Genomic DNA, 144,179 nt, shown 5'->3' with positions numbered 1-144,179 from the left:
GGCATTCTGTACACATCCATTTTCCGCGGCTCATTCGGGGAAACGGTTAAGTGGAGCTCCATCCGACTTTTGACCTCAAATAATGAATCTCTCCAACTACATCCTCAAGTCAAATCCATCCCAGGTAAGAAAACATTCTAATTTTCTTTCAATAACAAACTGTGTGGAAGCAGCATGGGTGATTCTCCTGCTCGGTCTGAGTCTTAACAGCGGGAATAGCGGGAATGTGACCCCCGAAGACGGAGCTGCATCTGTTAACCCTCCTGATTATTGCTTCCATCGGACGACCGGCCCCGAAGCAGCGTCTGCCCAGTCATACGGGGCTGCGCCAATAGATTCAGCAGACTATGGTAATGAGCCTGAAAGGATTCCCAAGCTCAGTGCTGTCACTTTGATGACTCCAGAATTAACACTGCACTAGAAATTCCTCACACCTGCTGCAATAACACTCAAGATAGCGAGGAGGAAGGTGTCTTTGGTAACATGGTTACAAGAAAATTAATGTAACCCCTCTTGTCAAATGTAATTAGAAGCATAGTGGTGCCGATATGGTGCAGTGAATGTTTTGAAAGGGTGAAGCAGGAAATTATTGCTGAAGGGAGAAACTCTTTTTTTTAGTTTTTTTTTTTTTTTTTTGCCCTGATAACGGTGCTCTGTTTTGCTGCCATGGAGGCATGTGTCAGGATGTGGGTTTCTGTGCATAGGTGTGATACAATAATGGGTTATTTAAAAAAATAATAAAAAATGAGGGCATTAATTGTCAAAACAACCCACAGAGAAGCACAACGAGCTTCTATGCATGCAGTACTTTCTACTCTGAACTTTTTCAGAATTTGTCACATTGAAGCAGCCAACTGGGACTTGGGACTTTTCTGTTGTATATCAACAGAAAGCAGTGATTAACTGTGAAGGAAGGAAGGAAAAACAATATATTTTTACAACTTAAAATCTAAAAAGTCTGCTCTGCATTTGTATTTAACCTCCTTTACAACGTACTTTCCTCTGTGAAACATGACAGTGGCAGCATCATGCGGTGGGGATGCTTTCCTTTAGCAAGGACAAAGGATATGGTTACGGTTAATTTGAGGATAGTGGGAGCTAAACAAAGTCTTGTTAAAAAATTTTTTGAGAGGCTACAAAAAGCTCAAGGTGGAGGCTCCTCTACCAACAAAACCATCACTCATACATGAAGAGGTAGCCTGGTAAAAACCAGCTCCTTGTTCTACACTTGGCTTCGTATGGATGGGTGTGGATCTTTGGCTGTTGAGAAATTATTGCCTGTTGGAGGTGTGGACTCTCATGAAGTCTGAATTTTTACCCAATCGCTAACGTTTGTCTGTGACATAATGTGTCAGTTTGATGCCAAGAAGCTTATTGGAAATAATGGCTGTGCTGTAAACAACCATCCTCCACTGCGAAGAGAGAAGTATCAAACCGAACAAGATGGCTGTTAAATTCTGTATTCAAAACCTCAAATTGATGGTGGACTAAAAGTAACAACTTGGGCATTCCTGGACCAATCTTGATTTTTATTTAAATAATCTCTGCAAATACAAAAGTTTTTCCTTCCTTCTTAACAATTTTCTTCGCTACTCCAAAATCAATGATTTGGAGTAGCAAAAAAAGTGAAACAACAAACAAAAATTCAGTTAATCTGATTTACTGTGGTTCTGCTGATCCAAGCTAGATTACCCAGCATTCTCTTCTTCTATCTGAGGCCTCCATTAAATGTTAACACAGAAAGGGTAGTTTAAGAGTCCTGAATGAGATGTTATTGCAATAGTCCGCAAGCCTGACCCCTTTGGTGTAAAACCAAGGCTGTTTGTGTTTTAAAATGTCCTAGATCGATATCTTATCAAATGTCTGCGGCTGAATTTCAAAATTAGAGTTCGCAGATGCTCTTCGTTTAAGTAGTCTATTGTTAATTTACAAAGAGCAAAAATGTCAGCCTCCAGATGTCCAAAACTAGTGGAAACTATCGCTGGCTATAAATGCAGCAAAAGGCGGTTCACTAACGGGGGCTGGAAATATTTTTTTAAAAAGCATAAATCCATTTTATATCCCATAAAATCCCATAAAAGTACACTGAAGTTTATGGATGTAAAATGACAAAATGGGGAGGAAAATGGTCCCTAAATAGCTTAGCAAGGCTCTGCTTTAGTGAAAAGTTAGTGTTTCATCTCTCCTGCACACTCAGACATTTTACAAATTTGGTGACATGTTGCCCCACGTCCACAACTCTGTTCACCGATTCTTCTCTTCCCCTTCACCCCCACTCTCCTTGACCTTCTCTTTTCATTAGTCAGAGTGCATCTCATGCCTCCAAGCATGCTGATAGTGCACTGCTCCAAGGCTGCATTTATCATGATGATAAAGCACTCCCAGACAACAGCCAAGTATCTCAAGGCTAGTGGCCGTGGTACCTGACAAGTGACAACGAGTCACACAAACAGTTCCACCTCCATCCTCCGCCTCTCCCTCCTCCCACCGAGACACACACCGCAGCTGGATGGTCACAGGTTGTCTCCTAATGTCACGCAGGCCCCTAATGAGAAGCTAAGTGCACACGAAAGGCGGGTGGCTGTACATGACAGCGGATGTGCCGCTGCATCAACACACACGCGCGCGGGCACGCCGCATCCATTGTGCAGAATGTGGGGGTTGACAGCGACATCCTGCAGACCCTGAGTCAGTGAGATGCACGTCTTGCCGCTTTCGCTCCAGCTTTCATCTTTGCCCACTGTTCACCTCACTTTCCTTTCAATTCAATGGCTTTTTTTCCACTCTCAGCCATAAAGGTGCTGTCTACCTCTAAAAAGCCACAGCCTGCAATCACCGCTCTGCTCTCAGACTCAAAATGACAACTAAGATGACAGGGAAGTTATGTTGTTCTGTTCAAAAAGCTATTAACAATTGCTGTAATGGAGAAAAAAAAGGGGAGGCTGGGGAAAGGGTCCCCAATCTTTCTATTTTTTTATTTTTAATTTTTTCCTTTCGAGTCACAATTGAATTTCATATCTGATGTCATTGTTCTTCTTAAACACACGTCTGGTAATAATTAAGAAAGTGTATTGTTTGTGCAAAGACATTTCAAATGAAAAGGCTTGAAAATCTATTTTACTTTACCAACGCGGAGTTTGATGTCTCCTGTTCCTCTTTACTAAATCCTGCTCTGCGCTCTAAGCCTATCTCTGCTTCCTCTCACTCACACACATGCACACACACGCATTCATCACTGACGTGACAGGCTGACTGAACCCTGCCAAGATGTAAAGGACATGTTTCTACTCTAAGCTACAAAGCTTATCAACAGTATTCTTGCCATGTGCTGACATGCTTGTTACATTTGGTGCTTTTATCAACATCATGTGTTTTGGGTTGGGGTTTTTTTTCCTATCTATGACACCACGAACCTATGACTTCACTCCCACGCTTCAATAGTTATACAACACAGTTATTGAAATAATTTCACGGGGAAAGTCATCACTTTTTAATTTGCAGCAGAGGAAAAAAAATTCTCATGTTTGATCAAAATATCTGGACTACAGCTCCTGTTAAAATCTTTTTCTACATTTTTTTTTCTTACATTCGTGGCGTTTATGGTCCTGAATGAATTTATTTGCAGACACGAGCATGCATCTTACCTTAAAGAAATATTTTGACATGCCATTACCTCACCGGTATATGGTAATTGTAGCGAAATGCACCGAGCAGGAATTGGCCTCTTGACGGAAAAAGTAAGGGTTCTGAGATGCCTCGACTTTTTCATATATCTTGTTGAAGAAGCACGCAGTGCATCTTGAAGAAAGGAGTGATGGAGGCTACACAGAGGTAATCGAGGACCTTGAAGTGTTTCTGAAATAACAAATGTCAGGGAGGATGGATGGTCACTCTATCACCTTTTTTTTCCATCTTCTCCAGATGCTGTCAGCTTAACAAATCATTTCAAAACATGCGGTTTTGTAACATTCCGAGACATATTATGCTACTTACAAGTTACTTGGAAGCCTAAATGTATTTTTTTAAACTACTAGAAAGTGCATCTTGATGGTCAGCATCCATTTGTTGGCCCAAGTCTTGAAGAAAAATGTTCTACAAACATGTTGGACAATGTGACATATGATAAGCACATCCATTACTGTTGCGATTTCTTGCAATATTAACTATATCAGTATTTGCATTTAACATGCTCACAATTAGTTGTGAGCTCAAATAAGTTAAGTTAAAACAAATCTAACTTCTGTTTTTTGGAGAAAAAAACTGCATATAATTCAGGGTAATCTGTTACTCTGAAGTAATTCAGGGTAACAGATTTCCCTGAATTAATAGGTACAATAAGATTGTACCTATTAATTTTTAATTCTTACTCAATTCATCTTTATACACACATTGATGTTACTAGACCATTGCTGCAAGATTATAAATAAAACGAAAACAAGAGCTCATGCTGCATTCCATTTGTCTCGGAAAAACTAGGTCGAAGCTGGGAATGATGTCACACCTGATCTGCTCTGTTTTGGTGCTAAGCGCCAACACAATACATGCAGATAACAATATATTTGTCTCTGTTTTATATGTTTAAACTCACAAGGATATTATGTTCACAAGTACAAATCTCATAGCATAGTATGTGTCACTTTTATGATGTGATACGAGTCAGTAAAGATTCCATACCAATAATTTTCACAACAGTCTACATTGGTTAAGCGATACTGGTTAAAAATACTTGGCACTAAATCTTGACTTAAAGGCACATTCTTGTTTCATTTACGCGTGGAAACTGTGTCAAATGTAATTGCAGTGTACAACAAGAACACATCACTAGTTTTAGGAAGATGAAACTGTGCAAAAATCATAACGTCATTGCAAAGTTAAAAATAAAACAGAATGCGCATCATCTATATGCCATCGTCTGACTTATGTCAGATGCTTTAAATAAAACAAATCATAAGGGTGAAGAAAGTCGACAGCTAATAATAATTATACGAAAAAACTGCATTCTGATGAATGTCTGTTTAATAATCATGTTTATGTTAGAAAGTATAGCAGTGAAACTATGATCAGTGTAAAACTGAACTCTTGCTACATATTAGATATTTTTTTATACCATTCAAAAATGGGGGCACTTGAAAGGACCTTAAAATTTTGGACAGGTATAAAACTCAAAATCTGTTGTGTTGAAGAGTGCACAATGTAAAACCTTGGTGTGACTCCACTTGTCCAGATATAAACAATGTGTTACAAGCAAAAAACATCGAAAAATTACCCTCAGCAGAGATGTCAGATATTGAAATCACTGAAGTAAAATGTCAGCATAATTAGTAAGCACAATCTAAGATGTGAAAATATTGCAGGTCCAGAGCTTTCAGGTCATTATTATGAAACTCCTGCATTTTGCTGTAACTTACCTATTACACTTTCAGTCTTAAGAACAGATTGATTTTCTTTGGTAAGGTTAAGAATTTTGTATCTTTGATTTGCCAGGGTTGTATTATGCATGAAATTTGCACGATTGTGTTAAATTGTTGTTTTTAATTTGTTTTCTTCACCTTCAAAAATATCTCTCACCTTTTCAGGACTTGGTCATTTTCAGTCATTTGCCTTTGAATTCCTTTAAAGGACGTCCAATCTCTGCTATCCCAGCGATAAAGCGGTCTCAGTCATTGTAAAATAGTAGATTCCAACCGCAACTCGCACCTTTAATTACCAACCCTCCACAAAAAACTCACTGAATTCCTGGTCTTTTCATATCTGACTTCATGTTTTCTCCACAGCCTCCCCTCCTCTGCACCTCCTTCATACTCTCAGATACACTGATCTCCAGTGCTGCTTTTAAATAGCGTTTTCTGTATTCCTGATCATATCTCGCCATAGATGCTTAACTCACACCTCTGTCAGCCCAGAATCCGAGGCTGTAAAGCCTCTCAACAACAGTTCCAGAGCAATATCTCAGGGTCGGTGACCAGCGCTTTCTTATATTCTGCAGATTTTACAGTTTGAACCTGGTGAAAAATGTACTGTGTAACGTCTCAGCAGAAAATATCTCATTCGGCGCAGTAGAGCTGTGTGCTTTGTATTGCCAGCTGCGTTCTTTTGTTTCATGCTTCACTATTTCCTTTAATGTTCCCACACTGTGTGAGTACTTGGATTCTTAATGGCCTCCTTGTGTTACGCTCAGTGGAACAGTCAACAGAGGCATGATCTGGGTCCTTTTTGTATGCATTTGTGCTGTTTTTTTTTCCCTTCCCTTCTCTTATTCAAAAACATAAAATACTGCTCGGTTGGCTCCCACGGCACTTTTGAGTTCTTTTCGTAAGCCGTGCTCGTGACAGAAACATGGTAGCTGAAAATACAAAGCGCCGCTGAATAAACATGATTAAAGGAAGCATTTCTGCTGCGGGAACATTTCAGGGTACGCAACACAAAGACAAACGACTTCCTGTCGAATCATAAAGAAAGTCCTCCAGTTTGTCTACAAAAAATCCAATTAGGGAAAGATCGATTCACGTGAGTGTCACATGCCAAGAGAGTGTATTTCAAATTTGAAATCTAAAGATGAAAACGATTCATATTGTTTTCTATATTACCTTCAGGCTTTATGGCCTAGCTGTAGTTAACTTGTGTTATATGTATATTGTACTGGATTCTTAAGATGATTTATGATATATATATATTTACAAATTATGTCTGTTTAAAAGGACTTGTAGCTTCCCTGTAACTCCTGCTGTAACCTATGAGCAACCACTTCACCCTCAGCAAACAGTAGAAAGCGTGCCTGCTGAAAGAATCCCTGAAGAGCTCCCTTGTGTGGATCCAGGTTTTGTTTCAGAACAAAAGGACTCAGAAAATCCTCCCTGGAAAATTACTCATTTTAAAATCAGTCTGGAAGAAAAGACGGCCTTGATACTTTTTCTTCCATTGTGCCTATATCATCTTGATGGAGCTTGGGCGAGGTCATCAGGTTGAGTTTGACCTTTGCTGAATGGTCTCAGGTGTAGAGCAATGATGAGAGCTATCTGTTGTAAAAAAAAAAAAAAGAGAGAGAGAGAGAGACAAAAGCTGCTTCAACAGCATTTGCTCTGTTCTTGTTTTGCCTCAGTTCAGCTGAAGTTGAATTTTTACCCACTGGTGTAAATATTCCAGCTAAATCTGCACAGTATGCCGCCGTGCTACTGGAGCAGTCACATTGCAATGTGTACGAACAGCAATATGCCGTTCTTATTGTATAGAGACACTTTATCAAGTCATCCGTCCACTCATCCATCACCAAGCTGCTTGAGTAACTCCTGTCCCACCTACGTCTTCTGGCTCTTCTGAGTCCACCCAATTCTTTCCAAGCCAGCTGTGAGATTTGATCTCTCATTTAGTTCTTGATCTGCCCAATCCCCTTTGAGACTTCTCAAGGGTTTTCCTACCAAACACCACATAAAGTGGTTCCTTTCAATCACCAGGAGCAGTGGCTTCACATGGATTCCTGTTCAGTAGAATCACTGGATTCAACACCTAAAGACCATTTTCACAAGCCACCTTGCATCTATATTTGTCTAACTATTTTAAAATGGGAGCTTGTTTTCACAGAGCCTTGCTGGATGTAAAGTCCGCCAGCCTGTTTTTGCCTCTTTTGTAGACATTCAGTCCCAGATGTATCTGACTCACCGGCCTCAGGATCCTGCTTCTCTCTGTTTTTGTGTTTTAACATAATTTCGACATTTTGCTTTTTTGCTACTTTAAACCCATTTATAGTTACTTTTATTGGACATAAATATTTAAAACAATAATTGATAAGTAGTTTCATTTAATTACGTTTTTTTTTCCTCGGACAGGTTATGGTAATGCCTACAAGATGTGGTTTTGTGGTTTTAATGTATAACTGATTTAGTCTTTATTTACATGTGTGTAAATAATTTAAATAGGTTTCCTTATGTATTTTTGTTGTGCCACAAAACTAATAAATGAATAACAAATCGACACATATGTGTAATATTGATGAATTTGGATAACTACTTCTTTAAATGATCGTTTTTAATCTCATTGTGAGTCATGCTTTGAGAAAACTGAACCCTGCCATAAATGGGCACTGACGTCACTAAGTGACACACAATGATTTTTGTTTGCTTTATGCTGAAGTAAGTCAAATATCGGTGGAAACTGAGTAAAGACGGTAAAGATGTGAAAGATGGGAGTGATTTTTTTTTTCACATAAGGTGCACGGATTTCCAATTAGCTGCTCTCAGTGGGGTTCTAAACAAAACTCGGTTAGATTAGTTCTAATCTCAGGTGTACCAAACACACACCCTAGACGCCACACTCATTATGTATTAAACAAAGATGTGACAAAGTGGTTCAGTTTGTGTTTACCACTTGCCCCTTATTCTTACTCTTCCAATTTATTTAATCTTTCTACAATTTAAGCAACCCTGTTGCAACTTTGCTTCGCTCACTATCCTGGGTTTGATTGTGGTAGCATTATGTTGCCGTTTACATCTATGTATATGTTTTATTTCAAGCTAACACTTCTTCTTTCAAGGTACATTTATTGTAAATTATTTGTTTTTCCTTTTTACTCACCATCCTGAGCAGGTGTATGGGAGGGACTGGCTCAGCACTTCCTGCTTAAATGGCTGAATGACGTCATTGATTGCATCACTGGGTTCTACTAAATGGACGGTTTCCTTTTCCCTACTGTATTGTTTGTTTTTCTTTAAAGTAACCTTTGGAGTTGCCCTGTATTCAATGAGTTCTTTTGCAGACCATTTAGTTATGTAAATTAGATTAATCATCTTATTCCTGTTTCTTTGTTTAGATTTTGTTGTTTGGTTTGACCTGTTTTCTTATGGTTTGGTCCAATGAAGCGCATGTGTGCTGCCAATTTGCTGTAAGAACAGCAAGCTTTCAGATGATCTGGGTGGATGTCAGAGCCTAAAATATGGTTAAAAATAAATAAATAAAAAATTCACCAGAAGATTCTGGAACTAGTGGCTGATGTCGATTCTTTTATTTATTTATTTATTTATTTATTTATTTTTGTTCACCTGTTTGATCCTTCGACTACTCTACCTCACAGGCCAAGATTAAAAAGTTTGTAAAAAACTAAGCACAACAACAAAAAACTAAAAGGGTGTGTACTCTATATCTTCTCAAACACACCAGTTTCAACCTTGTGGTAATAACATTTAATACAGACTCAAGAAAGGAAGGGTTTCCAAGACTGATTGGAAACCCGTAGATAACTGTACCAAACTAATAAATATTAACAGACTTACTGATCAACCTTTTATTTCTGTTATGTCCTTGTCAGACGTTTTCATATCCACCCTGTATTTTGCTGCAAAGAAATGCTCCAGTGATGAATGCCCTGCTACGCATTCAGCACTGTAGAATACATAATTCCAACAGTTAAGCCAGGCTGCCACAGATTTTTTTTTTTTTTTTTTTTACATGGCAAAATATTGTGCTTCATTAGCACCATAACTCTCACAAGCTGTGAATAATGCAAATGTACACCAGTGCTACAGAATCATCTCTAATGCTCCTCCGATATGTCAGCAGTGACCCAGTAATATTACCTGAACACATAGATGCTCTGTCTGCACCAATCACTCACCTTGGCATGCTAGGTGTTTAAAAGGGAAAGTGACACTGACTGCATGAGCCACTATTGGATTAATTCAGCTAAAATTTATCTTGATGTTCCACAAGCAGACCAAGCACTTATAGGCAGTGTATATAGTAAACAGAGTGAGACAGGAGCCCAAACACTGTTTACTATAGTGGTGTATTTATTTTCCCATTTAAAAGGGAAAATACATGTAAGGTTATCCAATTAGTTTTCAAGGAAAAAGTAGACATATACTGGCTATAGTTGTATGAGACACTTTAAAACCCTTATTTTTTTCATGCATAAGAAAATTGGGTTTTGCTAAAGAAAATAATAATAAAATATCCTGTGAGGTTACTTTCATTTAATTCTTAAGCATTCTGCGGCACAAATGAAAACAACAAGATAACTTGGGTCTCTTATGAGTATAATCCGCTTGTTTGTGCAGACTACTCACATGATAACAAACAAAAGAAACCAAATGGGTTTTTTTTAAAAGAACAATTCAAACAAAAATGGCCATGTGTCTTTATTCATGAAGCAGATTTTTAAAACAGTATCACATATCTTGCTTTATTTAAATCATTTTTTTCTCTCATAACAAACTAAAGTTCAGCAAATTCATTCAGTCTTTCAGCTGAAAAAGCTTGGGGCTACACCTGAAACACATTTTTTTTCCAACAAAGAGAAATCTAGTTCTGAAATACATATTTATACTTGTAGCTGAAACCTACACACGCTCAAAAAAAAAAAAAAAAAAAGTTTTTTATACATCTGTCCACATTTCTAAAGCATTCTGGTAATCATCCTCTGAAAGCCAGCAGAGAGTATAACAAAGAAGAGCGGCACATTGGCATTTGGAGTCCAAAACTCTACACTGGGTGGGTATGTAATGCATTGCCAGATGCTGAGAGGGGAGTGAGGTGTTCCAAAAGGCAGGTGGAATAAAGTGACACGGGATGAGAGCAGGAGGGGGTGATAATAAGGAATCCATGTGACTGACTCACAGCGACGGGCTTACCTGGCTATGAATATTTCAGACAGCAGTGAGGTGTGTTATTACAGCTCGGTGGGAGCACTCACAACATGGGGCGAGACATGTGCTGTCACAAGATAGGACAGAGCACAAAAGCACACAAACAATGCAATTTTTTCCAGCATTCAGAGGGAACACGTCTCAAATTGCTCAACTGTGCTGAATGGCGGAACGATAAAATGTTTTCATCAACAAACTAAACTCAGCATCTTCCTTGACACGCTGCCTTAAGTCAATACATCAGCCAATCCATAAGTAAGGAAAGGTTTACATATAATCGGAAGATTGGCTGTGCCTGAGAGAGCAAAATAAATCCATGCTGTTTTTTGTTTTTTTTTCTTTCTACATCGGAGCAGTCCCACATGGCAAGAGGACGATTAAATAAATATTCTGTTTACATGGACTGGTAGCCCAGGGGTCTTCAAACCAGTCCAGTAAAGAAGCTTCACTCAGTTTGCTAACAACTTAGAGCCTCTGGCAGTTTTCATGGATTCCCTCAACTTTGTTTTGTTTTTTTATCACTTCTGCTTCTCAAGCAACTGCCTATTGAAAAACATTTCTTGGGAAAGAGACTGTCATTGGGTACTGTGGCGATGAGAGATGTTGGTTATTAAAAGTTCAAAAGAAATGCATTTCAGTATCCACCAATCCTCATGATTGTTCCAATATAGCTTGCAAATTGTAATTGTATACAATTACTATATATATATATATATATATATATATATATTGCTATTTATAGATTTGATGGCATGAATTTTATTACAGATGAACTGAAGAAGCAGCATTATTTAAATTCCAAAGTAAGACTTTGTTTTAATGTTCATCAAAAAACAAGAACAAAAAAAAAACTTTGCAATAAATAATACTTGACTTTCCCAAGACTTTTTCATTGAAATAATAATTTTATTAGCATTTCAGGATTTCCCTCAGTGCATTATAAGCCTGGCGGGCCACCAGGGTTTACTTGTGCTCCTACCAGGCTTAGCATGGTTAATTTATTAGTTCTATTTAATTATTGCCTTTTTTAGGTAATCATTAAAAAGGTAGATTTTGTAGGTAGTTTAAATAGGTCTTTGATGAGCGTGATGTACATTTTGTATGTTTTGCCGTGCAAAATAACCTAACCTTTTAACTTTTCAACATGTGTTATGCAACTTCGAGTGAATTATGATTCAATCAAGAGAACAATGTATGCTCATCATGCGTAGAGGACATTGCTAAAGGAACTGTTTAGTTTGTGTTGAAAGACAGAAGGGAATGCATTTTTAATCACAATTTTACATTTCTGTGCGTTGAGAATTCTGTAACTTTGTGGATGTGTTTAAAAAACTCTTTAAAAATCGAATTGTTTGGAGCAGTGGTCAGAGAGCATAAGGATGTGATGAATCGTTCTCCTTGCTGTAGCAACAAAGCCCAAGACTCAGAATAACTGTCTCAATGTCATCGTTAAAAGGTTTTCTCTATTTCAATTAGCTGCAGTACTGTACAAACATCTCCACATGTCAAATGCTTTACTACCAGTAATTAGGAACACATGAAACTGAGATCTATAAAATGTGTCTGACAGCTTTAAAGACATGTTTTGCATTCTGTGAAGTGCTGTGTGTCTCAAGAACATATGGGGAAAAAAATTAATTCATTCCAGAAATACAGAAATAATTATGAGGTTGACCATGAATGTAAACAGCCAGTGTTTCCAAGTTTCTGGCCTCCTCAATGTTTTAATATCATACCAACGCCCCTGGCTAAATCAGATCATGATGAGTAGGACTGAGTGATGAAGCTGCATCCAGCTACGCTCTCCAGGCTGCAGCCAGCTTGTGTGCTGCCGCTGCACTGGAAGCTGTGAAATGAAAAATCTGTCTGTTCCCAAGACGCACTTTGTTGTTACCGACACAAGACACTTGATGAGTCCAACATAGAAAAAACGCTTGACACAATGATGCATTGACTCTTGAATGGATTGAACAAAAAAATTATTTTCAATGGGTGTCAAAAATGTGTAAATTAGGCTGAAAAGAAATAACAATAAATATGTTGTTTGATGCAATGTTGCTGTTAAGCGTATTTTTAGGACACTAGGCTTTTAACAGATGATTCTGGCATTCTAGCAAAAGTCCTGTACATCAGCTACACGCAGAATTTTATGTAGTTCAAAATACCATCAATCTTCAGACTATAAATATTTCAAAATGAAAGTATTTCACCCACATTTTTAATGTTTAAGAATGTCTGACTTATAGTGACTTTCTATTGACTAGATCCTTCCTTTTTATCATTTGCTTCACTTTACACTGCATTGTTTATTGATTTGTTCAAAAGTCCCTTAACATAAATGTGTTTTGTTTGGTTTGTATTAATCAAATCATTTTGACCGAAACTTCGTCAAATATGAGATGTTTTAATTTAACGGAAAATTCCAAGCTAAATCAATGGTGAAATGGTAAATGGCTTGTACTTGTGTAGTGTTTATCAAGTCCAGAGGACCCCATAAAGAAAGGTTTATTGTAATAAATCTATCCAGGAATTTATTACACTAAAGAGACGAAAACCAGCGCCCCTACCTGCAACTGAGAAAGTTAAATTAATGAATGAATATAATGCAACGTAAACTCCATCCTTTACCACTACTAATAATTCATATTATTCCATTAATTTTACTGTTGCACAGCCTTAGTGCTTGTGGTTCACATCCAGAAAAGCTTTAATTAGTTTCACCGTGACACAGTCATAAACGGACTGATCAGATAAGACAATATTACAGATATTATGTTAAGAATAGACCTTTGCTTAAATCTTCACATTTCTATTTTTATGACCAAACCCCTGTTCCCGGTTATAGAAGCAGATTAGCACAGTTTTTTTGTTCCTTTTTTCTTTTTACTTAATAGCCTCAAACCGCTCATGTCATCATAACCCGGCAGTGTTGTTGTGATGATATACCCCGATGCAACTGCCGCTGTTATTAACATGACACGTAGTTAAAAGCACTTCTGTTAAAACATCAGAGACGTTTCGCAATCCGTTCTCCTGAAAATAACTTCCGACACGGACACCTGAGACAACAGCAAAGCCCTGGAAAGCAATAGTCTGTCTTATGCATTATACATCAGCCCTTAGTTATTCACCAGAAAGGACACGAATTAACCTGTGTGCAACCTTGAGAGTGCTATTAATATTCAGCTGATAGTGGCATTTAAGAAAAAAAAAATCCGAAAATAAATGCTTTGACTGGTACAAGTGTGTGAAACTTATTTTAGATATGTACTATGGTTTGTAAGGCCCAGTGACCTTTTTTTTTTAAGCTAACGTAAAGAGGGCTAAAACAGAAAAGGCAAAGTATGTCATTCATAACCATGCAGGCCACTATATATTGTAAAATATTTTATTACATACAAATGAATCCCAATTGAAAACGCCAAAAATTAACTGTAATGTGTGTGTTTTTGAAGTCCATTCAGGGGGAAAACTTTGTACATCCTTCCTGCTTCTATTAGACTTCAGAGGAAAAACCAGTCACCATGTAATCAGATGCACTTGACTGAATGATTATTAGTATTATTAGTTTTGACTTCTGGTCTGGAGTATAGAGTTGTATTAACATAATGCCAAGTTGAAACATCAGGAATGACTGGGAATAATACCTGATATAGTCTGGGGGCATTTCAAACCATTTCAAAATTATTTCAAGCTCATCATTACACATTAAGAAAGATTAGTGTAAGATTACTTCATAGCTGTTTTTAGGACAGCTATGAATCTATCTAAATGCTGAAGTTTCAGGAAATTCACCCAACACTGTACGTGAGACCAAAGCTCAGGTATACGTACAGTTCTATGTTTGGTGAAAGGCACAATGTAACATCTGTCAAACATGGCGATGCAGAAATGATGACGTAGGCTTTATTTTTTTAACCACAAGAGCTAAGCATGAACAAGTCAGTGAAGTGAACACAATTTTTTCTTACATGACCACAATGTGAAAATTCACCTTCAATCGCAGCATCTGTCCTATTTTCCAAAGTATTGTAGAATCAAAACTAAGGCCATCACTCTGACTGCTAAAGATTGGCCAAAATAAGGTTGTCAGCAGAACAATGAGCCCAAGTGGAGCAGATAAACTCCAGTCAAACAGTGTTTTTTATTATTATTATTATTCATAGAACTCAAATGGTTGCTATGGTTCAAGGCCGAGCCTGAAAATGACTAAATTACAATACAGTAGTTAGACCTTAGAGGACAAAAGCCTAAATGAATTCCCATAAACCCTCATAGACTGAAGTAATGTTGTCAAGGAGAGTGGGTCAGATTTTCTCCACCATGATAAGAAGTTATTTTTAGGTGAATGCTGCTAAAGGTGCTTTTACAAGTTACGTCAGATCATCAAATCAACAAGCAGAACTAACATTTTATAAAATATCAACAAATGAATACTTCTTGACTGAAAAATAACTCTTAAATGGATTTACCAAACAGTGTCAAACCAACCTCAATAGTTGTTAAAAAAAAGTCTGCAATAAGAAAAAAATCTCTGAACACTGGACTCACTTATATTGTATTGAAATTGTATCTACTACCATACTACTTATGGAATAACATATGATAATTCATTCCATTGACATTGTAATACTCTATTTCCCATGGCTATTTGTGATAATATTACCAAATCAGTAACAAAGCTGTCTAAAAATGATTTTAAAAATAAAAAAAACACCCTAGTACTTGCTTTCCAGTCCAATCTCCACATTTTCATCTTCCACTAGAGTTGATGTAACAAGCTAAATGCTCCGTGTTTTCTCTTCATTGTCGAGGGATTGAAATATGAGAATAAAAGTCCCTATCCAGGGCAGGAATTTAAATTATCTTTCTTCAAAAACTTGTTGGCTAACCCTCTCTTCTTTTCTCTCTCTCTCTCCAAACTCTATTGGGGTGATCTGTGATGCACGCATATAAAGTGGTACTTCTTTAGTGATAAATCATCAAATGAGCAAACTGATGTTGCTGCAGGAACTATTTGTGTTCTCACTGATGTTACAGAAATATTTATGTCTCCCTGGGAAAGCCCAAGCTAAATATTTCACCGAGCCAATTCAATTATTCACCGCATTTCGGGGAAAGCAAAACGACAATAAGAAATCATAAGTTTTCATTAAGAAAACTTAATGAAGCTCTCCCGTTTGATAGGAGAGATAGCACAGATCTCCTGCTGACTCAGTAACTTCAGTTTTTAAGGGAAGGTTTTGAGCTTTCCGTCAAGCTGACAGGGACAGAGGAGCACGAGTTTAGGACCAGGGAGAGATTCCCACAGGAAGTCTAATCTATGCTAGCAGGAATAGCACCGGTACAGTAAAAAACTGAAAATCAGGTGCATAATCAACCTGCATAAAAAAGCGGAGCTGAGACCACGTTTTTTTGCACCTGCTGAAATATAATTCCAGTGGAGTGGCAGTGAAACGCTCACTTGTCTAAAGCTGTCTACATGCGTGTTATTCCTCATGTACAATCTCTTCTCGCATGAGCGGAGTGCACAAATTCTGCTCAAAAGCACAATATTTGTCCTTTTTTTTCTACCTCGCACATAAAATATTGAAATGTTGTCCCATGGAAGTGTTTTTGGTAAAGCAATTTGGCAAATTTATTCATAGTTCAATTAAGCAAATACAAATAACTAGCAAACAGAAAAGGGAAATTCTTAAGAGACCCAGGTTTTGTTCTGCATGAGTGGCTGCACATATTTTTCGGATTAGAGCAAAAAAAAATGTTGAAGATAATAGGCTCACAACCTCTGTGCACCTCCATCCATTCTTTGACTCTTAATTTATCTACTTTTTTTTATTTTTGCACACACACAGCCTTATAATGATGCTTTTGGTTTGCAAAGTGGTAAACTTGTCAATATTGCTAACTAATGTCTTCTGGCAATGACAAGATATCATGTATTACCTAGAAAAGAAGGCAAAGGCAATTCTCGTACATGTTTTCAATTGGATAAATGCAGAATTTTGGACACAAAGGGCAAGCTGCAATAAATATAAAGGTGCACATCAAAAGTCTGGTTTATTTATTTCAGTTAATAAACTAGATTTTAAAGTAAAAAGTGAAACGTATTTTTGTAGAAACATTAGACACAAAGTAAAATGTTCCAAGTCTCCAGATGTGCTCAGGGACAGTTTAGATTTGCAAAGTTACTTCAAAATAAACAAGATCCTCATACCAAACCTTAAAACAGTCAAGCTCAGTTTATCATGTTAATTGGTAAAAGATGTAAGTCTTGTAAATCTTTCCACCAGGCTACATGAAGCATGATTTTGTCAAATGTTGGCGCTTTGCAAGGGTGTAAGAAACAGAAAGTAAAGATTGACAAGCTACCATGGACCACAGATCTCAGAAAAATAGAGAGAGAGGTTTTTAGGAATGCGTTGCTATCAGGTAATTTACATTACAATTGTTTTGTCAAGTCAATTAGTATTGGCGATGTCGTAAAGAAAGAAATGCAATTTTAATGATTCTAACAGCAGAGATAGTGGATCACTTCTGAAGTAAACGTTTACCTCACAATTTATTCAACCAATGTGTTCCTAGCTCCCCTTTTATTCATTAACTCTTTTTCAGAAAAGTGAAAAACCCATTTGAGTGAGCGTAAAAAGAAAAAGTTTTTTGCAAAATTGTGAAAGTTAGTTTGATTTCCATCAACCTTTTCTAATGCAACACTTTAAAATGTGCATAAAAAACTGTTGATGGTGACTGACTTTGCAGCAGTCCCTCCCCTTTAAGCAAAGATGTGACAGTTAATTCCATCAAGTCCATAACTTTGTGGTAATCCATCATACAGAGCATGCATGTGGTGAGACACCGCTGGTGACAGAAAAACACCCATTTAACAGGAAAAGAAAACTCCCCCGGTAGAAGCTGGGATTTGAGAAGAGAAAACACACAGACAAAAATAAAAGAATGGAACAGAAGCACTGTAGATTGTAGATTGTATGTGAACAAAAAAGAAATAAAGAATTAATGGCAGCAGCAACTCTTTTAGTAGCTTCACATAGAAGAGAAACACAGTGAACTTCTGAACTCTGAGCCAGTAGTCCTTCAGTTTCTTTATCTAGAAGAGAAAAGGGTCAAACAGGCAGACAAGTGAAGTGTATCATCTAAAGAAGGAGAACATAAAGGTGTTAGCAGCAATAGCTCAGCTGTTGGCTCCCTCCAGGAATGTAACAGCTAAATAAAAACACAAGACTAGATTCAACTTTCTTTCTTTTTTTTTAAATGACAGCAATAACAAAATTAATTGCAGAAAGAGAGTGAAAAAAGTGATCGGTATGACAGAAAGAAACCTGAAGGCTCTTCCGTACTTCACCCAAAGTGTCACAATCAACTCTTATTGACTTATGCAATAAAAATATCCAAGACACAGTTGTTTTTCATAAAAGTTAAATACTCCACCTTTAAGACATAGCAAATTATTGGGTTAAAGAACAAAAACCTTAGGAAACTGCGTCTCATGGCAATGAAATTGCATGTACTGATTAAAGATGGCGCAAAGATTCCATACATTATCATTAGAGGTCAAGTTAATGTAACCTAGCATAAGTGACTGATTAATTTTAATATGTTCTGGTTGACAAATAATCCTATTTTTTATTTAAAAACAAAAAAAATCAGGTTAATAACTAACTGATTGGACAAGACAACAATTAGTACAAGTAAGTACATGAGTTCATGACTACATGCATTCCTGCTGAAACATGACAGAAACTCTGTAAACGTGTTGTCACTTTTTATATGCTCACATAATTGATTAGCAAGCATTTCCCTAAGAATCTTAGAAAATTGGAGGAAAACTAGACATAGGTCAGAAATGTATTATGGCATCTTGATTGAGAGGAAATTTAAGTAAAAGTTAAATTACAGCCACGTTAATGCCTGATTTGCATACTAGTTTAACAAGGATACATTAATCATACTTTAACTGCAGACAGTAATCAAGGGGGAAAGTTCTTTAAATAATTTGATTAGGACTAGGTTTAACATGTGGAACATGTAGAACAAATTCATTTTGTAAAAATTCAAAAAGCTCAACTGGACAAGGATCTACTCTTATTTCTAATACTACCTCACTAACTGAAGACCTTTCCATCTCTGGAAGTGAGAGGAAATGCCAGATCCAGTGTCATATAAAAAGCTCATTTATTCAGGGTTTTGCACAGCCGCTTCGAAGCTGCAAATGACAGAACGACAAAGCTTCCCTCTATTTTATTTCCTTAAAAACACTAACTATCACAGCTCCAGCAATGGTGAATCACACGCCTGATTACAGACTGAACATCTAAACAAGCCGTACATGAAAACCAAACCGTGCGTTGTTTATGTTTTGTTTTTTTCCAACAGAAAAAGATCTAATCCTCTTTTTGTCCATGCATTTCCGAGAGCACCACCTCTGCATTAACAGCATTTCGAATTGACTGACTGGGTTCCCCTTCACTGTTGCCAAGGGAGCTGCGGTGGCCATACATGAATAATCAGAAAGAGCTGTGTGAAGGACTTTCTCCTCCAACAGTGCTCTGGGCAAAGTCTAAGGTGGGCTGAAGCCACAACCATGTCTTCCCACTGTGAAATAAAAAAAATGTAGTAGCTCCTCCATCAGTTAAACCCAGGAATTATATTTGCTTTTTGACACCTCCAATAGCTCATTCTTTATTTATTAGGTTTTTTTTATTTCATTTTGTTGACTTAAATTGCGTGTGCGTGTGTGTAGGCGGGCGCGTGTGCATGTGTGTTTATGTGGTGGGGGAGGGACAAATGAACATTATTGTCCTTTTCAAAATTCACCCCACATGTTTAATCTACCAGGCATTTCCATAGTCTGAGACCCCGTGGATTGATTCTTCAATTGCATTGCTATCACATCTTTTTTAAAACGCGAGATTTCATTTCGAGGAGTGAATGAAGGAAATGATCAAGTTTGCAGAACACTTCCTATCTGCGTTTGTGACAAACTGTTTGTTTTGGGCTTTAAAAAAGAAAAAAAGGGAGAAAAAAAAAAGAAAAGGCAGTCGCACATCCCCGAGGGGGAGAGTTGAATGACCTGCCAAATCTAATTTCTCTGTGTGTGTATTTACCAAAGTAACTGTAGCAGGGGGAAAATGCATTATGTCAGCACCTGGAAGTTCTCTTGGTTATGGGAATTCAGTGATCCATTATATTGTGGTGAGCTGTGCACTCTTGTGCATGGTGGCAAAAGTAAGAATTGTGAAATCACTTGACGGCGTACTGAGACTTTACGTATTTGGCTCTTGGAACAGTTTGAAAAACGTCTCAGGATTGCGTGGGGTTTTCTAGACAGGCTGGCTCTCTTAATGGCTGTCTGCAAACAGAAATGTTCATTCATTTTCAAATTACCAACAGAGACAAACATCAAAATAATGTCAATAGACAATGGCTAGCAAATGTATTCATACGCCTTCCACTCATTTTGTGACATTAACCAATAAACTCTGTGTGTTATCACGACTTTATGCAATTGCACCGACACGAGCTACGGAGGAGGAAAATTGCACATGGTTTTTGAAATGTACTGCAAATCAGAGTCAGAATTGTGTGTTGTGCCTTGGTGCAGAAGCTCCCTGAGTAAATATGTTTTAGAACCACATTTCCTGCAATTAGAGCTGTGTGTGTGTTTGCAACAAGTTTTCCTCCTCTAGATATTAAACATTTTGCAAAACAGCTCACTTTCTAATGGACTTTTGAGCTCATCTAAACTTAGCACCTACTGCAGTATTTCTAGCATGATTTGTGACAAACAGCAGTGGCTTTTCTTGCTACTCCTATATAAAAGAGTCATGGATACGTTTTCAAGACACTGTAATTTCAGACACTGTGAAAAGCCTTTTAACAGTGAGGAAACATAAAGAACCAATGCCATAGATCTTCATTGGTATTCGTCCTTTGTAAAACTGTGAGTAGTGTTCTTTGTGGTAGCAGCGGTATGCGTTGCAGTGTGTGAACTGTGTCGTTCAATCAAGCATTCCTGAAAGTGGGAATCCACATCCACCGAGGAGAAACCTCTAAGTGCAGAGGCAGCTAAAACAAACCGAGGACAATCTGATTCCCGTCCTCCGGACAATGAGGCCCATCACTCAGCATCCACCGAGTAGCGCCATGGATCATATTTACACCCGGACAGCAAATTGGGGCTCCAGGGACAAGCGCAGGAAGTGGAGGTCACTTGACCAAACACAGTGCGCGTGCACGCCCGCGGGAAGGAAAGCAGCAGCCATACATCACGCCAGAGGCCATCCATCACTTGAGCCGCTCGATGTGAAGCAGCCACTCCGAGATTTGCAGCAACCTCCAGCCCCGAAGGGACGAGCTGGTGTCACAGCTTTTACTATATACCTTTTCACAGGCAGGACACTCAGTACACAGGTCATAAATGTCAGCAGGGAAGAAGCCATCATGCTTATTTAACTGTAAGTGCTGTTCTCAGGGAACTAAGAGTCCTAAGAGTTATGGTGTTGCTGCAATCAGACAATGTAGCTATGAAATTAAATGTAGTCTACATAAAATTGTGACAGTAAAGTAGGTGTAAGAGCTGTGCCTTTTGTCTCCGTTTAAAGAATAAAGCATGTCACAAAAGGAATTTAGGACAAGGTCAATGTAAGAATAGTAACTTGGCTTAAAAAGATGAGTTACCATTCACACAAAGGATGTTAAGAGGCGACTGTACTCATTCAAATCTCTGCAATAATCTTTAGATGTATTTCTACAAACTAACTTTTTGTGCACATTTTGCCATGTCACAACCAAAGCAATTAGTTTATTTTAAAGGGTTCTATGACAAAATAATCTGTAATTACTGCGTCAACACTTTGTAGAACTGCATTTCACTGGACCTTACCGCTGCAACATTTTGAGAGCCAGATGGAATAGCTAACATGTGTAAACAACTGCTATACTTAAAAAAAAAAAAAAACTTCCTCACATAGTGATCCGGCCCCCACCATGTTTCACCATGGGAAGGATGAGTTCAAGGTAACGCAGAATATCCTCTGAACCAATAATCTCTTACGTGTTTAGTGTTTTCTGTGCAGCAAGGCATGTGGAAACTAAATCTGCGCCTCCTTTCAGGGCCTCATGGTGGAGCAGCTTTCTCTGTTGTTGCTTTGGAGAACGTAGATCTTGGGTTCAAATCCTGGTCAGGGCATTCCAGCATCCCATTTCCATTATCTTCCCTTGAATTTGTGGGCTCTCTCAAATAGTTCAATAACATGGATGTTAGATTCCAACTCAGCCCTTTGATCAGAGTGTGTGTGCCTGGTTGGTTGTCAAGTGAAAAACTGGCCACCTGTTCTGGCTGTACCCTGCCTCTTATCCATTGTACCAGCCCCAATGTGTCAGCAGCAAGAAAATGCCACAGAAAATCTCAACAAAAACACAACAAAAATGTGAACATATTTAAGGGATGCAAGTCATGTTGGAAGGCACTGGAACATAAACAAGCTTCAGGACATTTGTTGGTATCTTACTCTGGAAAAAGTAAAAAGTACTAGACATCAGTAATACCTTGTTTGACGTTCTGCACAGCATCAAAAGCCTGATGAAAGATTACTGCAACGACAGTAATCTGCATGACAGTAGATTACTTTCAACAATCAGCAATATTGAGTTTAATTGTCCAAAAAAAAAAAAAGAACTGTTTGGCGAAATTGGAGACACCCGGGATTGTTATAATATTGAAAGTGTGTTCCACAGTCATACAAATTAGTTCTATTTTAAGACACATCATGCACTCTGGACTAAAGATGAAACCAAACCATCAGTTTAATGCTGCAATGCCTTTGGCAAGGGTTATGTACTCTGCTGTTATGACAGAGGTAATGCAGAGAAGTACATTGATTTTCGAAGCAACACATGCTGCCCTCAAGACCACATCTTCTCCAAGTATGTATTTTGCAACAAGACAATGTAAAACTACTCTCTGCTGTAACTTATTCCCTAAACAGGATGTATAAAACAATTGTCCAATTGGGAAATGTTCAAAAATGTTTTCATATCATTCCAACTGTTTGTGATTTGGGTTGGAGGCATTTGTGTTTCCACATTTTATTATATAACAGTCTATTTAAAACTACACTTCAAAGTTCTGCACACAGGTCTATAATGAGACAAAAACAACTCTTTAGAAAGATATGCACATTTTTTTTCTACTCCTTAAAGCTTGTTAATCCAGTTTTCACACTAATTCACAGCAATTTTAAACTTAAAATTTAAGACACTCAAGTGGATGATTATTGTGGTGAATTGTATTCTTAGTCTGAGGTTTTTCTTTAAAAATCTTTCTATGTTTGGGTGCAGTCATCCTACCTGCTTTTCAAACTGAGTGCCACACTATGATTGTGCCACCATCATGCTTAAGTGTCTGAAAACATGTCATTATGGACTATTTTGTTTAGATTTCTTTTGAGAACACCAACTCTATAACAACAATTCTAACCCAAAAAAAAGGGCGATGTGAATACTAAGCAATTTTGTGAAAGTACAAGACAAATGAGATGAAACTGCTGCCTTATGTTAGTATCTAGATCTGATAAGCTTTGAATTACAGGCTAAAGAGCCAAACATGTATACAGAACCTGCCGCTGGAAAAAGAGAGGATACCAAAGATCTCAGGGGGAAAAACAAAACAGTTCAATTTCTAAAGTCTTTTGAAAACAACCTCTTCATCCTTGAAAAGCAAGACTGAAAGCTCTCCTATAATTGAAATTCCGTATTGTTTTGCCAGGAAAAACAGCAGATAGGATGACAGCTCTAAATTACATGTCTCCGCACATTTTTTGCCTGGCAGGGAGAAACGAAATAGATGCATATGCCCTTGTTCCGCGGGAGGTATGCGTTGCAGGTGGACAGGTGGTGGAGATTAATTTGCACCACTAGAATAAGAAGGGCCAGTCCATATACTGTAAGAGCAAAAGGCTTGAGCAATGGTCTGGAAAGAGGAGAGGAGAGAGGAGAAAACAGAAAAAGCACTTCTCCCGGTGTGCCCTTCGATGAGAACGACAAAGGGTGAAGGTGAGGAAATATTATACATAAATGGATTCACCTGAACCTGGTGGTGCGGCCCATTTTAATGCTTGCAAAGGTCTCGGATGAAAATAGGCCTTCCACTGCGATATAGCGTTTTTTAACAGCATCACCTCAGGAGCTGAAGCTGAATAATTCAGACCTTATTAGTCTACCATTTGTCTGGACATAAAGTCTCCTAGCAACATTGCTAGACTTTGTGATTAGGTGGGTAATGTGTCACAGGTGAGTTGTGCCTCTGCAAGGACTTAATCCCTATTTGAAGATTAAGACCAAAGCAGGTAACTTAAGTAACAAATGTTTGTCTGTCATCAGTGTTTTTGCAAACACAAATGTAACATTTCAAGTTTGCACACCCATGTCATAAGAAAAATCTAAATAAATAATTTTCCCACATTTATTCTGCAATATTCAATTACAAAAACATTCAATTCCACTTTAGGAGAAATGGATAAATGGAAGCAACCAGCCAGATGGATAACTATGCAAACCCTGAACCTAAAAAAAACAACTTTTTGGAACCACCATTTTGATTAAACATTAGCTGTCAGACTTCTTTGGCACACACAGGCAATCAATCAATTACGATAAACCTGATTAATTATGAACAATCTTCTGCTGTATTAGAACTTGATGGAGATTTATAGATTTGTATCTTTACCTTGAACCACACTTGGCAACAGATCCAGAGCATGTGTTTGTCAAAGGTGACAGTAAGGAGATTATTACAGACAGACATATCGTCACGATGGGCAAACGTTACCACATCAGGGTGTGAGATGCCTGTATATACAAGTTTTAAGTTGTATATTTTGATTTTGGTCTAAATATGAAGTCTGTTGGTCTGGCAACTGAAACAGAAGCTCAGCTGGTTTTGCCCTGGGTTGGCTCTGCCTAGTGTAAATCTACAGTACATAAAATGATATTAGTTTGCTTTTTCCTGCTAATATGTTTTTACCCTGAATAACAGGATTTAGAGTGGCAAACGCATTTTTCTTTTGCCAAGTGCGGCAAAAGAAAAATGTGTTGTTTTTTTTTGTTTGTTTGTTTTTGACCTGCACCATGCTAATTTCTTAGAATCCATCTGGTCATTCTAGCTTTGAGAGCAACTGTTGTGTTTTTATCCAGAGGACATGGATCTGCTGTTAAACCTATATTCAGCCAGAGCAGCAACTGGTTACCATGGAGACTGAAAGCAGGGTGGTGGACAGACATTTCTGACTAAGAAGTTGGACCTTTTCTCAGCCAGGTTGTCTTGGCTTATTTTTTAGATGCAGATTGATTCCCTCCATCTGAAAGCAGATCGATCTCCAGACAAATTAAATGCGGCTTTTGTACCATTGTATATTTTTGATAAATAGGAAAGAACAACAACAATAACAAACTACTTGTTACTTGTTGATTTTTAAAAGGAGATAAAGCCAATGTGATCTTGTAGTAGGAGGGAATCAATTTGAACAGGAACCAGAACGGAGAACAGTTCACATAAAGGCCATGGACAAGCAACAAGATAATTGTGAGCATGCAAAAACAACATTATGCATTCGTAAAATACATTAAATCTACTAATGATGAAAACTCGGATCATCCAGAGTGATCATATTCCCATTTTATAAGCATGCTAACTCACACTTGAGCTCTGAGAGATTGTAAATGTCAGCGGCTTGTCAGTCAAACTAGGTCCCAAACGGGCAGCGAGACTGAGCCTGCTAAAAGGGAAGGCCAGATGACAGGACAGACATTAGTATCCTGTCTGACTCACTCAGTGTCTGCCTGTCAATCTCCAAGTAGATGTGAAGCACTACTTTACCACTTTATGAAATTTCACATTCCAATTCGGCAGCTGATTATCTCAGTCAAATGTAAGACGCCGACTGGTTTTCCTCCTTGAACAGAAGTTTCGATCCTAAAAGTAGTGACAGGATAAGCTGCAAGGAAAAATCTTGTATCAAGTTATAAAAAATAGAAAGAAAAATCCATTGCAAATATGAGATAATTTGAAGGAAAATACCTGTTTGCTTTGTATCATGTTTATGTGTTTTACACTGTTCAGTGTACTGTTCACTTTATTTTATGTTTGATACCAGATCATTTTAATGTACTTGTAAATATAAACTGCGTCACATTTTGTGTTACGATCATAAATTAATTCATTTCATGTTAATTTTATTGGTATATTATGTGACAGGCCAACACAAAGCAGTGTATAGCAGGAAAGTAGATGCAAAATGATTATCTTTGTAAAGTTGTATTTTATTTTTTTTATAAAATTAAATCTGAAAAGGGAAGTGTCTTTATATTTAGCTTTGGCGAGCCAATAACGTTTTGACTTACTTTCTGCATGTGTTTTGAAAGATTTGAATGCTGTGGCAAGACAACTGTACATTCTTTGTTTTAATGCACAAAACAATTACACAGGTTGGGTCACCTCAGATTGGCAGCGGAAAGGTCCATGTGGCCAATGACAACTGTTCACATATAATATACATTCCAGGAGAGTCATTTACGCTCTACACATGCCAAGCCAAAATTACAGAACACCAGATCGGGGCCAAATGGCCGCAAGGCTTTTGTATGAGTTTAACTATATTTCACCGCTGAAAAGTAATGTGTCTCAGCAGAAGCGGTGTGGTGCAGTAACCAGTGGTTTGAATAAAGTGACTCCAAACACACCACTGACTCCCATCTGCTCACTGAATTCTGATTATAAATTTTCACTGTGTATGAGGCTATAGCTGTGTCGCTTGTGAGTTTCGCTGGTAAAGACCACCAAGCTGTCAGGCGCTGGCACCGAGTACAGAACGTTTTATCTCCTGGCAGAGTGACTCATATTTAACATGTATTTCCTGAAGTTATCACAGTTTTGAACTCAATGCTCTTTCTAAGTTCCGTCTGTCAAAAGCGAGAAATCTTCTTCTGGTGCGGTGGACGTCCAAAAGAATGTCTAAAATAATTAGTAACACCCACTTCTGGTATCTCTGGGACAGCAGGGACGAGCAGACTGAAGAGTGCAGAATGTTACGACCGTGAAGTGGAACGGGGACAGATTGGGCGCAGCTCGCAGAGAACAACAAGGCATCATCACAGTAAGACGTGAAATATCGAATTCAGGGATCAGCGGAATTTGACCCCTGTAAATACATTTATAGCCGCGGGCAGAGATGACGGAGAGGCATTTCTGGCTACTGGCAAAAATATTTTCTCACTTCCCTACCATTAGTAGTCACAGACTGCAGTATATGTAGTCCAGAAATGACATCCGCCAACCCGTCTGCTTGCACTAAAAATCATAAGCAACAAAGCTGCATTTTTTACAACAGAGGTGAGGTGACCATAAAAAATAGAGAACATTAATTAAATGACTGTCACTGGCCTTACTGCAAAGGAGCAATATCAATAATCATATTAATAATTTTCTTAAAGCACAGTGTTCTACAGCATATGGCTTTCTGTGCAGCATAGGTAAGTCAATCAGCTGAAGGGTTTGGACTTCTGTTAGTTTTGTAGGTGCGATTATTTGTTTCAAAAGTTCAACATAGTGTCAGAAAAGTATATTTCATAGACATACATGTAGCACTCTTTAACACATGCAGTGCTTTGCAAAAATGTTCTCACCGCTTGAACTTTTTGCAAATTTTCTCAGATTTCAGCCACAAAGTTCGATCTATTTTAATTGGATTTTAACTTTAGTCCTCGAGAGCTACTATCCTGCGAATTTTAGATGCATCCCTTCTCCAATACCGGAAATCAAATGAAAGGTTCATTTCTAGGCTTCTGCAGAGGCGATTGACTGCTGAAGAGGGGATTGATTTAGATGTGTTGGAGCCAGGATGCTTCTAAAGGTTGCAGGATTGTAGCTCTGGAGGACTGGACCTGGATACCTGTGAAGTGGAAAGGAGATGGTACATAATTCTTTTAACATGTTTTTTTTTCTTTTCAAATGCTAAAATAGTGAGAGGCATTTTTGGGTGGAATTTGCATGTTCCTCCACCTTGTATGTTTGGGTTCTCTCTAAGTACTACAGCCTCTTCCCACATTTAAAAAATGCTCTAAATTGCCCTTAGGTGGGACTGTCTGCATGCATCGTTGTTTGTCTTGTGTTTCTTTTTTCGTTTGCTACCTGTGCAGAGAGTACACTGCCTGTTGCCCAATGTATGGACATTTATGGTAAAATTTTTTTTCCTTTAACAAAATTTTTGGAGAAAAAAAAAGTAGAATTGTTCTTCCCCATAAAATTGCATTGAAACACTGTTTTTCTGTTGTGACAGAGTAAAATGTGAATGTGTTTGAGTTATATGTACGGTACATCTTATTTTGGTTTAGAGTCCCTTAATTTATATAGCCAAATATTTGGGTATTAATAGAAAAATTGTGATTTTAGTCTTCAAAATGTTGTATTTATTCAGTCACAAGTGAAAGAATGAGTAAAAACATTTTATATCCTCCCAAAGCTGCTGTTGACTAAAACATCCAGTTAATGAGAGGAGCCATTGTTGATATTGTTAGTTATAAGTTCTGCACTTTGCTTTGTCATGCTGCTATTTACTCTAAATCCACAGATTATCACTCAATTGTTTCTGGAATGTTGGAAGAAGTTGCTCTTGGACAACATTTTGATCCCACTCTTTATCCATGGCAGTGTTCTTGGGCAGAATTGGGAGTAAGCCTCACTGCCTTGGACAGAAACCCAGACATGGTCTGTATCAGAATGCTGTTGGCCTGACACAGGACCCGTGGTAGCACTCATCGTTTGTCCTCAACACAAACATTCATGTACCAGAAGGAAATGGACGACACCGTAATTTAAAACTTTACTACCTCTCCTGCTGAAGCTTTTGAGTATCTCCTACATGATTTCGTAAGAGTGTAGAATCAGATTCATCTTCTATGACAGAATTGTAAAAATTTTTATGAGGAAAAATGAAGAAATCAAAAATAAAAGCTTATGTTTATGATTTTTAACTGTTGTCAGCTTTATTTAAGAACTCTTGTAGTTGTTTATATTACAATATGGTTTTCATGTAAAATTAACCATGAAGGTATATGTATGGCTCAATGTTAAGCACATCTAGGACAAGAAACAATGTAAAATTTTCTTTTTTAGAAATATTTGCGTAAAAGGAGGAAAAAAAGACGTGGTGAGAAAAAAAAGCACAGTTGCAGGTAAATCTAGGCGTATAATGTAGCTATTTGATGTGACTAGTCTGACTTTTCATTGTTGAACTACAAGGGCACTATTGCATCTATTTTCTAGTCTTACAACAGTTGCTGTACTGAAATGTAATAGCAAGAGAAGGCGAGAGACAAAACAGATGAAATCATATCACAGCACCGAAGTAACTGCTCAAGGCAGTGGTGAAACAGGTAATGTTCTATCCTTCCCACTGAGAAAGGCGAGGGGGAATGACCATTTACACGTTCAAATCCCTTAGACGTGCCGGACTGCTGTAGAGTGCATCCTGCTTATTTTTTTCCCCTCACGCACGCACATAAACACCTCTGCATGCCAGCGACAGGGGCAGAAACTCTCCTCTGGCAGTCACTAAGCACTGAACAGCTCTGAGCACAGCAGGAGGGTTTGGCCACCTGCACAGTGAGGAGTGGAAATGGAGACAGAAATCCTCCACTGAAACTGGTGATGGAGATTTTTCTTTTCCACACAATCGATTTCAGCCATTTGTTTTCAAGGTTTAACTCTTGTTCGGCTGAAAACGAGAACTAACCACGGTTTTCTCGTTGCTCCAAATGCTAAAGGACTCCAAGATCCGAGAGGAGGAGGAGAAAGCGCGCCATGTGCGTCTCTCCTGGGTCCCTGAAAGACCTATGCAAAATGTAAACAATGTTGGAGCCTGCCTTTGAGCCTTTTTACAAGGGCTCACCACTGTGCAGCGTTCATTAGAGTGGAAATGATATGTGCAAACAAAGAGAGGCGCCCGAGCAGCACACTCTGCTGCTTCTTTTCATCTCCGAATTGCAAATGAACACAGCCTCCTCACCTGGTCCCTGCAGGCAGTGTCCCAGTGCCTCCAATCAGCGCCGTATTGACAGCAGGCACCGCGCCACAAAAGTGGGAGTGCTAATAGTTGAGGATGATGCCTGATAAACACGTTCTCCACCCGAGCAGCATCCCGCTTACATTTTCTGTAGGAGTGGCCTGCACCCAAGGTCATACCAAGGAGAAGCTCTGGAGAATGCAGCTGCAGGAGATAAAACTATCTTTTTTTATTCAGGAATCACTCGTGTCTTTGTTCAGATCCTTCTCTGTGTGCTTTTTCCATTTAAAAGGTGCATCTGTGAATATATTTTAAACTATACAACATCTACAGATTTGGGGAAATTTCTTGGCACCTCTGGTAAATGTATAATATAAAAAAAAGCCCTAAAATAATCTGACCAAATATTTTTTTTAAAAATCCAACCTTTTGGGGTCATTAATTCAACTTAAAAGTATTCTATTTTATAAATTCAGTGTTCCAAAGAATTTGAATATTACATATGACCAATTTTAGTACAGAAAATATTTTGTATGGTCTACATCAGTGTTTCCCCAACCCTTGTCCTTAGGGCACATGGTCCTACATGTTTTAGAGGTTTCCCTGCTTTAAATGTGCCTGATTCAACTGATTGCAGTTCAACAAACGCCTGTTAATCAGTCGTCAATTGAAATCAGCTGGACTGAAGCAAAGAAATACCTAAAACATGCAGGGCAGTGTGCCTTGAGGACCAGGGTTGGGAAACACTGGTCTACACAATCCTGGGGATAGCTGACTCCATAGTCCCTCAAGAAGACAAACATTCCACAATGAGGCTAAGTTGTAAAATGTCATGATTTTTAAAAAACCTGCCTGCTCAAAGAATGCTGTGTCTGGGCATAATATAAGAAAGTTATGTGGAAGAAAAATGTAGAAGAAAGTTGTACAAGTAATAGGAAGCCTGGAGAAGATTGTGAAGCAAAGCCAGGGTTTGGACAAGGTGTGGACTGCAGGATGGAGTTGGTTCTTCAAAAGCCACTACATACAGACCTATTCAGGGTGTAACATGCAACTGTCACATTCCTTATGTTAAGCCACTCCTGAACCTAAGAAAACATCAGAGGTGTCTCAAATATCAAAGCAGAAAAAAAACTGGTCCGAAGATTTTCTTTTTACATGTAGGTAAGTTCTGCATTCTTTTTTTAAATCAGTGTACCAGAATCTGCAGAAAGTGTGGGGAAACACAGAATCCAAGTTGCTTAAGGCCCGGTCTGAAGTTTCCACAGTCTGTGACGATTTGGGAAGCCATTGTTGGTCCACTGTGTTTTATGAAGTCCAAAGTCAGAACAGCCCATCTACATCTACCAGGACATTTTAAAACACACACGAACTAAGTGGAGATGCTGCTGTCATTTTTCCTGCAGGACTCTGAACCTCCGCACACCGCCAAGTGTTAAACCAATACCAGGTTTAATGACCACAGTGTTACTGTGCTTGATTCACCAGTCAGCTGACCTGACCCCATAGAAAATCTATGGAGTATCGTCAAGAGAAAGATGAGGAACACCGGAGCAGTGAGTTGAAGGTTGCTATTAAAGCTACGTGGGTTTCTTCAGCAGTACCACAGGCTTGATCGCCGCCATGTTACAATATATTAATGCAGCAAGTTATGCGTGTATTTTATGAACAGTATAATAACATACTTTGCAGCTATCTACCATTTCTGTTTTTCGTTTTTTTAGAAATCCTTTTTAAAATTGGAGTACATGAGGATTGAGTAAATACGCAAATGTTGCTTTTCTAATGAAATTCCTGAAATAAATTACGTTTGATTACTAGGAAGCACCTGTATGTAAACATTATCTGCACATCTACATCGCAATGATGGAAACAGAAAGACAATAAACTTAAATATCCCGATTAAAAAGCAAATTAACCATACATTCATGTCGAAGCACTTCTCCATTATAGCACATGGCAATCCTGTCCAAAGGCAGCATTATGCTTGCAGTGCAGCAAATGTCTGAGGCCCTTCCACAGCACTTAAATAACAGGGAGGGTGGCACCGTAAACACAGGCTTGCTTGGCTTTGTCGAGCTAATGACTTCCTGCTCCAGTGGCTTGTGAAACAGTGTTACAGCCAAAATAAGTAAAATCAGGAGCAGAATTTAATCTGTCACTCAGTGGAAAGCCTTTAAGCAGGGACACGCAGTCATCCAGAGGGTGAACGTAAGGGAGGTGAAATCGTAGCAAAAGCTCCCGAGCACAGAGGGAAGCACCAGAACACGTTGTGTATAGGAATGAGGATTACCAATTGGTTGGATAAATAGGGTTATTCTTTGAAGGAAAACACACTTTTTGCGTGTGTGCGTGTGTGAGAATGTCAACCTGGGCGGTAATCTAAAACCATCAATCCTTTTGGATCTAGGTAAGCTTCACCTATGTAGAAAGAGAGATTGATGTGGAGGGGAAGACTATGCTTGCGCTCAGTTTTTGATCTTCCTGAGTTCGCCCTAAGCTCAGGTTTGAACTGCGGAGCTCTGCAGCAGTCATATTAACAACCCAAATCTCGCAAGGTAGGATGAGTTGCGTTCAGTGTCTCTTTTCATCTGCTTGGAATTAATCATTTCCATGAACCGCTTGTTTCCACTGGGATCTCCCGGGAAAACTGGAGGGGTATGATGAGGCTCTTCTCTAGGGGTGGATGAGCTAAAATTAATCAAACACATCAGTAAGATGTTCTGCCAAAACTATTCAGCCCCCTTTCTGACCTGCTTTTCCGCAGAAGTTTTCTGAAAGCAGCAAAACGAAAACAGAAGCCCATTTAAAATCCTACCTCCGCACAAATATAAAGGAAGGAAATGTGGATTCTGTCAACGAATTTCATTTATTTCCTGAAAAGCAAAATAAATTTAAATCACTCAAACAATAGGCAACCTGCTTAAAAATAGAAAAATTTCAAAAGTAAAAGTGACCAATAGTGCATTTTATGCAATGCCTGTAAACTCCATCCTAATGCAAAGGAAACTTACATTACCTTCATTTATTTAATGAGTATATTCTAAACCTCCCAGATCAAAGTGTTCTGTTTTTCCCATTAATATTCATGTTAGATGGAAAGGAAAACAGAGAAAACAAGACAAAAAATGCTAATAAGTCTTTTCTGAAATGCAAATGGCATGAGTCAGACATACACATATTGTATGTGTCCCAGCCATCTAATCCAGTGGTGTTTGTCTCAACAGCACCATGCCCATAATTGATCCATTTCTACCGCTTAGGAGTTAATTTTATGTAGGAGGGTAATCTAAGCAGGGAGTTTTACAAAATGTCAACAGGTCGAGGCTAATGAGTATGATTAGACAGACAAGGCAAAATATCTGAATGTAATATTCTTCAGATAAGGTTTTATATTATAGATTGCAAGTTTGAATTTTTTAGAAATCTTTATGCAACTTTTCAGTGAGCAGCAACTCTATTAACACTGTGTGCAGCAGCTACGCCCAGGGAGGGCACATGGGGGCCGCTGGGGGTCGTCTGGTGCAGTCTGGCACTGGGATGTTGGATCCTTTGTGTCCCATGTGTTTTACCGTGAGGTGCCAGAAAATGCGCTGTCTTTCAGCACACTTTGTAGATATTCAAATCGAACTGGGAGGTGGGGAGCTGGCAGAGCAACACGACTTTTTTGGTTTTTATTCTAACCATGGGGGGTTACCAGCATCAAGGTATGCTAAGGGTTTCAGATCTAAGATTCAAAGACAATGGTTTTGAGTGTACACTATTCAAGATCCTTTAGCACCTTTAATAGTAAGTCACATAAAACAAAGTCAAGTTGCTTATTTTGCACATTAAAATGTTTTGTCTATTTTTAATGCAAGTAAAAAGAAGAAACTAAATTATTCTAAATTAGATGTAGAACACTAAACATGAGATAGTTTCCAATATAAGGTTTTAAAAAATTATTCATTCAAAACTACTAGAGAAGATTCTCTCACACTAATCCTCAGTATGAAAAATAACTGCCTTGGTGTATCAGATAAAGCAGTTAGGCAATGCTAAACACTTTTGTTTTAAGTCTTTGTATATAGAACATAAAACTGTGGTATTTTACTCCAAAGAATCTCATACCAGCCCATCTTAGCTTTGTCCTGGGAGAGTTCTGTGAAAACGATGGCTGCATTGTTCTTCAGGGAGAGGTCGCCGATCTCGGGAAGCATCATTCCTCAGGCCAAGTGGAATTTATCTCCGGTGCGCCAACATGAAAGGAAAGATTAACTGGAATACCAGGAAGTGAATTCCACTGCAGTGATTTTCTGTGTTTTACCCCACCTGTCTGATTTCAATGCAGTAGCAGGCAGAACTCTGAATTGTGGAAATTATGACTATCAATCAAACTTAACCACTTTAATAAACACACAATCTAGAAATAGGGATTTTTGTTTTTTTGGCACACCAAAATATTATTACAATAAAGCATTGAAAAAAACGTCATATACAAGTATTTTACTGCTGGAACCAATGACATTCAAACATTGCTTTGAATCTGGGGCATTAATCTGCAGGGTGTCCAACAATTAAGCAGGAGTTGGTCAGAGGCAGATGAAATTTGCACCCTATGCATCTTAAAAATACAATATTAATTCCTGCATCTCAGCATCTACATGATCTGATGAAAAGCTTGTATATGAACGGGAACGCAATAATTAATGCTGAACGCTCAAGAATTCTCCCATGCAGGAGCAAAATCTGATGCATTTCAATGTGAATCCCACTCAGTGATAAGGATAAAACATAAATATTACATAAACTTTACTTTTCACTCTTCAACAAGCCTTAGAAAACCCTCATTTAAATATAACTTAGAGCATTTAATTCCAGACACAATCTTACACATGTATAGATTATATAAATACCTTTTGCGTGACAGAAAGGGTCACGTTTAATCATCTAACAGCTTTGCTCACACACACGTTTATTTTCACAATTTATTTTACTTTCATGTCATAACATTATTCATATAGAGATATCTTAATTTAGGACATGAGCCCTGTGTAAACTTACAGCAAGATAACTAATTGAAAACTGGCTAATTTCTCCCACTGTGCCAGTCCACATGAATGGAGAGAAGATAAGAATAATCTTAATAGTTGGTCAGACCTTCTTGAAGGAGTCCAGCCGGAGCAGCTTATCTAAATCCTCTTGGCAAAGCGATGTGTATAGTCAGAGCAGAGAGCAGAGGGGAGCTTAAATTTGCCTGAAAAGACGCTCTCGTAAATTAAAGCAGCAGCAGAAAGTTCTTTAGATAGTGCTTGACTTTCTTTTTTTTTTCTTTTTTCTTTGCTGTGTAACTAACTCAGTATGTTGTTTAAAGTAAAAATGAAGAGGCACAACTTAGCCGTGGGAGGAAATTTACTTCGTGCTAATGAAAGGTACCACAATAAACGTGATGACAAGTCCAGGGTGAAGAATTGTGTGCCTCTCTGCTCTGTCCTTGCATGCTGGGCAGTGGTAACACAGTGCTGGGAGACGAAGCGAGTCCCTTCTGTGTGATTGGTGTCGCTGAAAGAACAAGGTTGCCTGACTGAGGGGTTACGACGAGCTCTCAATCAATAAGCCGTCGCTGTTGCTTTGCCGCAGGGACTGCCTGCCGGAGTCTCTGTCAGCCTCATCCTCTTCATCAGATCTGCCAAGACTCATGTGTCTCCGGTACACAGGGGGACTGCAGGGGTCAACACAAATATAGACACACCATTATATCATGACTTGCCTATTTACAGACAAGACAAAGACAGAGAGGTTTTAAAATACGTTATGGTGAACAACAGCATCTAGGCAACAAAGTAATGCTCTTTGTGACCTTACTAAGGTGTGCACATACGATAGAAGGCAAATAACCAAATCACTTTGCATTTGCGTATAGTATTAATGGAAAAAGCTTATTGCTTCATGCATGCAAAAAAAATGTTAGGATGAACACACTCAACAGTAAAACAGAATCCAACTAATGTCTTTAAAAATCACACTCTGCGGAGGTACAGTGCCTTACAAATTTAATACTCTTTTCACATTTTCACACTTTACAAGGACTTCTATGTGTTTTGTTGGTATTTCATTTGATTGACAAACACATAGTAGTGCATGTATTTGTATTTAGTCTCCTTTACTGTGATATCAATAAATCTGGGAACCCATTAAGCCATTTATTGCCCAATTTTACCACTGATTCCCCATAGAGGGGGAAAATCTGCACTTGTTGTGGTCAGTTGGCAGGGCAACTCAGCCAAAAAATCTGTTTGTGTGAGTAGAGGTGAAGACTAGAGTCTGCAAGTGTGAGAGGGATAACAGTCCAAGCTGAACTCAGTCTCAGTCAAACAAACATGTTTGAACTTTTTGGAGCCAAAATATTTTAAATCTAATCCCTTTCATTTTATAGCAAAGTGGCATGGAAATATAACTTGTCAAAGTTCTCTTACCACCATCTACTGGTGTGTCTGTTCCTTCAATTGAAAGAAAGACTTAGGGGTTTGTTAAACAACAACAAAGATCGTCATGATGAGCCGGGAGCACCAGACAGGTCATGAATAAGGTTTCAGAATACTTTAATCAACCAAATGAAATAAAAAGGTGGCAGCATCATACTGTGGTCATGTGTTTTATCAGCCGGGACAGGAAAGCTAGTTAGAGTAGATGAGAAAATGTCTGATTTGAGACTGGGGTAGATTCTTCTAGCATTGTTAGGCATAAATAGACAGGTGCTTTGGAGTTTTTTGGTTTGTTAAGACTTTAAGTTTTAAGTCCTTGTTTTTCTTTTTGTTGTTGTTGGTTGTTTTTTTTTTTTTAGAAATTCTTATATTTAAATGCATGACTATCAACTACAAAGAAATTCAAAAGTAGTGGGTACTCCAAAGTATTTCTATTCCTGTACTACTTCCTGTAGCAGCTGGTTGTGTTGCACCACAGCTTTTGATTTTTTTTTTTTTTTTTGTTAGTTTCTGCAGTTGTATGTGTTTTGATTGTGCTTCTGTTTCAACTGAGCTATTGCTACAACCCTACATTTGTCAGCATCCTTCGGACAAGCTTATTTAGATCTAAGGTGAAACCATCATTTTGTACTTCTAAATGTAAACAGTGATTCCCAAAACATCTGTAAAAGATCATCTTAAAATAGACTGCCTTTGGAGCTTCAACGCTTAATTTATAAAGCAAAGTGTCTGGCAATGAGGCAGCCAAAATTACACCAATTTTTCTTTTCACTGTAGGTGCGATGTGCCTGCTGGAACGTTTTCATCCAAGCTCTGTGCAGGAGGAAAAGTCACAGCCAGACTCTTTCTTTTAGCACAGTGCACTTATAGCATTAGCAAACAACATTAGGAGAAAGTCTCACATTTGCAGATATGCCTTTCATTACTAGAAAGAAATGGAACCAGTAAGATAATTATGGTGTCATTTAGATGCAAAGCTGGTGTGTGTTTGTACAGCAATCTAGAGTGACTACAGTTACACAATGAAAGCAAAAACAATTTTCTTTTTTTTTTGTAGTCAAAAGCAGGACAACATGGTGAGAAAAATACAAAATCGTTGGGTTGCATATGAACATTGTGTGAAAGTGTTGGCAATTTAATACATCTGTAGCATTTATATGTAAAATTGTGAGGAGTCTAAGGAAGAAATTCAGCAAATTTGAACATAAATCCAAGATCCCACATAACGATGGCAATGTGTTTGTCCTGACTGGCTCAGTATTGACAACATAGGTATCCTTAAAGGGATAGCTAAAGATTTTTGAAGTGAGGTTTGGTTGAAGGTTGGAAGCAGTTATTTAACCTCCTCTCAATAATTGTTTTGGTGCCTTCATTTAGTATAAATCCAGATTAGTTTGTATTGATGCTAAACGATAACCCACTATGAGAAGGACCGAGACCAAAGCGGACTTAAAACACGAGCAATCTCAAAACAGAGGAATACCATGACAGAAAATCAGCATACACATGCAGTCAAAGGTGAGCAAATGCTGGTAATTGCACTGTTTATATTCTGTGTTTATGGAAGGCAATCTTAGCTTGTCATGGGCTGTGATGACAGCATATGATAATGCACTTCAAATAAAAGCAAATTAAGAGCCCGAAAAAGCATTAATGTAAGCTCTTTAAAACGTAAAGGGAAATGTGACTTGTCTGAAAGGAAATAAGGGGGTATGACTCATCTTGTACAAGCAAACATTAGCGTATCAGAGACAGTATATAAAATATTAAGTCTCACACAGCAAAGTTAGTATGCAGAGGTGAAGATCCTCAATTCTTTTTAATCCATGCCAGGCTCCTAGATAGCACACCATGCTTCACCTTATTCTGTTGGTATCAGTCACTGTCAGGCCTGTAGAGGTACTTCATCACCAAGCTATCCACCTTCTTCTGCTTCTTCTTAGTTTCTTTTTTGCTAGTTTGTCCATGAGCTGAGCGCTCCTTTTCATCATCGTGCTGTTGTTTTGGGCCCTTCTTAACACTGTTGGAACTTCGATAAGAGACGGTTGAATCCGAAGAGGATGACTCGGACGACTCAGAGGAAGAAGAGGAATCCTCTGATTCACTTTGCTTTTTCTTGGATTTCTTTTTGGACTTCTTGTCCTTTTTCCCCTTTGTGCTCTTTCTGCTGCGACGACCATCTGAAGACGAGGAAGAGGAGGATGAGGAGGAAGAGGATTCAGAAGATGAGACTTTGCTTTTTTTATCTTTACGACTCCGGGGGGTGCTGGACCAGCTTGACGTGCCCTCATCCTCTCCCTTCTTTCGCCTGTCCTCACCTCCTTGGCCCTTCTTCTCATCCTCGTCACCACTAGACTCGTCCAGTTTGCTACGCTTGAACTTAATGGGCTTGAAGCTTAGCACCTCATTAATTGCAGCCTCCAGGTCAGGGTCCAAGTAGTTTCGGTGTGTGACTGGTTTAATGTCAGAAGCTTCGAGAGGATTGCTGTCTGAGGAGCGTGGTTGAGGTGGAGTAGAGTAGCTGCGACTAGTAGACCGGGGACTATAGGGTGAACGTTTCCCTTCTCCATAAGCCACACTGTGTGCATCGTCATCATCATTTACGTGCAAACCAAATTCGCTGAGGCCACAGCTGCGGGCGACGGATAAGCGAGAGCTGCTTCGTTTGTCATCTTTCCAAGAGCTGCTGCGACGTAGAGAACGGGGGCTTGCGCGACTCACGCTGCTAATGGTTGACTTATTGTCATCATCCATGTCCAGCATTCCCCTCCTAGTGGATACCCTGCTTGGAGCTACTGAGGACACCATGGACTCCGTATCAAACTCAGGGGTGCTGCGGGAGGTCCAGCGGGACTCTAAGCCCTTCCTGGCTCGGCTTGTAGCTTCAGAATAGGCCATAGAGATGACGGAGCCGTTGTCATCCATATCTTCTTCAACTTGAGTTTTTCTCCTGTCTTCCTGGATTTCACCGGATTTTGACTTCGCTTTGCGCATGGCAGTGTGATCCGGTATGTTTGGCTGTTCTTTGAGTGTACTGAACAGTGAATTCTCGTCTCCAGTGCCCCCAATGGAGTCCTTCAAGTTGGAGCGTTTTCTGTAGCTAAGGGAACTCATGACAGACACTGATCTGCTCTGCTCTACTTCCTTCTTATCTTTGCTGCCGTCACTCATCTTCTCCTTACCTTCTTTCATCTCTGTGGCATCTGCATTTGCTGCATATCTGGAACGTTACGTAACAAAATTGACACCAGAGATAACCACAAGGAACGATATACATGTAAATGATAAATCCTAATCTTTGGCTTTGTGAAACATTGTCTCCAGATCAGTGGCTGGGATGATTTTACATTTTTGGCAGCTCGGTGCTGTCATTTTCATTTTGTCCTTGGAACCCGTACCTCTGACTATTGCTGTTGTGCACAGCATACATTGCTATAACTGAGGCAATCAACTAGTGAAAGGACCTATCTGACAGAGTCAGAAGCATCATTTAGCAGGCTTGCCAACTGGCCACAGGCCACCTCAATAAATGTGACAGCAGCCGCTTCCCCACACCACCTCCTGTCATTAGACAGATTACTGGAAAAGAGAGCTGACACCTAATCATATGAGATACCCTTCCTTCTGTTGCACAATGCCCCAGGTAATCGTGGGCCTTTTGAAAATAGGAAATTGAGGTAGTTTAATCACTAGATGATCATCAGATACGTTATAAAGCATGCAAGGACTAACCTGGTGCTCTTCAGACTCCCTTCATCAGACAAAGTCTTGCTGGAACCTTTGTTCTTGGAGAGCCATGACTTAACTCCATCCACCCGATCTTCCACTTCTGAATCAGTTTCTGTCCCCTCTCCACTGTGAAGAATCAAGCAAGTTTTAAAAAAAATCAATATATATATATTACACTTTTCAAATAAGGTGCAGTGCTCTGCAAAAGTACTCATCGCCTGTGATTTATTTATTTATTTTTTACATTCTGTCACACAACAACTTAAACTTAAACTGAACTTAGCAGGATTTTATGTTGAAGAACATAAAGTACTGTGTAATTATGAACTGGAAGTAATGTGATAAATGGCTTTGAACTTTTAAACTATTAAAATGTGAAAGGTGTGATGTGCATTTGTATTCAGGCACCCTGACTCAGTAGTTTGAGGCTTTGTTTTTTACAGCATTAAAAGCTGCACACCTTTTAGGGTGTGCATCCTCCAGCATTATACATTTAGAAATGGAAAATTTTACTAACGCTGACATTTGAATATCTTGAGGTCTAAACCTCTTCCAATCAAATTTTATCAGCTTCCCTGTACCTGCTTAAGAAAAGCATGAATGATGCTACAACCATTATATATCACTATGGTGATCATGGTCTTTGGATGACATGCAGTTTTATTTTTCTGCCACACATAGCCTTTTGCACTGAATCAACTGAATTATATTTAAGGGTATTTGAGTAAAGGAGGTTGAATACATATGCATGTCACTTTTTTAGATTTTTTTTAAAATCTGAAGACTTAAAGCATAATTTCTTTCATAATTATGATCTACTTCCTGCGATGTCTATCAAATAAAATCCAGCCTAGTGTATCAAACACTGTGCTTGTAACATAAGATACAGTTCAGGGAGGATGGATACATTTGCAAAACACTCTAATTTGTGTTGACTCCAAATTTCATTCCTTACACATCTTTCCTAAATCTGCATATGTCTGTGAGCTATTTACAGAACAAATAGTTAGTTTTTGTCTTACCATTTGGAATCAACAAACTTTTCAGACATACTCATTACCATTTAGAAATATTCAAAAATTACACTGAAAAAAATAATTATTAGTTGTCACATTTCCAGAGCTTTTGGCCAAGCTTTTGCACTTGTAGTCTTTCTCGTAATAATAGGGGATAGTGTAACGACCCAAAGCAAATTAGACAGGCTACAGTTAAGCAACAGCTGTGATTCCATCATTTCCATAAATTTTAGACTAAAAAAGAAAATAAAACAAAGTATCACATCCTTTCAGCATACAACCGCATTGCAAAAGCACCAGTGAAAGTGCACTTTGTGAAGGAAACTCTTAGAGGTATAATTAACTTGTTTTGTTGGGTCTAAGCTTTGAGCATCTGTGTTGCACGTCCTCTGTCCCTCGGTGATTGGTATTGGAGCAGAGCCACCAGGCAGCCTTGTGGCCTCTTAGTTTGACATCATGATCAATACACACAAACCAACAGATGAAGATAAAAATAAAAAACATTTCAAAAAATCAGATTCCACCTGGCTGAGGTGTCTGCTCATTCAGATCTGCAGTGAATACCTTAAATAATGTAATGTTCCTGGAAGCTTAATTTGGCAGGAAAATCATCATGGCTGAAAGGCATCAAGAGAGAATAGCTCTGTTGTTGAGGACATACTGTTTGTCACTTGAGTACATGTGCTCCCTTCCTTGGCTTCGTTATGTGTGAGAATACATTTGCACATAGCAGATACCCATATGCTCTGTAGGCCTAAAGTATGTTTGACAGCGTGCTAAGGTCTGTCACAAAAACTGACATCCTGCACTATACAATTCTTAGCTGCAAGACGACAGACTGTATATCCAAACCAGTGATGACAGCACTGTTGTAAAGCATCTGCAATTTTGAGCTCCACTTGATTAATGGCTGGCTGTACTATTATTTATAGCCATAGCTACAGTAATTTTCAAAGAGCCATGTTTCATAAATCTGGCCTTGTATATCACTGAACTACGCACAGAGCTGCCTAGTATTAAAAAATGAGAAACAGTGATGCACTTCACAGATCTGTCTTTGTGGACAAGCTTATCTATCTGAGCCCTGGAACATGCCGTAAAATGCTCACAAGGTGCAAGCACAATGTTCCAAGAGGTGTGAAATGACAGGCACGCTGCTGCTGGGCTCCATCAGTCGTCCTCATGCAGTACTTGCCTTAATGTATGGAAGGTCTCCCACTGCACAGCACTCAACCGTACCCCCTGTTCCCTTGTCCCCAAACGTTATGACTCACATCCAGTCATTTTCCTCCTCAGATAACAAAGCAAGCTTCTACCTGACTTTTATTTTATTTATTTTTTTACACTGGCCTAAAGAAAAAAACAACAAATAAAACAAGATGGCTACTTATAAAGGTGATTGTGAGGAAAGAAGCATTAGAGTGTTAGAGGAAATGGCTTTTTAGTACGCTTAGGCTATTATATGATTCTCAGGGTGTAACAACCGTAAAAGGAAAAGTAAAAAGTTATCATGGTAATTGAATTAAATGTAAAACAAACAAAAGAAATATAGGGCATCATGTAATCACTTTGATCTGAAGAAAGAAAAAAAAAGCAAGCAATATTTCTACTATTGCTAAAACAGTCTTAACATATTGCTTTCATAACTATATAGCATTATCCGTTTACTAATTAAATAATGCTGATGCAAAGATTTAAGTAAAAATATTAAATCAACAGGTTTATAGCAAACCATATGCATGTTTGTTGTCATTAATCTTAGCAGTGTAACAGGTATAACAAGGTGATAGCGGTTAATCAGTTGGAATATCTGCTTGGGACTGTATTCTTAAAACATACCTGCTGAACGCATAGTCTCCACAAATATTTGAAAAAAAAATCTCTTTCTTGTAAGTGTAATAGCCTACTTGTATAGTAAACATGTTATATCTACTTAAGTGTGTGTCAAAGTAAAACAAAAAATCCTCAATAGATGGCTAACAGCTAGTCAGACACATCCAATGTTTTTGTTAATTTTAGTTTTTAATTAAAGCAGCTCAAGCTAGTGGACATTAAACATCTGCACTTTTACAAGAGGCTGTTAAGGACAGTTGCTGTTTTTTCAGCCAAACAAGTTCAATGCCACTATACTCTATATTACATTGGTGATGCCGCTGTATCAATTAACCTGGAAAGGTTGGAATTAAATTCTGAATTTTGCAACAAGCAAGATGGAAGATTCATGTACCTTTCCTAGGTTTGTAGTTGTTTGTAAATTATTTAGGTGGACTTATGGTCTGTTCACTTCCATCAAAAATATGTTATTAATACCAGAGATAAATTAAATGTTATTATAACTCATACTACACAATTTCCTTCAGAGTTGTCATAGATGCTGATATGATGATGTGGGCAAGAAGGGCCTCCTGTAACCGTCTGTATTTCAATGGCTCTGAAAAAGCCTCTGACTGAAGACACTATTACAGTATAACAGTGTCATGAAGAGCCTGAAAATGTCTGCCATTTTCTTTATTTTATGCAAAAGGAAAAAAAAAAACATTTCCAGAGGATCCGGAGTTGTTTCCAGAACAAAACCAGTCTTCTTTATCAGGTTGTTCAGCATTTGTAAATCCCTGGCTCTGATGCCACTACCCCAACAGATAATGGCAGATGAGATTGCACTCTCCACAAAGACTTATGGTTTCTAACTATATGTCAAGTGCTGAAGTACAAAATACTGTAGCATAGTAACACACGTTGCTCAGCTAAGAAAACTGTGACAAGCTCAACAATTATTAGCTTTAGACAGTATAACTATGGCATATTCTATTTAAACAGGAAGCACTGCTACTTAAAGAGAGCAAAATGGAAGCACTTTCTAAACAAAATTCAGAACTTTCGCTGTTCATCTGTTTATTTTCCACCCCCTCTCTCTTCACGACTGCTTATTAACTACCACCAATAAAAGCCCATCAAAAAGCAGATAATAGTCTCATTAATACCAGCAAGTTGATTACACATGTTGCCCATTTGTCAGCTCTGTGATACTGTGACTTTTTAATGTGATACATTAAAAAAACTCTTAACCAGCCAGTGGCAAACTCTTCTCCACAGCCTCTCTCCAACACAAGCGTGCAAAAATAAAAGGTGGCTTGCAATTGAGTGCTGTAAAAACGGTGTCACAACTGATTTGTCCCTGGTCGCACAATACTAGGAAACCAGTCCAGAGGCTTTCAGATACAAACAAGCCTCAGGACTTGTGAAGTCAACATTAATCGCTTCTGACAATTTGCCCGCACCAGTTGTAAATCTTTGTCACAAATACTTACATTCAGCACCGAGTCCCGTATGGCTTGGTGCTATCAGTTTAATGCTGAGCTAAAACAAGCATAAAACGGTATTTTTAAGCTAGTTCTGACAATTTATTGTAAAATTTTGAGCACGACACACTTTGTAAACTCATTGCCCTTTGTAGTCACAATGATAATCACCTTGTGGAAAGGTGGAAAAACAATAAAAATAAAACACAACCAGTCAGTAAAGCATTAAAGTGTCTTGTAATGTTCAATGCTGCAATGTGAGAGGGGGGAATTCTGAAGCCTGAACCACACTAATTTAATTTACATTATCTTCTCCCTGCAATAATAATCGAGTCGCTATTATAACCTCTGTTTTCAAACGCGGAGAGTGAAAATATGGAAGAGGGCCTCAAATCATGTGGAAATTCCACTTCATTATTAGAAGAAAAATCACCTCCTCCATTAATGTTCATCCATCCTGCTAATGCAGTGGTGCTGAAAGGAGGCGAAATGTGATTAAGTAAACACGGCAAATCGTCGCTCTTTTACTCAAGTTGCACGACAAAAAAATTAAAAAACGAAGAACACCGATACACATGGGTGCTCAGATGAAAATGCGACAAAAAAAATAAAAAATCTAAGTATGATGAATGAGACAAATCAGATATTAAAAGGAAGAAACCAAGGATGGACAGACAGTACACACAGATTTAAATATCTTAATGAAAAGTCTCAAAATATTTTCAACATCCAAAACATTAAAAAAAATGGCAATCAGTCTTAGACACATTTAACATTTATGAAGAGTCACTAGGCATTTTAATAAACAAGCAAACTTTTGCACTGAAGTAAATGTTCTCTCAACATAGTGATTAAATGTGATTGGATTAGTAGTGGAAAAATTGCATGCATGGAAAACAGCTGAGCTTTGAGCTAAAACATTTAAAGTGGTGCACTGCAGTGCTATTGTTTTGCACAACATGCTGACTGTGTATTCAATGGTATACAATCCCATGGCCTTCATCATAATATCAAACAGTTGCACTCCCAACAGTTGCAAGGATCCAGCCCACATGGAAGTCACATCCAATTCAATACAGTTTATCTAAAGGATGTAATCCAACTACTGACTGGATCATCTAAAAAGTAGCATATTAATAAATTGGGGGGGTAGAAATAAATAGAGCTCATGAGATTGTACAGGATATCATGCTCACATGAATGAGACACTGCAAACATTTCTGGCAAAACTAATAATCAACCTTCTTTGTATCTACAAATACAACAATGTTGTCACAAATTACCTCTTATCAGAATATGGACAGGTCCAGGCTTGACTTGTCTGTCAAAACACTGGATTTTATACTCGTCTATTTCTAATGTGTTGCTAAAGGTTTAAAAAAATATATGTTATTCTTTGCATTTTCTCTAATTGAATAAAAAAAATAATAAATGTCAAGCTGTTTTATGGAATTTTTGTTCAGTGCACCTAAAACAGAGGTTCAGATCTATTCATCATTTTACACTGAGAAATAAAGATGATCGATGGTTTACAAGACAGACTTTAGAATGAAGAGAGATATAAATATCATGGCACAAAATCTCATTACAGCCCAGATGGCAAATCACATATAAAAAATTTTTTTTAAATAGAATAGTTGACTTGTTTATTTATGACACACTTAAACAATTTTTGTTGTTGTTTCACTTTTGTCTGCTAAACAAGTTTATGTAAGACTACAAGATCATTTGTGTCATTTCATTTTAAATTAGATATATGAAGCTAGGAACGGGACTGTTACCAGTATCAAGATATATAAACTTTTTTAAAAGCTAAACGTTTTATGTCGTGTTTCTTCTGCTTTGTAAAATGTTACAGAAAGTGCTGGAGTGGCCATAGTTTTCTCAAAATGTTTGGATCTGCCCCTCTCCGAAGGCTGATATACTTTTTAACTTGATTACAAAAAGGACTAATTGAGTTACCTTGAAATATTGCAGGCTGAGAAAAACACAGTCATCAGGTGAAAACCTATGGGAGAGCTGCCCATCATGCTTAGTAACTTTATACCTTTTTAATATTACACCTTTCAAGCTTTGAGCGGCATTTCTGTAAAGATGCCTAAAAGAGCAGAGAGGGCCTAATTAGCCAGCCAGTATTGGCTTGTTATAGTTGAGCTGCTTTATAAAAAGCAGAACATCAAAATAGTTGTAATCTTATTGTAAGCTTGCAACTATAGAATGATATATTATTCTAGAGGTATCATTCAAATATATATTTAAAAATCAAATCATTTAGATGTTATATTTTTACATGAACATGATGAAACTAGTAATTCGACTTAACCTCCTCCTGATCACATGTCAAACAGGCTGTAAACGTCTGCAAAATGTGACTGTACATGCTGCACATGATTTGGAAAAGCTGCAGGAGTTACTAAAGTTGAATCCAACATCCTAATCCCTTAATCCTAAACACTTGATAGCATGCAATCAAACTTCAAAAAATGTTTGATGTAAAAAATAAATAAAAAATAATAAAAACCAGAGGGATAAGAATGCAGTATTACCAAAGGTTTGTTTTAGAATACTACTTTTCTTCCAAGACATTTTTTCCAAAGCATAGAGATTGGTTTAAGGGAGAGTGACTGACATTTTCAATTATAGTATATCATCTATTTATGTGCAAATTTCACCAAACAAGCCTGAAATCTCCAGTGAGGCAGACTGTGTACACCTGCAGATACTTGGCATAAAATAAAATAAAATGAAATCAAACATGGGGCCATCTTTTAAACGCAGCTTTTATCTGAGATGTATAACACAGAGAGTGCCTTTCATTCTGTTTAAAATGCCTTCTCTTCACAGGGCTACTGGAGGAGAAAACTAAAGCGTGAAAGAATAGGAATAGTGCATTATTCTCCCCTGTGGTTAAAATTGGTGTGAAAAAAAAATTCAACCAACACACGACGACGGAAACAAAGGATGCATTTTTCCATTCTCACATTTTGTTCTTTCTTTTTTGATATTTTGTCACCATGTCTTCCAAACTGCCAGAAGAGAAGATGACACCAAGAAGGGAAGGGAAAAGAGAAACAGCAAAGGTGAGATACACAAATAACAGTGCAAAAGGAAGACAAAATGAGATATCACCTTAGTAAAACATTTTTACACTAATGCAAACACATGAAAATAACCATGTATTATTCTGTAAACAGAGCCGCTGTTTGTAATGTCTTCCTTTTGGAAGTCTGTATTATTGCAGTCGGTGTTTACTTCCCTGGGTTCAGAGCATGCATAACCCTCAACCTCACTGTAAAGAGGCAGGCTGTAATCAAACAAGCGAGGAAAAAAGCAGAGACAAAAGATCAGACACAGGAGGCTGAATTAAACCTTTTGAGGAGTACTTTCAGAGCAGACAAAGCACATGACTCAGAGTACAAAAGAGATTTGAAATGTATGTTGAGATGACTGACAGCCTGCTAAGAAAAGCAGCAGGTTTTTGTAGTTTGTTAGGCCTTTAGCTATACTGCAATTGTGTGCTGAAGCAAAGGAAACAGACCCTTACACAGCAGCGAGTTTGACTCACAGCATGAAAGACAGTTGAGATTATTAACATTAATGATGGCTCGGTTCTCTTTTCAGTCCCTGTAAACTGGAAAGGTGAAGCTGTGTGCATAAATCATGTTTGCCAACCTTCCCTTAAAATAGGAAATTCTCCCGTATTTGGTATTTAAAGAGCCACTATGTATTAAAATACAACATATGACGTGCTTTATTCATTTATCAAACCAAGAAAAATCTTGAACTTAACAATTTTTTTAATAAAAGGTAACAGAGTATTAATGACACAAAATGTTAAGATCCTAGCAAAGCAAATATAGCTATATGAATAATGTTTTTAGAAGCCCTTCACTATCTGAACGACTAGAATCACTAAACAGTCAGGTACTTTTTCTTTAATAAAATATGTTCTTTGCTATAATTAAATTTACCACACACCAGAATAAACTGCTTACTGCTAAAACTATCTTTACACACATATGTTTTGTTTCAGGCTAAAATATACAAGACCATTGGAGAAAACATTACTAAGAAATCTAAATGAATTGCATACCCAGATGATGCTCAGAAATTGCATCTTAAGGGTCTCGGATTATTTAAATGAGAAAATAAATTTGATTTTATTGAGATTTATATTAGTAGCATTAAAGCAAATAATTAAAGATAAAGCCAAAGGCTTTTAGAAATTTCACTTTGTTATTTTAATGTAAATGCAACAAACTGCAATGTTGAACTTTTATGTAAAACCAACCTTCAAATGACAAAAAGAGCCTGTGTCTGGGTTAAGCATGAAGAACGATCTAGCATTTTAAAATGATCTACACTGTATAAAAATAAACAAATCAGCTAATATGTGAAACATGTTCATTTTAGTTATATGAGCACTTGAAAACACAAATTAACAGAACATGGAATTTGTAAAAATCCCTCGGAAACATTGGTCAGTTTCATTGTTGGACCTAGAGTCTGAAAGTTTGCCATAGCAACAGTATCTAATACAATTTACTGACGTACCAAAATAAAGGTCTGGCTGAATTTAGAACAGCTTAAGTTTTCAAATTTTGTATTTTCCTTTGCAACGGTCTACATTATAGTGGGAAAAAGGAACACTAACACTTTGTTCCCCCACAGTACAAAGAAGAAGAGGGAGTAGTGGGTGGTGCAGTGTGTGCTCCCTATATCAATTTCTAATAGTTGGCAACCCTAAAAGCATTAATGTAGGACCTCATCCAATTGGTACACTGCCAACATTAACATGTTTGTGCATTTCTTGCCAGTAACATGGTAAAATGCCAGGAATGCAAAAGGTCTACATTAATTTTCACAGCTTCAAAGCTGGAGTGTACCTGTTGATTAAGTCCTCATTGTCATCGCTCTCCATCTCATCCTCGATGGCCGCCTGCAGGTCCCCAATCCTTTTAAAGGCCAGCTTAAGGTCCACTTGTAAGCTCTGATTTGCTGCCTCTAAACTCTCAATATCCATTTCCTGGCAAATGAACAACATCACATAACAGGCATCTTTCCTCTATAAGCTAATTTAAATACAGGTGATGTTACCAAGGAAGCTAAAACCTTACCAGTTCGTGCTTCTTCCGACTTGCTTCCCCCTCCTTCTTGGACAGCTCAGCCATTTCTTCTTTCATGTCTCTTATCTGTCTCTGCATGCGCTTATTCTGCTCCTTCTCCCTGTTTTCTGCTGTGATGCGTTGGTTTTTCTCCTCAGTCATCTTTTCTAGGTTCTCCTTCAGACGGCCCACTAGGCTCTGGCAAGCAAATGAGAGAAATGTGGTTAGCACAATGTTCTGACTTAACAGCTTAGCATTAAAAATGATTTCAAACATAAATACAGTTTGAAATACAGTACTTATATGATTTCAAACAGTATTTTGAAATCAAACAAAATACTGTTGATCTCAAACAGTATTTTGAAATACTGTTTCAAAATAGTATTGTTTGATTTCAAATAGTGTAATCAAATAATACTGTTTGATTACCACTTGTAAACAAATGTTTGTAAATTAATTTACAAGACAAATTACCACTTTATCTTGTCTGAAGTTTAATTTACAAAATTTTTACGCAGATTTTTACTTCACAGGAGTAACACTAAAGATTTCAACATAATTTTATTTCATATTGTTTCAAATCAAAAACAAATCCAACAAGCTGATCATTTAGTTTCTAATATCTAAAATCAAAATAACCTCTTATGAATATTTGAATACATTGAGAAAACATTGACTTTATATAATAAAAAAATAATGGACAACTTTTAATGTTTTAAAAACAACCTAATTGTTTCTTATAAAATGTATAAAAAATAAAAAGTCCGATTCCTATCCTTATATGTATATACAGTATATATGTATATTCACAGAACATTTCTATTACATTTTTTGAGACCAGCAGGAGCATCTCACCTCCAAGCGCTTAATTTGAGTCTTCTCATACTCCAGCTTAGTCTCCAGCTCGCGGATCTTCGCCTCCTGGCGGCTCACGAGCGACTTCTCCACCATGGACTGTTCTTGGAACTCTAACTGGCTCTGGAGTGAATGGAGCTGGAAGGATATCACACACCAGGCAGAGATATAAATATTCAAAGTCAGTTTCTGAGGAGCAATAGTCGCTGCTAACTTCTTCCTTATTTACCAGTTTCCCCATCTCCCCCAAAGCTCCTGCCCTCTTTTTGTGAGGTATTTAAACATTAAGAGCAAGTCTTGATCTTTAAATCTTCAAAATAGATTGCTGTTTACTTTTTCACCCAATTTGAGTTAATTTATTCTGTCTTGGTAAATATAAATAAGATGCATCCAGTATGAATAATGAGTTTGAGATAAGCCTCCACTCTACCTAAAATGGTCAAAAAAAGGAAAAAAAAAAAAAGCTTGTGGTTCAGGCTGAGTAACAGTGAGTCACGGTAATTTCACAGGCTTTGAAAGAGGCTTCAGCTTCATGCAAAACACGTTTGTTCTATCTAAATCCTTTTTTCTTCCATGACTGATAAAAGGAAGATAGACACGTCACAACAAAACTGGCCCAAAAGGCAGCAGGGCACCTAATGAGGGACTTCTGCATCTGAGACAAGGAGGATTTGGAGCTCTCCTTTGATATTTCTAAAGAAGCCAGATTTCCCTCCTACTGGGAATGAGATAACCACTTCAAGGTCAGATGCTTTAGATAACAATCAGTGCCTACTCTGGCACATTTTAACAGTGGCTTGCAGCCCGCTGTGCATCTTAAGTGTAGCCAGAAATATTCTGAAGGGTGGGCCTCGAGTGGCTTCAGCTCACGTAAATTTTAATAAAGCAGGATCGCGCTGTGGTGTTTGGGAGTGGCAGAAGCTATACACTGTTTTTGCAGCAGATGGTTGTATTTGTTTAATCCAGTGCAGATCCATCCACTCATCAGCTACACCCACATTATCCTGCACAGAGTCGCAGGGACAGTGGGTTCTATCCCAGTTTTAAGTGGGGGAGAGGAAGGGATGCCAGTCTACAGCAGACAGAGCCAACACTCACAGAAAATAAAACAACCATGCATGGTGACCCGCTACTACAGTTAAAAATGATCAAATAACCAATGTTTGTGTTCTATGATGAGAGATAACGTAATAGTGTATAACCAGGGTTTGACCCATGTAAAGGCTTGGACTGGTTACCAGTATTAACATATACTGAGGTTAATAGTTTCAACAGGGTGTTTTGCCTGAAGCATTTTGACAAGCATCTACTTTGTTAATAATCTATAATAAAAAAAATAACAGAGCTTGCTACACACCTTTCAAAGATAGTTAAATTGCATCTTTTTTTTATTAATTGTAAGAACACAAGTTTGAAGTCTCATTTAAATATGGGAAGTTATGTGGAGTACTACTACTACAACTACATCTAATCACATAATATTTTTGATAATAAATATCAAAAATACTATTTGATATTTATTATCAAATAAATATCAATTTATTTGATATTTATTCTGATGTTGGCTTTATTGTTGGTAATAACACATTTTGTTTATCCTTTTAACACATTTTAGGAAAGCCATACTAATTTTGGCAACCATGATAAATGTGTTCACAATAATATTAATCTGAAATTTTCATATCTTTAGTGTCCAACCTGAGTTGTTTCAGAGTCATTTAAACTCCTCTTCCAACAACTTCCAGTGAAGAAAGCATGAAAGCATTGTCAGATTGGGGAAACCATGATATTCATAAGAGAAGAATCTTGAATTGTTGGTATGCTACTGTTTGAGTAAGCCCAGTAAAGGGGCTAGTATATTATTATGACATATGCTATTTTATTTATAACATTATCTTAAATTCTTTCACACTTTTATCAACATGCATATAATGTATTTTACTAGGTTTTTATGTAATTAACCAAAACAAAATGACAAACTACTTTCAATCAAAACATTGATATGGTTTTCTTACTGCTTTACCTAAAATAAATAGACAAATGAAAAATATCAGAACAAAGTGAGCTGAGCACTTAGATTCACACTCCTTTAGTGAGATATTCCTAAACAGAAATACGTTTTCTGAAGGCGACAGTGTTTTTATTTACTATTAGCTTAATTGTGAAAACTGTAAAAGGTTGATAAGTGGGTTGTTGTTTTTTTTACATACTAAGCAAAAAAATTACTTTAAAACATATATGTATATAAATATTCTCTTCTGCAAAAGATAGATATATATGCAGGACTGAAAAGTAAGAAAAATAATGCCTCCAGAAATGTCATCTTTGTCATTATGAAGGCTGCATTGACAGGGGGTAAAATTACTTCCTCAGGCAGTTTAATGGCATATAGGAATGTTGGTGGTTTTGCAGTTAAACTAAATTCAGCTTCAGCAGCTCAGAAGAAATTCATTTTACAACATCGATCCATCAGCTAAGAAAATTCATTTGCATTAATATATGTCACGCCTAACACCAGAAAGGTTATCCTCTGAGCAAATGGTACTCCATTAGGGAAACATGATAAAAGCTCTATTATAAAAACAGGCCTAAATCAGATGCATTAACCTTTTTACCATATGAATCTACACTTATTCAGAGCCTCAACCATTAGCTGACACCTCACAGGATCCAGCAATTTAACCAATCAGCTCAAAGATGGGATAAATCAGATAAGACCATTTTAGCACCACAATTTTTAGATTCAAATAAAAAAAGCTTTTTGTTGGTGAGCTGCAAGACAGTTGCTCAGTATGTTGCAGGAGAACAAGAAAAGAAAATCTGCAGCAAAATACAGCTTTGAGTTATATCAGGGATATTAACATGCTTATGGTGATGAGGCTAACATGCTGATGTGGAGTCAGTAAACTGTGACCGTTGGATTTCTGAATGGTTACTCCGAAGCCAGCCATCTGTTGGTTCTTAAAATATTCAAATGAATAAGTGAAAATTGTGACTGTCCTAATGATGCAGGAGAGAAAAAGGTCAAAGGATGACAGGATTCAGCAGCACTCATCCTCTCACTGATGTTGGGCATCTGGGTCACAGGAATAGGTTTATGAGCAGACTGGGTCTAAATATTGACATAGAGGCAGGAAACATGCCAGAAAGGTATTTAAATGTAAACAAGGAGACAATTATTTAGATGATAGATTATTGACGATACATTCTTCAGTTTGCATGGAGTTCACATAAATAACCCCAGAACCAATAAACGGGGCAATTTAAGCCTTTGTCAGTGTGCCATTAAAACAGAATTTTTGCTGGTTTTGAATTTTGTCTATTTTTAATAGCTTTATTATAAGTAGAATACATTTTTATGACACTTTAGACTAAATCACGTTTAAGGCATGTTTTAATTTGTGATTGCCAAAATATTCAACAGGCAACAATCCTGTTAGCACCAAGCAAAGTAAAATGATATATTTTCTTGTTTTCAATACTTTAGGAGAAAATTTAGGACAAAGTAATTAATAATATTACATCTGATGAGTCTCTACCTATTTATGCCATTTCATTCCAGACAAAATTAAATCAAGAAAAATACAGATGTGATGAATAAAAAATTGATGTAAAAAGTTATGTGGTGGCTGAATCAGTAATTAAACTGAATACAGACACACAGAAAAGCACATCGCCTCTTCACGTGTCATAAGCTGGGTTAAAGCTAGCAGAATTATTTCTCCAGCAGCATCTTATTGAGGCTTTCCAATCCTGTTCCAGCCCATTATTGATCACTGATCTCATTCTTCTCAGAACCCCCTGCATGCTCAATAACCAATTTCTCCTCAATCGAAAGTCTTCATGTTCTGGAGTATTGCCAAAACTTGTTACAGGGCTACATTATGTCTCTCACTACCGTTCATATTACAATCATCTAAGGAGCCAGCCAGACATTCATTAAAAGTATTAGTCAGGCTGCTTATAGTCTATATCAGCTTTTTTCCCCAACCCATCCTACAGTGCTATGCTGTGTTTCTTTGTCAGATTGTTCATCAGAAAGCAATTATGAACAACTTATAGAATCACATTTACAATTACTCGCAAAATTCAGAAAAGATTGATGTTGTTTATTTTGTAAGTTGTCTCCTTTTCAGCCAAAATGTAAGCACTTCCAAAAAGAAAAAAGATAGTTCACAATTATCAGCATCAGTGAGATGTTTAAAAATTAAGTCAGAAGAAGCACAGAGATGTAAGAAGTTACTTAAAAGAAAGCTATGTAGAGACACGTCCGTGATTCATTCAAGAACTGCACAGATTTCACTAGCCCCCATTAAATCACATATCTCCTTTTTCTTTTCCTTCACTTCTTTGATATCTCTACTATTTCCCATGAACCTATTCATGTTAGCACTGAAATCCATATGAAAGGTAGCAAAAGTCCATTCAGCTGACCAAATCTATTACTGGCGAAGTGGGGTCAGGATACCAAAAATTTGCATCTAGATAGTTCTTTGCAATTGTAATACTGCACACCTTGAAAACGCAAGGACAATTTGCGGTTATTATAAGAAAAAGAGTAAAACATAGTCCAAAGTTGTTCCTTTTTATCCTTCTGTGCTTTAAACTTAAAGGCAAGACTCTATATTAAGAAAGTACTAACTCTAGGAAATACAGAGAGAATGGTGCTTTATAGATGCTAGTTATGCTAGCTGTGTGAATTCCTATGATAAGATGCTAAAGACTGTTTATTGTCAACTGTGTAATCATTTTCATGCCACTCAAAGGGTAAAACCTTGATTTAAAGAGCCAGACATTGGTCACAGATGGAATTAAGTCACCTGAAACTAATTTAATTGATGGTTGCAGAAGAAGGCCCAACAAAAAAACCCTTTTGAACGCTACACTAATATTATCCTTTGTTATAGTTCTTAAGGATAATTCAAAATACTGTAAAGTAAGACTTTTATCGGCAGCTCAAAGCTTTGAAAAACCATAGAGCACAAAACAAAAGACATTAGCTATTGTCTATAAATACAGTGGGCTCCATGTCCAATCAGACCTACAGGTTAAAGATTGTGTATAAAAACATAATGAGATTAATAGAACGTAGCATGTATCACACGGCCTTGTGAATAGGCGGCCCACTGGTTCCAGCAAAAAACAGTTTGACATTTAAAAAGTGACTCAACTGTGAACGACAGTAGCAAGAGCCTCTTTGATATGTGTGAGAGTAGAAAAACCCTTTTTTTTTCTTAGCTGACTGAAATTATCATAACGCACAGGACCAATATTTGTTTGTGTTGTTTTGTTATGTTCCATAATTGCATTTCATTTCTTTAATAGCCAAGTCTCAATATAGAAAGCACTTCTCATTGCACTGGTTTCAAATTACCACTTTTCATTTAGGGTTCTTGTGCTTTTGAATCAAATTATCCTAAAAACACAAGATAACTCCCTGAGACTGAAGTGGTGAGGTCGTGTTGGCAGACAATTATTGAAAAAGCCTTGAATGAATCCTTTAATTTCTTCAGTGTAATGGTTTGCTGACACATGCCTTCACTGTATATGAGAACAGAGAGGCGAAAGAACAGTTTCTCACATTGGCTGTGAATTTTCACAGATTTGTACTATTTACATGTAGATTGCATTTGCAATTTTCAGAGGAAAAAAAATGGCATAGAAACCAAGCATTCGTGGTCATAATAATCAGTGGTACTCTCAAAAAAGCTGAAGCATAATCAGAGAGAAGTGCTAAGGCTGTGAGCAAGTCCCCCAGAGACTGCTGTGCAGATGCTTATGAATACTTCTTTTTACTGTACCTTTTCTTGGATTTCCTGCTTCTCCTTTGTGGCTTCTTCCAGCTGGGCCTGCAGGTCACTGATCTGGCTCAAATCCCTCGCCGACTACATCACACAAACGCACATGCAGACAAACATAACAGAAAACAAGAATCGCTTTTAAACGAATGATTAAACAAGAAAGAATGAATTTCGAGTGGTTCAGAAATGTTTCAATTATCTTGCATCAAAATTAGTTTTCATGTTAATGGCCCATGAACACAGCAGGTTCAACTAAAATAATTTGTCATGTGGTTTTGATGTAGAGCAGATCTCTCTGATTTGAAAGCACATGCTGCGTCGGAAAGAAAATATGTCCTCGACACAGAAACCGCACTGCAGAAAAGAAGTGGCTACAGAAATGTCATGTCTAATTTTTAAACCAGATGTTAGATAAGTGGTGCAAATAAAAACATAAGTATGATGTAAATTTTAGATCATCCTCATGTCTCAGGAAAATATTACCACACAAAGGAAAAAATGCTCAAAGACAAATAATAGCAAAGATTTTCTAGAAACCAATGACTAAACCGTATACCAAAGGGACTCAGACTAAACTAAACAAAATCAAGACTATATGCCGCTAGAAAAAAATCCTGTAAAACAAATGGATTAAACTAAGGACTTGTTTGCAGCAACACTTAGCAATGGAGAACTGCAAGGCTGTGGTTTTAATGGATTCAAATAAACCCAGATATTTCATTTTGTTTATTTTTGTTTATTTTAAAACAAGAAAATTTCTTGGATTTTCTTGGATAATCCATATACTGGTAATATACAGTACAGACCAAAAGTTTGGACACACAGTTGTGTCCAAACTTTTGGTCTGTACTGTATATAACTGCTATATATTAGCAGTTATAGTAACTAACTGCTAACTCAAACATATTAAACAATTCATAACATATTAAACCATTCATATTAGCTTATTAGTTTGCTATTTAGAAATGTATAATTGAGGCATTTTATTTTTATTGTTTTTAAATGTGTGACCTTATGGATTTTGGAATCAGCACTTTTAATTCACAAACTTCAACCAAATACAGTGATTATTTATTGCATATTTTGCTTTGGTCCACCATGTATAAAATCTTTTATATCAACCTACTATTTTAGCTGACAGTAACTTATTTCATTTTAAGATTTTATTGTTGATTTTTCTTAACATCTTCAGAGGGAGAAAAAAAAACTTATTTGTAAAATAAATGTCAGTGTTACATAAAAAGGCTGTACACTCAAAAGCAACAATAAATGTCAGACATTATTACGTCTGTAAAAATGTGTGATGTTTTGAGAACAATTGTTGCTGTTTTGTTTTAGTGAAATTGATTATGTGACATTTTTGTCCTAAATTTTAAATTAACTTTCTGATAATGTGCTATTTTTATTCGTGATTTTTCTGTACCCAGAAAATCTGTTTAAACCAGACCAAATGCTGATAGATCCAATGTGACTAGATCAGACTGAAAGTAAACACCATCTAACTAACCCACCTGACATAAAAGAGCAACAGACAAAATGCTAACAGACCAACTGGCATCTGACAAAACTGATTTGGGCAAAAGGCATCAGATCAAACAGACGCAGACCAAATGGACAGACAGACTGTTATCAGAAAAAAGCCAGCGCATCAGAAAGGATTCCAACCAAGTGCCCCCAAATATAACAGATGCATTCGAAATGGACACAAACAAAACATCATTGGACCAAATGCATATTTGTTGTGGCAGTGTTTTTTTTTTTTTTTTATGTTTTTAACCAGATGGTGTGTTGTCCGACTTGATTTTGGTCTGGTCCGCTTGGCTTTAGTGCATTTTGTCTCCGTTTGTTTTGTCTAATGAGAGTCGATATTTCCCAGACCTCAGAATGCGTTAATTTGTAGACTGGTCATAAATCTTTTCATGGCCCATTTCTTAAGAATACTACCGGTGTTTGCGATGACATTTCAAATCCATTCAAACAGATGATTGAAATTCCTCAAAGGTTCAGTTACCTGTGCAACTGCTGCTTTGTGCTTCTTCATCAGTTCATTCATGTCTTCCTGATCCTCCTCCATGCGAGACTGCAAGTCGTTCTTCTCTCTCTGCAAACGGCTGACCTGCTCCTCCAGCTAAGTGACAAACGGACAGAAAAAAACACCTTAACACAAAATGTCAGGATTTATTCATGAGCTATTAAATATGATAAACGGTGATTAGCCAAAGCCAGAGCAGTCCCAGAGTTTCCTCTCCCTGCTTTGAAACACAGTCTTATCAGGGTTCTGGCTGGAGGATGACACCAATTGGAGATAATCAATTGGCTCATTTAGGCCAGGGAAAGTGCAGTGTGTGCAGTGTACTGGCGATGTCCTATTTGGAGTTTCAGTTGGTAAAACGCCAGTTCTCAATATGAATTCTCTGATCTAAGACATTTGCGAGACCCTCCCTTGCCATAAATGTAGCAATTAGAAACCAAAACGGAGACAGACAGCACACTGTGTGTCATCCCAAGAGACACAAATATCCTCAGTCTATGAGTCGAAAATGTAGGAAGAAGTCTCGTGAGACAACTATTAATGAGCAGACTGAGAAACAAAAAAAAAAAAAGACATTCAGCAAAGCTCATTTAACCATTAGAGCAAAATGTTCAAATCAGACATATGCCAAAGGGCGTTTATTATTTTAATATTCCAGCATGGCCTCTTGTATGCATATAAATGAGGATCCTGCTGTAATTTGAAGAGTGAGAATTTGATATGCACAGGCCCTTAAGTAACTACACATTGTTGTTTGTGGGGGTTTCTCCTCATTAGAAAAGCGAATAAAAAAAACCCACAAGTACAGAAAAAAAGCTTCTGTTATGTGTTGGATATAAACTGAAAACCAAGCTAAAGTTCTATTAGTTGGAACATACACTCAATTATTCCACTGTTACTTTGTAAAAGAAAAAATGTGAAAACTTACCGCCATCTTGGTTTTGACCACATCTTCCATTTGAATATGCAAATCTTCTATTTCAATCTCAATGCCCTTTCGAGCTTTCACTGCTGCTGCACAAGTAAACTCTGACTCCTCCAGCTGCAAGGCACAGTGGGAAACGTGCAGGAAGGAAGCAAAGGACAAATGTTAGTGGGCCGAGATCAAGAATCCCTGGGGGACATAATGAAGGATTTCTTCACTGTTGCAATTTCTATACTCTGAAAAGCCTTTTTTTCGGTTATTTTTGTCACTTATTAAAGGCTACAGTACTGTCATCTTTTGAATTAGAAGCAAAATGATTCCCAGGAGGACATACTTGATTTTTGAGCTGGACAATCTCCCTTTTGCTGGGGGCATTGCTCTTCAGGTGGTCCAGCATGATCTGTGCATCAGCCAGAAGGACTTTTGTTCTCTTCAAGTCTTTCTTTAGCCTCTTCTCCGTCTCCACATCCCTCTGGCTAACCTGAATAACGAATCACTCCTCTGTAGTTCTTACTATTACACATGACCATCTCGCCTCCATCTAGACTTAGAGCACCTCTCAGGGCTCAAAAGCATTTTATTTCCAATCAAGACAAGTGGCCCACGTTTAAATCGCACACACTTTGCTGCACAGGCAAAGAGCTAAGGCAGTACCTGGTCCTGAGCAATCAGAAGCTTGGACTCCAGCTCCCGTTTTTCACGCAAGACTTTCTGCTTGTCGTCGTACTCCTCCTCCAGCTGTACCTCCATCTGTTTGAGCTGCAGGACACAACAATGTCAAAAACACAGGAAATGAATATCAGTTAAAGTCACACATGCATCATGAACTATCTTGTTAGACGTCACTATTTTGGGCTGCAAACACTTACTGGCATCTGACAAAATATGCTCTTCTGTTTCTAATTCAGTTTTATTATAGACATAGATGCTTTTACAAAAGTATTCACGCCATTACTCCATGTTTTTAACCACAAACCTCTATGTATTTTATTGGGAATTTGTGATAAAGTCCAACAAAATTACAAAGTGAATGGAAAATTATACAAATGCTTTTTGGGGTTTTTTGTTTTTTTTTTTGGTTTGGTTTGATTTTACAAATAAACAGTAGAAAAGTGTGACCCACATTTGTATTTAACCCCTTTCACTGTAATATTCCTAAAAAAAAAATTCTGTGCACACAACTGCTTTCAGAAATCAACTAAATAGTACATATTTAAGTTTCAAGCGGCTCATTTTGTGGTTACCTTCAATCATAAGAAAAGAACAAAAAAGGCCACTATAGAAGTTTTTTTTTTAAATCAATGATTAAATCAGTTACAAAGGTTTGATGGATAGTTTGATTAATTCTCACAGATGTTCTCCATTTATGTGACAGCCATTTGAAAAAGAATGGGTCTACATTTCAGTCTTTTGTAAAGTAAGGTAATTTTGCTTATATAACGCATTTCCAGGAACAAGGCAGTTCAAAGTGCTTTGAATAATATAAAAAGCTGGAAAAACAACAGCCTGAAAGATTTGCTACTGTAACTGCAGTTACTAGATGTTAACTCCAGGGTCTGAATACAAATGCAAACAATGTGTTTCAGATTTGTATTTCAGTTAATATTATGTAAACTGTGTAATTTTCTTTAATGCCCAACACAATGTGTATAATGTGTTGTTTGACCAAGCATAATCCCAATAAAATATATAGAATTTTTTTAAAGAAAAAAAAAAAATCATCCAACGATTTTTTTTTTTTTAGAAAAAAAAAATGGATAAAAGATCAATGGCTGCAAGCACTTTTGTAAAGCACTGAATGTCCATCTAGCAGGGTTGCTGAAAAAAAAAATACAGATCTTTCATCACTTGTTTCTTGATAATGTCACAAATGACAAAAAAAATGCAAAATTATTTTTGCTTCTGTTTCAAAGATAAAATGAGGGAACGGATCTCTAAAAATATGCTGGGCTAAATACAATTAATTTTGATTAATTTGTCAACATCAGTGTCTCTTTCTCTGCGCTGCTTTAAACGGGCATGGCTAATTGATAGCTTAGAGAAGAAAGAATATGAATAAGAAAAATTAATGCACAAAGAGTGCAAATGAGCAACGCCTACCTTCTTACTGCACGACCGCCTGATTTCCTCCACCTCTTCATCCTTGCTCTCAATCTCTTTGGAGTGGCTCTGCCGCTGCCTCTCCATCTCCATCTCAAGTCTCAGCTTAGCCTGAGAGTAAGATAAGGACATGCATTGCAGCTTGTGACATAAGATGTATGGAGGTGATATTAGCATGAATTAATTTTTGGAATAGTTTCATGTTTTGGAAAAGTGACATTTTTGAAAGTAAATCTCAAAACTATAGAAGCACGTACCTGTTCCAGCATTTGGATTGATCCCGCCTGCTCATCCAACTCCTCTTCCTGATCTTTCACCTTCGCCTCAAGGTCGTGAAGCTGCTTCTTTAACTTAGCCAGCGAGGCCTCGTCCTTGGACTCCTGAGAGGACAGATCCCGCAGCTCTTCTTCCAGTTGTTGCACTTTCACATTGGCGGCGTACAGTTCTGTGTCCTTGTCCTGCGGACGAGAGGCACACAGTAGAAGTTCGACATTCGGGCTACAACGTATCACTCAGAGAGCAGAAGAAATAGGAAGCTTACCTGCAGCTGCTGGCGGAGGTTAAATATCTCACCAGTCATGATGTCTTTCTCACGAGCCAGTTTCTCCCGCTGACTCTTTTCTCTTTGTACCTCGTCCTGAACCTGGCTCTGCTCCAGGTCAAATCTGGGGCACATACAAACGGATAATTAAAAAACTCTGAACTGCACATACTATGATATACAACTTGAATGCACAAAAAATATCACTGGGGAAAGAAAACCTAAGCCTTTTCAAATATTAATCCAAGACAAAAATCTTGCTGTTAATCTACTTATGACATGGTGAGAGAGTACACTGAGAGCTAGCTCTGTAAAAATTTCCCTTTTGTCTACAAATAATATTCACATTCAAAGACCCACATTTAAATTTATCTCTCTCCAACACTTTTCCTTCTTTTGGCAAAAAATGTCCCCATGACATTTGGTCGTCTCCAAAATGTTTTTTTCTTCAACATCCTAACAGCCAGAAACACTTATTGTTAGTGAACTTAACAGCTAAGTGTTTCCTGCTGACAGCTTGTCGTAATTCCCTGTATTTCTCTCTGAAGTGCAGCTGAAAATAATTTCACCCACAGAGCATCTTCAATTAGCCACAGGGGAGAGATCACATTATACCACAGCGATAGCTTCTTAAGTGCTTAAAGTCTAAGTCATTTTCTCCACTAATGCAATTCTGCAGATTACCGACCATCCCAGCCACTATTTGAATTACAGAAAACTTGAGCATTATGTGAGTGGGCCATCGCGTTGGGCAATCCCGGGGAAAAGCGGAGCTCGAAATTCTCTGAGATGTGTGCTGGTAATTAAAACACGGAAGAGGCGAAGCACGTTTGAAACTGACTTCCTCTGTTTTTTCTCCAAATCGTGGTTGCGGCTCTGCAGGCCTTCCAGATGAAGCTTGGTGTCCTGCAGCTCGCCAGTCAGCTTTTGGCACTTCTTCTTCAGCTGCTGCACAGAGCGCTGCAAATCCTCATTATCTGTCTGCAAATCAGCCAGCTGCAGTGTGAACATACAGAAATATTACCACAAATATTCTTTTCTGATAGCACTAAAGGTATCACTGTACAACACATTAATGGGATTTAAATAGAGATGCACCCATAAATTATGAGGCTGAAACTGCATGAATTTGGGCTTGACCACTCCTTTCTGATGAAAAGCTACTCCTGGCAAATATAGATATAAACCGATTTTCAGTCAACCAATAAGTTTACATCTGATGTGAAATAAAACACTCAAAAGAAGTATCAATTCTTGGGGGAAAAAATTAAAAAGATATATTTTTTAAATACAGAAAAAATTTGTGAAATATTTTTTGTAAATTGTACTTTTTTTAATGGAAAAAACTTATTTTTATACACATTTTTAAAGGTGACAAAGAAAAAATGTCTAAGCTTTCACAAAAATCATTGCAAAATTCTTCATTGATATTAAACAAAAAAAATTCCCATTACATGCTCAGCAGATTTTTGCATATTTCTACTAGTGTATTTATCTTTCATCTTAGTCTTTGAAGTTGGAAAGCCTCTTTGCCATCACCCTAACCTTTTGCTCCTTTCACTGATTCTCCATCAGACTCAGGTTCCACAGAAACATGTTGGTAAAATTCAAAGATCACTTTGACTAAACATACCTGGGTATGAATGATTTGTGGTCTACATATGTGCAGACCGCTGTTTTGCAAGTTGTGATTACTGCTGAAACAGAACTAATGACTAATTTAAGACACTAAAGAGAGTTCACAATGTCAATGAAAAGAAGGTTTTCTTGGTTCTTATAAAACACTGTTTAGAGCAAGTGTTCTCTCATGTACATTACCTGATGTTACCTTTAGTATTATCTTTAATAATTAATAATAGCTGAGGGCAGAATAGGCTAACACGATTATTTTCTAAGCCGTTTTTATGTCTTCTCACATCAGAGTCTTTGATAAGGAATCAGAATCAGCTAAAATCAGTACTTGCAGTTCAAAGTTTCACATAATCCAGATATCAGAAACTGGTCACAAAATTGTATTAGGTGCATCTCTAGGTTTAAAGATTACTGTGAATCAATGCCGCACATTAGAATAGACAAAGTCATTTGAGGAGGCATCATTATTCTTTCTTGCCTTTCTCTCAACTTGTCTTTTGCTCTGCTGTTCTGTCTCCAGCTTGTCATCAAACTCCTGCTGGAGTTTCTTTTTGGTGAAGTCCATTTCCCGAATGGCTCGATTGTATTTTATCCGCCACTCGCCTCCTAGAGAAAAAAGGCGCACAGTTCAGAAAATGTCTTTGTGACATTTTGGGTGTCTCCTGCGTTCAATGCGGGCCTAGCGGGGGTACACAGCAAAAAGCGGCTCAAAAGCTCAGATTTGATGGATGCTGTGGATTATCGAGTGCACTGTACTGGCTCAGACGGTTATCGCATTCAAGGACCGACATAATATAATCCTTCAAGAAATAAAGCTTCTTTCATCAAAACATGACCTTATGAGGTCAAAAAATTCCACAGGAAACTACAAAGCAGCCTTTACGTTTCAACCATAATCTTGAATAAACCTCAGGTAAGAATTCTGAGCTCACAACAATAGCTGTAAGAGAAGGACACATCTAAGTGGCACTTTCCGCAGTTCTTCGCCGACCCTAATTCTGGAGCTGTCACAGGCTATCAGAACTAAAACAGCGGCCAGGCAGGCATTCAGGTTCGGGTTCATTTCCAAGCCTTATCATTTCTGAGGCTGTCCATTTCTCCTTCACATACCAACACGGGCTCCTCCATCAGTGCTGCTCATTAGCATATATATAGCATAATGACAACTTGCAGGGCCACCAGCTCTGATCCCAACGATTACTTTCTCATTCATCTAAGAATTCTGATATGCTCTGTAATGGCTTGTCTGCTGAGGTGGGTTGAAGGGGGCGGTATTGCATGGGGGGAATAAAGCCCCATAGACAAAAAGCTCTCAGCAGGCGCTCCATTTTCTTACAGAAAGGGGGGGGGGGGACACCAATCAGTGGCCATTAGTTGTATGCCTGGGAGTGAACATCTTAATCCGCAAGCCATAATCCGAAAACTTGGGAAATATCCTCAGCAGTACTTTGCAAAAATGTATTACTGCCACGTTTCCTGCTGCAACAGTCGAGCAAAGGACTCATTCCTGCAGCTACAATTAGTGTAAGGGAAATTTTCAAACTGCGATACAGTATTTATGTTACTGACCTGAGCTGACATGCCCATTAGGGAGGCTTAGTCAGGCTGCTGCTGGTGTCAAAAGTACAATCAATTAGGGCATTTGAAATAAATGCTTTAAAAAAGCATCAACTGTTAGCAAAGAGGGCCCTGACAGCATGAGAAATCCTTAAATTTATCTTCAAGGCCAGTTTTGAGTTCAACTAACCAGAATCGTCGTCATCATCCAGCTCGCCGTTGAGCTCGGAAGCCTTTGTGAGACGTGCTTCCATGAGCTCCATCTCCTGTGACTCCATTTGTTTTTTCATGGCATCAAACTTAACCTGAAATGCAGTAATTAAGTCAAGATTGAAAAAGAGTTAGTAAAGGGAAAATAGACTGTGTTTCATGTCTTTTTTGTGTGCATGTGCCTGCAGGTCCTTCATGTCCTTCTCCAGGCGGAGTCTCTCTGAAGTTTCAGTTTCCAGCAACTGGGAAGCCGACTCACTGGTGCTCCTCTCGTCGGCGAGCTCAGCCAGCAACTCTGAGATCTGTTCACACGCAAGAAGTGGCATACAACCCATGAGAGGAACGGCTGCAACGTGCTTAAAAAGACTCTTATGCAAATTGCTGATCAATTTTTTTTTTTTTTAACCAGAATGAAAAAGGCGGCAAGACTCCACCACAAATCTCAAACACGGTGCTCCCCGAAAGCCATGACAAAGACAAAGAGACCCACCCTGCTCTCCAATCGATCTGTGTTCAGTCTCAATTCACTCCGCTCTTTCTCCACTCTCTCCAGCTTCAATTTCTGCTGCTGTATCTCCTCCTGGAGCACAGATCACAGCAGTAGATTTTTACATGTTATGCTACGAGTAAATTGTGGATTATTAAGTCATTCAGGATGTGTGAAGGCATGCCAGGTGACGCAGTTTAAATAGTGAAATCAGGATGTGCAATTGAGCAGAATCTATACGGTGAGTACAGGGAAGGTGATAGAGAGACTTGCTCACATCTTTGCTTCGCATCTGTTCCTCGGTGAGCTGGACTTGAATGAGCGGCTGAACTGTACTGAAGAGCTTCCACCAAGGCCAGTCTTTCACACCACGATTCTTCTTGATGTTTTTCTGAATGCACCTGATTGCAAGGTCCTGGATCTGAACACATATGGAGAGGCAGTTACCACAGAGATTCGCTAACTTGATTGTGAGCATTTGTTGCACTGGATAAAAATAGAACTGAACAGACTGGGACACAGGTATTAGTATATAACCCTAGTACTAGTAACTCAATATGTAAGTCATGTACATGTTCTTTATATTCGACATAACTCTGGCACATTACTCTCAGATGTATCCAACCCATTTTATCTAGACGACATGTGACAGATCAACACAGAATACCTCATAGTTTCTAAGAGGAAAATGATTTTCATATTTTCCTACAAATAAAAACATTAAGAGGGTGAAGTACATTTGTATTCAGCTCTTTCAAGTCAAAACTATGCCCATAAATGTTTTACACATGTGAAAATCATGTGTAACATTATTATTCCATTCTTTTTGCAAAACAGTTTAACCTCAGTCGAATTGAATTGAGTGGATTTTCAGAGTCAATTTGACTTTGACTGGGAATGCATTAATATGATCACTCAATAGCTGCATTTCCATTGCAAATGAGCACAAATATTTGTCTATATTCTCCAATGTAGGGATTTTTAAATTTTTTTTTGCAATTACTGTTTCCATCAATTAAGAAATGAAAATCACACCTGAATAAGCTTGTTCATGCAATAAGTCGTTAGAAGTCATGGCAGCAACAGATGTAAACCGTAAAATGAAATATATGCTTTGAGCTAGTGCTCGTCTGTCAGCCATCAGATACGTCGGCGTCTTATTCAGGCTTTGGAGTGACAAACCCTTTATAATTGGGAGCGACTATGTATGCAGCATTTTGGGTAAACTGTAGTCGGTAATTTTACGTTGGAGCTATGAATTCGACACATTCGAATGGCACACAACTTTTTATGAACTGTGCAATGCTATGAGATCACTGGTGGAGCCAGCTACATATGGTCTGAAAAACAAAGCAAAAACAAACCATCATCCTCCTGCTAGTTTTTGACGTTTTTGTGGTTTTCTCAGGTAGTTGATCGCATGACTCGTGTGACGTGAAAAAAGCATTTCCATTGCAGTTTTGCAAAATACATCTATTGATACGGCCAAAATAAGCATGTTTCCATTAAGCAACTTTATTTTTGTAATTTCAATTTGTGCAATTTCATGGTTAATGGAAAATTAGCTATTGTCCTACTGAAACAGTTTTATATTTTAGGATCCTTTTTCTCATAAACTCTGACCGGCTTCCTTGTCCCTCTCAAAGAAATCATATTCAAATCACCTTCCATGGTGTGTTATTTTTTTTTGCCATGCCTAACCTTTTTGCATGTCAGCCAAAAACTTCAATATTGGTATTGTATTACCAGAACTCTTACTTAGACATGTTTTCTGTGTGGGGGTTTGTTGTTGTAAAACTAATAGTTATCCTGTTTACAGATTCTGCCACCTGTGCTGCAAATTTCTAAAGCACCTTCAGAGTGGCACTGAGCCTTTTCTCTAGTTAATGCTTCCATTGCCTTGTCTTGGTAGGTTCAGTTACACAGAGTGTACAAAGCGCACTATGAGACGCAACTAAATGTTGCGATACAGTTTAATAACATTAGCTCTGTTTTAAGCTTCTCCACAACTTTATCCCTGACCTGTCTTGGTTTGTTACTTGGTCTTTATGAGCTTGTTTGTTCAGTATAGTTCAAACATTTATTTCCACTATTTTGTGTTACTGTGTCACATTAAACCCCCAATAAAATGCATCTACCTTTATGCTTGTAGTATGAAAAATGTGCAGGGGAAACAATTTTTTTTTCACACATTCTTAGTGATTTAATTGCAGAAAAGAAAAGAAAATGTCATAGACAAATAATAAAAAAAGAAGACAGTTGGGCAGAGACATTACAAAACTCATCAACCAGTATTCTCTCGTCCTCAACACCGTTAAACCGAATCCCTGAAACACTGCATTTTTAATGTGTTTGATTGCCTGTTTATAGCCAAGCAGTTATCCCAGGACTTGCCTGCCTCCTCTGGAGAGTTTCTACAGAGTGCGTTCCAAGGCTGGGAGCTAATTTTTGATTAATTAAATCAAACATGTCGGCAGCTCATTCCAAGTATTACACGATTTCCATGCTGCTTATGCATGAGGCTCTCTAGCAGCGGCAGATTATGGGCAAACCCAATTAGAGCAACACAATTCGCAGCATCAGGTACGTTTTGCCCTGAAGGTACTCTCTATAACCAATTAGGATTTGTCACACAGTCAAAGCTTTAACGTGTAACAAAATGCAGCAATTCTCTGGCAGAAGATTTAAGCAGGTTTCACTTGTCATATTTAGTCTAAAAAGAAAGGGAAACAAACAAAAGATTAGGCTCCATGAGCACCATGGCTAATCATTCTGGTTCTCATATCAAATTAAGACGGTGTGACAACTGTATGACTGTGTGATGAGTTACAATTGTGAACCAAGATTAAGAAACAAAGAACTCTCAGTAGCGAGCGTGTGCACCCCGACCTGGGAATGTATACGTAAGAGAGAGCAAGCGTGGGTACAAGTGATTTTTTTTTTCCACTGAAAATGATGCTTTTCAAAAAATGATAGCACCTGGAGCTCTATACGACAGATTTTTCTAAAAGCTGCAATAATTGCTTTTTTTCATAAACTTGCCTTAAAAATCAAGACAGAGGCATGCAGCCCCTACTTTGGACATCCAAGCCAGAAGGGGGCAACTCTTACTCATAAATATCTGGATGCTGGATAGGTTACCGTTTCACTATTTCAAACCTTTTTAGATTTGGTGGGAGCAGTCTGTCACTACTGAATACGTCTCAGTTTGTACTCACCTTACAGACATTCTGTGCCCGCTTTGACAACTGCAAATTAAATGTAATTTTCTATAATCTTATTAAAAGATTATTTGGTTATGTGACTCTAATCTATAACATATACCAGCAGGAGGTCATATGTAATTATTCTAGTTTGATCAGATTTTTTAGGTGTAAAGTGGCCCAAAAAGGGATTGCAAACATAATCTGTTAAAAATATTGAAAAATAAAAAGTCTTCAGAAAATATTATATTATTAAGTTAAAGTAAATAGAAGATTTGAGCATATTGATTTCTAGAATTCCGAACAACCCTATTAAACTAAGAAGAAAAATGAACTGAGGAGGGGGATTGCAGTCCAGTTTAAATCAACAAAGATTGAATTGCTGCTTTAAAAATAATTGATAGAAAAAATTTAATTCTTTAGGTCAAAATTTACAATAAATATTTTACAGAATTGACAATAGTACTGAATACCTACAGAACCTTTTTGCTTATGGTTTGATAGTTATGTTACATCTCATAAAGCATATTTATTCCTGTATAAATTTGGATACATTTGAATTTAAAACTCAGAGGTCAAATACCTTCCCTGAGGACTGCCCTAGCACCTACCCTGTACTTTTCTAGCCCCTCTTATGCACTCTGATCCACTTCCCTTCCCTTTATATCTGCACTGCCACCCAATCACCTCTGACAGAACCTTCCATGTAGCTTATTGTTAGCTTTGACATTGATCGCAATGTTATATCCATATTTGTAGGTCGCCTTTAAAAGTGTCTACCAGATGCATAAACATGATTTAATTTGCAAGCCAACACATGTATGTAGTGCTGATTAGATGCAAAAAAGGCAGAAAAAGGATTTGTAGGGTACCGGAAGGACAACAACCAATACAGTTAGTGCCTGCTGAGGCAAAATGACAGACTTTAAAAATGTCAGGATGTCCCCTTGAGGAGACAGCTGAATGAGTGTGGGGAAAAAAAAGAGGGTGGAAAAAAAGAAACAAGAAAAAAATGTGGTTTTGTCATTTTTGTCACATGGGCTTGGCACAGTTTCACAAGGTTAACATGCCAGGAAATATAAATCAAAGAAAATTGGGGCTTCCTGTCACATCTGTATACATCAAGTAGAAAGTGTCTGAGTGGCTTCACCATTGCTCGACGGTAACCGTTCCGGAGGCAAATTGCCATCTAATCTAACTCTTAAGATTGGACACTTCAAATAGCACAAGAGGCTACAAAGTCCTATCAGTTTTTTCCAAGTGATATGAAGGTAAAAGCAAGGGAGCAAAAGGATATTATTGTGCAATAATTATTCAAACATTCAACAGCAAGATGCTCTATAAATATTCACAGGGCATAGAAGAGGAGATGGAAATCAATTCAATAAGCCACCATGGCTGTTTATCTGCTTCTCAACTGTGGTGGTGACTAATTGAATCAAGAATAATATAAACAGGATGGAAATCAAAATTAAAAAATGCCCTTCACAACAATATTGCAAGGAGAGACTGTATCTAACATATATGCATCAGATGAATAAGAATAAATTTGCATGCTGCAATGGCGGAAGCAATGCATAGCAAAAATGTGTGAACAGGGGAAGAAATATACAGCTCTAGAAAAAAATTAGGAGACCACTGCCCTGAACCCCATTGAAAACCTCATGGTTATTCCACCAAATATTGATTTTTGAACTCTTCCTGAGTTACAACATTAGTATTTTTGTTTCTACATGAATATGAACTTGTTTTCTTTGCATTACTTGAGGTCTGAAAGCACTGCATTTTTTCCAGTATTTTGACCTTTAGCCCTTTATTCTGCAAATAAATACTAAATTGTTGATTGGAATTTTGGCGACGTTGTCAGTAGTTCATAGAAGAACAATGTTCATTTGACTCAAACATAAACCTATGAAAATAAACTGATAATGTTAAGTAGTTTTCTTAATTTTTTTCCAGAGCTTTATAGATATATATGTATCAGCCATAGCCTTGATTTTCCTGCAGTCATAACACTTAGTCTACTGACTCAACAAGTATAAGTACTGAATATACAACACATATTTTGATGTTGTAATTAAGTAACTGTCGGTATTTCAAAAAGTCTGTTCTGTGACTTGACATGAATTATTAAATACATTTTCTAATTTGAGAAGATGGATGTTGAACTTGGGTCCAGTACATACTTCTAGATTTATATAGGTAACAGCCACAAAATGGCAGACAAGAAAGACATGTATAAGATACAGAAGGACATCAAGTATGGAACCTACTCTCTGTTCAAGATCTATTTTGGATCTGCTGCAGGAAGAGGATTCTGAACATTACCAGAAACTCTTCATACCATCTTCATTAACTTTCTGAAGTGCTTCCATCTTCTGATGGAAATTCTAAAAATTTAAAAAGAATCATCTTAATGTTCCACATCTTTCTGTCTTCACCTATTTAAATGCTGACCTGCTGTTAAAATAATCCACCTTAAATTACCAAAGCTTTACATATTTTAAGTGTTGCCATGTTTTTGCTATAATAAATGTCCATAAACATTAATACTAACTCAGAGGACACAGTTTACTTGTTACAATCCCCTCAGGGCACACACAGAGCTGTATTTATTTGACAAGTCATTAATGATGATAGGAGCAGCATTTGCTTTCAGCTGTTTGCAGCAGTCATCCCCCCCGCACCCCATCCTCCTTGCCCCATGCAAGTTTACCTAACAAATCCAGCCTCAGCACTGCAGTTAATAAGTATTGATTATTCTGGGCGAAGCGGCATAATCAGTCTGAACCCAACAGTAAATCCCAGTCTGCAGTTTTCGACAGCTTTGACAAGTGAGCTGTCACACGGAGGGTCAGAGTTTTACTGTTAAATTAGAAGTTACACAGCAGCTGCTCTTATACTGAGACATGAGCTTCATCACGACTGTTAGAATCTCTTGACCTCAAGAGGTTTAGATGTGCTAACCAAATGCTCCCAATTTAGCAACAGTTGAAACATTTCAGAAAAGTATGAGAAATTGTTGCTTATGAAAACTTAACTTTTATCTAAAGTCTGTTCTGAATTAGAAAAGAAATCTTCAAACTGAAATTTGCAGCAAAAGCCCTTTGATATGAAACAGCATGTCTAAAAATAATGGTAACTTTGTAATAAACTCAGTTTCCTGCAAAAGTTAATAAACACCCCTTCTTATCCCCATGGTTTCTTTTTCTTTATAAATCTCGAGTGCATGTGCAGTGATTTTAAGTGTATACAGTTGCAATTTTTCTATGTCACGCTGATTAACCACTGCTCACTGAGCTGTTAATTATCAGGGCCATATGAAATTGTACTCTTTTTTCTTTTTGCTTCACACACATAGCATTAAGGAGTGAATGATTTATTGACTACTTAATATAATACAGTTTCAGTGGTGCTAACAGTTTGACTTTCTTTCCAGTGACAAGACTAAAGTGTCTGCAGGTTACAACTTTAAAATCAACACAACGACTCAACATGTGGAGGAACTATTCTAACTCCAGTATTCAAGTATGAGTCTTTTTAAAAGGTTTTTATGGAAATTGAGTATTCCCAACTTACATTACAAGGAAAACCTAAAATTGCTTTGTGATGCAGAGAATCCAAATTGACCGAATAGAGGTGTTGAATTTAATCAGGGCAAGGACCCTTTGAAAAGAAAACACAAACAGACTACAGATGGCAATACAGTAAAGATTGCCATGTCTGTTAGACTTCGAGTCAGAAAAAAGATTCTGTAAGGATGCCCGTAAAAATACCACAATTTCCATTTTAAGAGTTCTGAAACAGATGTTGGGGAGGACAGCATCAAATAAAATGAAACAACATAAACACCCCTCCCTTGAGAACGGGACCTCATGTCTCAGTGATATTTAGCTGTATAAATAAGGAGAAAAAAAACTCCACTAACATTTAAATGGCTAAATTACCAAGACGACAAGGAGGATTGTTCCACCCACTGCTTCCTTCCTTCCCCTCCTCTTCCTCTTAGCAGGGGGTTTTTGCACCCACTGCCTTTTCCCCTGCCTCAGCTTAATTGCAGAAGGGATGTAGAGTAGACTGGACAGACACTGAAAGATTAACAACCTAATCTGATGGACAGAATGTGTCTGCACGAAATCACAACAAATCCAATTCTAGCTCACTCAGGGGTGGCATGGATTGAGATAAATATATAAATAAATACACAATAAATATAAACTTGCTATGCTTTGGCTCAATCATGCTTTTAGCATTAGGTAAACATCTCAACATCAGAAGCAAATACACCCAATCAGATCTATATGGTATTGTACATAAACGCTGTATGAAAACCTAGTTGTTGCATAAGAACATCTTTATCATTATTATATATTAAACTATGTAATATCTAGATTTATTTTGGCTAACAGAGCAGAACATACTTCAGCTGGGTTTGGTATAATCTAAGCTGCAGAATATCTATGCAATTTAGAAAACATAGAACTAGCCTCATTATCTGTGATCTAATGCCCTAGAGCGTTTTCACTCTCAAGGCCTGAGGTAGAGATATACAAATTATAAACTAAAACCTAAGGAACAGCTTCTATGCAGAAGAAATTAAAACACCCAAACTGTCTATCTTTGCAAAGTTTTAAATGCATTTGTACATACCATTCAATTAATTTTCCCCATTCATCACAAAGTGTGGCTCTACTCAGCTCTGACAAATAGGTTTTTTCACAGCTGCTTTCATGTCTATTTAATTACAACTGTAACACCGTATTTATCACACCTACACCAAGCTTCCTAACAATCTGCAGAATTTTGCTTTATGTGGATTCAGCCCTACTGTGGAGGAGAAATATGCCATCAGTAATTTCATTCTGTGTGCACTGCTCTGGTGCGATCCAAATTTTTTTGTGCTTTTAACTGATCACAGTGGAACTTTGAAGCTGACATTTGATTTTTTTTTTTTTTTTTGTGAACTATGCTGAGCTTAATATAATACTCTAAAACCAATGAACTACAACTCGGACTTGTTCCTCCTCTGCATTCTCCTCATCACTACATAACATGCCAGGACTCTGGCAGCATGACAAATACACTTTGCATTTGACCTGCAGCCTGAAAAATGTGCATCATTTTTGTTTTTCCAGCAATATTTCTGTGCAGATATTTAGGCAGGTCATTTATCTGTCACTCAGCAGCATAGAAGAAATTTTTGAACTTTTTTTCCACTGCCCTTTTCCTTGAGAGGTTTTTGTTTGAAGCAAAGGTCAATGTTCTAGAACCACAATTCCCATACTTTTCCCCATAGTTTGAGAACAACATTCGTAGCTCACAAGCAGAGAAGTTTGCACTTGAGGCTTAATAAGCTTTGCTGAAATTCACTTTTTATAGTTTCAGTTATTTGTTTAATGGAAATGTTGACAGTTCAGTGAGAGGTGAATTAAAAATCTTATAGCATAGAGAGATGCCTGTGTCAAAAAGTGAGCCATCTCAGTTTTTATCTAGGGATTTTAGAGGATTTTTAGCACCAAAACGCACACAGTTCATAACAGCAACTGTCTCTCTAAATTGACAGAATCAGTAGAAGATATCATCACAGCCATGGCTGCATTTAACATGTTACCTTGCCAAGCTAAATTGATTTTCAGATCAATAAACCCCAGATAAAAAAAAATTATCTTTCTATTACAGATACATTAGTAGAAGACAGAAGGGATGAGGGTGGAGAGGAAAATCTAGTTTTTTGCTTAATGGATTTTGTAAAAGCCCCTTTGCCCTGAAATTTTGATGGCTTCTTGTTGTTTATAATTTTCAGGTTTAGAACGTGAAACACAGGAGTGTTCCAAACTATAAGTATTACATTTTGAACTCAAATGAAACAGAAAAAAAGCAATTAAAAAAAATGAAACGGAAGAAAGATCAGTCATATTCATGCACTAATGATAAATCTTATAGAAAATTTGGCCATTTCATCATCTTACTTGCATCACATACAAGTGAAACAAGATATTCCATGCCTCGCACATTGTCATTGTTGATGGAGGGCAGGAGCATTGATTCTGTTTCTGCTGGTTCATCGCAAGCAGGCTGAAGCAGCACTTTCACTTAAATAGTAATCACAGAGATGGAGAAGTGTGGGGTGCCATATATCACTGGAGGACATGCATTAAGTCCAGAGAGATGGAGCCATGCATGCCAACAGAGAAATGGAAGTGGGGTGGAGCAGTAGGCTATGCGAGTCAGCAGCATGCCTGATAAGGGTGCATTCTTGGGGGCACGCAGAAGAAATTGCCATGGTTCTGCCTTGTGATAGATGATTGGATGGATCACAGGAAGGCCAGGGCTATGAGCAAAAGATTTAGAGTGCTTATTTGTAATTAGTTGAAGATTTGCAGGATCGCTGGTAGGATCTACCCTAAAGTCTAGGCCAAACAGGCCCTTAAAATAGTCCTGAAGAAATTCTTAATCTTTAAAGTTTTCTGTACAACAAAACCATCCTGTTAATTCACTCACTTCTCCAACACAATAATTTTGCATTCGTATAAATGTATCTTTTAAAAGGCATCAAAGTAAACTAAATATTGTTTGTTTCCTTTGAATAAATAAAAAGAAAGGTATTTGAACTTTTACATTTTAATAAGATTTTGAAAATCTTTAGTCTTAGACTAAAAAGTGCTGGACGTCAGGGTTTCTGTGTTTAGCTTTGCCTCTTTTCTACATCGAGTCATTGACAGGGCTATTAAGGTAATTGACTGTGTGTGTTATCCTTGATTTTCTTTTCCCTTACAGAACGTATTGCTGGCACAGTGTTTTAGTTTATTTTCTCTTCAATAGAACACACTCCTGGCCTATTCATTCAATGTTTATCTTTGTTTCTTTTCTGGATGTTATCAAGAAAGCTACTGCTGAAATTAAACAGAACAATTTTTGCCATTTAGTTTGGGTAATTCTATTGGTACCACTGACACCAAAACATTTGGATTTAGATGCATCTCTTTCCATGATGGAGCTATTGCTGACATTAACATTAATAACTTTCCTTGTTGTTCTCTCAAAGAAAGTACTCCAGGTGTTTCAGTTCAGTTGTCTCTTTTCTTAATGCAGTGGGTGAAAGAGGTACTAAATTTGTGTGCTCTTGTTTTTGTGTTTTTACTTACAGAAAGGACCCCTGGTCTTGTGCTTCTGTGTTTACATCCAAACTGATTTAAACTGAATTTGGACCTAATTTAATTCTGTAATGTGGATATCAGTGGGACCTCTTTTCATTAAGTACCTTTTAGATTTGTGCTATATAAACAAATTGAACTGAAAACATGAATTATACATTCATGTTTGTTCATACCTTTCTCTTCTTGAAGGCCTGCCGTGCAAGATAGCCTCTACAGGAAGCTTGGAACAGAGTTAGATTACGCTTGGTCTGCTCATCCCGCTGTTCCTCCAGCTTAGCCAAAATCCCAGCTCTGAAAAACAACTGGAGAAAGAAAAAATGTCACCCAAACGCATATTAGCAAAAAGGAAACATTATTGAGAGATCACTTTGTGCTTACTTTAGCCAAGAGAAAATTAGAGTGAGGGGCCTGCTTTAAAGCAAAGCACAGCAGCAAAGTTAAAACAAAGGTGAGTTGAAAAACTAAATAAACACACTGAAGCAAAGAAATCAATAAGAAGATGTGTAATCCACAGACATAAGAGCTTTATCCGAATGATAAAGGAGAGATTAAGTTATTATCTTGGACAATCAGCATGGTCTGTTTTTAATCTAGGCCAAAGGTGGAACATAGTTTAACAGGCGCTGGGCTCCTCTATACTTCAAAGGATTAAGTATTGCCAATGCATCTAACATGATGGCAAGAAAGTGTTTACAGTAATATTTTATTTGTACTCTACACATGTAAAAATTCTTCAAAGGTAACAAATCAGAATGTGGTTTGGGAAATGTAAAAATTGGAGGAGCAATGTATATTTGCAATGTATTTGGTTAAAACAGAGAATACTATGTTTTAATTTGGGTCAACAGTTGGGCAGAAATTTACCATTCATCATTAGATGCATGCAGTACTTTGTAAAATGCGGGAGGCTAAGCTGTTCTTCTACACAGAGCTATCTCTGAAGGCAGATTTTATCCTGCACAGAGCTTTGAATCCACTGCTGGAAGCCTGTTTGGGGCTGGCGTAATTGGCATGCAAGTGAGACAGGTTGCTATGACGCCAACGACATGCTTTGTGAATGGCCAACTGAGCCTTTTTGAAATGTGGTGCCCAATGTAAGGCTGCCTCCAAACCCTTCCTCTCTTATATGCATAAAAAGAGTGGCAACATTTGTGTTTTTTATATTATTGTTTCTTCTGTATTTCAGTCTTAGCTGAGAGTTACTTTCTAGCTGATAGCTTAGAAACCGAGATAAAATCCTATGTTTACGGTGGGTGCCTGTACGAGGGTCATGGTGGAAAAACAGTAGGAAGAATTTGCTCTAATGACCAGAAACAAAAGAGAGAATTACTGTCTTGCTGTCAGCGAGTGAAGAAGAGTCTCTAGGGTAGCTAGTGGCAAAAAAAAGGTGAGATGAAGGGACAGGGCTTGGCAGCATTCCATAAAAAGAACAGCAAACACCCCTCAAAGAGGGACAGGTGTAATGAAAGGCACACTTCCCAGAAAAGCAAGTGTCATTCACCAAAAAAAAAAAAAGTTGTGGTGCAGCTTTGTTGTTAAGGTTTAAAGAGGAAAGGAACTGGCAGTGATTCAAAGCAAAAGGTTTGCGCAGGAACATTAAACTGGCTTGTTTTCTTACTCACCCTACTCAGACCCATGTGGTAGCTGCTCTTCTCCAAATCCAGAGACTCCAACAGCTCCTCCACAGCCTGGGTAAAGATGTACAACAACATCAATGTCTCCATGTTTGGATGCAGAAAGACTAATTACAGACAATACAACAAGACATAGATCTACCCACAAGCCTTTAAATTAGAAGTAAAAGACAGTTTTCTTTCTTCTGTCACAATTCTATTTAGTTCGGAAATAAAGTCAACAAGCATGAGAAAAAAAAAAACCCATTTGGCTCTAAGAACCTCCAAAAACCAATTATAACCTGTCGCTCTGAGTCCATCTGCTCCTGGCTTACTCAACATGACCCCCGGTATTTCTTGGCCCCACTGCGACTTTGAGTGCACACATCCAGCACAGAAGTACACCATGAGCCCAGTCTCTGAGACTCCCTCTGCCCTGTCCATCTACTAGCTGATGTGCACTGAAGTTGTATTGTTGTCTCAGTTCTTTCACTCTGTACTCGAGCCTCCAGTCTCAAAGACTACATCTAGATTACACTAGCAGAGGTTCTCCGCGAGTACTGAGGGGCTTTTGTTCACCGGTGTTTCTACAGAAACTCGCCCCTCACACAAAAACAGAGAAAAACAGTAGTACTCTACCCTAACCTTGGTGCTTCATGCTCTCTCTCTCTCTCTCATTTTTTTCTAGAAGACAACTTCGTTGATTTCACAGGAAACGTTCTCCTGTTTTTACTTTTTTGTCACAACTGTTTGAGATCATTGATCAATTTTAATATCAGACAAAAAGAACCTAAATATATTATAATATATTATATTTTACTAAATATAAATATATAAAAATATTTTACAAAAGAAAATATAACTCTCCAATCTAACCTTGCCTTATTAAATGATGCATTAATTATGGTTAACCACATTTTTTTTGTTCAGCTTCACAGGCTATAATTACCACCTGGTTTGTAGAATTATGAGATCCCTTAAACAGCATTGGTCGAGTAACATGAAGTACCCAAAAGTAATCTCTAAAAACAACATGTTTTTCGTTCTAGAGAAATTTGTTCTGTAGAAATTAATATCAGCCTGGAAAGGGTTAGAAAGCCATTTCTACGAGTTTAAGACTTTGATGAATGATTGTTGGAGACATTATCCAAAGTGGAAAACAGATCAGTACTGAAACTTCACATAAATAGCTCATGCAGCAAAATTATCCCAAAGACAAGTCGACTATTTATTCACAAATGAAGTTACAACATGTGCAGCACTTCAAATCGCACCTGCTTTAACTAATAAACAGTTGGCTTAATGGTTCTCAAGACATTTTGAAAAATACATTGTGGACTGACAAGAAAAAAGTAAAAGTTTGAGGAAGGCATTGATCCTGATAGATTTTGTTAAAACATCATTTCGCCAAAATAACAGTCCAGCATGGTTGTGGTAGTGTGATGGTTTGAGGGTACCTGCAATTTTTGGACCTAAACAACATGATCCCGTTGATGGAATCTTAAATTCTGCTCTTTACTAAAATTTCCTGAAGGAAATCAGTTCAGAACCCTAAGTAGGCAGTGGAACAGAAGCACAATAATAAAATAAAATTATCGAAGTCTGGACTTCATCTACTGAGATGCTGAGGTGGGACAAAAATAAATAAATGCACAGGCCATTCATGATTGAAACAAATCAATTCTGCAAAGAACAGCAGGTCAAAATTCTTCTAAACCACTGGCAGTAATGAGGTTTAGGGGGCAATTAATATTTCACATAAGGCATCGTTGCGTCGTTGATTTGGATACATTTCTTCCCTTAATAGATGGAATCACTTGAAAAAAGTGCTCTTTTTAAACACTTGGCTTATGTTTGTACGATTATAAAATTAATATCAAGACCTGAAATATTTAAGTGTAAAAAAACAACAAAAGAGGGAAAAAGTCTCTAAGGGAGAAAATACTTGTTTCTCTGGCAGGTCTATGCTGCAAGAGATGGAATACAATCATCGATAAATACTAATTCAATTTTACACAGAAATCTACAATGAAAAAAACACCTGAAAATAAAAGCTGCAGTAGGTGAGCAGAGACACAGATGCCTCACCAGACAGCCTAAGCATCACAGTTGCAACTGGTTGAATTTTTCTAGCTTTGACTGCAGTAAAAAACACTCCCCGAGCAGCAATTCTAATCTCCCCTATTTCACGAGCGAGACGCCGATGAGGTTAAGCTGATTGGGTCCTTGCTATGGCTCTGATGAACGCCCATTTCTCCGTCCCTCGGCTGCTGACAAATCAGAGGGCAGATGTAATGAAGTCGTCTCCTCACAACATCAATCTTCACCGGGCTTGGCCACCAGTGGAGCTGCACATTTCAGCTCCACACATTCCCACACCCACCGCCTTTTTTTTGCTGAGTGACTTACTCTCTTCTCATCCTTCACGATGTAATTCCTCCCATGTTTCTTGGTGAGGTGCGGGGCCAGCACATCAAAGCGCCGTCGGAACTCAGAAAACACCATGTGATCGGGGTAACCTGCGAAAAGTCGTGTCGGAGAACTTTATGCTCTGCAAATATTTGTGGAGATCTGTGATCATTCAGAGATGACCTTCTGACAGGAAAAAAATAAATTCAGCTACTTTTTTTTTTTCCAAAGCACATATACAAGCAGGCCTGGATTGCAATACCTCTCACTATGTATAAGATTTAAGCAGCTTTTTCACCTTGCCTGTAGATCCGTAGGGCATCGAGCAGCTTGGATCCACGTATTTGAGCACGAAGCAAGGCTACATCCAGCTGCATTAAGCCAGGATCTCCACTCTCCCCCTGAGCCTCGGATTCCCCGCCTTTGAACAGGGATCCACTAAGAGCCTTTAGAGCATCTGCCTTGGGCAATATGCAATGAACAAAGTGAATCCTAGACCTCCGCAATGTGTCAAGAAGGGCATCCTATAAAAGAAAGGGCAAGATTAAGATTTTTTGTGCAAACATTCGGAAACATCCATTAGTGTAATGTGTCTTGAAAAACCATTTACATTGTCAGTGGTTTTGCTCAGATTTGTCATGTAAAAAACACAAACATTACTGTATTTTATTCAAAAATATGCTTTTTAAACCTCCTATAGGAGCGGTGTGAAACTCATTTTCATTTTGAGCCACATCAAGATCATGAATCTTCTCTAAAGGCTGGTTGTGCCAGAAAGTATTGATGAAATCCAATAACAAACTGTAGAGATATTAGTAAATAGCTGTGAATGTCAGTTAATAAATGTTTCTTAAAATTAAATGATATTGAAGATATTTTCATTCTGATCAGTCCCTCCAGGATTGCATGACTGTTTTTATTTTTTGCAATAAAATCACAAATTTCTGTTAAACTAATTCAAAAATATTTGTAAGAAATGTTGCGATACTTGACATCAAGTAAGGCTGAGGCCGGAATGTAGTAAAGTAAGAAATACTGACACCTGCAGGTTGGAGTTGGCATCATTTAAGCCCAATGTTTTTGACCATTTTTTCCCAAAGAATTTGTAATAAACTCACAGCTGATTGATGTAATTTGTCAATATACAAATGAAAGCTTATTTAACTGACAAAATAATATCTAAAAACACAACTGTTATCTTGAAGGTTTTATTTATGCATCCCTCTGTAGTCTGAAGGGCCACATAAGAAGCTGTGGTGGGCCAGATTTGGCCTCTGGGCCTCTAGTTTGACATGTGTTTTATAGATATAGTTTGCAGAACCATATTTAAATATAATTATACATACATACAATGAAATATGCTTCTAACAGTTCTGCACATCTAAAGACTCAAGATTTTGCAAAATAGTCCAAGCTTAGTCAGACTAGATGGGTGTACCAATGGGAATACATTTTAAAATCTAGCCCCAGGTTGGTTTTCGGTCTGGATTTTGACTAGGCCAACACATGACTGTGCTTTGATCAACTGTTCCATTATATCTCTGGCTCTATGTTTCGGATCATCGCGCTGCAGGGAGGTGAACGTCTGCCTCAGTCAAGTTTTTTGCAGCCTTTAACAGATTTTCTTCCAGAACTGCTGTGTATTTCGCTCCTTTCAGCTTTCCATCAATTGTGACCGGCTTCCCTGCAAGATGCTTCCACCCCCATATTTCACCATGGACATGATGTGTTCAGAGTTATCTGTAGTCTCATGACACAATCAAACGTATATTCAAGTTTGTGGTTAGAATGTGACAAAATAAATCATAAATGGAAGAAGAAACATGTATTAATTCCATAATTTTTTAAAGGAAGAACTGATTAAATTTAAAAGAATCAGTCAAAACATAACATTTTAACTATTCTCCCGATAGTTAAAATTTTCATCTGAGTGTAGGTGCATCAGTGTACACTCTACACTTCACTCTAAACCTAATATGAATTCCAATGTACCCTTCTACAGCTCATTTTTCATCTGCAGAGAAACATGTATATTTCTTAGATAAAGTCTAAAAATATAGATCCAATAGAGATTCACTTCTGAGGTTAGATGGGTTGGAAGCTAACGCAGCTGCAGAGCCCAAGTCTATAAAAACAGCCAATATATCATTTTCCCTGGCTGCAGCTCAACTCCTGGCCTTCATTTCAACACTTTTCTTTTAAGCTGCATTGTGCAATTTACGAACGCTCTAAGGCCCAAAGTAGACTCCAAAATAAATCCTAAACAAGGTTACAAATATGAAGCACTTCATCCCTTCATACACCTTAAGCTCCCAGCTCAGTTCTAGAACCAAGTTAACACTGGAGAAAAAATTTTTTTAGCGGTTTATTTGTTCTCTCACCACTTGGAGTTTTATTTGGATGCACAAGGACTTCTTCTTGATTGCAGCGACTCCTGTACTGAAGGTCTTCCTCATGCTGGTAGCCCTACGCAGAGACATGTTGGAAACGCCCTCGAGACCGGCGACGGAACCGGACAGCACCACGGCGCCACCCGCCCGGGTGGTGAACAACGAGCTGATTATCTTCCTGCATGAGTAACATTTGAAAAGTAACCCACTGAAATCATGTTATATTTACATTTATATTCACCAAAGGCGGATTTTGCCTGCTAAGGTAAAGCCTACTTTTGGGAGTCCTGCAGCAGGTTCATTGCATTGGTAGACGCAGGGTTCTGTTTGGCGTAGGTCAACCACCCACGGGCGTCATACTCCACCCAGTCGGTCCCATGACTGTGGCCCAGCAGGAAATGATTTTCCTTCTCACTCCTCAAAAGGAAAGTGTGACCTGATGCAAGCATAAAGGTCAGTGTTGGACTCCCAAAACACCGTTTGTACAAAAGCATAAAAAATATTGAAATGTTTTAAAAATGTAGGAAGTTATTTTTACTGCCTGCATGAAAAGTTTATCATAACAAACAGATTCATCAGTTCTCGATTACTCTGCTGTGTGCCATCTGTCGCCAACCTACACAGACATTACTAATACATGCATAATCACAGACAGTCTGCTCCCATTTTATGTGATTCAAGGGGCAATTTTACAAGTTGTGCGATGGAGCCAGCTGAGTCCTGGACGGTGGCCAACAACACAGCATACTGTTCCATGCAATGATTATTATGTAAATATTAAATTATTTTAAAAATCAATAAATCAGGCAATAATTGATGGCATCAGGATTCTAGGTTTGCAAACAAATTTCATGGCTTTACCTTGCCTTGCTGTTATGTAGATACAATAAATGTCCCTGGTCTGGACCACTTAGACTACAAAATAATGATGAATGGAAACCATAAACTCTCTGGCACCAAAATCTTTTACGTTGCCAACAAATTCTACATTAAATCACAAACATTGCTCTTGCACAGGCTATAACTGATATACAGTAGTTGTCTTTGGATTACATTGACCTATTCATGTTGAATTAAGGTGAATTCTTCAGTGAATTTGCACCCACTCCTCCAATTTTTGAATATACTCCCAATCCACTACATGAATCAAATGAGTGGCTCCTCATCAGGCCTCTGCAGAACTCAGTGATATGCTGAGGTGGTAATTCAGACATTTAATCCAGATTTTGTTTCCATAGGGATGCATCTAAAAATTGCAGGACAGTGACTGCCGAGGGATGAAGTTGGAAAGACCTGATGTAAACAGTTTTGTTGTAGCTACAGTACGAGTTTGCTAATTTAGACTCTTGCTGCTCCTGTTAAGTTAAACATCATGTGGCTGATAATTCATATACTCTGCTCACTTTAATATCTCAGTGATGAGACATTTGGAACATTAAATACTTTCAACTTTGTAGCTATCACTAAGGTATAAATGCAAAGCAGCCATTTTGGATTTTTCACTCATTTCTGCAACTAAAATGTTAGAAATTCCAACTGCTGCGTAAAAACAGAAGGCATAATTGAATCACATTTTTCAAAGAAATGTTTGAACAAATTTGGACACTCCAAATTAAAAAATGTTAAATCCTGTTCCATTTCAAATTATCTATGGATAATCTATTATCTATATTGCAAATTGAGAGAAAATACAGCCCCAGGTTAGTACTAGATAAAAACAAGACAAAGTTTGCTGTAAAATATACGCACAAGAAACTTTGTAGGGACATTACAACTACACTACGAAGATGTTTATTCATGTCCATTAGGATTATGCCTCAAGTTTTTTAGATTTTTCCTCTGGAAGCAGCAGAATTTAATTTCCATTCAGTACATCCTGGGCCAAACACAAAATATTGCCAAAATGCTTTTGGTGTTAACAAGCTAAAACATTTACTCAGTACTTTAGTATTTCCACCAAATATTTTTTTACCCTTACCTGAGTAATTGTTTTTTGAAGGACAGCTTTTCACTTCTATCTGAGTAATATTAATTTGAAATAAGGCTACTCAAGCTTGAGAATAATTTTTGTTTTCTCTCCTGACCTCTACTACTGCGATACTCTGCATTTATAAACATGTTTTATTTCTGCAAATGTCTAATTATCTCTGCAAACATCTTCAGTTTTATCTCACCAGATCTGTTTATTGCTCATTACTTTATATTAAATGCTTTGCCACAACATTTCATGAGAGAAAAACGCCCTTTGTGAATCTCAAATTGTATAGTTGACTTGCATCCAGCTCACTTAATCTTAAGTAGTTTTACAGTGAAATATATTTTCAACACATCATTTTTCTCCTTGCTTGTCATCTCTGATTCTACCTATAATTTTTAAAACCTGAAAAAAACAAAACAAAAAAAAAACAAAACCGTGCCCATTTAAATGTCATGTTTGGCAATGCTAAGGCTCCTCTGACATGGGGTCAAATTGACCCCTCAGGCGACTCCGCTGTTAACCTGACCTAAATAAACATTCTGAAAGTAAGGCCTTCAACTGATGTTTTAGAAGACTAGGACTGAAACTGAATAATACTTTTTCATTTACGTTTTTCTGACCTTGACACAGTTCTTTAGGCTAAATTGCAAAAATCCACTTTTCATTTTTTTCATAAAACTTTAAGAAAACATTTTCTACTGAAACCTTGCGTTACTTGCTACAAAAAGGGAATACAACCCCTACATTTGTTAAAACACAAATTTTCTTTGTCTCTTTCTTTAAGAATCTTATTGCTTCTTGTGGATGTAAGAGTGACCTTATTATGCAAATTATCAGTGTCAAATTATCCTCACCTTTACTCTCGCCCTCAGCCGGTCCGTAGTAGCTGAAGAGACGTCCCAAAAGTGTTTCTGCTGATCCTCCTGGCTGAAGAGCCTCTTCCTCCATCAGCCACAGAAGCCCCCGTGCTTCATCTGTTCGAACCGTTCGCACCTATTGCAAATTAAAATGTTTACACATGCACTTTTAAACATTCTGCCATCATCGAACAATGTATTTTTATCCTTATTCCCTCTGTTTTGATAGGGGTTTTATGACCCCCTTCAATTCTACACTCTACTTCTACGGAAAAAAAATCCTATTTCATTACATGAGTAAAGACAACCTTGCCACAAGGACACTCAGCTTCTTTCAGCTGTTTAATGGGAATGCATGGATGAATCAAGCATATCTTTAAGCCTTTATTATTCATCTCCCTCATGGGTACAAAAAGAAAATACATATAATTTTCTCAGAACTGGTTGCTGACCTCTGCAGTCAAGTTCTTAAGCGTAAGCAAAAGTACTCTGCAGTGTGTTTCTTCCCAGCCTGAGCTGGTGGTGAGAGACCAGATAATATTATCAGCACTGAAAATTGAAATTTCTTTAAAAAAAAACGTTGACAGTCTGTGTCCTTCAGCTGCTGCTGCAATAATGGCATCATCCATTCGGCGTTTTTTATATTAAAAATGTAAATGTAGCTCATAAAGACAAAGTAATCGAGGATTAAAATGAATACAATTAGCAATACTTTTACTACCAGCAGAGAGAAGGGGGAAAAAAAGACCTGCAATGGCACTGCTTTGCATAGAATAGGGATATTATCTTCATGTGTGATGCTATGAAAGATCAAACAGCTTTATTCAACACCGTGTGTAGATGACAGCATATTTTACCATACACATATTGCCTTGCATAGTCATTCATAACTGGTGAACTTTCAAATTTTGTCATGTTATAAACAAACTTTAATGCATTTTATGGCATAGGCCACACAAAATAGAATATAATTAATCATGAAGCGAAAGGGTAAATGATACAAAACTATAATATCTTATTACACACATCTCAATTCATTGTCTCTGAGTTAACACGTGGTAGAATTACCTAGTAAAAAAAAAATATAAAGAAATGTTCCTTCCACTTCATAATCATGTGATACTTGCTGTAGATCTATTTCATTAAATCCCAATAAAACACAATGTTTGTGCTCATAATATGAGTAAATGAGGAAAAGTTCAATCAAGATGATAAACTCACACAATTGTGTATTTAGAACAGAAGGTTCAATCCTGAATTTTCATCAGTGTTTTGACTTTTGTGATACACATTTAGCCAAAAATATTGACGAAAAACATGTTTTAAAACAAACGAGCACTATACATAGGATAGTTAGGCTGGTTGACATGGTTAAATCCTGAAAACATCCTGGAAAACCTAGACGCAAACCAACAGAACCAAGAACAGCTTTAATATCCGTTAGGACGCTACAACAAATACACCCTTATCAGCGGTGCACACCACACTGCCCACAAATACAGTGAATCAGTTTGAAGGAGACGTAGGACAAGCCATGAAACTGGCAATGAGTTAAACATTAAGGCTGTGATAACGGACATTTGAGCAATGACAGCATAAAATATATCTTTGGGTAGAAGAAAAAAACCCTTTGATCAAAATGCCTTTCATTCAAAGCAACAAATCTTTAGAGCCGACTTTAAAAATGTCTTTAAAGTTACCATTTAATTTTTTCTTCTTCTTTTTTGTGTGATATACTGTAGCACTACTTCTGATGACGTTGAAACCAGAACAGGGACCCATCTTAAAAAGCAAAGCACTCCAACAAAAAATACTAGAGTTATAGCAACGTGATCCACAGTTCTTTAAACTCTGCCATTTCTGTTTCCATGGTGCAGATCACAAGCTGCAAAGGCCAAACATTGATTTTTCTTTCTTGAAGTCAATTCTCTAACCTTTCTTTTTCTTGCTCCCATCGCCTTTTCCTAACCTCTCCCAAACCAATACTGTATACAATTGAGAGATTATTCAAAATATATATATTTACTTTTGAATCACGAAGGGCATTTGGTGAATATCAAAAGAAAAACATGTTTACAAAAAGATTTTGAGAAAAACTGCTACACTGTTATCAAAACCATGCATGAAAGAAAATCTGAAAAAACAGAATGTGCTATGGAAATTCCCCTGGCAGTGCACTGCAAAGATAAAAATTTAACCACTTAACTTACAAGCGCATGGCTTGAGGTTTGGTCTATCACTGCCACTGAGAGAGAAGTGGTGGGCTCAGTGTCTTCTATGGCAAGTTCAATGTTTTCCTGGAGGAAGGAAGATAAGTAGACAGAAACTCAAAACCATATCTAAATGTGAAAAAGAACATTTTCTAATGACAAAATGTGTTTTCTTTTTTCTAAGAAACCTATTAGACATTTTGTAATGTTTTATTTTCTTTTAATTTGACTAGTTCTCTTAAAACCCATTCAAGTATCAAAAAAAGGTTCCAGCATAAAGGCTAGCTTAATGCTGGTTTAATCAAGAAAACACACAATTTCACATAGGTTTAAAGTAGATCTGAAGAAACTGTTTTCTGGGGTCATTTTTAAATTAGTGCAGGGAAAAAAGAAGGAGTTTACACAGATTATACTGATAACTAGCCTACCACTAGCATGACCATATGCTCCATCCCTGTGCAAACATCCCATTGCATGCATCCTGTCTGACTCAGATTAAGGTAGACAAACCTAGTCATGACATTATCCCTTAAAATCTGATCAGATAACCGGTTACACACTTCAGATTTAAGCATGCCATAAAATCAGCAGCACTATCAACAGGTCTACTGATGTTTCTGTAACATCACAGGTACATTAATTGAACTGCTCTATTTTATTGTTGGTTAGTATAAGGGTAGTACAGAAATTACGAAAGGTTCAGTTAAAAAATTATGAGTAAGAACAACTATTTTGTTATTTTTAGTTCACATATATCCAACTTAGTTGTTGCCAATGGCTGAAGCTAGCAGCCAACCCAAGAAAGGCCAAGACCAAAAATAACTTGTACATTCTATAAACAAGTCCAATCTCAAAAATATCACCACAGTTTATGCTAAAAGTACTTTATGAACCTTTAATCTTTGTATTGGGTGGATATTGAAAATGATCACTATGATTATTTACAAGCAAACGGGATGTGGGTAGTGGTGTGACACCAGGGATTTTCCTGGAAATGTTAAGAAAAGATCATTTAAGACTCTTCTGGCCAGTAGCTCTCTGATTGAAACATAAGGCAGTGTAAAAATGCATAAAGTATTTTCTTAAACTACTTCCATATTTTTTTAACAATAAGAAAGATTGGATCTTGCATTTTCTTTTAAACCATTATCCATACTTACATCAGTTAATAGATCCACAGAAAAGCTATAAATTCTTATAATTAATCTGTTTGTTGAGGTGGATTTACCACATGTCTATTGTTAAAGGTTATTCATGAATACAATTATATTTCTTATTTTCTTCTATGGCTAACTTGGAAAGGTGCTCAAAGGCACAATTATTTAAAGAATGATTAGAAATTAAAATGGCATTTTTAAAAAAGGGTATTTTAGATATTATATGGTTAAAGGCTATACCAAAACCATTAAAATAACAAAAATATGTGGCATTTAATGCAAGTAGTTTTCTTGAAGGTAAATGGAAATGAAAGGTGAAGAAGGAATCATTGCATTAAAATGCCATTACAGCTTAGGAAGGGGATGGGGGAAGAATGTTACAAACAGTAGCAAACAGTGGCATGAAAACAGTTGGAAATGTTGATGATGCATCTGTGACAGATGTTCATGTACGATTTGAACGCGAGCATGAAACAGGCATTTGAGGGAACACAAAAAGTTCCTCTCAACAGCCTCAGCGCTCCACTGTATTCCAGTTGTATGATTACAAAGCATACGACTGTTTTGCGCTTCACGGTTTGACCTGCCCATCATCGTCACTGTTAACACTCGGTTCTGACTTAAATGAGTTTGACCTAGTTTACAATGACAGGTTCACAGCTCCATATATTCTCAGGTTGTATTGACGGCAAAGCATTACCGTGCAATACTTAATTCTGCTCCATTTTCTATTCTTCCAGGCGAATGACGTGGGTGGCAACACAAGCTAGAAGTCCCCAGATGTTTTGTTCACTGCATCTAATGCAATGCTGTCAGGGTTCCTGGTTAACTTCACAATCAGGTCAACTGAGAAGACTTAAGTGTGCAACGGCTTGAGAAGATTAATATATGTGTAAAGGCATAAAATAAATTTTCAGTATTTTGTCCTTTAATAAATACTTGAAGATGACTGTGGCCAGTTATTATGGTACGGTTCTGCTAGAATGAGCTCAGGGGAGGAGAGAAGAAGAATGGTTCTTTCATCAGGGAGAAACGCCACGGCTGTGCAGCTGGGCGTGCCTCTCATAGATAGCTGTGAGTGACTTTACTTTGATCTCGGCAGAAGAGGTGAACACCGGCATCACTAATGAGGAGGTCTAACACATGAACTACTTCGGCTTGTCACAGCTTGTGACAGGTGGGACGGCTAGCGTTTCTGATGTGTGAACACATTCGCTATTGGAGTTGATATATCGGAGAAACAGTGGCAGTCAAAAAGGGGAGAGAGAGGAGGGAAGGCAGGAGAAAGACAAAACAAGGAGACTGGGGATGTATGTATGCACAGCACATTATCTCTCACACATGTCTCTACCTCTTTGTATCTTTCCAGCTCCTGAACAAAGGTGCGCTGGTAGAAGAGGCTCTGCAAGCGTTCTTGAGTGTAGTTGTGGCACAAGTCTTCAAAGGTTGTGCCGCTCTCGTGCTTAGCAAGCCTGGGGTTCTGAAAGCCTGGTGTGTCCACAATGAGCAAAGAGCACATGGAGTGCTGACTGGATTTCAAGGCCCTTAAGTACACAGGGGGTAGGAAGAAAAGCCATAAAAACATACACATGTACCAATAACATATCTTTCACTGATTACATTCACCCTACAAACCTTGAACCATAAAGTTGATCTTTACTTTAGAAAATTCACTTCCCTTCCTCTAGCTTCAACTTCAAATTTAAATGGTTTTAAACCATCAGTTATAGTGTTGTGAATTTTTTTAGCCCCTTACAGAAGGCTGCCCAATATCAGAAAAATGTTGTGATGTCAGTTGTTATAAATGCCTATTTTCTTCTTTCCCCTTTCTCAGTGCTACAATCACTCTATGACCTTTAACAGTGGGCTCTATCGGTTTCATCACTGCAATTTGTGTCCATTATGAACATCTGGTGGCATGAAACTCTGCCTGACTTGCTAAATGTTACATTGTCATGTAAAATTCAAGTTTATACCACTTGCAATATTGGACAACAGCTATTGTATTCCAAACAGTCTTTTGCAATATGAATATTTCACACTGGTATTACCTTGACTGTGTGCAACATATTGTGAAGTCCTATCCTGCAGGTTTTGTCCCATTTAAATGATTCACATTAATGAAACCTTCACATTACTGTGGAGGAATTTTGGTCCACTCCTCTTTGCAGAATTGGACAGCCTCTTAAAGGTTATGACACAGCATCTTTGTCAGATTTCAGAAAAGACTGACTTTGTCTTGGCCAATCCAAAACCATGTATTCATTTTGGTAAACAGTAAAAAAAAATCAAGTAACAGTTTTTTAACAAAATCACTAATGTTAAACTTCTAATTATTATTGGAGGAATGAGCTTTGGGAACTGGCAATTCCAAGAAAGAAGGTTGATTTTGTGTGTTATGAACAACTTGCATGTTTATTTGACCATAAAATGTGAATCACTATTCTGAAAGACCCAACAATGTCCCATTTTCAATGCAATAGTAAAATCAACTAAATTTTTATTAAACTGTTCCAATATTTAGTGTCGTTATGCACTTTAGCAAGGTTCCTGTAATGTTTGGAAAGTAAACAGGCCCATAGCATCACAGATTCTTCACCTAACTCCATATATTCATTCTTTGTTTCACATCAAACGTAAATGGAACTTTTGTTAGTAATTAGCTCAATTCTGAGCATGACACAAATCTTGAAATCTGCAGCAAGACTGATTTTCACACAATTTATTTTGTTCTGAAAAAATTCTGACACCATTTCATATTTGTCATAAGTTGGGTTTGATTGTAAAAGCGATAAATGTCTGTAGTTAGAGTATCTGAATGTCTACAAATTGCCAGTGTAAAACTATGATCAAATACTTTCTAAAAATGTTTCTAACAATTCTCTCACAATGACAAATTTCGTCTGAGACGTTAGACACAATTCCAGTTGAATTCCAACAGAATTTAGCAAACTCGCATTTACAACAGCAATGTTAAGGAGGAAAATGCATTTTCTGACATCAATCCCAAAACAACTTGCTGAATCTAATGGTTGTTACGGAGACTTGATGACCAACATACATACACATGACCAACGTGACACTTTTTGTTGCTGAGCTTTGGAGATTTTGTTTTTAACTTTTCTTACCATTCTGCTCACTGTGCATGCTTTCAAGATAAACACAGAGCCTTGGTTGGCCAGAACTGGAGACTACAATAAATAGAATCATATTTTTACTCAAGGGGGGAAAAAGTAAATTATTCCTAATTAGAAGATATGAACATCTTGAAAAGTATAGTATAAATGTAAAACCTTTTTAGATTATTTTAAAAGATAACAAAGGCTTTTGTTGAAAACAATTAAAATGAACATAGTACTTTTTCAACACATAATATCATGCTTTTGCTAGAAATTAGGAATATATTCTAAGGCTTTTTAAACTTCAGAGGAAAATGTGGCTGGAACTGTTTTTAAAAATGCATGGTAACACTGTCTTTATGCAACCCAAGATATGTCAGTTTGCCCCAATACTAACCGATTTATCAAAGATACGACGACAGCAAAGACTTCAGAGTAAAGTCCTGACGCCATTGCCTCCAAACACTCCATTGCTGTGAATTTGGATCCTGGTATGGAAGAAGTCAGACAGAACATATCAGTTATTTACAATTTTTAATATCTTAACAATGAGGCAACACAAAGATCTAACTTAAGAATAGAGGAAATAGATTACAGTCGGACATTTGCTCCTATGAGGAAGGTTCAACGGCGCCACATTTGAGCATTTTATACCCAGAGGCTTAAGCATCCAAACTGGGTTTAGAATTGTCTTTGTAAAGCATTGACATTTTGGACTCAGGTGCTTTGGAACCAGTCACATCTAACAGTGCTAACTCATGTTTGTGCCTAGCGGCAGTGGCCACCTGTTAGGCTCACTTAATTCATTCCGCTATCAAACAGAATAGTGACTTTATGTTTAGTAGGGGAACGTTTTCATGTGTGCACGCACACACAAACTGGACAGTAGGTTTATGTGCAACTGGGGGGAAAGTGAAGGTGAGACTGAGGTCATTTCTGTCAATCCCTGCTGTGATGGACTTTTAACTGTATCCCCATGCCCTTCAAAGTCTGTTGATAGAAAGTCAGGGCACCTGAACGTGACAAAAATCAATGCGACGCAATTATAATTTCAAGGACGAAGAATGAAAAGAGGATCCAAAATTGCTTGTCCCAACATAGTGTGTGCACTCATCTGTCAATAGCCAATGTGGTCGTGTAGTATTCATTACTAAGATAAGCTTTACGTTTTTCTCCCATGCATGCAGTTTCCCTTAGGTGATGAGCAGGCACATATGCGTGCGAGCGTGTGTGAAGAAGTAGACAGAGAGTGACAAAGAGAAGCAGGGGAATGAAAAGAGTATACAGGAAAATGTATTCTGCTGAGTACCTGCATCTGCTGTGCCATTTTCCTCGGAAGCCTGGCGGATGGTGCCCGTTCTGGGCAGGGTGCCCTTGGTCTGATGCTTGAAGATGGAGGAAGAAAGCTCCTCCAGGGAGCAGCCCAGCAGGTAGGCTGCCTTCTGGGCCCACTCGTGACGTGCAAATTGTTTCCTGCCAGCTGAGACATGTGTATAAAAACCTCCATTAGTCCTTCTGCCAGCGAGTTCCAGGCAACATTTATGACAATCACATCTTTTAGAGGGTCAGGGTTATGCTTCTGTCCATCAATGCTTTGCAAAAGTATCCATGCCCCTTTAAACTTTTAACATTTTGTCATCTTACATCTTTCAACCTCTTTTATTGAGATTTTATGTGATAGAGCAACACAATGTGGCAAGTAACTACGCAACATTTTATTAACTGAAAATCCATCATCTGAAAATAAAAAGAGAATGACAAAACAGTAAACCTACCAATACCATCAAACACCTAAACTGACAAGCCTGGCCAGGAGAGTGCAAATCATAGAAGCAGCCAATAAAGCCCATGTTAACACTCTGGAGGAGCTGCAGAGATTCGCACCTCAGGTGAGAGATGACTAACATGGAGGAGTGGTGATAAGATAGCCACTGTTGATAGAAATCCATTTTCAGTTTATCACTAGCTAGAGGCACTCTGGTGGGGCGGGAGGGGGACAATGCATGACACATTTTTCAGATTTTTACTTGTAAAGAAAATTATGCATATAAAGATATGCATAGCTCTTCAGGATGAAATCAGAAAAAGTTCAAGGCGAGTTAATATTTTTGCAAGGCACTGCAAGCAGAGCTGATGATAAACTGTAAAAAAAAAAATTAAAAAAAACATGTCTGAACCATCACTGAAAAGAAAATATAACCTTGTTCATCTACAAGTTTAAAAAAAAAAAGAAATCCACCAGGGGAATAAACACAATCAGTGAAGAACAATTTATTTACTTGATGGGGAACTTCATTTGGGAAACACAGGCGTTCTTTCATACTTTAATCTATTAAAAATAATGATGACATCCAACACAGTAGTAAAAAACTGCAGTTATAATCCACCATGAACTGGTATCTTCTAAGTCTTTTGACAGAGAATAACTTTGGGGATTACACACAGAAAAAAAAAAAAAACAGTGGGCTCTATCGGTTTCATCACTGCGACAGAACACTTGCGTGCATCTCCTAATGCGTAGCAGAACGCTTGTGGAGTCAAGCAAAGACTTTTAAATATTTGCTTTGAATGATAGGCGGCTCAATCAGGAATTATTTAAGACATCAAAAAAGAAGAAGAAGCTGGTTTTGTCATCATAGCCTTATTTTACAGGGTCAATACAGGTATGGAGGGAAAAGGTTTTAAAAGGTGAAATATGTCCATCTGTACACATGTGCTTCAACAACAGCAATTATGGGGTAAACCTTTTCCAATTAACACTTGTCAGATAAATGGATTGACAGTACAGTAAAGACAAAAGCAAGCTCCTTTTACATGGCTCCTGAAATAGCTATGGATAAACAGAGATCATTGCTGCCCTCTTGTGTTACAAAATGAGGTTACACTGCTGAAAAACTGATTTTAGAAGTGCTCTGGAGCAGTCAGCCGAGGCAACAAACATGTTTTCAGAAGTGCAGAATATTCTAATGAATAAACATAACTTTTGAATGTGTATAAGTCAAACTGTTTTCACTGTGTTGCATCTATGGTTCTAGAACTTTATCACCATACAGCACACCTTATTAAGAAGAATAGCTCTGACAAAAACCTTCCCAAATTCAAATGTCATGCTAATCAGAAGAACATTAGTTTGATTCTGCATTCACAGACAATATCCAGTACTGGGAATGTTTTAAAATTTGTCCCTAATGGTGTTATAGCGCCATCAGAAAGATTGGTAGCCAGCTGGAGGATATCACTGACACTAATTGGGCGAGCTAGTCTGCATAAGCAACTGTGCAGTAACCCTGTGCAGACGTAATGAAGGGTGAAGAAACATTTCAAAAAACACAAGATACTTCACCCCGTGCAGACTGCTACTATGCAGTCTTTGTGACTTTAACGTTTGATATGTTCAGTGCATTTTAATGACACTCATAAAAAAAACATATTTTGTAAGATCAAATCCTAAAGACTTAGACTTCCATTTGGATATGATCATTTTATTCAATTTCTAAGACCCTATGAGGATTTGATGCAGAGGACAGAAATGTAAAAAATATCAAAATTAGATTTTTTTTTTTTTTGTCATGTTACAACCATATATTTTACTAAGATGGTGTCACAGACCATTTCAAGATAGTCCATAATTGTGCATTTCAAGTAAAAAACCTGAAAAGTGTTAGTCAGGAAGAAGAAAACCATTATTGAAGTCTCTTTTTTTTTTTACCAAAAGCCATGTAGGGAATATAGGACAAAAGCCTAACAGGACAAGGTATTCAGACCAGATTAGGCTGAAGATATTTTGTAATTTTCTCTTTCAAGAAAGAAAAAGAACTAGGAATTTGTAGAAGAAGATTAGTGCATTTTCTTATATTCTCTTAAACCTTCTCCCTCTCCTCTATCCTTACTTTTCTATTTCCCTGTTAACTTTTTCTTCCTTTCTTTTTTTCCTCCCTTTTCCATCTCGATGCGATTGAAGTGAACCCAAAACAAACTCTAATAGTTTTTCAGTAATAAAGATCAAATAGAGCATTACAGTCAATGGTGTAATATCCATTCTAATGTTTATGTTAACATCTGCTTCCACTATTTCTGAAAGACATAACCTAATCAGTTGCAACATGAATTGCTAATGTTTTGAACAGTTTCCCTGCCATTTCATTTATTGTTGCAAATTGTATAAGCACTGTACACCAGGGAAAAAAACTTGAAACAGTCAAAAGAAAGCCAGCATAACATTCACACAGCAGCCATAACCCTAAGATGTCATAAGTATGCAACTAGTGTAGATATTCAATTATTTCTTCACCTTTTCATATGCAAGTAGTATTAGTTGTAAGGCATACATTTCCCCAACAATGTGATATTTCATTTGGGGCTGCAGATTGGTGAAGCTCAGTGTAATGATCTGTGCATTGTGCAGCATCTCTTTCTAAGTGCAAATGCATAATTCAGCTGCCTCGGTTACATCTTTCTTGCATCACACAAGTGACGGTTTCAAAATGCAGCCTCAACATTGACACATCAAGTAAAATGCTGCTGAAAAAAATAGCAAATGGAGGAGAGGAATGGGGGCTGAGGGGTGGATTACAAACTCAAAGATTTTTAATAGTTCACACACTGCTATGATTATCATTATTACCACTAATAATGATGCCACTATGAAGGGGAAAAATGTTTTTCGGGGTTTTTTTCTTGTTTGACGTAAATAAATCTTACTCTTGGTAGCTCCAGCTGCTCCGAGATGATAGATGGCCCCAAGAACCAGCCAGAGGGCCCGCTGCTCATCCGCAATGATCCCAAGGACCTTCAGGGCTACTTGCAGTTTGGAAAACTGCTGAGAGGCCCGCTGCTTATCCTCTGCCTAACAGATTTTTATAAAGATTACTTCGGCTTTATAAGAGGTCAAAGTAATATCTTCAAAGGCCAATCTCCACTTGCGGGGCAGCATTTACCTTATTCTGCGGCGTGATTCCAAATGCATTGTTGTCAGCAAAGTGGTTGAGGTGCAGCTCCGTTCTGATGGGGAAAAAAGATAAGGAAATGACAGCTGACAGAATATTATTGAAATACACCATGTAGAGCCCTGCAAAAGTATCCAAACCCTTAGACTTTTTCACATTTTGTCATATTCTAAACAAAATCTTTGATACATTATTTGGGGGATTAGATGGACCAACACAAACCAGTGCATCATTTTTAAAATGGAAGGTAAATGATACTTAGCTTTCATGCACACACTTATATTTACAAAGTATTGGTCAATACTTTTTAAAATGACTTTTCCAAAAGTTTCCCAAATGAATGACAATGTTACTGCCTCATTCAGTGTTATATCCATTTTTTGTTTTCCACTTCACATAAGGGTATTGCATGTAAGGTGGAATATCTTGGTATGTTTGTCAGTTGTTCCATACTCTTTCCATTTTTAGAGTATTATTGGAATATTGCTCTGTGAGATGTTCAAAGCATGGAGAAATTGTTTTATAACCTAATCATGTATTAAAGCCGACAACTTTCCTTTTATTATTATTTTTCAAAAACTATGTTATCTTTTGTTTACAGCTAAATACTCCTTTGTGTTGGTCTGTCACAAAAAAATTATCAAAACCACATAGCAGTTTGTGGTTCAAATTTATAAAAATGTGGAAAAAGCTCTAAAGGTGCAAATAGTTCTGGAAGGCACCATTTGTGTGTCACAAATTAAATACAGAACAGAGCAGTCTTGTTATTTTAATTGGCTAAATAGCATCAATACTGACCTAAGAGCACTATCTACTCCAGCCATCAGGTAGTAAAACACGTTGAAAGTGGACTCCCCTTCTGGTCTCCTCGTCACCCTCATTTTCTCTAAAAGCATCGTCTGTGAAGTCACAATAAAACCAAGTTGACAAAATTATCTAAAAATCAATTCTTTGTACACATGTAGCACTTAATTATAGATCTGAATGGAGTTTGGCTGCAGTAAAGTGTCAGGAAGGTTTTTGATTAATGCATCGATTTTGCAATTCGTGCAAAAACCAAAGAAACAGCTAGAACCACAACAACATGAATTAAACAAGGAGAATACAAAAAAGAAGAAAAAAAACACACACAAAAATTGGTCTGCTTTTTCTCCCAGTGTGTTTGTGCTTACCTGGATAGAGGCTGATGTCACCAGGCCTGCCTGGTCGAAATCCAGGGAAACGATGTGGGAGAAGCGACTTGCGTTCCCATTAAGGGAAGTCGAAGCATTTCCAAAAGCCTCCAAAATTGAATACACTGCCTGCCATTTTTCTGCTAAAATGAACCAAATTGAAGTGCTGGTAACTGGAAGAGCTTAACAAAAAGTAATTGACAAATAAAGCATAATTTGAATACATCCTTTCCAACTTACTGGAGAATGATTTGTTGGTGCTTCCAGCGATGGTAACCAGGTACTGGATGATGTGCTGACAGTTGGTGGTCTTGCCACTTCCACTCTTGCCAAGCAAGACAATGGACTGATCCTGACGAGTTGTAAGGAGGCTTCTATAGGCAGCCTGCGCCAAGCTGTAAATGTGGGGTGCTGTGTCTTCTTTTCTGCAGCCTTTGAACATCTGCATGACCTGGACAGGAAAAAAGATGAGAACAGAAATAGGACTCATGTTCACACAGTTGAAATAGGATGTTCAACTCACAGCGCATCCATTTCAAGCTGATTCAGAAGACGTGCATGCATTTAAAAAATAAATTAAAAAATAAAAAACACTGCTGCCTACCTTCTCAGAATACATAGAGGGGGCACTAATTGGGTTAATGACCACCATGTTGGGCCCAGCGTGGGCGTGCAGGAGGTTGCTGCCATAACGCTGCCGCAGTGAGTGCATCACGCTCGACTCGTTCAAATATTGCAGAGAGGCCAAGTCCTCCACTCGGTCAAACAGCGGCGGATTTGCCTAGAGTTCAACGGCAGAGGCGGTCACACACACACAAATTCACCAAGAGCCTTTGATTATGGATGAGGCTAAGAGTTGATGTGATGATTAAGTACCTTCTCTACATCATCTTCATCCACCTCCAATAAAGATCCATCACTCTCCAGGCGGATTTTTACCTTCCCCTCTGGCAGGCTGTCTGCCTCCGTCTTCAAGAGAGTGGCTGCATTACCACAAATTAGGAAATTCATTGAATGTGACATCTGATCTGGACCTTCTCTTTCATGTCACATGGCTTAGGGCAGTTGCATATATTTTAATAATGCATGAGATTCAATAAAGCATAACATGCATGTTGTTTTGAGAACACTACAGTGAAATACATTCGGTCTGAGGTAAACAAGAGCAGTCAAATTAATGGCAATGTTTCTAAAAGCATTTTATGTGCTTCAAAACACCCACATCTGTACTTTTCGCAATCAAATGTCACCACATGCCAACTGGCAGGAGAGGGAGTTTAACATATCTATTCATCATAACAAATGCAGATTTAAAAAAAATAATAATACAAACCCAGAGAAAATCCATCCTTGTGGACAAGCCATACTTTTTCCGTTTCATACCAGGCCTTTTCTGCCTTCAACTGTTCCTCTGTCTTCACCTGTTAAAGCAAAACAATCAGAAGGAGATGTGTGTTTATAAACAATGTTCAAACATTAGAAATGTCAAAATCTAAAATAAAAAAAAATTATTGCATTTTTTATATTTTGGAACACACTTTGGTGTGGAAGTTGTTTACTGAGTGAAGGCTGAGTGTAGGTATTTTCATCAACAGTATGCTACTTTCACATACATTCAGAGTCAGGACAGAGATATTAGAATCTATTAAAAAGGTTACTGTTATTTCTATGATATACTAGAGCATGCCTGTGGGTTTTTAAGATTGACTTTAAGAACCAGCAAGAAGGCAAAGTGTATTACAGCAAAAGGTGTTTCTTTAAGAACCAGTGTCCTGCACGTTTTAGATGCTCCCCTGGTTCAACACACCTCAATCAAATAAATTATTTATTGAAAGCCTCTGTAGAACTTGAAGAGAAAACTGAGGAGGTAATACTGACATTAATTCAGCTGCCGCAATCTTGTGATGATTTCACACCATTTTCACACCGTATTAGAGTCTCATGCGAGCATTAAACACACCGTAAAGCAGAAGCTCCTTCATAAAAATCTGTTAATGATCCACAGGAGTTGTGTTTGTTTTTCATTTTTGCCTTGGAACATAAATGGCTTAAAAACCATGAAATATTACTTTGGGTAATATTGGTTACTCCCTCTTGTGTCAAATCTCTACCCTGGTAATTTGTTTTTACCCCTATAAAAAAACAATTTCCAAGAAAAGATTTTGATAGTGGAATCATCTATTGTTGCTCTGTTTTCTTCCCTTTTGTGTTAAACAACTCTCTTTCATGGCTTTTGAATATCTCAGGGAAAGGACTTCATTCTTATGCAAAGATATGGAGAAGTAGTTAAAAAAACTAGCTACTTTAAAAGTGCCAATAGTTATTAGAAGACACTAAAAACAGCTTGAAATGTCAACTCTATGATAACTTGCTTCTTTTTTTAAAAAATAATTAAATCTCATTTCACAGCTACTGTTCTCTCACACAGTGTGACATCACCTCTTCCCCACATGTAAATGTCCAATGTATGCTAACGGTATGAAGGAAATTTGAATGTTGTTCTTCATTTTTATGTTATAGCTGTTAAAGAGAAATTGCTGTTGCGCAAAAACACAAACACAGGAAACTGGCCACAAAATTCATATTGGTGGATCTGTAATTAATATACTCTACAGCAGCATCTCTCCACTGATATTAAAGTACCTGTATGATTGGAGAGCACTGGTCTGTTTTCTTGTTTCACAACCTGAGTCCATTATTCAGTAGCCTTCTACAAAATCATTTCAGTTTTTATGGCTTATCTTCCAATCCAAATTTAACTCTGTGTTTACTAAGTGTTCACTCAACTCAGTCAGGATTAATATTACATCTTCCCTCTGAAGACATCACAGGCAGAAGGCAAGATGAGTTTTTTTTTTCCATCCACACCAAGAACATTACACACAGTAAAACACCCTGCTTTGATTGACTAAAAGAAACAGAACCGAGTACAAGCAGGTCAAAATGTCAAGAGAAAAGTCATGCACAGAAAGCTACAACATCTAGGGGGGATTAAATGAAATAAACGCAATAAATACTAAATATTTCGGCTTCTCTCTCTTACAGTTTGATATAGCACAAAGTTGAAATCCACATGAAATAAAACACATTTAAAATATTTGTATTGCTTCTTTCTTCAGATATAAAGATCATGTTTGTCAGAATCTGGTCCAACAAGGACAAAGAAAAACTTATTTTTCACAGAGTTCTTGCAATAAAAGACATCATTGCGTTATCCAGCCATTACAGCTGTGTACTTATTTTGCATTTAATTATATACTCTTACATAAGAATAGTGCTCATGTTGTAAAGTGCAAAGTGCCTCCTCAGGAAAGTGGAGCTGACCATTAAGCTCCAGTTGCTTTTATTTTTTACCAGAAAAAAAATTATAAATGAAGATCCAAAAAGCCGTCAGCTGGACATTTAATGGATATATCAACTAATGAGTTCTTACTTTAGGAGGAGAAACTTGAAAAGGGAGTGCTTTAGTGAAGTTCCGGGCTTTTAGGTGGTAAAACTGCTTTACAAAACACTGCAACAGTTTCTGCTTAATATGTCAAGAACCAAAACAATATAATAAATCATGCAATCAGCACTGCAACCGGCCGTAGTTACGGTCAGACCTTAGTTGCAGCTAAGTGTGCTGCCTGAAGGATGGCCACTGGGTCCTCAATAATCTTGGACTGGAAAAGGGAAGAATTATAATCGACAGGTAAATGTCACATTCATTTGGAATCACCAAAATAGACCCAAATGCACAGCAGTGAAACAAATAATAGTGGATTATTGTAAATAATTAAAAAATAACACTTTAACAAGAGCAACAAAAAAAAAAAGAAATGCAAGAAAATGCAAATGACTCTGATAGGATTAGATGCTAAATTGAGCAACTCCTGTAGCTGGTGTTCAAGTACAAACTCATCTATTATTCTGCCAAGTACATATATATGCAACAGATGCATTAATTTGAGATGAGATGTCACTCTGGGTGAAAAACAGAACTCTCAATGTTAATATCTGCTGGTGGAAATTTTCAGCTTAAAACAGTCCTAACCAAAGATCAGCTGGTCAGAAAAACCCACCCTGTTTACTCTCGCCAAACAAAAGTATTAAAAATACAATGAAGACATTAAAAATAAATTTTAATTTCCTGCCAAAGACATGAGGGGAAGCTTTCCACAGAATGTCATTTGTACTTGCTTTGGCGAGGTTCCATCAAACTGGCGAAAGAGCAAATTGATCAGCAGAAGAATCTGTTTTTGGTTGTTCATTCTGGGCTATGCTAGATTTGGAAATATTGACAGCCTTTGCCAAGTCTCCAAGCTAGTTGTGCTAACTTACGAAAGATGCTGAAATATCTACTCTGAATCATTTGTCTGTTTTAAATAAGTAAAACCCATTTTTTGAGCAACTGCTCTACTGCACACAGCAAAATTTCACTTGTGCTTCTAAAATACATCATTCATAACTCACAGCTGGAGGGATAGAGAGAAATATTTGTAAAGCTTATAATTATAGTTTCTAAAAAGAAATATATTTTTAAAAAAGGAGCAATCAGAGAAATCTTTACAAAGCCTTTTATTTGAATATCTGTCACACTGGTTGTATCATCACTAATGAATCGGTTCCATCATTGGGCTTTCTGCATGAGTACAGTGAAGCACTCAGATAAAGTCAAAGATTTTAAACTTTGAAGACAAAGTTTGCTTGGAAGAGAAAATATCTTTTGACACACACCATGTGATTACAGAATAAACCAAAAGATTTGGCAAAAGATTTTGTCTAAATCAAGTGGAACTCAGAATGATTTGATGCACCACCTGAACACTGAGGCTTCAGAACTAACAACTTCAGAAAAGTTGTACTATTTTATTGAAAGATATTTTCCCAGATTATAAGAATTTTGGGTGTAACTTCTGTTGTTTCTTACATTAATTCTATTTTCTTTAGCGTTGCAGTTCCTTCTCTTACAAACAGTCTCATGTTTTGGACAATTTCTTTTTCCAGATCTCTATTATAGAGGGACCAAATATATAACATCTTGTGGCATGATTTCCATTTGAAACATTTCTACTTTGTTTGCAACTACGTCTGATTTGAATAAAAAGTTTGCTTGGAAGAGAAAATATCTTTTGCCACACACCATGTATAATTCATGTATCGTAGGAGGTCCATAACCTCGTCTATTGTTTTAACTGACAGCTCTCGTGTCGAAGAAATACTTTTCATAAATCAGCCAGGTGCAGCTGCTCATTAAGGCCTGCAAGCACTTGCTTATTTGCATAACAAGAGTTTTGCGAGTATTTGTTTTAAAAATGCAAATTACACTGTGAATTGAGGTTTCATCCTCTGCTTGATCACAAAAAGTAAAAATAATACAGGTTATAAAAAAACTTACAAAATTCTTTGCGCTCCATTCTAGAAACTTTTTAATTGAAACAACCTGTCTAATCTGATATTTTATTGTTTTACAGTGTAAAGAAATGAATAAGCATGTACTGTATATTGAGATTGTGTCTGTTTTACTTTTTGCTTGTAAGATTTTTTACTACATTAATTCTGAAAATATCCTTTATCTCACACATCAATCTGATTAAATAAGACTGTGCCATTTCCAGCTTAATACTAGAAATACTTAATGCACATGTGCATTCCAAGATTGTACAAAGTGCAATATAAATCAAACATTACTTGCCACAATGTAAATATAGCCTTGTTGACACTTTCTTAAACCTGGTCAAGAACCCTAGACAGGAGAATTCCAACTGCCCCTCCTGACTCCCATTGGTTTATGTCACATTAGTACTTTTCAAGCCTCTGCACAAACCAAGAAAACAGCAGGAAGTCAAAGACAAGCAGGCAGGCAGGGTAACATAGACCACAGAGGGGTCAGTGGAGGAAAGCATGCTTTAACTCCAGCACTCAATGTCCTAAGGAGTGCACTGAGCCCACAGTAAAAGCAGCCATACCTAAGAAACTCTGTGGCCTCTGGGCCTCTAACCATGCAGAGAGCAAACAATAAAGGAGAAAGGCAGAATCCAGTGGCCCACAAAAAAGCAAAAGAAAAATCTGACTTTAGAACATCACAGGAAAAAGAAAAGATACACAGAAAGGGCTCTTTGCACTTTAGACACACAGATAACTGCTTGCAGTTCATGGCCATAACATCCAGAAGTGGCAAAATAGTTAAATCACTGTAGTGTAGCTACTTCACTAAAATACATAATACAATACATTTGATACAAGAGATGTTACAAAAGAATGACCAACAAGTAACAATCCAAAGATTATCAGAATCGCTCTCATTTTCTCCCATTTTATCTAGTTAGCAAACCGTAACTCTAGAAAGCATTTACACTTAGCAGTCAGAAGTTTAATACAATCATCATGGGCATGAAGACAAAAAACTTGGGGTGTTTAATAATGCATTTAACAGTTTGTTTTTCATAATTGGTTGATCACAAGTCACTGATTTTTAAAAATCAAGACTTTGGTGAACAAACCTGAATTTATTATGGAGAGAAACCACATACATTTTAGAATCATCAATAAAATTTTGATTTAATTGCAGGTCCATATTTATTTCTAATCAGAAATGGTAATGTTCACTTAAACTACTTGGTGTTGTGCCACAGACACACCTTTTGAAAGCAATAGTATTCAGATAATACTGACAAGCCTGTTGTCAGTCTGGTGCAAATAGAATTGATACTATGACCACCATGTTTGACAGCTGCTAAAGTGCTGACCCCAAGGAAAGCTTTGAGGGTCGGGAAAATGATGTAGGAATGGTGTGTGACCAACAAGAAACAGGATTTAAAAGCGTAAACAATCATTAGAAATCCTTTCCGACAAGAAGAGGTGAGACATATACTTTAAATTTGAGGCACTGGCTCATCTAACAAGCCAGTAATTCGCCATTATTTTGTTCCCAAAAGAACGGTACAGAGACTTCCAAGCCAAGTTATTTTTGCATGGTGCTGATGTCAATACCACACAACAACTCCCGTGCTCCCCCACTGTCGACTTTATTTTGGAAAACTCACAGCTGTGAAGAATTGTGCAAATTACCGTTATAAAAGCTGTTCACATTAGTGCTGCTTTCCAAAAAAAATAAAAAATATACAAAGTTTGATAAGTACATTGTGTTGATGTGCTTAACTGTAAGAAGAAAACCAAAAAAATGACAAGGCCAAACCTAACAGCCACCCCAAACATTTTATGTCAATAATGTGACAGCTCTGTGTTACAACTTACAACAGCCCCTCTCTGCAGCATAAATATTATATCAAATATTTAAAGTGTCCAAATTTATCCAATATCCATGCCTGTGACATGTGCATGTAAACTTTTAACTGTAACTGTGTGATCAAAAATTGGCAAAAATTATAGGTTCATATTTTTGGTGTCAGGATTCAGTAACAGGAAACTTATATGACTTGTGTCCTTTGGCAGAGTAACTCCAGAATCTGAAAACTTGTCAGAAAAATTGCCTTCCATCTGGATAAGCAAGCAGCAGAGTCAAGCTAGTAATCAGAAAAGCCCAGACCAAGCACGCCAAATAAAGACCAGCAACAGGGCAAAGATAAGTTACATTATTGCCGTCTAGAGTGAAGATCTTCCTGACACGCTTGTGGTCTTCCTCAGAAGGAATCAGCTCAGGAGCCTAAAATCGAGTAGCAACAATTGCAAATCCATAGCCAGAAGGTAAAGTTAATGGACCAAAAGAAACCCATGTAACTGTCTGCTGGAAGAAAAACTGATAACTGATAGTAAATAGAAGAATATGATGAACAAGAAAAATATGTTGTACTTTTAAATGTGAAAAGCACACACTGTAATGTGTACCTTTGCAGTAGAATTGTCCTGTGCAGCAGGGGATGGTTTACCGTTGGGCACCGCAGGGGAGCAAGACGTCTCCTTTACCTTACATCATTTATGCAAATATTCACAGACACACAGAGAAAAACATGCGCACACAGAGATGACATTAAGATGAGGCGATGGCAGTACACTTGACAATTATGTTTCAGTGTGCATTCTATTTTAACCTTAGTCTAAAACAGCTACCATCAACTACTGCTACTCCCATATAATTTGGTGTTCCGGTTGATTCAATCAGGAAATGAACATGGCTGTTAAAGAAAATTGCTTCATTAGGAGGTGCAGTTAAGGAATAAAATGGTTCGCAGCTTTTATCTGTTTAGTATCAACAACAATTTGCTGCTAATTTCTTGAGGGTAATTTAAAAAAATTTAAACAAGCCTTAGCTGAACATGCAGGATGTTCTTCCCAAGGAACCAGAGCGGAGTTTATCGAAATTAGCTCTTAAGAAGTCATAACGGGACAAGAGCTGCGAAAACGAACACATTTTTATTTTTCCTATTTATGCGCCTGTAATGACCCTACTTAAAAAATAAGAATTCATCAAAACTTTAAGAATTAAAGCAATTTAAGGATAATGTTGGACGTAAAAATAAAAGAGATCTATTTTAAATAAAGCCTTCTAAACTGAATCAACACTGCATATCTATTGGCCGCTGTAGCCCCCAGTATTCAGCAAGAGGAATCTATTAAAAAGATGTGAACTGGACTTAAGACTTAATAAACTCTCTGTAACTTTGTTGATTCTACAAAGTTTTTTGATGCAAGTGATTGAAGTGCATTATGGAAATGAATGGTTCTCAAAACCAACAAAAAAAATTATACAGGTTTTCCGCTGACATTACTACAATGGAACATACTTGTATACAGTCTTAGCACATACAGAGGTATATTCAGTTTTGCCCCATATCTGCTGCTGTCTGCTGTCTGCTTATAAGGCGTTATATCAGATACCCACACCATTATCATCTCTGCACCAAACATTAATACTTGCCCCAATGCAGACAGAGAATTGTGATATGTCAATGCAGAGAATGTGTCTTACCGGTAAGGATATTTTCAAATGTTTCTAAAAAATATCCAAAAGTATGACATTGTTAGTCGGTCAGTAGTGTATTAAACAGGTTGCTAAAACATATATAAAATGTTGATGGGTTTCTGGCACAATAGAAATAGCTTCCCGAGGCACGGGTCAACTTTGTGCTCTTAAAATGCAACCACAAATATGGACAATGCTCATTGTCACATCTGATCACATCATCCTCATTGTACAGCAGTCGGCAAACAAAAATGGTGAGTTGACTATTTCCATAAGATGTGCTATTGCTAGACACTGAAGTGGTTCTCCTAAAGAGAATAAGCCTTGAAAAAACTATTTAAGCCTTGGTAATACTTGGAGTCCGGCCTTGTGGGCCAATTACCTCATTGTACTCCACATTTCATGGACATCTATGGCAATGCAAATTATGTCAAATAAAAAAGAAACTAATAAAAAAATTTACTAAACTAAAATTATTTACCCATAAACCTGGACAATGTACAAAATACATTGTTTCTGGTTCTCAAAAGGTAACATAAAATATATAACAAAAGCAACTAATTACTTTAGAGAACACCATTAGTGTTTTCCTTGATTCTTTAAAAATGTGCCTTAAGAAATATTTAAAGGCTTTACTTGCCCATCTATGGCAGACAGAACAAAGCCCCATATCTATTCTGGCAGAAAGTGATGGTAATGAGTCACAGCTCAGTGCTCACAGACAGTTTGAACTGGCCAGACAACCAGAGTGCAGGAAATGAGTACATACTGATGAAGCCTTATCATGAGCTTGTGCATGCCCTCTGCTTCTAATCACTCAGGGTGTCTTTGTTATACCAAGTCTTTTTATGAAGTAAAGACCATCTTGTGAAAGTGATTTTTCTAACAGTAAAGATTACGCAGACTAATTCCATATGTGAAATAAAATGTTATAATTCTTTTTTAAAACAATTTTGTTCAAGTTGATGTTAGAGGACAATGTATCTACGTGATGATTTCCTTGTGTGTTATTGTTAAAAGGCATGCTACACACAGAGAAAGAGGCGAACATGCACATGATATAACTCAATACCTCTGGTTTCTTTATACCAAGCAGACGAGGCTTTGGGATGAAGCCTGCAGGAGGAGCCAGAGGATCTGTCTTTGGAACAGGAATGAACCCTGGAGGTCGCATCAGGAGATTTTGTTTGGAAGGTGCTAGGCTGGTCAGTTTGGCAGGGATAAAACCAGGTGGTGGAGTCAATGGATTCTGTTTGGGTGCAGGAATGAAACCAGCAGGTGGTACCAAAGGATTTGGTTTTGGAGGGGGTGAAAAACCAGGTGGAGGGGTGAGGGGGTTTGCCTTTGGTGGCATTGGGTTTGGAGCTGCAGTTGGTGCAACAGATGAGGCCTCTTCTTGTTTTTCCACTGATGATTTTACCTCTTCTTCTGCCTTCTCTTTCTCCTCCTCTTCTTGCTGCTTCACTTCCTCTTTTGTATCCTCTTTGCGGTCCTGAGTGCGGGTGCGAGGTCGGTGCTCCTTGGTTCTAACTCTTCCCATCAAACTGGCCAGTCCTACAGATATATCATCCTTGTCCTCTCCAGCAGCCTTAGGTTTTGTTAGAGTCGTAATTGATGCTGTGGGCTGACTCTGCTCTTCTGTACCAGCAGGCACCACCCGCCTGACAACTCTTCTCACAACTCGTATTACCTTTTTACCACCAGTGCTCTCCTCCTGCTCAGGAGTATCCGGTCCGACCATGGCACCGTTACTTTTGGGCCCTTCAGCTGATGATGCAGTCAGTTGTGGACCACTGGCTGTTTCTGCGACAGGATTAGTGACTGACTGAGGCTGACTACTGTCAGACTGAACAGAAGCAAAGCAAGATGGTATAGATTATTCCTTTAGTGGTTTTCACAGGAAGAAAAAAAAAACGTTCAGTTGGGAGTTCTGAGTTGACAAAGTTTCAAGGAGATTATTCTGAATGGATTTCTAAGCTGGACTTTAATTTGCATATTTTAAACTTGCGGTCAAGTAATTCTGTCAGGCCAATAAATTCAGCACAGCCCAACAATTTCAAATTTAAAAGTTAATGGGAAAGTTTAAATTGATATGCACATGCATATTGAGAAGTAATTTTTCTGAATAACAATCTTGGTGGGATTACAGCCCCCCAAAAATCTACTTGCTAATAAAAGCGGTGAAGAAAAGTGTTCCAGCTTGCAAATATTAGGGTGAAGGATCAATTACTCTAAAATAATCCTTAATTGATTGTTCATGCTTTGCATTTAAGGAATTAATAGAGGTGCACTAAGAAATTAGTTGGTGTTGGATTTAAAATTTGACTGGCTCTAAATGGTGATTGGCCGGTCAGAAACTAAAAATATATATATATTTTTTCTAATCAGTAGTCACATCTTATCTGAACACTACTATGCCATGCTGACAACACTCTTCGGTCTTGAGGCTCTTATTGAGTGGGAAGGCTCAACCAGCTTCAGCATCAGTGAAGATTAATGTTTTATTTTACTTTAAATCCATTAGTATTAGGAGAGATTATTTTGACATTTTTCCACAAGCAGAAAAAAAAAGTAATTGCTTACAGTATCTTAGTCAGCTGAAATCAGAACCAGACAAGGTTTTTGCAAAAGTATTCATCAGAAATTGAGCACAAAGTACTAATAAGTGCAACTAAATGTTCCATCCATTAGAGAAACAATTTATTTCACTAAAACATGTGACATTAGTACTTTAGCAATTAAATTGCCCCTTTTGTTTGTCAGATTGTTTGGATAATTACTTTAAAGATGTAAAACTCCTCACAAACAAACATCCTATTATAAGTTTTGTCAACAAAAAAAAATGTTTTTTTTTAACAAGAAACTGCATTAAACATTAAAATGAAAAACTAAACTCTCAAAACCACACCAAGTTATTTCAATATAGCTCATTGTGATATTTATATCAAGCAGACATTAAATGAATACGTGCTGGCAACACATGCATCTGAAAGACAACTTACTTCTGTTTTGTTCTCAACTTTAGCCTATATAAAAGACATAGCCAAACAAAAAACAGAATGATCACACTATGCAAACCAACACTCTACACAGCAGAATGAATATTTATGTACAGACAACAATCAACATGATGCAGATGTGAAACACCTTTTGCTCCCAGAAGGAAAAGCGTGATCTGTATGCCATGGTGACAGGCCAGAAGTCATGGATTTACACTGGAATATGGAGAACAAAATAATGGAATGAGGGAGAGAATAGGAGTCAGCCAGAGAAGAAGGGATGAAGGTTGTGGCTAAAATGAAAGAGAAATAAAGTTCAGGGATAAGCGATGGAATACTGTAGACTTTATGTCAGCACAATGGGTTATTCGGCAAAAGATCAGAGAGACTGTAAAGCACTGACAATAAAATAAAAACATGAATAAAATGATGAAATGATATCAATGTAGTAAATGTATTACATATAAAATTTGTTCCATTAAAAAGGATAGAACAAACTGGGTAATCCATGGCAGAGGAAACAACACAAAAGAGGTTTCCAACAGTACAAAAACCACAACAAACCCTATATAATAGTAATATATCATGTACAATTTCTAAAAGTTTTAGAACTTCTAGCAGTTTCTCAAAAGTTAAACTAAAATATGGTGATACCACAGCAAGAATTAGCTACACAGCAACTACTTCACCATCTCAGGCCCCACTTTCATCAGCGTCCACTCCTATAAATAGTAGGTTGAGTAGCAAAGGAGGCCATTCTGAGACCCTACCAGAGCTCTAATGGAAGTGCTAGAGGTTAGCCCTGAGAAGATCACCCCACTCATACAGCACACTCAATCTGCCAGAGGTTCAAACCCATTACCTCCTCTCTGGGCCTGGTTAACCTTCTGATCTTGCCTCAGACGCTAGAGCGGTCCAGTCAGACCTAAAGGTAGGGTAAGACCTGAACCTGACGGGAGCACGCACACTCAAAGCCCTGAGAGGGAGGGTGATCTTGAGGGCGGGGACATAGTCCGAGCTGCACAGTGAGACTGGGGGTTTAGGAATAGAGAGCAGGGGGGAGTAATGTGAGAAGAGCCGGGCCGGGGGATGGAAGAGGGACAGCTGCTGAAATACAGAGGGGATATTAATAGAGTTTGCAAAACTACTGCCTTATCTCACTGCCACGTTGCCCTTCTCGTGACAAAGAATCCAAAATAAAGACTTGCTAATCAAGAAGTGCTTAAACATTTTTAAGCCTCCCAGAAACTGCTTATAAGTACTAAAAACAAAACAATAGAACAATGCATATCTGGTTACTATAATGGAAGGATATTTCAGTAAGAGGCTTTTTAACATCTACAGTCATAAAAAAAAACAGCCTAAATTGTTTTATCCAAGGCCACTACACATCTTTAAATTGTATGACATGTTGGTTACTTTATATTTACAACCACAAGAGGGAGCTATAAACCTACAGTTCACAACAGGGTCTGCTTTTGCACTCTACTGACCCACATTCTATACTGTGTTGCTTTATTGCAAGAAAAGGAACACCAAACACAACATCCCAAAGTTAATTAGTAATGTATTTAACTAATTAGCATTAACGTTAAACCCACCCATCCGGTCTCTAAAAAAAATATTTGAAAAGTCATTGTTGTAAAACCAGTTGGGTCAAAATGCATTTAGGGAGGAATGACTGAAAGGCGGATATTTACCTCAATGTCAGCTTGGCACGTAGCAGAGAAACAAAGACAAGGAAACACAGAAACTGGCTGAACTGGGTAGGAATGAATCAACCCAATCAAGCACATTATTCACAAACATCTGAACATCAGCTATCCAGTGATCAAATCAAGTGCATTTTGGATCCAGACATGATAAAAGCAAAGGCTTCTGGTTTTACATTTAAATGCAAATGTCCAGTCAAGCATGAGCAAAAATTAAGCCTTCCTGTAAACGCTCCAAACAGATAAATAGGATAAATTTTCTTGCTAAGCCCATAAATTTGAATGTTAACAGTGAGCAGTATCCAGTCACACATGCAGCATTCCTGCTCTGTCTAGCACAGACTGCTAATCCCTGGAGTCTGTTACTGGGACGCAGCAATGTGTGGACTATTTGTCCACACATGGCTTGCACAGAGTAAAGATTAAACACTGTACGGCACAGAAACCACTGATTGTGACCCAGATAAACCCTTCAATACTTTGAATTTAGTTACCTGGCTCATGAACTGTAACATAAAGTGAAGACTAACAGCAGACTTTACACTTTTCTTGTATGCAAGGTTAATGTCTCAGGGATAAAGTACAAAAGCATGTACCAGCATGGTGAGTCGCAGCAGTAAAATAGTGCTGAGCTAACGGAAGCCTTAACTGACAGAGCAGTTATCTACATGACGGGTTCTGCTGCAGGGCTCTTATTGTCAAAAAGGAGTGGTTCCCTTTCATCATCACCATATACTAGCTCAGGATAATAGACAGCTTTTTTTTTTATCAAATAGCATTTTAAAATGAACTGATTTTGATTATACAATAGACCTCTGTTCAGTATTTCCTCATTTTTCTGTGAAACAACTCCAACTTATTCGCAGAAATCCACCTATTCACCAATTATTTTCATAGTGCATACCTAAAACATTCAAGAGAAAATGCAGCTTGGGAAGATGGAACTTGGCACAATGCTACTGCTAGCACTGACTGATAAAGTAGCCAGTCAAGGAGCTGCAGTCCTTGATGCTGTTTGACTGTAACCCCAATAATGGAAATAACGAGGATTGACTATATTAGCTTCTGCAGTAGTGCCAGGATGTTTTCATTGTACATATCAAGGATACATGTGGTGTGTCAACTACTGAATATAGCCAGTTCTAAGTGTTTCTACAGGGGGCCTAAGTTTTAATTATTCAAGGGTGGCTGAAGTGAAGTCAAGTGAAGGCGGATGAGGACTATAAATACGTCAGTGTTCACCAGGAATACAAACTGAACTGCAGATACCACAGTGACCACAGTACCTACAAGAAGGGACAAAGCAGACTTCACGTCTTTAGGAAGCTTAGGTCTTTCAGTGTTCGCAGCAAGATGCTGCACATCTACTATAGGTCTGTTGTGGAGAGTGTAATCTCTTCTGAAATGATCTGTTGGGGCAACAACATCAGTTGTTTAGCCTTTATAAGGCTAAACAACCTGCTAAAGCAGGTCGCTTCTGTTCAAGGCATGGCTGTGGAATCAATGATGATTATGGTGTGGTTGTGATTATTTCTTCTTAAAAATACAACATACAACAATGTCTTCAATTGGAGGTTTCTTCAGAACTGCTGCGATACAGACCGCTACAGGACATCCATCCTGCCCACAGCCAACAGCCTCTACAACTCTTTGAAGAAACATGAATAATATGAGCAATAATATTAAATTAAGTACTTCTAAATTGAAATTAATTGAATATAAATTGGGCATGATTGACTTGCTAAATACCTGTGTGGTGGATTCTAAACTAATAGAATTAAAGTGATTATAATTTCAAACTACATTAAAATGTATAATACAAAGTTACGTCTTCCAGTCAGTCAGAGATCAAAAATCAGAATTGATTCTAAAGCATGAACATTTTCTCACACATTTGGTGGTAAAACTAATAATGTACATGCAGTGCAAGCATAGTTCTTAATTGCCAACAAGAAAAGTAAGTGTCAAGCAACTAAGTACAACTCAGGGAAAATGAATGGGTGTCTGTAACACACCCTGGAATGTCAGGTATCTGTCACACAGTATGTGATGTTTAGTTCCTGTTGGTGTCAAAATCCAAAATAAAAGTATCCAATTTCACTTATGAGTACGAGTATCAAACTCATACTCTTTTTATGCATGAGTTTGATAGAATAGAAAGAAAAGAATGACCTTGTGTTTTCAACATTTGCCATAAACCAGGTCATTTTATCCAAATAAACACCTCCCGTTTCTAATTCCTGTTTGAAACTACTTCCCCTGTTGTATCCGCCCACTGACAATAAGCATAATGCAACCTGACTAGACAGGTTGTAGAAGAGATGACGGCATTTAATAATTTCTGTCTTCTCAAACCATTTGTGAACTATACAACACCAGGCCTCATATAACTATACAACGCATTGTAAATGCAGGAGTATAATATAAAGCAGTTATGCAGAAATGTGCACCAAAACAACAAAACAATAATTACTAATTAAATGTCAAAAACAAAGTCATTTCAAATGGCTTTTGGCTCAAACATACAGCAGGAAAGTGCTTGATGTTACAGCTTAAAATACAACAGGCCAATACAAAAAATTAAAACTATTTTAATCAAGTTTAGGCTCTCCTTTTGCCTCCAGAACAGTAAAACAGTTGTTGGGGATCTGCTACTGACTTTTTAAGTATGACAAGTATGCTAAACTTATCAGATAATGCAGGGCTTATTTTGAGCTATATGGATTTAGATTGAGAAAAAGATTTATTTTTTTTTTTTTGGTGGGGGAGGAGAAGGGAGTGACGACAGATTAGTGTGAAAAACTGAGGGGGGTATTAAGCAGTCAAAAGCAGACCAGGGTTGTAATCAGAAACCATATGATGATGAAGCAGAGCAGGGGAAAAAAAGGGACAGACAGTGCAGCGCAAGAGAGCAGGTGTTTAGCTGATACTAGTCCAGCCACTTTTTGTTCAGTAACAGGCTTATTATTATTGTATTCTCCCTGCAGTTACAGTGGTTGCTGGGCAACGTCACATTGATGACAAAGTCATTCCACAAAGTCAGTGCTCGCCTGCAATCATCATCTGGCTATAGCTCTATGTCAACCAGACACACAAGAGGGCATCATCAATCTTCCCATGTACATGAGGCAGTTAATCACATTTCAATAAAACAACAAAAAAAAACAATAAAATACCACATGGTCAAGCTTCACAAATCCGATTTGAGAACCAGAGCTCCAGATTCAGAACATGTTCTTATTATAACTACCTATAAATAGTTCTGTTGGTTCTGGGTCATCCTCACGAGCACATTTTCTTTCATTTGCCCTGTCTCATAATTAACCAGACAGGCTGGATGTGGAACAATGTAGAAAAGGACAAACAGCTCTTTAAAAACAGCAGATGAACTATGTACATGTGTTTTCTAGTGTGTACATCAAACTAAATTCACCAAATTCATCCAACTTTCTTGGTGAACTGACTTAATAGCATACTACCAGGCCAAGACAAGCCTGTTCTCTGAACTCTTCTGCCAGGACAACAAACAGCATTAAGCGCAAATTAAGGTGTCTGTTGTGCCAGCTAATAAAGAGTTTAACTTAATGGCCCTCTGCTTGCTGCCCACGATTATACTGGAGAAAAGAGCTCCGAATGGGCCGCCAGCCAAGTCTTACCAGACCATATGGCCATCGGCTGTGGTGGCGTTCGAGCCGTTGTTTCTTTCAGCGTCCCATTGTTTGGTCTCAAAGGGATGGGGGGCTGGCAGGAGGATTATATGTACACCCGAACACATTCTCTCTTTCAAAACAGACCCATACACACACGCATAGACACTCCCCCATACAAGCAAGCACAAAATCACATTACTGGTGTCATAACAGTTATACCCATTATCTAGACATGAAGAAAGATAACAGATGAAGGGGTGGGGATCTTTTTCTTTCTTAAATGCTGATGACTGACTCAGGAAAACAACATGGCAAATCCAAAAATGCTTAATTTTTTTAATGTTCTATATTCTCAATTATTAGTTCATTAAGACTGTATTCCAGGCCTGAGATCAGTTTTTGAAATGAGTTTAAGATCCTTAAATGCAGACAAGGGATCTTATTGATATAATATAAAAATATCTTATACTAAACACTCAAAACCTTCTTGTAAATGCAAAAATCATATGGCACAAAAAGCAACATCCAGCAATCTTAATTTGTCAACAAATACATCCGAACCACATAGACACTCACTTTAGGAAACTTGCATTAAGCTGCATTTGCAAAAGGAGTTATGGAGTTTCCTGTGCAGCAAGAAGCCTTTCTTAAACTCACCCAAAGTAGGGGTAGGCAGTATAATATATCATGAAAGAATCTGATAACACAAAGGTATCGTATCATTGTCAATAGGCCACATTCTACTTATTTTTGTTCTATGTACAGATGTCTCCCTTTATCTCTCAGTCAAATCACTCTCATAGTCCAATTTAAAAAAATATTAGTGAGCTTTTTGTTTGCTATTCTGATTCTTGGTCGCCATAATTTGATAAGCCAGGTTCTTTGCTGGTGTGGCATTTATTGGTGCCCTTTTAAAAAGTAATTGTGTTTGTTGGAAGAAAAAGAAGAAAAGAAAAAAATAACACATGCTTTGCCTTTGGGTATCCTCAACGCCAGAACATTCTTAATGATTTGTAGAGGAAGAGGAAATGCGACACTACATTGAGATAGAAGCCTCTCTGATACCTGACAACGTCCCTAATCAATAATAGATGCATAATGACAAAAGAAATTATGTTGACGAGTAAATAGGTTATCTGATATTTAGGTTTATAAACTGGGCGGTTAAAAGAGTGCACTGACCAATTATTTTGGATAAGTACAGAGGAATTCTTCCAAGTAGGAATGACCACAAGACCCATCACATAATTATAGCCCAAGGCAAAAACAGGAAAGCACCTGGAATAGTAGGTGTAAAATTGTACTCACATCGACGGTATCTTTGGGCAGAGCTTGAATGGTCCTCAGCCAGCTGCGGTTCAACTCGCCAAGTTCCAAAATCGGCTGCACCTTTAGCCGGACTGCCTCTCCTGACTGACGGATCATCTCCACAATTTCATCCCTGTTTTTGCTCTCCACGTTGATTCCATTGATTTCCACAAGCCTGTCTCCTGGCACCAGGCCCAAAGCCCAGTCCTTCGTACCTGCACCTGGTTCTGCAAAATGTACAACTCGCCGGCACACACTTCCGTCCTGTTGTCTCTCAATCATGGTGGTCCTCCTCAAAGAGAAGCCAAAGTCCCCTGTGTTTCGCCTCTGAATCTCAAGCTCTCTTGGATCTGGTACTGGTGGCGTGATAAGCGCAGGCAACTGTAGGTTTACGCCAGGGAAGGTCTTCTCTACAATCTCAGGAATGTGAACCTTAACAGTGCTTTTTGGGTTGGGATAGGACATTGAATTAAAGGCAGACCTGCTCCGATCTGAGAGACTTGGGTTGCTGCCATCTATACTCTTTTGACTCATAGTTGCTTGCCTCTGACTCACTGATGAATTGGTCTTAGCCAGTTCCCCAAATTTAGCTGCTCTCTCCTTTACAGAGCAGCGCTGAGATTCCAATTGATTACAAATCTGATCTTCGCCAGATGTACTTGCAGATGTTTGTCTTACATCAGGCTCCTGGGTATTGGGAAGATGATCTTTCTCTACACTTGTCAGAGAAATCTCTGTGTTACTAGCTACTTTAATTGGAATAGGGTTAGAGATCTCCAGCTTGGTCCTAGATTGCCTCTTGGTGCTCCCTCTGTTCACATGGAAGAACCCCCTACGTATGCTTATCTCTTCCAGGCTTTTCAACTCTGACTGGGACATCCGTTCTTTTTTCTCTTTCTTGTCCTTCTTTTCCTTTTTGCCCAGCTCCTTTTCCTTCTCCTTGTCTTTCTTGATTAGGTGAAACATGCTTTAGGTTCTTTGTTGTTACTCAGCAAATTAACTTGTTTAAGGGGGTCCAACTTTTGTATCAGAGTCTTATGAAAATATGCAGGAGCATATGCTATGGATGAGAAGTCAAGTAAGAAGAAAAAGAAAAAAGAATATGAGATTTTTAGAATTTTACTGGAAACACTGACATTCACAGCTCAAATCAAAGCCTTCCTGGAAAACCTGGTAAATCTAAAAAAATAAAAATAAATAAAATAACTGGTGCCTTTAAAGAAACATAATTCTAAACATAAGTGAAGCATATCTGAATTACTTTAAAGTATATGTATGCTTGTTGCTACTGCTTTGCCAAAATATTAATATATAGTGAAGATTTTATTCTGTCATATTACAACCACAAAGTATGATATATTTTTGAAAGATTTTGCATTATAAACTATCACAAACTAGAGCAGGGGTGCCCAAGTCCAGTACTTGACATCTACTATCCTGCAACTTGTAGATGTATCTCTGCTGCTACACACCTGAATCAAATAAATGGCTAATTTTCAAGCCTTTGCAGAGTTAGTAGATGCTGATGAGCCATTTGATTCAGACATGTTTGAGAAAGAAGACATGTAAAACTTGCAGGATGGTAGATCTTGAGTAATGGACTTGGACATCCCTGAATTAGTGCATGAACTGGAAGGGCATGGACACATGATCATTATTTTTCAAAAATAAATACCTTAAAAGTGATTTTGGATTTATATGCTACCCCCAATAGGTATCGGACCAGTTTTTCTGTTCCAGTTGAAGAATAGCCCTTACAGTCAGTGCTCTGCATGTTAATTATGGTGTTCAATTCTGGTCTCCATTAACTAGAACACCTTTGTCACATGTATGTTGACTCCCTCTACATATAAACCTTTTACCTTAGTCTTTCATTTAAGCACTGTACCTTTAAGGAGCACACCCTGTCATGTCAACACTCTTCCACCTGAGCTCTCTGCAACTCCTCCAGAGTTTTTAAGGGGGGTCTCTTGAAGGCTTCTCTGAATAAATTCCTTATAATAATTTCTCTTTTTCTGGCCCATCAGTTTTGGTGGACGGCCTTGTCTTGGTAGGTTTAAAGTTGTGCCACACTCTTTCCATTTGGAGAAGATAAACTGAGTCATGCTCTGTGGTTTGCTAAGCTTGGAATGCCATTTTAGAATCCAATTCTACTTTAAACTTCTTAACTTCAGCTGTTTTCTTTTATCATGAGATTTAAAAAACATAAGAGTAGACTATTTACAGTAGGTTACTTTTAAAATGCATTGGAATACAAATACATCCCACAATTTTAAGATTTATCATTTTAAAAACTATTTAACATTTTCTTTTTACTTCACTCATTCACTACTCTGTACTGGTCTATCACATAAAATAATTTACAAAGAACTTTATTGTGAGATGGCAAAAACATATAAAGTTGTCATGAATAATTTTGCAATGGACTGTATGAGCAACAACTTTACAGTCGGAAGTTGCAAAAACAAAATGTTTAAGATTGTGTGATACAGTACAATTACGCTTCCTATTCCTGCATCAAATGTATTGACATTGAGGACACAATTTTGAGGACACACAATGTATTAGGAAGGACAGGAAAAAAAGAAAAGGGGAATAGCCTCTGTCTATGCACTTACACATCTGTGACACAGTTTATCTGAAGTCGCCCTAGATACACACACTGTTCAGAGGAGCTTTGACGTTATCTTCGTCGTTCTCAAACTGTCAGCCTCACCCTAAAGTGATGGAGTACAACTAAACGTTAATGCATCTACGCACAGATAGCAAATCTACTTTAGTTATGGGTGAACACAAACAAATTTCGCATTTAATCCACACTTAATCGTGTCCTCTGAGGCCCAAGATACTGTAAAAATAAAGAAACATAATATTTCGACGCATGTAGAGTTTCATAAAGTGACAATTCTTCTTGAAGTTCGTATCCGTCACCGTACATCATGTGTCGCTTATTTGCGCTTTGACAAGTGCTCAGCTTGGCAATAATGCTCTCCCTTTAAGCTGCTTTGCCCTCATTCTTTAGCACTGGCTTTAGGAAACACTTAGCAGCAGAGTGTAAAAATGTCTGTTATAAAAATGTACACAGAGTAAATGCTGTTTAAAAGGTCTAATAGCGACCTACCTGGGACTGCTCAAAGGTGACAGCGATGTCGGCTTACCAGAAGTTTTCGGCATGTTTTTTTTTTTCCCTTCTAATTGTCAGTAGGTGAGGGAATGTACTTGTGATGCCTTCATGTACCGGCCGTAAACTCCGAATTTAGAGCACTGAGTCATGACGTAAATAACTCTTGGGAATTACAATGATCTCTCGTCATTGTGTTGTTTGTTTGTGTGTGTATGTTTATCTATGTGTCTGTGTTTTTGGGGGGGCTCCTCGGGTGGTTGGGGTGCTGGAAGGGAGAGGCTCGGGGGATTATGATGCTTCTTATTTTTAAATTAAAATACTTTACCCCTTAAGCTTATGCAGACTATTTATCAGTTGCATATAAATGCAATTGCATTTTCATTCTCAATATACAGTATAAGAGATTATCAATATTTTTAGCTTGTCAATTTTTTAAATTGATTCTAACGTTAACATTTTCATCAGCCCGTGAACGCATCGCTTTGCACACTAGAGAGCAGTGACCCCTTCTGGACTATTTATTTAACAAGAGAAGGTGGATATAGATTTCCCCCCCCCCCCCCCCCCCCTGCTATACAGTTTTGCCTATCAATAATCAACCATGATTTTTTTTTAGTAGATTAAATATTTGATAACATCATTATGTTTTTTCATTGTTTTCTTATTGCTAAAGCTGTTTTTATTTGTCATTTCCTTTTTTTGACATAAGAAGTGAAAATGACATAATTTTAAGATGAATAAAAAGATTTCAGATATATTTGACTAAAAATCCACAAGCTCTTTATTTAATTCTAAGTCACAAGCTTTACAATTTTTTTCTTAAGTTTTCTTTCTTATAGCATGTCTGTCACAAATGCATTCAAAATCTGATATAAATCCAAACTTAGCAATAATTACTATTTGACAAGCTTATTCAAATTAAGATTACTTATGTAATTGCAATCTAAAGATTGACAGTCAACTTATTTAGACATTTTAACTCCAATTGATTTCTCAAATTTTTAAGAGACTATGTGACTGCAATAAAATATTAATTTATTTAAAAGATTTCATTTACTAAGGGAGTTAGTAAATGTGGTGGATACTGTATAAACAATCACAAGTTATTTAATGTCTGTACCTTAACAAAATTCTGTCTCAAAAAGTAAAAAAAAAAAAAAAAAAATCTAAATAAAAGGACAGAAAGAGTTTGAAAAGGATTCACAGCCAAGATTTTTTCCCTTGTCCTATTTTGGCCACACTGTGTATTCTAGCCTTGCTGTGTTCCCTTTCATCTAAATTCCTAGCCGAAGTGCACTCCAAAGTAGAGTCTGTCTCAAAGGAGATAGATGGGACCTGGTTTGGGTCCCTGGACGCAGCCGCAGTGGTCTGCAGGACGACTCTTCCACGCAAAGAATGCTTGAGTTCGAGCAACAGTGGGTTGCTGTAAGAGTACAAAGCCACCTGTTGCACGGGTTCCCTATCTGAGTCACAGCACATGCAGCATGCAGAGAACAGCACTCTGAAAATGTAAATCCATCCCAAATAATGCAGCTCCACAATGTTCAGGACGAAGCACCCAAGGCTGACGCTGAACATGAAGTTGAGAAAGATGGTCTTTTCTGTTGCTCGGGACACAAAGCAGTCGGTTCTGTTTGGACATGGGTAGGTCTCACAGCGAAACAGATGTGGGACTTCAAATCCGAAAAGGTAGTATTGCCCTATGAGGAAGACTATTTCCATAATGGAGCGCAGCAGAACGTGTATGATGTAAATAAGTAGCACTTTACTAGAGAGTTGAGTTGGGTCCTCCTGTACCTCATTCATTTCTCCTTCCAGCTGACTCCTCTCTTCATATTCATCTTCCTGCGAGCTCCAGTCCTCTTCTCCAGAAGTATTATCATCCAGCATCGTGTCTTTATCAATTCTTAAAGGTCCTTTTGCTTCAAGCAAAGGTGAGGCCTTGGGTACCATATTCACCTTCCTGACCTCGGGACTTTCATTCTTTGTAACTTTCTGCAAGACATACACTATGTAGAAAATTGACGGCGTGGAGACGAGGACAATCTGAAAAACCCAAAAGCGCAGGTGGGAGACAGGGGCAAAGGTGTCATAGCAGACATTATTGCAGCCAGGCTGTAGGGTGTTACAGGTAAACTTGGACTGCTCGTCACTGTAGACGGCATCCCCTACAAGGGCTACGAGCATGATGCGGAAGATGAGCAGCATCGTCAGCCAAATCTTGCCAATGACAGTCGAATGGTTTTGAACTTCTGTCAAGAACCGACCAAGGATGGACCAATCCCCCATTTCTAAGGACACACCAAATATGAAAAGATAGATATAGTCAGTAAATCATTAATTTATCTGAGAAGACTGAAAAAAATGCTTTCTCTATACCAAATGGGCTTTTACAACTCTATTAAATTCAGTGAGACTATTTATGGAAATTACTTTGTAGCTCAAACTGACCATGTGTCTTTTAGATTATTGTATCATTATTAAATAGAAGTGTATGTGGGTAGGAAGAATCTCTCTTCATTAAACTATTATACAATAACAGAGTGTCTTCAGTTAGAAGATTCTTCAGAACTGCTGTACTACAGGATATAACTCCTGCCCACTGGAGCAGGAGCTATATCAGCATCTTCAACAACCTTTTGAAGAAAATTGTCTGAGCTGCAACATTTAATTTCACTATGTAATTATTAATGTGTTTTTGAAATTGAATCACAAATCAGTAAGTATGAAGTCTCTTTGACTGAGATCTGGAGCTCTCACTGCTTTTTTTATTTTTTTAGTAAATCAGTAGCTGAAACATTTGTCAACAATTACTCCAGGGTAATCTTCTTCATGATTTCCCACAATCAGCATTTTATGAAGACAAAATTATAATTCAGATGTATATTATTATTATTATTAGCAGACATTTTTTAACATAATATTTCTTTTTAAAAACCAATGACCACCACCTTTGCATAATTTCAATTATCTTTAATTTCTCATTTTCACAAATGTGGAAGAATGATGAGGGAGATGATTATAAAATTCTGAATATTTTTCATATTAATTAAACCACTAGTGGCTAATTGAAATTAATCAAAAAGTTATCAAGGTAAAATTAAATCAGGCTAAAAATATCTAATATCTCCAGGTCAATTTAACATATATACCGGTATATATATATATTTTTATTTTTTTGGTTTTCAGAAAGAACTTACCTTTGGAGAGTCTGAGTCTTTTATGTTCAGAGGAGGATAAATATCAGAGGACACGATGTGCATAGCTTTATTTTCATTATGGAGCCTGTTGCTGGATGTTATCGTGTCTTTTGAGCAGAAAAAGCAGAGAATGGGCTGACCACACATATTCTCTTACTCTGACTCAAACGCTCATTGCACTGTATGTGAATAATGGCTTTCAATGTACAGTGGGACAAAGATTGAAATGTACAATGGGGGTACCTTCACTGAACAGCCATTCACTGATGAGCAGAGAGTTCAAAGAATGCACTGGAAAGAGAGTGCATATTCATCTTGATTTTACAGGTCCAGCATGAGCTTGGGTGTTTTTATGGTCTTATTAAAGGTACCTATCCAATCCTTTGAGTTTAATATGAACAAGAACCATGGTATTTATGTTTAATGACAGCAAGGTTTCTATAAAGTGTTCAGGAGGAACATCTTTCACTTTTATGAAATTACTCCAGTGATGTTAAGCTGCTGTAAAATTAAACTTAAAGGGCAATACACTATACGTGGAGCAAAACGAAAAGTACAACGCAGAATTCCAACTGTGAAACCTGGTGCTGTCAGCATCATGATCTTGGATACTCTTCTTCAACAGTAAGTAGAAAGGCGTTCGGAGTTTATAGTTAGTTGATCAAACCAAATGCAAGGGAATCCTGAGGAAAAAAAAGTTCTTAGAGGGGGCAAAAGTTTTGAGAGTGAGGCAATGATTCACATTCCTGGAATATGACAGCTGTAAACACAAACGGGTAGATGGGTTTTGATCAGAGCAAGGTGGTTCTACAGGGGATTGTCTTAGAGAGCTTGATACAAATCACTGCATCCTTTTAGCTCTACTTCAAGGTTTTGAGATGCTTTGAGTTAATTTATCACATAAAACCACCAAAAAGACAGTAAAAGGTTGTGGTCGAAAGGTAACAAAATCTAAAATAGATATTTTAAGGATAGGAATGGTTTTGCAAGGCACTTTGTGAGTCAGAAGGATTGATTGGGGAAAAGATCAAGCGGAGTGAAAAAGCCTTGTTTTAGTCATCACAGTCTCAAACAACTTTTTCCTGTACTTTTTATGAAGATATTTGGCATCAAACTTTATGCAAAGAGTAAACAACTCTTTCCTTTGATGTACATTCCAACGTTTGCACATTTATCTCGGTAGCAATAAAACTTTCCTTCCCTTCAGAAAACAGGAAACTATCATGGTTACAAGAAAAAGCCTTTGCATTTTTGGGGGGGTTGTTTTGTTTTGTTTTTTTTTTTGCTGTGGAGGCAGTGGTGACCGGCATTTTTGTTTTCTTGAAAAAGTTTTCAAAATTGGTGTTGACATAAATTGTTTGTATTGAATCTGGGGGCATATTGAACATTTCTGGCATAGTCTGGTTGGTTCTGTACGCATATACCAAACAAGTGCAGCCTTGTTTCATACCTGAACACAAGCAGAATATTTTTGTGTACAATACAATATTCTGTAGCATAACTTTATAAAGTTACACCAGAACAAAACTCCCAGCTGTCACTAAACTCTGCTACTTGGCAACATTAAGGTTTCTTGTACGGCTAAAGAAAGTAGTGCAGAAAGAAAGGTGGTCTAAACCAAAACTTGATATCTGCCAACATATTTTTTTCCAACACTAATAAAGCATTCAGCTCACCCTAAACCCAACTGAAATAGTCACCAGAAATGGCATCAAGCTGAATGCAAATATAACCAATACTGGAGAAAAATCAGCGACGTCCAAATGCCTGCAGCAGTCAGTCAGTCCAAAAACACTTTTCATTTATCTTTGCAGTTCTCAAATTGTGAGTTCACCAGCCAATTTCCTTTTATTTATTTATTTTGATACTTAAAGCTTGTCACATTGGGATAAATCTTAGATGTGTTGAAGGACAAGTCCTTGCCAAGCCTGATACAGTCCAACATCACATCAGTTTGTTTGTTTAAACCTGGCAATTTCTAAGCCTCCCATGAGGTGCAATCAAAGCATCGCTGGAGTACCATATTGCAGTCTTTGTTCCAGATCTTAACAGTATGTGATCAGTGTCTTTTATCTCTTCAAAAACCTCTGGTATGTAGGCTGGGGACACGCCATACTCTGGTCAGATGTCGACAAAACAGAAAGCAGCGTAGACCCCTTTCACGATGGCACAACATAGTTCCAGTGTGTTTATGTTTGTGACAGATTAAATATTATTTCTGATGCCTTTTGAGTATTTGCTTGAGGAGTGGGGGTGAATATACATCAATGTACAAAAAATCTAATCATCCAAAATGTTTTCAGTGATGTCGTGATTTTTAGAGATGCACCCATTTAAAAAAAAAATGTTTCTCGCTGCCAACAGCATGTTTTGATAATTGAATGTTCTAATCAGAAATCAATAATGTAATTACAAAGAAAGTAAACAAATAGTTTCTTGATGTTCAACTTAAAAGATTTCGTTTAATTTTATTCTCTTTTTGGTCAGAAGTGGATGTTGCTATTTCTGTTTGGTTGGATTTTTCAACATCATGTTTACAATAATAACAAAATCACCAGCAAAGAAAAATTCATTTTGCCAGATAGGCACCAAATTCTGCAGTCACTGTGAACTGGCACTGTAGATGTAATTGTTTCTTGGGCCTTTTAAGTGTTGTTTCACATATTTTGTCACTAAACAAATCTAAACACACACTGGATTAAAACATATTTTAATTTCTGATGACTTAACAGGGATAAACATTTTTTTAAAGTCCTATGCACATGGAGAAAAAAAAATTGCTTTGAAATAACGGTAGTGACATCACAGAAAGAAGTATATACTTGTGCTGGGCACAGAGCATATACGTATTTATGACTCGAACCAAGTCGCGACTTATTATTATTTTTTTTTTTTTTCTAATTTAGTTTAAAAAGAAGAGTGAAATGTTAACGGAGACTCAGCAAACCCCGAGCCACATGCGACAATCTAATATAACAAATGCTCCTCAAAGCATCAGTAAAAAAAACAAAACATCCGGAGGGGTGTTCCGAATCCAACTAGACAAGATTACTTATGAAAGGGGACGCCAGGATTTGAAGAAATTTATTGTAAATGCATTTTTGACTTGTGTTTTCAGATGCTATTATTTCTCTGACTGTCCATAACGTCTCGGTCTCACATACAATAACACGAAGTATGTTTGAAACAGCAAATTTTACACTCCCCGCCAAATAGTACGAAAAGTGGTTCAGCCCTGGAGGTTAGCGGAAGTTGTTTCAGCTGCCATGTTTGCTTGCTTTGTTGTAGGCTTCTACTAGCTTTCCTACAGAATCAGTAAGTGTGGAAATGGAGCCGAGCTGGAGTACGTTTCTCTTCCAAGTAAGTTGGCTCTTTTTTGGGGGGGGAGGGAAACCGGGAGAGTTCGCGAAACAACCGCAAACATTTTACGCACCCGTTAGCTTAGCAGCAAGTTCGTTTTGTATATTTGAACGAGTAGCACGAAGAACAAGTAACGAAGCAAAACAATGGTTTATGAATCCAGGCTTCCAGCTGTGAGGCTTGGGAATGACGCTAGAACAAAACAAAAAAAAATCAAATCTCCCCAGTTCCAATGTGGAAAAAAAAAACGGCCTGTGTGTAATTTTAGATTGTGGATGCGAAATACTTAAGAGTGGGAAAGTGAATTTTGGTAAGTTTGTTTGGCTGGTCGAAGCCAGCAAAACATGCGGTATCACTTGAAGTAAAGCTGGAGACGCCGCTGCACCGTTACAATCGAGACAGACCTGTTTTTTTCCCCCCCTTTGACTGAAGGCTTTGATCGGACGCCGTAGAATAATGAGATAAAACGTCGGCGAACATTTTCTGTGCGGCTTGTGCAGTAAACTGAACATTTGCGCGTTATTCACGCGGATGATGTTAGCAGACCGTAGGTTAGCCGCCACTGAGATTTACTAACGGCAATTCCCAAGTCCGCGGTCAACTTTCCGCTTGCTTTAGCCGGCTCGCAGTAACTAGCCGAGAAGCTAACGATGTTTAGGCTGCCTTCATCACACTCGCAAGCTAATTTGGCTAAATCTGGGCGAGGTTGCAGTAATGAGCTTGGAGAAACGAACGGTACATAATTTGAAGACCGGCGATGCCTCGTTTTTTGCACATTAATTAGCTATTTATTCAGATGAGCTTTGTGGAAAGGAATTCAAACTATGCAATGCACTAGCTAGCAGCAAGAAGCAGGCTGGAAAATTAGCAAGGATCATCGCTATTTAAAATGCTAATTTCTACCAGAAAGTTTAGTAAAATTTTCAATTTGAGTCATTTCACTGTCTTTTGTCTGTGCATAAAAACGCCATTCCTAAATTTAGTGTAATAAAGTTTTATTAAGAATTTTGTGACTTGGCTATGAGTTAAAGAATTTAGTTACCTTAGAATACGACATGAAAAAAATTTGGATTTTGAATTTGTCAGAAATACCGGGCTATGTTTTACAAGTTTTTGTGTTGCTCCTTTTGTTGTTTACTGTGTAAAGGTAATTTTTAAAGTACATTTGCTCAGGTTTGTTTTCCAACCTAGAACTGTTTTAGAAAGTTCTTGCTGTATATAGACTGATTAAACTCTGTTTTTTAACTTTAACCTATCAATAATACTAAAATAAAATAAAAATATTCAGAAAGCAGTGCTGCTGTTTAGCAACTTAACTTGCACTAAAGAACCTTTTGAGCATAGGTATTACTGTATTTTGCCAGTTGAAAATATTTGAATTTAAAATTCAGACACTTATTTAACAGATTGGATTAAATAACCCTTATGTTAAAAAGCTTTTGTAAACCCAAGATTTGACAGAAATATTAAGTGTACTCTCAGTATTTGTTGTTTCAGATTTGTACGCAAAATCTGCAAAAAGTTTTTTTTATTATTATTGTTATTTTTTATTTATCTACCTAAACAAATAATTTTATTTGAAAGAACTCAAAATAAATATTCAAACTATATCAAGATCGTGCATCTAAGTTTGGACTCTGAAATCATGGACTACATTTTGTGAAAGCTTAAAAACATAGTTCTCATGTATGAAATCAGTTTATTTTTGATAAACAGGGCTTTAGATCCTTAAAGATTCGAATTTGATTATGTCAATTCTGGGCTATAGAAAATATAAGACACATAAAAAAATTTCCATAGTAGGTATTTACACTTGTCTTTTTTTCCTTCAGTGAATATGTATATATTTTTATTTGTAAAATAACTTTTGTGGCTTCATTCACTACAAAGTCCACCATTAACTTGTGTTTATTTAATGATATATAGCTTGAATGCAAGGATGCAAGTGGTCTAAAAACTAGTTATAAGTAACTTTTATGAAGTTTACTTCATGCAGTAAAAATTGGTTATATATAAATAGCCTTGGAGCATAAGCACTGAACTTGCAGACCACAGCCGAAATGCATTTACTTGAGTGAACAATATTCTAATTACTTTGGCTAATATAATTTCTAAACTACTTTATACATTTTTAAGAATTGATCTCTTTTAAATCTAATAACTGCAGTAAAAATTTTAATTATTCCACTTGCAGAAACCCTATTAATTGTATATCCTACAGACTACTATGTGGTTAAAAGCAGTTCTAGTAGCATGAAGTTTTTTATTAAAAAATTCTACAAGTGGCATTTTGGGATTTGATGAGCAGTTATATTTGCACTTTGTTTTAGTTATCTGCCATCCATCTTGATACATTTTGTGTTATGTTCCCCATACTGTTAACTTTCAGAGATCAATGGTGGAAAAAACAGACATTGATTTGTTTGGTCAAAATGCAAATTTTGTGTGCTAGCTGGTCACTGCAAGTTTGAAAACCATTTAAAGCATGTTTTAGTGACTCCTCCTACACTCGGGCTGCAGCCAATGAAATCTTTCCTCAAAATCCTAAGCCTAGCCCCCTTAAAAAAGCTTGGTAAGCTCTAATTACAGCTTACCAAAAGCTGTAATTAGTACAAATATATATATATAAGTTCAACTATTTTAAATACATTTTCTATAAAAAAATATATTTCAGTAAGCCATAAAATGTGAATATCTTTGCTGTCAAAATATTTCAGAAAATAAATTACATGCCATGACCCCCAGATTGTTATAAAGCATATCGCGTACATGTTAGACTTTAATCTCTTACTCACCTTCTTTTTAAGTAATGACGAATTTTCATGTGCTTGATGTCAGCATTTCAAAGTCCGTTCACTTGTTGCTGTTGTTTATGGCCACCTTTAATCTCACTGGCTTTTCTTCAAAAGTCTTAAGTGTTTACAGCATATAGATTGTTTTTTGACAAGTTGACATATAGTCTCATAATCTTTTTAACTGCATATATTGTAATGAGAATGGTTTTTGCCATTTTAATAAATAGCAATAAAGCAAAAAAAAAAAACATGCTTATGAATTTTATGCTTTATATAGTGAAAATGTGCTGTTAATAAATTGGATTACATAAATTGGATTTAACATAGAAAGATTTTGAAAACTAACTTATTGTCATTCTAAAGATGCTCATATTAAATAAACTTTAGTTGTACTTTGGTAGGTTTTCAGCCTTGTGAGAGGAGGTCCTTCTATATTTGAGTTAAATGACACAGTGAGGTAACTAAGCATTGCTCAAATCACCCTGCTTTATGATGCAGTGCAAACCCTAACTGAATATATCAGGTATCCCCTAAAAATACTTCCTCGCTTACAGCACACGCTGCAAGTTACATCATCAGCAGTGTCCTTGGCGCCTCCAAAGTTTAGCCAGGTTTACATGTCAAAAGAGGATCAACAACATATAAAAGTTTTGTTTTCCAAGAACTTATGTTGACTTTAGAAAACGTATAACAAGAGATTTTGTCATTTTTATTATTTAATGTTAATTTTACCATTAATAATCCCCTTCAGCTTCAGGCTATTTTCTAAGTGAGTTCTTGCTAAGACAGCAGCACAATAGTTCCGCAATAATAGAACAAAAACTCATAAAACAAACTCGTTCAAACAATTTACGTTTTACTCAGTCAACTTTTTTTTTTTTTTTTTAATCCACAGTCCGGAAAACTTTAAAGGCCGATCATGTAATCATATTTACTTTTTTCTTCTCTTTGATTTCTTAGTTTTTCCTGCACAACTTCTGGTTTTGTATTTGCTTTATTCTAACAATTGGCCAAGCAGCTGTAGAGTGAGGCACAAAAGATTGAGGAAAGGCGGTGCATAATCAGACCATGAGCTCAGTTCAAGTCTACAGTGGCCCACGAAGCCATCAGGACACTCCCTCCATTTTGATGTTATTTATGAGGGAGCAGCCCCAGTTGTCAGAGCACATTTGTGTCAAAATGGTCAGAGCTGCATGAAGGCACAGCAGCTTACAGGCCCTGCACCTCTGTGTACAGGCCAGGCTGTTTGCAGTGGCATAAGCTTCACAAAGAGGTTTCCCGACTGGTATCCCCCACCCCTCCGCACACACAAACACACACCACCCCTGGTGTGCCAGCCGACGGGGTTGCATTGGCATGATGATGACTAATCCTGGAAGGTGGCAAGTGTAAGCAGGTGCTCAGACAAATGGGTGGTGGCATGCTCTACGAGTTCCCAGGTCCCAGTGCGCATGAGGGAATGACGGCTAGTTCAGCCGAGTGCTGTGTGGATAAACAATGTCTCTGTCTCATGAATAGATGAGCCAAATCAATGAAGATGAGCATACAAAGATCCCCCGCTGAGGCCGAGTGCATCACTGCTCAGATTTGTGTCTATCACAATGGGCTAGATGACATAAGGAGGACATTGTGCGGTTCATTTTTCTTTTTTCCGTCCCGTCTCCTCTTTTGGCACTCCTGTCTTGGCTGGCCTTCTTGGATGGATGATTGGACCTTAAAGGGAAAGGTCAAGTATGTTAACTTGCCATCTCTTGCTGGTGGTTGACAAGGTGGTTTTCTTGACTTTCTACTTGGTGTGTTAAGTAAATGATGCATCTTATGCATAGTTATTTATTTTTACAAGTACTTAGTTATGCTTTAAAAGAAGCCATTTTTATCTTCAGGAGCTTTCCACTTAAGGGTTATCTCAGTGAACAAGGGTGCAACAAACAGATGTTTCGGAAGTAACTTTTTGGTTTGAACAACACCAATACAATTTCCAAAATCTCTTGGTTATATTGTGTTGGCTTACCTTTCCCTTGAAGCCGTAAAGTAGGCATCCTTGCATTTATGTGAGTCTGATATGTAAATTTTTACATATCAGAAGTATGCAAAGTTGCTGGTATACTTCAATACAAGCAACTTTTTAAAAATTATTTTACTTTTTTTATTATTATTATTATTATTTTATTTTCCCAAGTTTGATATGTATATTTTCAAGCAACAAAACTTTCGTGATCAGATAACCTTATGTAAACGATATTTAGAAAACAAAATTAATCAAGAATATATAACATTGAGTGTGATTTAATTATTTCAAACAGAAAGGCAGGGTTTACTCTGACTGAAACATAAAATGATTATATTTATACATAGGCCTGTCACAATAAGCAGTAAGTCAGTTAATTGGATGATAAATGAAAACAAGCTGAATAATTGCTATTTGCATAATTTATTGATTTTTCTCTTTTCTCTCTCTCTTTCCACAAAAAACTGGATGACAAAAGTTTTCACTCTGGTGCTTTGCTCTCAATTAGCCTTTTTTTTTAAAGGGATAAAGTTTTTAGAGACTTCATAATTCATTTTATTTCTTGTTTTGTTTATTTTGAATATTTCAAATGTCTTCCAGTTCCAGTGTAAAAAGTTCATTAGAATTTAAAGCTTATTGATCTTTCAGAATGTGTTCTTGCATTATTATGCCATTACTATTATACTACTTAAAAATGGTCTCAAATCAACAATATTATCATTTATTGCAGTGACTACTGGGGAAATATGTCATCCAGCAAAATTTCCCTTCATTGCTCTTGCTTATTAACACATCAAATATTATTGTTTATCTGTACTTGTATCAGAATCCTGCATTTTTTTATACTATTGAATTGGTTGTCAATAATGTTTAACAGAACCTTGAAATGAATGGACTTCACTGTTATTATTCGACTAAACTATGAACTTTTTTTCACCCCCAAGCCGTCTTTGTATTTATTAGATTTCAAACTTTGGGAAATTGAGTAAAGCTTTGTCCAAACAGCCTTGAGTTGTGCTAATTGTGCACTTTGTGGATGGCTGATTTTATAATATTTTCAAGGCCTCAACATGTAAAACGACAAAGAGCTGAATCACCAAGTGCAGTTTAACGGCCAGTTTTAATAATTAAACACTAGCTTCGATTAGGATTTTGATCTAACACTTGAGATTATATATTTTTTGGGGGAGCTATAAAGTTTTGCTTTTGCCTCATGTCTTCCACAAAACAAGACATGAGGCAGCTGAGTTTAGTTTATGGACTGGGTTTCACAACTGTTGATATTCGTTGCTGCTCTGCCGTAAGCTCAAACAAAACGCATCAGTTCATTTCAGTTTGCGTAATATTTTTGTGTCTCACTCAGCTATACAAAGAAGCATGAATTCTTCTATTACTAAGTCAGGATATATAATGACTTGAATATTTGAATTGCAGCTGCACAACTTGTTGTTAGCTACTGCTCATTGTTCTCACCTATTTTTTTTTTTTCCTCATCTATGTTTTGGCAGTCATCCACACTGGCTTGCACCTGCAGAACCCAGGAGAAAAAATGGTGCACCAGGCCACAGACAGAACAAACAAATATGTAACTGTGTATTTTATCATCCTATCAAGTTTGGTGACCTGTATTTTTGTGTGTCGAGCTGTTTTCTGCCTTACTAAATCCAATTTTTTTTTTCCGCCTTTCCTTTTCTCTTAACCGAGCTCTGCGGCAGGGCTAATGTCCTGCTCTTCATGAGCCTTCTTGGCAGTTAAGCTGGACTCTGCTATGCCTCTAATTTGGTATGCTTGCTTTGCAGTCACATGATGAATCAGCACCGTCGTGATGGGATCATTTTTCATCCAGTATATTTGGATTGTTTTCGCATCAGTTGCGCGCTGCATCGGCCTCGTTAATGACGGACCCCGGTGCCCACTTTGTATTCTGTTAAATCTTCCTAATGCTTTTCATTGAGTTGTCAAAGTTGATTCATGGTTCTTCAGTGGCAGCTTCCAGGGGTGAAACAGCTGTCAGCAACAACTTGCTTTTTCTTCTGCGTACTGGGAGGACAGCTAGATGCTCTGAAATTGCACTACACCCTGCTGCTGCTGTGTGTCAAACAGCACAAAACACTTTTTGAATTGTTTACCTCCAAATGTCTGACATTTCACCTAAACATATGTGTTTTGTGTTTTTAGCAGGCCAATGAAGCCCTCCACCACCAGCACCAGGTGGCCCAGAATAGCCTGCTGCCACTTCTCAATGCTGGAGCAGAGCAAATTGACCAGAAGCCTGTCCTGCCTATCCAGATAGACCAGAAACCCCCCGTCAGTGCTGCTGAACTCCTGAAAGACAATGTGGCCAGCGGAGGAGGTCAGCGGCCACTGGTGCCTGTGATAAAGAAGGAACACAAAGGCAAAACGCCTTTCGTCTGTGGTTACTGTAACAAGGCCTTCCGAGACAGCTACCACCTGAGACGCCACGAGTCCAGCCACACCGGCATCAAGATGGTGTCGCGTCCGAAGAAGACGGCCCAAACCGCCCCCACCATGGTACCCATGATCGCCTCCATGCCACGGGAGAACAACGGCAACTCCTACATCTCTACGGTAGCGGGGATCCTCTCCACGGCGACCACCTCGGTGTCTTCGGGCACCAGCATCATGACGTCGTCCGCGATGGGCAACATGCAGCAGCAAAACGTCCCCAAGAAGCCCCCCAAGCCCGTCAAGAAAAACCACGGCTGCGAGATGTGCGGCAAGGCCTTCCGCGACGTCTACCACCTGAACCGCCACAAGCTGTCCCATTCGGACGAGAAGCCGTTCGAGTGTCCCATCTGCCAGCAGCGCTTTAAGAGGAAGGATCGAATGACCTACCATGTTCGCTCTCATGACGGAGGCGTCCACAAGCCCTACGTGTGTTCTGTGTGTGGAAAAGGCTTTTCCAGGTACTGATCATTTTCCTTTTTAGTCTTTATGTATGATGAGATTAACCCAGTGATAAATTTAGATAATTTTTTTTTTGTTCAAATATGTTACATAGAGTTGCATTATATATTTTTTCATTAGAATAACAATGCGGTTCCCAAATATGAATTCAGAAAAGTATTACCAGTGCACCGCTAAGAGATTTTGTAACAGATCTTTTCATTTCACTATCAGTTTTTGTTTCATACTATGAATAACAGTTCAATATATTTTTTTCAAAAGCGGGATCCGTGAAGCAAAGGGAGGCAGCTCACTCTGCTTCACGGAAACTTATCTAATGCAATAAAATCATTCAGATTGCTCAACAATTAAAACTACAACTAATTACAAGATGTTTCTTTTATTATTTAGGTTAGAGTTTTATGCAAAATTATTCAAACCCCTGGCATATTTACGTTTTATCATAAGTTTTAACATAAGTTTATTCAAATGCATTAAAATTTTACTAACATTTAAATGCTTCCTGGAAATCCTGTTATCACTGACAGCTGTAGTCCAAACTTGAATCTGTTCAGGAAGCTAACAATGCCAATAAAGATTTTTATTTGGATCATTGAAGAGGGTATACATTTTTGACATGCTTTTTTGTCATGAAAAATACATAAAAGCAGAACTTATCTTTAGGAAAATTGATAATCATTTTCACTATTTATGTTTTGAGATATGTTCTTCATTCTAACCAGAAACAAGATTTAGTTTGAGAGTATAAATAATTTTGGGCTTTACTGTAGCTTACCTTTTTTTTTTTTTTTACTCATCATGAAAAGTGTTTCTACAAGATACAAGATTTTTTACCTAATATTTATAGCGGAGAAAGCTCTTATTTACTTCCAGGCGCATTAAACTTATAACTTATTCCTTTATTCTCATGGAATAGTTGCATATAAAAGTACATAGCTTTTTGTAAAGAATTTTTTTATATACATTTGTTAAAACTGCCACCATGTACAGAATGTCATGAGACGGCTAATCTGTTAAAAGATCAAGCTGTAGTGGTATCAGAGTGCAAAAGGTGTGGGGAAAGAGGATGAGTAGCGCCACATAATACTTTGATAGACAGCGCCAAGACCCGTCGATCTGATTGGTTGTTTCTAATTAGCACTGGAAGCTCGATTTTTTTTTTTTTTTTTTGATTACCTGTCACCTGCCATACTGTCACAATAGTGACAGTTTCAACAAATGTGTAAAAAAATATATATTTTTTATACAAGTTACATACTGCAGCTTTAAGCAACCTTTTCATTTGTCTTAGGGCCAGAATGTGAAAGAGCAGCAGGTGTTACACAGCTCTGCTGTTTGACAGGATAATTATTATAAAAGCTGGGCTTTTTAAACTTTCATCCACATCTGTTACTGATCAACAACATTGGCATGGAAAGTAGATCCTTAACTATGAGATTTCCAAATAACCACATGACACATTTAAACTCACTATGTTTCATGACAGCTGGATAAACTGAGTCACTTCACTTTGGATTTTTTACCCTCACTGTTACCTAAGGACATCTATCTCTCTGCTCTAAGTGTTGGCATAAATTAACTTTAAATAAACTTTCAGAAAACTGTTTCTCAAAGTTTCTTATAGCTGTGTGTTCCCTAACTTCAACACAGCACTGATATTTGTAAAAAGCTTAGTGATCTCTCCATAACAGCTTCCACTCTGTTAGTGCGACCTTTCGGGGCTTAAGCATGGTACCTTCACTTATCAGGGAAAAAGAGTAGGATTTACATTATATGAGGAGCCAATTTTGAAGAACAAGCACAAAACTGGCTGATTCCGGCCATTTTTCAGACCATCGGTTTAAGAAAAAAACAGATTCTTGGATAATATAGGTTCCACTGACACAACGTGTCATCCAAATTTTAAAGTGCACGTCTTATGAAAATAACTTAGTGATCATTAAGTATAAAGCGGCAACAAATCAGGAATATTTTATCTATAGACTAAAATACTCTATAGAATTGAATAGCTTTTTTATTTATTTATTTATTTGGATTATTTCGACACTCGTGTGTTATATGGCTTTGATTCTACATTGAGAGTCGGTCTGGACCAGACACAAACACTGCAGACTTTCTTTTAGTCTGACAACTCCTTCCTCCCACTTGTTCTTCTGTTCTAATCAACTCTGGCAGTGAAAGATGATTAAGAGTTGTCTGACTTTAAGGTGGTTGCATGAAAGCCAATTTGCTGCCAAACCAGGAAGAAAATTGGCTTAGTGATGGGGGGGAAAAATAGTTTTACAACTCCGTTTTAGTTTCCTCATATGCTTTTAATCAACAACAAATAGCAAGGCTAATGTAAAAAGGAAGTCTGAAATTTAATTTCTTGTTATGGTTAGGGAAGACTGAAGTCATTTCACCCTCTGGTGGTTGCATTCCTGACCCAGAAAAAAAAAAGCCTCGGCTTGTCTGAATGCATTTTTAAAAGTAATGTTTATTACAAAGAAAATTAACAAAGTATAAATTTATTTTAGGCTGATGAACTCTTCCCCCAAATGTACTTATTTCTTGTTCTAAAAAGGTGTTATAGATTAAAAAATAAAGTGTTTAACGTCATGCTTTTACTGAATATTTATGGTAGCTAATACAGGGTAATTGCCTAATACGGTAAATGCTGCATGATTTTATGCTTTTTTAAAGGCACTGCTACAAACCCAGTGCTAATTTTTGTTACCAGTAGCAACAGTTTATGCTTTAGAAGGAACTCTGATTATTTCACTTTTATTTTATTCAATTGGACGATTATTTTTTCCTTTTTTAAATGTAGATTTGTACTAATCATGCTGTTAATTCTGCGATAAGCAGTTTACTACCTATAATGCCTGCCACGCTGTTTCAACCACATGTTACAGCAGACGAAGTAGGGAGAGCGCTAGTGGAGTATAAGGAGAGGGGGGAGGCGTCACTTGTCACTTTGCAGTTCCCGCCAGCTTGTCACAGACTTTTTCCCCTGGGAATTCACTGAACCATGCGTAATGTTAAGGTCAACACATTTAATATGTCATAAATAAACATTTTGCTTCAGAAAGCCCTTGGCATGACCTGAGATTTGCAACTTGTTGCAGTTTTAATAATCCAGCATCGATTCGAGCAGGCAGCATTGGTGAACCGACTGTTGCAACATGACTTCAGCAAAAAAAAAATAAATAAATAAATAAATCATCAGCAGTGCACCTCAGCCAAGTTAGCATTAGCTGCTGCGCTGCATACGGCAGTTTCAGGCATGCCTCCAACACGGTGACGTGGACTCGAGACTCATCAGTATACTGGAAAGTGAGAATAGAGACTGAATAGCAGGCCACTGAGTCACTGCCACTCAGCTTGAAATGTAGGCATTCTCTGTCTGGAGTCTGCTATCTCTCCCTGTCAATAGGACGGCAATGAAAAAGGAAGAGAGAGAAGAAAAAAAAAAGAATTCCAAATCCAGTTTCTGGCACAGCCGAGAAGTTTCTACTTGACTCTTAATTTGTATTAAGAAGCATTCCAGCAGCGTGAAGCTTTCCGGTTTGGCAGCAGCTGCCCTTCCTTACTCACTTCATAATGGTTCTGCTAAACATGATTCAGCTCACAGTTTCACTAGGACTAACACTCTGACATAGGAGGGACCAGTGCCAAGAACTAGCACTAGAAAGGTCAAGTGGCAAATAATGTTATCCTAGTGACCGTTGTCAGTTTTAGGTAGGTGAAGTATGGTATCAGTAGGTTTGTGTGCATCCTAGTAGTTGTGTGTATTTATTTAAACACAGTCATTCTTCTGTCAATCGGAAATATTTTTCAATCATTGAATTTCTTTTAGGCATGCAGGCAAAATAAATTCACGCTCTAGTACTTATTTATAAACCTGCTCGATTAAAAACAGTGGGAATAACTCCCAGTGGAAATCAGAACTAATGAGTTTTCCTCAAACTAATATTGTCACATTTTTGCCCGTTTGCCACCTATCATGGGAAATAAATGGCAATATTACCCAAATTTCAGCTTAATTAAAGTGCCGAGTGGAAATCGGGAGAAGAAAAGAAAAGGCGAAGGCTGTCGCATTGTGGTGCATGTTCAAAAGTAGGTCAAACTGATTCACGCACGATTGGTCGCAGAGAATTAACTGCCATTGACTGAAATTTTGGGGATTTTCTGCCCATCTCCTCATTATCGAAGCAAACAGAGCACATCCGTCCACTTGTGCTCATAGTGGAGTTCAAAGCTTTGTGTGTTCTTATTTATTTAACATGGCAGTTATAGTTAGAAATGTATGCTTAAAAAAAAAAGTCACATTAAATATTTACATGTTTCTGGTCCTGATATTGATGAATTTAATCTAAAATCAATACCACTTATGCGTACGTAGCTTCTGCTTTTGAATTTGAGGTAACATTTCATAGTTTTATTTGGACAAAGCTCCCCTGCAGTTCATACTTTCATGGCCTGATTTGGAAACTTTGTAGCGTTTCAGACTTCTAGGTCGTGCATACTATCGCTCAGTGAAACAAGGATATTAAATTAACATATTTCAGATCCTCTTTTTTTTTTTTTCTTTCAATTTTGGAAAGCAACGAACCTTTTGAACTGGAGCAGGGAGCTAAAAACAGCCCGCTATGGATGACTCATAAAAAAACATGACTCTTCCCTGCGTCATCATTCACAAATTAAATGATCATTTTTGTAATATTGTTTGTTTTTAGGCCAGACCATTTGAGCTGCCATGTGAAGCATGTGCACTCCTCAGAAAGACCATTTAAATGTCAAGTAACGGTAAGAGCCCTCACCACCAGGTTTCCTTTGGCAGATTTTTTTCTTGTTTGTACATGTTTGTTTTTTTTGTATCCCACTCACACTTGTCCTGTGACTGCAGGCCTGTACCTCCGCTTTCGCCACCAAAGACAGACTCCGCTCCCACATGATCCGACATGAAGGCAAGGTCACCTGTAGCATCTGTGGGAAGATGCTGAGTGCAGCCTACATCACCAGTCATTTGAAGACCCACGGACAGTCCAACTTTAACTCCTGTAACAAAGGTTTGTCACTCATCAGAAACATACAACCAATAATTGAAAAAAAGTAGTTTGATTTCTGCTATATCTTTTACTCTAAATTATCACTGCATGTTACTGTACGTATTAATTTGTATGCAAATGATATCAAGTCCTTCCTGAGCTGTCTTCTGACTCATCTGAACTACGAGTGAAAACCGCTTTTGCTATAGAATGCCATGAAGTTTAAATATCATGTAATATTTAAACTTTCCTGTATTTTGGAGTGTGATAGTTTGAACACAATCAATCAATCAAATTTTATTTACATAGCACATTTCAGCAGCAAGGCATTTCAAAGTGCTTTGCATCATAACAAACACAAAAACACAAAGTCATGCAACACAGAATCAACAATCAAAACATTACATTAAGTCAAGTGCCATCATTAAATTCGTAATTAATTACATTTCAAATACAACTCTAAACAGGTGGGTTTTTAGTCGAGATTAAAAGGAAGTCAGTGTTTCAGCTGTTTTACAGTTTTGTGGAAGTTTGTTCCAGATTTGTGGTGCATAGAAGCTGAATGCTGCTTCTCCTCGTTTTGTTCTGGTTCTGGGGATGCAGAGCAGATCAGAACCAGAAGACCTGAGGGGTTTGGAAGATTGATACAACATCAGATCTTTAATGCATTGTGGTGCTAAGCCGTTCAGTGATTTATAAACCAACAACAGTATTTTAAAATCTATTCTTTGAGCTACAGGGAGCCAGTGGAGGGACTTAAAAACTGGTGTTATGTGCTCTATCATCCTGGTTTTAGTGAAAACGCGAGCACTAGCACATAATTTTACAGTGGAAGGAAAACCCTGCATGTTTTCTAATACTTTTTTGTTTTTAACAAATTGAGATTTTATGTACTGATATTCAGCCTTATCGTTAATATTTTTCAGTACAGTTACAGCTGCAAGTCCTTTGGGTTATGTCTTTGCCCTTGTGCATATGCAAACTGAATATTTTAGGAAAGCGCAGACTCAGTCACATTGAGTGGAGACAGGATGCAAACAGCCATTTTCAAATCATGCCACAGTTTCTCAACTAGATTTAGTCTGGACTTTGATTCATTCGGTTCAAAATACTCTACTTTATCCCAAAGAGAAATTCTACTCATCTAAGTATCTTCTAAGTCTTTGTCGACGGTGATGCTGTGGGCAGGGAGGACCTCCATCAGCAGCCATTGCAACAAATCTGAAGAGGCCTCTGACTGAAGAATTCTGCTTTCACAGTCTCATGACTGATGCGTTGAGGGCGATGTGCTGTTAGTTTTCAACCACACAGTGTTTTGCATGTCGACTAAAAGGTTATCTAATCTAACCAAAACAAACTTTTTCTTAAAGGGGAAAATCACCAGTTTTGAACCTTGTGTCATGTTATGTTATTCACATACCAAAAACATACCTGGAGTGTTGCTCTCATCTTTTAATGCATGCTTGCAAAATTCTTAAATCTCCCATGGCAACCATTCGTGGTACTAGCGGCAGCAGCATTTAGCTCATCATACGATCTACTTCTCAGTCTTCCTAAGAACGGCTTTAAATGGCATCATGCTGAAGGCAAAGTGTCATAGCATGGGTTTCTTAAAGAGACATAATTTCAAATTATCAAAATACAAAGTCAGATGTCTTTCAATGTATTTTTTATATAGACAGCATTTTAATAACAACTGGAAGTAACACAGTTACTTGATTGTGCTATGAAATGTGACTGGAAAATACATGATACTCCTCCTGGTTTTTTTCTTGCATTCTTTTTAACATTTTGGCTGATGCCATACTCTACATATATTTCATATATCTATATTCAGAAGATAGCTGAAATGGTGCTTAACCCCACTTTTAACTGTTCACAGCTTTACATCTATCCCTGTGTTCTATGTTCCCTGATTTTCATGATGCTCCTTGTTCACTAATGTTCTCTAACAAATCACTCAAACCTTCGAAGAACAGCTTTATTATTCTCAAATTAAGTTAACATGACTATTTTATTTAATCATTAAGTAACTCCTGAAAAAAATTGATTGCAATGGATTTTATTTTACAGTGTCAAATAATGAGGGCTGAATGTAAATGCATGCTACACCTTTTTTGTCTTTATTTGTGAACTCTCTGGAAATTTCATTTGCCTTCCACTTCACAATTATGCACTACTTTTTTCTTCTTCTCCTTTTTACTTTTCTCAGTCCATCACATGAAATCCCAATAAAATACCCTGGGGATTGTGGTCATTAGCTGGAAAGTTCCAGCTGCATAAACGCTGTAAGACTTTGCTGTTGTTGTTATTGCTGGGCCCAAAATTAACTCTTCCTTCCGTCTGAAGGTAATGAAGTCTGCAACTCGGCCTCAGCGACACCCGTGACCATCTCTGCCCCCATCACCTCCGCAATGAACCGGGGCAACAACATCAACAACCCCGTCACCATAGCCGCACAAATGAACATTAGCACCAACACAGTCAACATCACGTCTCCCGTCAGCCTCCAGCACCCGGTCACCATCACCGGGCCCGTCAACATCGCCTCTGTGAACATCCCTGCCACGGCGCCCATGAATATCGCCCACCCGGTCGCAATAACCACCCCCATGCCCATGAATATAGCCGGTCCATTAAACATTGCAATGAGGCCAGTCGATAGCATGCCTTTTCTGTCCCAAGTCTTGCCTTCTTCCCCACCTTGGTAAAAATAAAAAATAAAAAAAAAACGATGAACGCCAACATCTGACTGGCCAGAAAGAAAGGGAAAATGAAGTGAAAAGAGACTCCTGTCCTCACTTTAACAGCTCCCTCATCCCCCACCCCCCCTCACCCCAAACAGTGTCCACTTCATCCAGCTTTGAAGTGCAGCAGTTCCTTGAGCTATGAGGCCAGTAGGAGATCCCCCCCAAAGTCCTAACTGTGTCCCAACTAATGTTTAGTGACTGGCTCGTGATGCAGAACAGTTAAGTAGAATTCGAGTAGGATTTGTCTTGAAATCAAGATAGCCGGAAGGCTTAGCGTAGGCAGTTAGAATGATGAAACTGTGATTTGTATCATGACAAACAGGAGGAGAGGATTCCTCGAGTTTGCTTGAGGACCCCCTATGAAAATACAGACGTGCTTTTGTAAGGGAGATGTGAAATGGACTGAAGCAATAACCAGGAATTGCTGTTTCTGATCTTTAACAAGCTCTCTCCCGAAGCATCTGGGCGTTACTTTGTATGTAGTTTTTTTGTTTGTTTGTTTTGTTGTTTTTTTGTTTTGTTTTTTTAACTATAGCCTGCTAATCACTATTTAATGTTATAGGAAATGAGTCTAGTAAAAGGGACAGCTGCTTCCACTTGCATGGAAGACTATTTTTTCACAATGTTATAGCATTTCTTTTTCTTCTCAGATAGTAAGTATGCTCTTGAGGTACAGTGACTAACTTGTACAGTTGACATAGTAATGTATTTTTCATGTTGGCATTTTAAATTTTTTGTTTTGTTTTTTGTCATTCAGGTGGACATCTGGACACTGTTCACTTGACTATGAAATTTCTTTACTTTGTTTTTCTATTTATATGAAAACAAAGTTATTTTTTACTTTTATGTGTTTTTATTTTTTTATGAAGTCAGAATGGAATGAGTCTTGCACTGAAGGCATATGCTACATGCAGGTGAACAGCAGTATTATCAAAGATCAAACAGAGTCTTAAGTGTTTTGGTCAGCCAGCCTGCACTTGAGGGCCCTCTAGTGGCCGAGTATGTAAATCCTGGACTTGTAGTGAAGCTTTTCAGGTTGCAATTGTCATCGCAAAAGGTGGCTGATGTAGTTATAGCGGACTCTTTTGTTACACTGTTTTTATTCATATAATTATTTATCATTACTCTGTTACAGCCCCGTGGTTAAACTAAGGAATGATCACTCAGGAAACACACAGAAAACCCCCCCAACAAATCAAGAATTTCTTTGGATCTTAGGAATTTTCTAAGATCCTATTTGAACTCCCTAAAGCATTTTTGGATAGCAGCGTTGTTGCTTTGCAAAATTACACTAACCTGGACTTCCGCAAGCACCAGTTTTAAGCAGCCGTCCATTTGAATCTATCTTTTACTGTACAATGAGATAAATGCTGTACATGTTTTACATACTCGGGCAAGTTCGGTCTCGGTTTGCAAAGGCATGTGGCCTGAGAACTGGGCGAGTTTGCTACAAAACACAATTTTGTGTCCATTTAAAAAAAAAAAAAAATGGGACAAGATTGACGTTGCATGAACATCCCAACTCCCTCCCTCCCTGAACACTGTAGCTGTTGAACATGAACTATTTTTTTAACGAATGCCATGTTATCTCAGCAGTGTTGCAGCTCTTTGAGTTGATTCAGTTTATACAGAGAAATGCAATATGCATGTATGTCTTTTTTTTTTCCTCCCCGCCTCCCATGTTTTTTTTTTTTACGAAATGTTAGTGTAGTTTTTTTTATTCTTATGCATTTACGTAGATACACTATAATAGCCTGTTTGCCAAATTTGAAACAATTATAATGTGACGACCTGAATTATTCTTGTGAAATTGAACATCTCATTTATTTTAAGAGAAAAAAAAAAGTTAATTGGAAACACCAGGAACCTTGTGAAAAGCAGTTGAATGTATATCTTTGTACAAAACTTTTAGTTCCAAGGATATGGTAGTTACAATAGATGTGAAAGATAAGAACCTTTTTTATAAATCTTTTGTATTAGAACATTAACATTGATAATTTTGTATATATGAGAGGCTAGGCTTTCTGATTAGCAGAAAGATAAAACATTCCTACATTTTTTTAAATGTACGTTTGTCAAATTATTACTTAAACATGCGCAATGTTATGTGCCTTTTATTTGGGTTGTCTAAATAAAAGAAAACTATCAAATGTGCTTATGTATGAAGTACTGTTTGGTATAAAGGCAGAGATAAAGTTGCGGACATTGTTTGGAAGTATGAAATGTTTTAAAACTCCCTGATAGATGTAATAAAAACTCAGTGGCCTAACGGCAGCAGATTCCAAAACTTCCCAAATTTTCAGCATACTTGGAGTCTATGCCTCTCCACTCTTCATTCAGACTCCCTGGATTTCCAAATGAAATATAAAAGCTGATAAGACACTTCTGATGTTTCTTGTTTAGAAGAACCTTCACACCAAGAATGTAACGGTTCTTCCCCATGTCTTGGACACATCCTTGTGGTGGCTCTTGAAACACCAACTCATGCCTTGTTCTTCCAAAACCTTTTCTTCAAAATATCCCAAAAATATTGCGTTCCTTCATTATTAAGCCGAACATTTTAGTTAACAATAGGAAGTAACATATTGCTGCCATGTCACAGAGACTATAGTTATACTGAACAGTAGAACAGATAACATGAAGTTGAGTAATTGTCATGTTTGTACGATGAGCTGGTTATGACTTCCTACTCCTGTTATCGCAGCAGCGCTCCATAGAACTTTTTCCTCAAGACGCTTTAAT

At 37.6% G+C, this 144,179-nt stretch overlaps 3 protein-coding genes across 10 annotated transcripts; 1 reads left to right on the top strand and 2 right to left on the bottom strand.

The window, feature by feature from the left end:
• Nucleotides 1-34,078: 34,078 nt before the first annotated feature.
• Nucleotides 34,079-119,483, bottom strand: LOC114153120 (unconventional myosin-XVIIIa-like). 8 transcript variants are annotated; one of them, XM_028031452.1, is made up of 47 exons: nucleotides 110,435-110,557; nucleotides 109,721-109,865; nucleotides 109,576-109,599; nucleotides 107,646-108,419; nucleotides 105,499-105,576; nucleotides 105,245-105,316; nucleotides 101,274-101,333; nucleotides 99,005-99,092; nucleotides 98,548-98,654; nucleotides 98,276-98,452; nucleotides 97,912-98,122; nucleotides 97,672-97,814; nucleotides 97,298-97,398; nucleotides 96,491-96,554; nucleotides 96,255-96,399; nucleotides 92,863-93,033; nucleotides 91,951-92,041; nucleotides 89,786-89,978; nucleotides 87,278-87,364; nucleotides 85,065-85,203; nucleotides 82,509-82,668; nucleotides 82,224-82,410; nucleotides 80,141-80,366; nucleotides 79,843-79,952; nucleotides 77,443-77,508; nucleotides 75,994-76,122; nucleotides 65,738-65,881; nucleotides 65,464-65,553; nucleotides 65,156-65,275; nucleotides 64,954-65,068; nucleotides 63,685-63,812; nucleotides 62,416-62,570; nucleotides 61,575-61,698; nucleotides 61,291-61,491; nucleotides 61,034-61,144; nucleotides 59,588-59,692; nucleotides 59,268-59,414; nucleotides 58,937-59,050; nucleotides 57,988-58,104; nucleotides 55,977-56,060; nucleotides 50,176-50,313; nucleotides 49,333-49,518; nucleotides 49,102-49,241; nucleotides 47,197-47,241; nucleotides 39,904-40,026; nucleotides 38,032-39,391; nucleotides 34,079-35,408 (listed from the first exon to the last, which is right to left on the bottom strand). In XM_028031452.1, the coding sequence occupies exons 2-46, from the start codon at nucleotides 109,757-109,759 to the stop codon at nucleotides 38,047-38,049; spliced, it is 7,374 nt and encodes a 2,457-aa protein (XP_027887253.1). In that variant the 5' UTR covers nucleotides 109,760-109,865; nucleotides 110,435-110,557; the 3' UTR covers nucleotides 34,079-35,408; nucleotides 38,032-38,046. The 8 variants fall into 8 exon arrangements, with proteins under 8 accessions (XP_027887253.1, XP_027887254.1, XP_027887256.1 ...); XM_028031453.1 differs by having other exon boundaries at nucleotides 109,721-109,788; nucleotides 110,435-110,553; XM_028031455.1 differs by lacking the exon at nucleotides 105,245-105,316.
• A 1,083-nt stretch (nucleotides 119,484-120,566) lies between these two features.
• LOC114153262 (gap junction delta-2 protein) lies at nucleotides 120,567-121,655 on the bottom strand. The gene has a single exon (XM_028031660.1). It carries the CDS (start codon nucleotides 121,653-121,655, stop codon nucleotides 120,567-120,569), a length of 1,089 nt encoding a protein of 362 aa, XP_027887461.1.
• Nucleotides 121,656-125,793: 4,138 nt separating this feature from the next.
• vezf1a (vascular endothelial zinc finger 1a) lies at nucleotides 125,794-143,591 on the top strand. Its single transcript, XM_028032019.1, has 5 exons — nucleotides 125,794-125,926; nucleotides 132,908-133,656; nucleotides 138,376-138,445; nucleotides 138,546-138,708; nucleotides 141,037-143,591. The coding sequence occupies exons 1-5, from the start codon at nucleotides 125,894-125,896 to the stop codon at nucleotides 141,396-141,398; spliced, it is 1,377 nt and encodes a 458-aa protein (XP_027887820.1). The 5' UTR covers nucleotides 125,794-125,893; the 3' UTR covers nucleotides 141,399-143,591.
• Nucleotides 143,592-144,179: the final 588 nt, after the last annotated feature.

Source organism: Xiphophorus couchianus, chromosome 11 (assembly GCF_001444195.1).
Source record: "Xiphophorus couchianus chromosome 11, X_couchianus-1.0, whole genome shotgun sequence".
In the NCBI taxonomy this organism is placed as follows: Eukaryota; Metazoa; Chordata; class Actinopteri; order Cyprinodontiformes; family Poeciliidae; genus Xiphophorus; species Xiphophorus couchianus.
This window is presented reverse-complemented; position numbering and strand designations above follow the sequence as displayed.

Coding starts and splice junctions, on each gene's coding strand:
- LOC114153120 (XM_028031451.1), bottom strand. CDS start 117,208: ATGTTTCACCTAATCAAGAAAGACAAGGAGAAGGAAAAGGAGCTGGGC. Junction 105,577..116,242: donor TGCCCAAAGATACCGTCGAT/GTGAGTACAATT, acceptor AAATGATGTAAG/GTAAAGGAGACGTCTTGCTC. Junction 61,492..61,574: donor ACCTCCGCCAGCAGCTGCAG/GTAAGCTTCCTA, acceptor TCTCGTCCGCAG/GACAAGGACACAGAACTGTA.
- LOC114153262 (XM_028031660.1), bottom strand. CDS start 121,655: ATGGGGGATTGGTCCATCCTTGGTCGGTTCTTGACAGAAGTTCAAAAC.
- vezf1a (XM_028032019.1), top strand. CDS start 125,894: ATGGAGCCGAGCTGGAGTACGTTTCTCTTCCAA. Junction 125,927..132,907: donor GGAGTACGTTTCTCTTCCAA/GTAAGTTGGCTC, acceptor TTGTGTTTTTAG/CAGGCCAATGAAGCCCTCCA. Junction 138,446..138,545: donor CATTTAAATGTCAAGTAACG/GTAAGAGCCCTC, acceptor CTGTGACTGCAG/GCCTGTACCTCCGCTTTCGC.